Below are 121,896 nucleotides of genomic sequence, written 5' to 3' on the forward strand. Positions count from 1 at the left end.
GCGGCTGACAGGAGCAGGGTTCGGGAGGAGAACGAGCTGTGTTGTTTCTGATGCAAGGCACAGCTCCAGAGGCTCAAATGTGCTAACTCAACTTCAGCTTGGCAAATGAAGTCCGAGGCTTCAGGCAGAGCATCTCAGCCCCGTGTGCCCCCCTTAATGTATTGGAAGGGAGAGAAAGTATTAAAAGCGTCAGATATGTGAAGGATCAAGTACAACTGTTATTTTAACGTGACTTGCTCCCTTTCACATTTTATACCGATTTCCTATAGAAATAAAGCTTATGAGATCAGTTGGGAAATGCACATCTCTCACCCTTCAATCTTCTTTCCCCCATTAGCCAATTTCAAGAGCACTTAATAGAAAGTAAAGTCCTTCAGGCTTAAATTAATTTTTACAGGATTTATAAAAAACAGTGGCCAGGAAGCAGAGACCATGGTTTGGACTTTCCCAAGCTGACCTCTAATGATTTTTCTCCTGTGACCCTATTTCTAGAATATCACTTTGCTTTAAAATCCTTGTGGGGGGAGAGGAGGGGGAGGGAGTGGGGTGGCAGGGGTGAATTATGTGTGGAATGTTGTAAGGGCAAAGCAAAGGGGAAATACAGTGCCATGGTGAGTACACCAGTGCATCAACTACCACTAACTAGCCAACTAACTAGCCACTGTGGTGCTGTTGTGGGGAAGGCCAAAGACAGGATCCTCACAGCCATCCTCGGGCAGCATGCCATGGACAGGCATAGGCATAGGAGGGGAATAGGGCAAGATACTGCTATGCCAAAAGCAGTGTGAAAAAGCCAGGAAGCCTCATGTAGCTGTGTAACTGTGGTCACACTGGTGGGACCAACAAGCTTCTCCTGAGCAGCCCACCTTGTGGTCCAGTCAAGGACTAACCCAATCCTGGCCTAAAGGTCTGAAGTCTGACTTAATATGAGCCATAAAAGGATACTGTAGATTAGGGCTATGTCATCCAGGAAATGTCTAAATATAGCTTTACATGAAATGAACACGAGGTGCTGACAATGACTGCCATGAATGTGCGACCTTAGGATAAGGATGAAAAATTAATCAATTAAAAATGCATAATAAGAGATAGCAGCCACTGAGGAAGTGCACTGCACAGTGCAAAGGGCTGATTGAATACCAGGGAGCAGCTGTGGCTCAGTTCTTCCACCTTTAGCTGCTGTGTCATGTAAGCCCTGGTACCAGTGTTAGGAACTGTCCCCGCTGTCGAGCGCTGGGTGAGCCCTGTGCTGCCTGGAGCTGTGTCAAAGAGCTGCACAGCGGCAGCAGCAGGAAAAGGACATTCCCTAGCTGGATTCTGGTCACTGCATGGGTGGTCAACAGTGGAGATGGGCTGTTGGTGGGTCCCATCTCTGGAGCACAGCAAGTTCTGGAGAGTGTTGTGGTTAGTGGGATGTGAGACACCTTGAGAGGTCACCAGTTGTGGAGGAGTGGGGTGAGGTATTGCCCTGTTTCCCTGGAGCTCCCCATGTGCTGGGAGTTGTTACTGCTCAACCACAGCCCGGCTGTTATTTATGCTGACAGCAGCAACTCACACAGCCCCTCAAAGAGAAGGTTCAAGTCAGGGGAAAGGATGGGTTAAAAACGAGGAGGAAATGACAAAGAAAATCTCAAGAGAAACCTGGAGCAGCAGAAAAACACAGAGGCTGTAAAGTGCAGAGAAGATGGAAAGGAGGATGAAAGGCTGAAGGCAGCAGAGCAGCTGTGGGGACGTCAGGAAGGCAGAGTGGCTGAAGAACATGGAAGTTGCAGGGCATGACATGCTTTGTGCTTTATGCAGAGATAACAGTAGATTTGAGTACAATTAACTTAAAAGTCAATACTGCCCTTTACATGATAGGAACATAGATCTGCAGAGAAACAGGCTTCATTATTTTCCCTGCTTACAGGATGACCTACTCTCAGGGAAAGTCACTCTCTGACTGGCTCTTGTAAAGTACTGGAGGTGACAACAACTGTCCATTTTGGCAAAAAAGGAAAAGGTTAAGGGAAAGGGTTTTAAATGGGCGGCAGGAGATGTTGTTCTCCTTTGTTTCTCCAGAGCTAAAAAAAAAAAAAAAAAAAAGACAAGAGCACAGAAATGGAGAGCAAGAGGGAAGAGCTGCAGAAACAGAAAAGACAGCAGCTGTTGTGGTGCTGACTCTTCCTCTCCATCTCATTGTGAAAGAAGGGGCTCAGCTCACAGCTTCCTCTGAGATAATTTGTACCCGCATTGGGCTGATCAGGGCACTGCTCAGCCTTCCTGAGCACCCTTGCAGTACTCTAACAAAAATGCAGTCTTGGCTGCCTAATCCGCACTCTGAAATAGGGGCACGAGCAGACAGAGAAGAGGAAACAGGGAGAGGGAAGAAAGAAAATAAGAAACTGAAGCCCAACAATGAAGATATTGGCTAGGTCCTTTCCTTCAATTTCCCTAACTACATAATTTTTCTAAGATGAAGTATATTACACCCATTTTAGTAACTTAGTTGTTTCTGGGATTTGAGAAATGCTTGGGCAGGGCAGACCTGAGAGTTAACCACTCCCCCAGAGATGTTTACTTCACCTAGGGCCCACTGCATTTCTGCCCAATATGGGCAGAAACCTGACTCACTCATTATTTAGCCTTTATTAATGACCTTTTAGTTTGCCATGTGAATCTACAGAACCCTGAGTCCGTGACAACAGGCCTTTTGTGCTAATCTATTCTGTGTTTTATAAATAATTTCATTACTTTTGTTTTTAAAAAAATCTTGTGTGAGGGACTGAGTTCAGCCCTGAGTAACCCCAAAGACCTTATATCTGTTTATTTTCATGTTTTCATTACTCTCTATTCAACCACAGTTATTTCTGCTATAATTGAATGTTGTGGACTCTTAGAACTGCTGCATTTAGAAGCACCCAAGAAAGTCCCCACTGCCCATGGCTGGAGCCTGTGTTTGGGGCATTTTGTTCATGGTGGTTTTGCATGATAGGCTGAGGGTCACAGCTGCTAAATCCTCTCTCCCTGCATTTCAGTGGTGTCAGTCCCACCTCAGCCATCCCAGCACAAACACTTACTCTAAGAGTACAAATGCAAGGAAAAATAAGTTGTTAAAATATTGACCCTGCAGTATGGAGTGAAGCAGAGAGTCTCCTGAGAAATCCTCCTCTGCTGCATTTTATTAAACAAAAATAACTTGCAGAGGCCAGAGAGACGAATGTTTGCCCAGGCCCCAGTGAAGAGATTTGATTTGTATTGTACTCTTGCCTCTTTCCTGTGAAGGAAGGAGGATTAAAACACCTCCCCAGGTGGACAGGGGAGTCTGAGCAGGGCCCGATGTCCAGGTGAGGCAGCTGACAGGTGAGGTGCTGGGGCAGGTGGGGCAGAAGGGACAGGAGCAAAGAAGACCAGACAGACTTTCTGCATCACTCGGTGACACACCTGCATGAAGTCACCAAAGGACTGACCCTCCAGGACATTTTACACATCTTAACTTTATACCAACAGAACTGAAACAGGGCTAAACAGACATTTGCCCCCACGCCCTGTAGATTTTCATGAGTCAGCTAGGTCTTTGTTTTGCTTGGGGACCATCCTTTTTCATAACATCCTGGTCATTGCTCCAAGAGGTGCCTCAGAGCTGAAGGACTGTTAAAGCTGAGGAGCAGAGGCAGGCAAGGAGCACACCAGCCCAAGAATTAAACAGCCCAAGAATTAAACCAGTAGTCCTTGACAAAATGCAATCATTACTTAATACTTTTTAATGCATTTTTTTTCAAAGTGTAGAGTCCAATAATTACATCAAAGTTATCTAGAGACTAAAGGATATGTACTGGTCTCTCTAGATTCTCCCCAAGCCCCCAGAGATTATGCCTGTGATTTTGGGAGGTCAATGGCCAACACTCACAGAAAGACACCAGCCCATTTCAGTTCATTTCTTGATCTTCCATGGAAATACCCACTTTAAGTCTCTTCACTTCTTACCCCTCAGGTGGAGTTATCTGCATCTTAATTTTGGAAGGTTACTTTGGGGAAATTATTTAATACTGTGCTGTATTTGGGATGTTCAGGAGTTTGCAGTGAGGGCTGGCCCATTCCTTTATTAAATAAGGAGTCATCAGCGTGTTTTCAAACTACTCAAGCATCAACACAACCTGAAGTGGTCCTTTCTCATACATCAGTGGCCAAACCCAGCCAAGAGCTGCAGCTGCCAAGGTGGAAATCATGGCAGCTACCTACTTCTTAGTCATCAGCTAAAATAACAGATTGCAAGGCAAGGCCCAGGCATGATTTGTGCCACTAACACCCAAAATGAATGACTTCTTCTGGGTGACTAAAAGCCATTTTTTTTCTCTATCTAAATTACTTATTTCTTGGGTTATTACCAAATCTTTTTAGCCTTCACATGCAAGAATTGCAAGAGGAATTTTTATTTAGGTGACAGATAGACAGAATATCCCTGGGAGAGCTGGGAAGCCCGTGCTTCTACGAACACTGGCACATGGGTTTGCAAGGGCCAGCACTGCTTGAGACTGTGTGAGCAGTGTCTGGGGAAGCTGAGACACTGCAAAGGAGCTGCTTTCCTCCTGGACATGTAGGGTTTCCAATAAAAGGATGTTCTGTTCTCTGCCACCTCTAAAAACAACACTGGTACTGTCATCTCCAGGTTTGTTTTGCTATGTCCGATATTTTTAAATTGTTTATTAAAAACACTGCTGATTTAATTGGGTGTTTGTAATAGCAGGAGAAGTGTGCCAGTGGCTCGAGCCAGGAGCCAGAAGGCTTCTCCCATTCCACTGACATTGCCAGGCCTCCGTGGCTCACAGAAAACCCCCTGCCAGTCACCCAGTACTAAACTTCCTTCATGTGATTCCATCACCATCACCAGCTGGGGTGAAACGGCTGTGAGAAGGTGTCTCAGAGTCTGAAACCATGCACAATATCACCTTGCTTTAATTTCACCATGATTATCAACATTTTTCTTCAAATCCTATTGTAACCACAACATAGAAAAAGTTTATGTAAAAGTCTTCTCATTGCATTTGCCAGAATCATGATGCTGCAGTGCCATTGGACTGGAAACTGTTATAAGGAAAACTCATTAAATTTCATTGCAGAAGTGATCAAATATTAAATGTATAGAGCAAAATAATTTCAAGGAAAGATCCTCAAAGAACCCATTTCAGGAAAATGAAAATGCAGCTGTTTCCATCTGGAAACTGAAGAGAAGACTGTGCTTATGTAGTTACAATGCTAAAACAAATACTAATAAAATATGGAAATCATCTTTGTAATAGTTAAATAAAGTCATTGCTAATTAAGTGACTGCTTACACAAAATGCACTAAACAAAAACAATGTCAGAAACACAATATTAAGACATAAATACACAAAAGGGGAATTCTAAATTAAGTCAACTCTTTGCTTAATGCAATTCTTACCAAAATTACACTTTTCCAGAAAGATACCTAATTCCCAGCACTTAATTTTTCTCTGCACCAGGCTATAGAGTAAGAATGAATAAATGGTTGTTTACACAGTTTAATTAATGCTCCATATCTCACATCCACAGATAAATGTTTGGGATTCATGGTCTCCAGCAATGTGAAAAAGCTGCCAGGTCTCCATTTCACTGTCTGTCTTTCTTCCTCTCATCCTGCACGGTCCAAAGTCACTTCTGCAGAGGAATGGGTGATGTTGAAGTCCCCCTACCCCACGCTTTCCCAGAACCAAAAGCAAAAAACATGCCATGAAGCCTGTGTCACCTTTCTCTCCACTGCTGCCCTTCCACACAGAGAGGATGGGTGGCTGCCTTACCCTGGAGATGGCAGGGGGTGTATCTGAGCCCATCACCCACCCACAGCAGAGGGACAGAAATGACAGGGAATGTACACAGCCAGGTGCCACAGAAAACAAAAGAGGAGGCCAGTGGGAGAAATATGAGATAGAGAAAATGATGGAGGAGGCAAAAGTTGAGGAAAGGAAAGTGAAACTAAGAAAAGTACTTACTCCTCTTGAGGAGGTGGCACCGGCCCCTGGAAAAGTCCTTATTAGACAAAGCCTTCCTTCTGTTTCCAAATTCCTCATGCAGAAATGTGGACAAGAAACATTTTTCTCCTGTTCTTGACAAAACAAATTGGGATGTGCCCTATAAGGAAAATTCCTGAAGGAAAGTCAGCATTGGCACAAGAACAAATGGGTCTGAGCTGGCCACAAATCCGTTTAAGGTGGGAGCGAGAAGCTGGTGGCTCCGGAGTGGGAAAGGACTGGCGCCTAATTAAGTATGGAAAGGATTTTGATGCATTCATTAAGGGGATTATAGAGTGTGATCACCTCCAAAGACAGGCAACTTGTATCAACCTCTCATACTTTCAACCTCATACTTTGCCAACCTCTCGTACTTTCATGGACCCACACTTTCAAGCACCACGTTTCAAGAATAAAGGTCCAAAGCACAAAACAATTTGGATGCTATTAATGCAGCACCACACAATTTTATACTCTTACACAGGTAAGACCAACTCTTTCCCTTAGAAATACAGGGCCTACCAAGGACTGCAAGAGTACATACAGATCCATCCCAAAATAATGCTTTCTGTATATTTCAGGAATGACCCTTAACTATACTTAGGATAAGGAATTTGTCTTCATGTGATGAGCGTGACCTCATCTTCTACAAAGGGAGAGGTTGTGAGAAAGCAGACACTCCTCTCATCTGCAAGGTCCAAATCACCAGTATATTTCATATATTTAAAGTACTGATCTGGAACCCATTGCTGTAGTGTCTGGGTGCCTCATAGTCTGCCTAAAAATAAACAAATATCAGTTACCCAACTGGGTGACTCATAATCATACACAAGCCCCTTCCAGTGTGAGCAGATTGGCTGGTTAATTAACTTGATGTCTGACTAACAGATGATCCTAATACTATCCTCAAACTACCATCAAACCACTTAGTATGTGTAAAAGGGTCAAAGTGCACAAAGCTAGTAAACTAATTGCCTCTTCCCTCGTAGATCATGTACAAGGAAAAATTCCCTGTTCCCATCCCAGAATTCATCCTTATCGACAGGAAATGCTCATTGAGCTTTTTCTGTTCCACATTCAAAATATGGGCAGAAGGGCAGGTTTTCATCATGGTACCAGTGAAAACCTTTCACATAGGCATGAACCCAGCAAAAAATTCAATCCACTCTTGAAATACTCACTGCAATGCTCATATATTGTGTTGTTGATGCTTCTGATAACTTAACCTCACCTTCCATCCCCTCCACACTCCTAAAAAGTACACAGTCTATTGAGAGAATCCATCTGAATCTGGATCTCATGGAAATTATTTGTTTTAAATAACACAAGTATTTTTAAATGAAAATGTTTCTGAATGAGCAGAGCCCATTGAGACTCGATAAGTGGTTAATTTCCTTGAGTTTAGCTTTTTGTTTCTAAAAACTTCTGTCTTCCAATAGGTATACACACACACACAGAGGAATATATATATATATATATATATATGTATACACAGATATAACATAAAAATATATAGGGCCACATGGAACCCGCTTTGCCAAGCCAGACTCATCCCAGAGGGAGCTTTGCTGGCAAGCACAGGAACCTTTGCTGTCCTTTGACTCAGTAGCAGCCCTCACATTGCCAGCAGCATTAGTTTAGTTACCATTCAAAAGCACAGAAAAAAATATCTGGAATTAATTTCCTTAGAAAGCTACCAAAGTCAATTGTTCCAAGAAAAATAAAATTCACCCTTGGGGGAAAAAAAAAACCCACAAACAAAACAAAACAAAACAACCCCACAACCAACCAAACACATCTACAACAGATCTTGTGGCATGTCTATGAAGTGTTACAATTGGCCACCTTTAAAAGAAAATTGAAGTTAAAACCATGTCTTACTCCACATGCTGCTTGCTTTCCAGTCTAAACAACTCCTCTGCTCTGGAGCAGAAAGCAAGGGGGATCCTGAGAGACACTCCTTATCTATAATCATCACCTATAACTGCATTTTCCTTTAGCTGGCTCTAGCATTTTCCTGGCTAAACCCCACCATTCACATGCAGGGAAGACTCTTTGGAAGTCAATACAGAACTGCAGCTCTAAAGTCATCCTGAATTGACTTTTTCAGCCTCCCTGCAGGTGCCAGCCATGGCTGCTTTTTGACATCCCTGCATTACATTGGCTTTGTTTGTACAAATGAGTGAAGTTCTTTCCTAGTGACTGATTTGAAGAGACTTATTACTACCAACATCTGCAGGAACACTCCTTTTGCTCAAGACATAAAAATGAGGAGTTTGGAGCTAAACAACCAGACAGGCGAAGAAAAGCACACTGAAGTTGATGAGAAGACTCCTACCAGATTCAGTGGGACCAGAAACTCACCCTTTCTCCTGGGGGCTGACAGGTGTGTGCAGTTGTGCCTTGGATTTGGGGTTTATTTCCAGCTCACACCCCCGAGGTCCAACTGTGCAGCCCTGCAGCACGTGCACACAGCAGGATCAGGTGTAAAACCAGAGCTCACATCACAAAGAGGTGGTGTAGCTCCAGCAATCCCAGCATTTTTCTGCTCAGAATTACTTGCTGGCCAGCACTGTTTCATGAAGGAGAAAAACATCTGGTCTCATAACTGCTCCTGCGGTCTCCACAGAGCTGAGCTGAGGCAACTCCTCGCAGCTAAATGTGCACATACCATGCTCCTCTCGATGTTGCTGCTGGAGTTTTCTATCAGCCTTCCAAAATGTGTGAAAACAAAGATAATTCAGGCTTTCACCTTACTTTATTGACTGTTTCAAAGTGATGTTCACCCGTGCCTACATAATTATCCAAGTGAGATAATACAGCAAACACCTTTCAAGCTGCAGGGCTACACCAGTGGATGAGCTGTGCATATCATTTGTACTGTGAAAAATAGTGTTGAAGGAAGTAGGGATTTGTGCTAAGTTATCAATCAAAAGTTTTTTGGGGTTTCTGGGGGAGGTTTTTTATTTGGTTGGGTTTTTTGGTTTTTTTTTTTGCTTGGTTGTTCTTGGGTTTTTGGGTTTTTTTTTTTGTAGGAGTTATGAAACTACATGAAAACAAATTGAAAAGTGTGTTGTAGAGGCCAACACAATGCTCACCACAAAAGACATCCCAAAGGAAAAAAAATAATTCCCAACATTGTGCTATGTGGGTTTTGTTTCAGGAATAATAATTAGCATGAATAGGGTAAATATTAATTTTCTGAACTGACAGGAATCTGAACAAAGGCAAGAAAATCTTCATGTTGTGGAGTTTTGTTTTTTAAGATTCTTGTAAATGCCATGGGATATTTTCAGTCTGGTGTTCGGATTGTGGTAGAAAATGTAGACAGCTTCATGTGCTACACCTGGCCCTTTTCTCTCCACTGCATGCTTTTCTGGATATATAACTGCAGTTGCCTTTTGGGCTTCCTTCTTGCTCTAGAAAAGATCTACACAGAACTACAAGGGGAAAAAAATAGCTGATTTTACATGAAAGTAGCACCAAAACAAATTATACAGTGGATGTGGTCAAATCTATCCAGTGAATACACAAGAAAAATAGAGACATTTTAATTATTTTGAGCAAAAGCAGTGTGATGCTGAAACTGGCACCATCCTTTCATCATTAGCAAAGGCTGCCAGTCTTTGCTGGGGGTCAGAGTCTTGTCTCTATGTAATGGGGATTTCTCATTGAACGCAGGTACGCACACCCCTGGTCATAGAGCTGGGGTCTTTTCTTCTTCCTATAAGTAAAGCAGGAGATGAAATAAGAAAGGAGATGGCACAAAAACAACAGATGACTTGCAAAGACATTCAGACTACAAGTTTTATTTCTGTCTAAACTATGTCATTTGTGCCAATGCACTGTGTGCTGTGACCATTACACTGCAATAAAGGGAATTCTGCTGTGAATGTTACTAAAGGAAAATAGCTTCTATTGTAACTCCCACCTTGGGAATTGTGTCTGGATTTGTTTCTTGAATGGAAGGGTTTTCTTCCTTGCTTTAAAGCTGCTGTGTAAAAAATACCTTTGTAATTTTTATTTGTTTATTTTTAATTGATTTCACTGCCTGAAAAGAAATGGATGCCTTTTGTTTGGGTGAAACCCTGTGGTGCAGTAATGCCCCACTTCTCCAGTATCCTCAGGATAAGCTTTTCCTTTTGTTCCACTCTATGATTCAGTGACATGTCTTAACAACCTGGGTTTGGCCCCTCTTGCCTTTGTATCCTGAAGCAGCAAGACCAGTGAGTTCCATCTTCAGAGTTTGCATCAGTGCTCTCCAGCACACAGGGTTACACTCCACCCATGCAGGGCACACATGCACTGGAGCATTCCAGCTCATGGACATCAGACATTGCTCCAAATGGAAGCAATTGCCAGGTGCTACACATGGATGGCTGAACCAGATCAGAAATAGGTTCTAAAGTCCAAAGAGACCTCATAACTGGGAGCCTGGGACCAGGTTTTTGTCATGGCACCAGTGACAGAGGGACTCGGAACACCTTGTGATCATCTGGTCATGAAGAAAGGACTATCCCCCAGCCCTGCTGCTGTTTGGGATCACTGAAGGCAGGCAGATGGATTTTAAAAATCCACTCCCAGCCCTGGACCCTGTGATTCAGTAACCAGCTGATGCTGCAACACCCGTGCCAGCCCCGTAAGCCCCAGAGGCATGTCCCCTCCATGCCAGCAGTGTGTGCCTGTGTGACGCCCAGTCCATGCTGCCCTGCCTCACTCTCATATCACAGCCCTGAAATACCTGCTGAGCACCACCAGCACCAGCAAAACCACGTCAGTTCCCACACTGGTTTACACCAGCAGCACAAACTCAGGCTTTGACCACAATCCTGAGGTATTCTGGAACCTTGCCATGAGCAGTGTCTAAAGCTCCCTCACCCTCTTATTCTTCCAAAATTCAAGAGAGAAAATACAGCCCATCATCACCCCGCTTTCTACTAATCCACCATCATCCAAATTTGACTTTGTTAGCATCCTTCCCCAGGCATATTCAGGTTGTTGTTACCTTTCTTCCCAGTAGACTTACACACCAAACAAACTGGCAGGTCCAGGTCAGGTTCAGGCAGGGGTCTCTCTAAACTCACTGGGCTTTGGCACAGGCAGCCAAACCACTCTGATGAATTCCAGGGCTGTCTTGGTTTGTATCACCTGATTGTTCCTGTTCCAGGCCATCACTGCTGGTCAGCATCTCCAGGCTGTGGTACAAGATTTATCCATAGGGGACATCTGAAGAGCAGCTGCTCCTCTGTTCATCCCTCTCCTGCCAAAGCACCATGGGATGACAAGGTCCAACACAGATGGAAAGGCTGCCCTGCCCCTGGGCTTTAAATAAACCTTGAGTCTCAGTGTCATGGAGCCCTGCTTGGGATCTTCATACAGTAAAACAGACAAGTGCAATCAATCAGAGAAACAGGTAATACTGTGTACGGCAAAAATTCTGTTTTCTACAAACAACATCTTAAAGGTGAAGCTCAGTTCTTACCAGACACCTAGAGAAAGAGTGGTAACAGGTCTTCATATTCATGGAACTTAGGGAGCTCAGTATTTCTGAGGTCCCTGACATTTTGTCTCATTTGGTCAAATGAGTTAAAAATCTGAAGGGGACAGAGTGATAATATGAGCATATAGTATCACTTGCATAGTAGCCATTTAGCCCCAGTCACAAACACCTTTTCTGCAACTTCTGGTCCTCTGTGAGAGCTGAGGACAAGACAGCAGGACTTGTGTCACCTAGACCTTTCATGGTGGGAAGTTTTCCCGTGTGCTGGACAAGAGCACGGCAAACTGTGGGTCACAGACCTCAAATAAGTCATCTCTCTGTGGGCATTAATTCATCTCTGGTTTTTCCCTGCTGGCCCACTAACACCAGGGGGACAATTCACAACCAGGAACTCCCATTCACTGCTGCACAAGTAGTAACATCCTGCAAAGCCTGGGGTGGTCCATTCAGGCTTCAAACCACCACCACGGGACCTCCTAGAGCTCCTCTGATAAAGCCCTTGGTCTCTGTGGCCTAGTGGTTCTCATGAATATGAAACTGCTCCCCCTTTCCTGTTTTAGTTTTCTGGCTCTTACAGTAAGAGCAGAGGTTCAAAAGACATGCAGGAGAGCACCCCAAAAACCTGAGGTTTGTTTCCTCATTTTTTGTTTCAGTAGCAGAAATGCATATGAATATGCAAGTGGTTGGTTGATTCATGTTTTCACAAGGATATCTTTTCCTTCCCAAGCATCCCCACTGTCCCCACATACGGGTCACCCCTCTCAGCAAACACCCTTAAGGAAATGCAGCTTATTGCAACCTCCTTCAGCTGGAATATCTCAGACTGGCTCTTAAGAGATAGCAAAAAATACCAGCAAAGTTATTTTCAAGTGATACAACTGCATCAGCACTGGGACATTTACCAGCAAAGATATTTTCTGGCAACAGAAGAGTGAAAAGCCACTGCTCCAACCAGCATTACAGCACTGGCAAAACAGCAGGACAGACCATTGCATCCCTGATAACATCCATCTCCTCTGTCCCCCTTCCCCTGGCCCCATTTTCTCCCAGCATCACTTACACAGAGTTTGGGGTCTGCCCAGGAAGGGGAGGGATGTCCTGCTATCTTCTCGTGCAGATAAAATGTCTCTTGTAAACAAAGGATCTGTGGGAAATGTGGGCTGTGTGCTGCAAGTCAATTCATTCACTCATCACCTCGTTGAGCCCCTAACCCGACAGCATCTCCTCAGATCTCATCTGACTACAAAGGCTTTGTTTCAAAGGGGAAAGCTTTGAATGATCTTCGTGCAAGAAAACACATCATGTTGGCACTGAGAGCTGCAGCGCTGCTGCTGCTCAGTCTGTGGGGCACTGCTAAAAGCACTGAAGAGCCAGCGTGGCTGCAGCCCTGTCACTTTAATGAGCAGGGAACTTCATGGGGGGGGTTGGGGCTATTTCATCAATAGCATTTGCCCCCCTACCTCCTGCCTGTGAAAAAGGAGAGAAGTTCAGTTCTGGACTCTGCACTAATGCAACTGTAAAATTACAGTTTAAAAAAAGCTCAGAAAGGGGAAGCTGAGGGGCTGTTTCAGCAGCAGCCACAGTCCAGCCTTGCTGCAGTGACCCAGGTGGGTTCCCCTGGGTGAGGACGCACTGACAGTGTTACAGCTTCCATCATGATGCTTTGGCAGAGCACTGAGCTCAGGGAGGCTTGGCACAGCCTGGATGCAACTTGCAGAGCCTCTGCAGGCTCACACCTTGGCTCTCCTTTTAGCAGTCAGCACATGGTGCTGCCTGACAGTGCCTGGAAGGAGCCTGTGCCATACATGCATGCAAGCAAACTGAGGAACAGGTAGGAAAAACAAAGGATATGAAGTCACATCTCTGCTGGCATGCAGGTGAATCCTGATGACAGACTCTAATCCTTCTTTTTAACATACCTACATTTCTTACTACCGTTTAGCAAGTTGATGCTGTTTGGACAAAATGCCACAATCAACATATAAGTTGGCAGGCACAGTGAATTTAAAAGGCTTTGAATAATGTTGTCCCAATTCCTAGCTTGAAAGCTTATAGCTTACAAACAACAAAACATGTAACAACATTGTGTATTGATTTCATTAAATAATAGCATTGGGGGGGGGGGGTGGGAAATTGCTGTGAATAGCAGCTTTTAGGAAAATCACTTTTTAGTCCATAGCATCTGATAAAAAACAGTGCTAGCAATCTAGACCAAGGGGAGAAAGAGCTGAATCAGAGGCCCTCGGGATGCAGTGCCAGTCTCTGCTGCAAGGGTGTGGGAATCCTGCAGCAAATTTTACTAATTCTCCTCCAGCCCTGCAGTAGCAGCATGTGACTGCAATCCCCCAGCCCCGCTCTGCCCTGCGTCCCCAAAAGCGCCACTGAAATCCTCTGTGGCCAGACACAGCATCAATCCCCCTGAGCAGCACTTGTGCTCAGGCTGGGCAGCTCGTGCCACAATTAATTCTGCCAGAATAAAACACCTCAGACTAAAAGGGGGGAGATTTAGATCAGATGTTAGGAGGAAATTCTTCACCATGAGGGTGGTGAGGCACTCACACAACTTACCCATGGAAGGTGTGACTGCTCCAGCCCTGGAGTTGTTGAAGCCCAGGTTGGATGGGGCTTTGACAAACCTGGAAAGGTGGTCTTTAAGGTCCCTTCCAACCCAAGCCATTCCATGATTCTCTAATGTGGGTAGGGGCTAGAGCAGCACAGGACAACTAGACCAGACAATGCCCAGGCAAAGCTGTCTAGGTGCAGGTGCTGGTCATCTGCAAAAGTGAATTTCTGTCAGATAAATGTACCCAACAACTCCTCCGCTCCCCTTACCCCAAACAAGCCCTAGTAGGAAAAAAAGCTGCCTAGTGCATATCCAAGTGGCATTTTCCATCACTTCTATCTCCATTACCTGCTGGATCTCATAACACTTCCAGCTGGTCTGGCTCTGTGGGGGAAGACCAGAGCCTGGCCTCCAGTAACACAAGTGGGAAAAGCCTCAAAAATTGACAAATTAGCTCATGCTCAGAGCAGCATGAACTGCGTTGGATCTGTGAGGCAGCCATTTAACTTCACCATTAAGTTTCCCTCAGGTGACACCACTGCCCCTGCCAGGGTGGATCCCAGTTAATTGGGTTTGTCACCTCCCCATCCCTGGCTCCCCTCATTCAGAGCAGTCTGTAAAGGCACAGACCTTGCCAGCCAGAAGCACACTATTAGTAGCACTAGCAGTGCCACTGTTATTATTAGCCAGTCTTGTATTTATTTTTTAGGAAGTTCTACTGCTGGACTGCAGACCTGCCTGCAATGTTCTTCCAAGGGGGGGCTGGGGAGGGCAGACTCCCCGGCACCAAACCCATCATTAATCTATTTTGAAAACAAGATCGTGTTTTCCAAATAGCACTGCATGACTCGCTCTCATTCTGCCAACACATTTTTATGGTGGTTTGGGATTTTTAGGGGGTTTCTTGGTGACGGGGGAGGAGCTTAATGGCTGATAAGTGTACAAGCCTGCTTGCAGCCAGCCAGGAATAGAGCCTGTGCCCCTCACCCTGGGCTGCTGAGGGAGTAATGGCCTTCTGCACGGGCTGGGCAGCAGGAACCCTCTTCCCAGGCACTGGCTGTAATCCATTCCAGCTGCAGATGTGTTCACGGCAACGTGCAGCAGTATCTGGAGGCAGCAGCATCACTGGCCGCGCACGAGTGCAGGGGTCCCGCCTCTGTCCCTGCTGGGACTGGAGATGAGGCTCAGTGACAGGCTGCGTGTCAGAGCTGCTCTGAAGGGTTTGCAGTGCCTGAGCACACACCAGGGCTCCAGATCCGAGCGGATTTGCCCCGCATCTCAGTGCACAGCAGCTCGGGACGGAAAGCTGGTTCGGTGTCCCAGCTGCTGCTGTTGAAGGAGATGTGTGTTGTCCAGACGGGAGGAATTGAGCTGGCTGCCGGCAGGATGGGGAGGGACAGGCAGAGCCGATGCTTTGCAGTGAAGGCCGTCCGGAAGGCGAAACCCCAGCATTTTAGCTCGTAGCTCTGGACCCCTTTGGGGAATTCCCAGCATTCAAGATGCCGTTTGCTTCCTCCCGGGGTCCCCTCGGGAGCCTTGGGGCAATTACAAAAGAGCGTGGTGCAGCACAAAACCTGGCTCCTCCCGGGGACAGGGAAGGCAGCCTGGTCCTGCAGCGAGGGCTTGCCGTGCCTGGAGGAGCCGCGCTCAGGGTGAGCTTCTGCTCCATCCCTGCCTCCAGCCCGGCACTCGAGTGGGCACCGCGCACCCGGGCAGGCAGGGGCAGAGGTGAGAGCCCAGACCTACGGCTCGGGAAACAGCAGCTCTGCTTCCAGCGGCACCTTTGCCGCCGGATGATCCTGTACAAGGCGCCTGGCTCCACGCCGGAGTTTCCCCTGTCCGTAAAACGGGCTAGCAGCCGCCCTTCTGGAGAGCTCTCTGACCGGCAGGGAGGGAAGGCCCTGCAAGAGCCGTCACACGGCTCTGCCCTGAAGAGAGGCAGGGAGAGGGAAGGGGCTGGGTACGTGTGCCAGCTCTGGAGCAGGAGCAGCAGAAAGGACCTTAGAACCTCGGTTTCCCACGACATTGATTTTAAACAAAAGGGGAAACCTGGGTGAAGGGAAAGAAATTAAGAAAGTCAGGTGAGAAGCCAGGTGGCTGGTGAAGTCAGACAACTCGGGAAACTGAGGCAGAGACAAGCTTCACTTGGGAATCATTTTACTGACAGTGGAAAAGCCTTTTCAGCAGAGGCTCTCATCCGCTCTTGAGACTCAGACATTCCTGGCAATGAGAATTCCATATGCTACTTCTAAATATTGCAGAAAGTCCCAGCTGCTGCAGGGTAAGGAGTCTTCCCCCCAGGACAGAGTCGGGCCGGCTCAGGAGAACGTGAGTGTGCTGCAAAACGCATCTCCGAGAGAGCTGCTGGGGGCTTAGCTCATTTCGAACGGCATTGTGCTTATTCATCTCTGTGCAATGTCCCCTGTGATTGCACACGGCCGCATGCAATACCGGGGAAGTTAGGAGAAATTCAATTATATTGATTTACGGAAGAAAGAGACAATAACAAATGTAATGGGTAGTTGCTATTCCATATTTTATCATGGGCCATTAAGACTTCGGGTTCTAATATCCTCTACCTTTAGAATGAAATTAAAACAATCATTTTCAGGATGAGGTGCTTCTCCACACAGAGCCTGGAGCTGCCAGCTAACCAAGCGTTGACACTCATAAATCAAGACCTCCTCAAATCTGGGTGCCCTCAGATACTTGCTGGAAATCAATTGAAGGTTCCTCTCAGTAGAGGTGCTTCTTGGTACAAAAGATGCCAAGCAGGTTGCCCACTCATATTGCACACCTAGTCAGAGGCTGCATAAATACACAGTGGGAATCTGAGTCTGAGGAGGTCTCTGTTCAACGTCCATGCTTCGAAGACCTACCTTCTATTTACTGCTTAGGAGAGCAGAGTCTACAGCAGGGAAATAGAAAACTCAAAGTTAAGCTGAAGCAAGCAGAGAATTGTACTGGTCTGTAGCATGTTCCAGCTCCCAATGACCAAAACCTGATTGACTTTAGGGGAGACTTGGGGGGGAGAAAACGATTTTTGACAGGGGTAACAAAACCAGTCACCCAGAACTTGATGCTACCAGCTGAGAAATGCCTGGCATCTCCCACTGCTGGATACACGTATCACTAGAGGCAGCTTAATGTGCTGCTGCTCTGGCACCCGGTGTACAGCTCCACTCCCACGAGGATTAAATCCCTGAGCCTCTCCTAACCAGCTTTCCTCCTCTGGCTCACCTTTCATTAGGTTTTGCAGTACCATGATGGCCCAGATGAAAAACAAAATGCAAGTGATTGTCCAAAGCTCTTCCTTTCAGCAAGCATGGTGTGAAACCACCTCATGGATAGGTGTGCTCTCAGTGGAGGAGTTTTCCTCTCCAGCATTCAGGTCTGCTGGGGACACACAGACAGGCAGCTGCTCTGTCTAGCACTGGCTGAAAATTCTTGTTCTTTTTTATAGGCAAGGGCTAAAACACTGCTGAGACACATTCCAGCATTGTAATACTGCTCTGAATAGCAAACAATAGAATAAACTCTGGTTTTGTGAAGTAGAGCATATTTATGTTAATTGTGGTTTAGGAGCTCTGCTCAGGACTTGAGTGAGTGACCATTTGTTTGCATCATCTTAAGCTACCACTGCATGCAGTTTAAGGCAATTTAACAGAGTATTTATAGCCAAGGTTAATAATTTCCCTGCAGTTTTTCTTTGCTCCTTGCCACCACCTGACACCTGAACAGCTCCTGCCCACCCGCTGCCTGCACCGAGCAGCGACGTGCTGCCAAAACGGCATCCAGGCCTCTTCCAGCTCACCTCTGTCTCAGCTGAGTGATGGGAGCAGCTTCTGCTGGCCTAAAGCATGGCCTCTGATCCTGTCAATGCTGAGGGCTTCCCAAAAGCCACGCTTAATAACCACCTCAGCAGCCTGCACACCCCCTCAAGGGTCTGGTGGACTCTGGTGCAGCTCCCACAGGACATGAGGAAGACTGTGAAGGCACCCAGCCTTCCTCCAGTGAGCAGAGCAGGGTGCTGCTTCAGCTCACAGCTGTCTGGCACTCCTCCAGGTGATGCTTGCTTGCTTTTCAAAAGCAAGCCACCCCCAGCCAAGTCCTACCACAGGGGGTTTCCCCAGCACTGGCTTTCTGCATGAACCCCAGAGGCATCTCAGGGTCCAAAAGCACAGGTGGGTGGAAAGTGAGCACCTGAGCCCTGCAGATGGGCACTGCCCAGAGCTCTGCTCCTGCAGACAGCTTCCAAAGAGCTTGTGATTCCTACCAGCAAAGTCCTTTCTCTGGATGGGGAGAGCCCAGAGGGCAGCTACCTCCATCAGGCTCTTCTCTGCCACAGAGCTCCTGTTTCACACCCACTTAGGTGGATGGATGGATGGATGGATGGATGGATGGATGGATGGATGGATGGTTCAGTGCCTCCACCTCCTCAAGGATGCCCAGCCTCTGCAGGGCAGCTCACTGAGGGCTGTCTCTGTCCCATCCTGAGCCTGAACCTCGCCCCTCCAACACCTTCAGGCCATCTCTGGGGAGAGATGACCTGATGTTTGGGTGGAGGCCAGGCATGTGGGAGGGGGCTCTGGGGCATCCCTGGGGTGCAGGGCAGAGATGTGAGGGGAAGCAGCAGCTGCAAGCCTTCCCTAGGGAGCAGAGAGCTTAGCTGCAAGTTTCAGTGCCAGTTTCAAAGGCAATGCTTCTCACAATTAACCCTCTGACCTCCCTGCACACCCTGGCAGGGTCAGACAGGATAGGTTGCTCAACTGGGCTTTGTACATCTCTGAGGGTAGAGATGCTACGTTCTCTCTGAGGGCCCTGTTCCCATGTTTGCCACTGGTAACATCCATAACATCCAGGCAGGCTGGAATTTAATCTCAGTCAATATCTGAAAATACCATCACAGCTGGAACAGAGCTGGTCACTCTCACCTTTACCCCAAGCCTCCTGTGTTTCTGTGTAAAATTGTCACCCTCTGCCTGGCCTCAGTCCAGCTCTGCTCCCTGGGAGCCTGCACCATCTCAGAGCTACACCAGGACAGGAGACAGTCTCTCAGCTAGACCTACTCCCCTCTCTGAGCTCACTATCCACGTGACAATTCACAGATTCAAATATTCTACCTCTTGCCATTTAACCTTTTTCAGCAAAGTTAATTTGCAGAGGCAGATTGTGAGCTCTGAGGGACAGAAACCACATTTTTCTACTGTGTTGTACATAGTAACAGTTTCTATGTAATATTCCATAGAAATAATAGTCTTTATAAGACAGGCTAAATATAACAGCTCTAATGAAGTTACCTCTGGTCTTAAACATAACATGCCACCTTTCCAGCCTGCGGGGCTTCAGCACACACATTGTTCCCCTTTAGCAAAAATAGGGGAGTAGGATGGATGTTTTTCTGTCCTCAGGCAGCTTTACCTGCTTGCTTTTTGTCCTGCAAGCTGCTTAAATACATCATTTACTTTCTAAATATCACATGGTGACCCTTAGGACATGTCACATTTCTCTTTTGCCACCTCCTGCCCAGGCCGTTGCCCAGCTCTGTCCCACCACTCTATGACCCACTCCATGTCCCACCACTCTATGACCTCCTCACCCTCACCCCAGCCACTGCCTTTCTTGGCATCTCCATCCCTCACTACATCCCAGCACTACCCAAACCTCAGCAGAAAACAAGTCTGCCACCTTTTGCTATGCTCTTCTTTTTTTCTTAATTTCCTGTGAGAATACCTAAAAATTAGGAGATAAATCTTCTATGAAAGAAAACCAAATCATCCCCCAACCTCAGGATAAACAAAATGAAGCCTTTTCTGGTTAGCTAGAGCAGAATTGAAACTTCCTTCTAAAAGCTGTCAGCATAATAGTTTAAAAACTAAGGAAACTAATAACTTCAGCTGATGAATTAGGCAGCTGAGGTTGATTTCTATTTGTGAGTTACATGGCATCACACACAGTGCAGCATCACAGCCATCCAGGCTAAAAACATCCACAGGCATCTCCAGGGCTGCAGACAGTAATGAAAGACAAGGGATTCCTTCGTGGCCTGAATTGGGAGTGGCTTGGATCACTGCACCCTAAAGATGCAAAGTTATGAAATGTGTTTGTTGGGACCATCTGCTCTGAGAGCTGCAGCAGGCAGGCAGGGGAGGCTGCCTGCCATGGCTGCTTGTCTGTAGCTGCTTATCTGGAACCCGAGTCACAGTTGGCTGCTGGTCCAGAACTGAGACGCGAAAGACACCCAAATGAAATGTAGTCAGCTCAAGCTTTGGCATTTCACTCATGGCATACCTTGCTTTAAATCACTTACAACTTCTGCTACACATGCAGAGGAAAAGAGCACTCCAGAAGTTACAGGTACTGTACAGATACACAAAACCAAACAGTGGCTTAGCGAAAAATAAGTACAGATGTGGGGAGGTGGGGCAGGAGGGAGAACCCAGTATTCCTGTTATGCATTTCAGGCTCATGGATAATAAGAGTCTCATTTTCCTTTCCTATTTACCATCTGCATTCTCTCCCACCACGGGCAGTGTCTGGAGAACCCAAATGAGCAAAGATACCCTGATGATGTGCCGCTGCAGATGCAGTGGTGGCACTTGCTGTTTGCACATAATTGCCTTTACTGTGTAAAACTGACTTCATGCTCTTGTAAAACAAGCCAGAGACCCTGTCCCACACTCCTTCATGAGAGCAGGTAGACCTGCTATAGCTGTACCTATAGAACTCTGCTATAGCTGTACCTATAGAACTCTATCTGTTCTATGGGCAAAGAAGGTACATTCATTATTTGTACCCAAAGATGGGCTGGATGAAATAGGACAGCAGTTCCCTTAGAGTACCCATTTTTCCTTCCCTGCAAAGGCCAGAGCAGGCAATAGCACTGTGTACCACGCACTGCAATAGGCTGTGGATCACCGTGTGACATGGGGCTGTCCTGCACCCTGCCAAGCTGTCCAGGAGCTAGAGACAGGAGACCTCGGTGCCTCCAGTTCACCTGATGGGCTCAGGGCCTGCGGAGCACTGTGCTCTCCCCACCGCTCAGTCCAGGTCAGGAGGTCACTCTCTTTGGCAGCAGTGACCAACACAAGTCACAGCCAAAAGCCCTGTGGCTGAGGTTGTTTCATGCAGCCTCTGTGACTCCCTTTGCAAAGGGCAGCCAAGCAGGGTGGGGGCTAATGCTGCTGGTCAGCTGGCTGGCCTCTGAAGAGTGTTCCAAATAGCAGTGGGGGTTACCTGCTCTAGCAGGTTGACCCTGGCTGGGTGCCAGGTGCCTACTCAGCCGCTCTATCGCTCCCTTTCCCGCTGGAACAGGGACTAAGATGGAGAATGCAGCAGGGTGAGATAAGGCAGATTTATTACAGCAAAAAGAAACAAGTGGAGATCTGTGTGTGCAAGAGCTAAAAAGGAAAAAGGTCAGTCTGTACTTCCCATCAGCAGCACTGTTCAGACACTTCCTGGGAAGCAGGAATCAGCACACATAACGGTTCCTCTGGAAGGCAAACACTGAAAACTCACTGAAATGAAACTCATTGAAATGCGCCCCCTTCCTCCTCTCTGCCTTAGCTTATATCTCTGAGCTGACATCATACAGTGTGGAATATTCCTTTGGCTAATTTGGGTCAGCTGGCCTGGTTGTGTCCCCTCCCAGGATCTCGCCCACTCCCATTCCCTGTGGTGGGGGAAGGAATGTCAAAAGGGCACTGCTGCTCAGCAGTAGCCAAAACACTGGTCTGCTGTTATCAACACCCATCCAGCTACCAATGCAAAGCACAGCTCTGTGAGGGCTGTGAACTCTGCCTCACTCAGACCCAATACACCTGCCTAATGGGATCTCAGTTTGGGATGTTCAAATTACAAGTAGCAGGTCAATTTAGGGAGCTAAACCTGGAGCTCTGTGCTTGCAGGAGCTTGAGATGCTCTTCTGAGCATGACACTGTCATGAGGAACCAGCCACCTGCCAGGCCCAAGGTCTCCAGGCTGGGGCTGTAACTTGACTCCAAAAAAACCAAAAACCCATGTAACATTCTCATTTTCTGTTTTACCACTCAAGAAATGCTGTGTTTTCTCATGTGGCCAACAGCACCCAGCTGTCACTGCGAGCAAAGGCAGCTCGGCAGCCACAGCCACCCTGGCACGCCAAGCTGAGAGTGTGGCCACAGCCAGGGGAAGAGCTGCACCAGAAGGACTGTGGAGAGGCAGGATCTTCTTTCTGCTTTGCTTTCTATTCAGTGTTTTCTCCTTTTATCACTTTCATTCCTCCCCTAACCTTTTCCTGCTGTTTTCTTCCTCCTCTCCCCTTGATCATGAGCCCACCCGTGGTTCCTACCAAAGCCAGTGGATCCAGCCTCTGACATTTGAAACTCCCAACACTGATCCAAGCTGTGCTCTCTCACAGGCAAGGATCATCAGCTCCCCGCCAAGACTGGTCCCCTATCTCTGCACATCATTTCCCCCCACAGCTTTTTCCTCACCAGTCCCCAGAGTCACCCAGCTGTCTGGATGGGGTTAGATCTGGAAACTTCCAGCAGATGTCCATGGTGGCAGACAGCCTTTGGCTGGATCACTGGAACAAAGTGCTGTGGCTGCCTGAGCTTTGATGCCAGGTCTGTGAATCCCTTGTGGGTGCACACGGTGCATCCCTCTGTCCAGCTGTGTTTGGACCCACAGCTCTCCCCTGCCAAGCTGGCATCCCTGTTCACATCATCCCCCCCTGCTCTGCTTCCAGCACTTGCTCCAAGTCAAAACATGCTCAAAGTCAAATGACATTCACAGTGACTGGGTACCTATGTCCTTCATTCCCACTCTGTTTCACTATGGCACATTGAGAAAATAATCGAGATTCAGCTTAGTGCAAGAAATTCTTTCATTAAATGCTCACCAGAAACCCCTCACCTTATCCATGCTGCTTATGCAGCGCAGGTCTCGGCATTAATCCAACATGCAGCCACCAACAGACCAAATTTGTTGCTAACAAACATGCAGAAATGCCTGGCCCCTGATGCATCCATGACCTTGTCTCTGGCATCACAAGGAATTACTGTTTTCCCTTTACCTGATGCCTTCTGTTCCATTTCCCAGGATGCTGAACAATCAATCATGGGGTGGGGAGGGAAGATGGGAAGTAAGGAGCTGCAGGACGTTTCCAGCCCAAGTAAAAAGCATCAGGATAACAGTCTGGCACCAAGTCATTCTACAGAAAAATTAGCAACCATCCCCACTGCAACAGGAACAGGAGCTGGCTGGATATTTGTCAGGGTTTTGGCATGTGTGGGTTGGGGTTGATTGGGGTTTTTTTGCTTTTAGACAAATTAATTTAGAAATGGAATGCAGAAGTGCCTCTTTTATAGTGGCTCAGCTCAGAAAAACGTTGATTTGCAGTTTTTGTGAGGGTTTAGGTGTTAATGTTCCTCTTGCTTTCACTGTAGCAGCTCATTTCTACACCATGGACACACCAGTTTCCTTCCTCTTTGCTCATTTGTGAGGAATATATGTCAGCTATATATATGTCGTTTGTTTTCTGTGTTTGTATTTCGGACCTCCTTTTTTCCCTCTTCAGGCAATCCTTATTGACAGACTAGTAAATACTACAGCCTCTCTTTCCTGTGGATTAGGAGGGCTGCAACTGTCGGTTCAAATGCTCAGAATAAGACATTTTTTCACTGCACATAATAGGGGAGGGGAAGAAAAAGCATCATAACCCACGAAGGGCAATCAGGCAGGGGAGCAGCATGTACACAAAACACTCTGTGGCAGCTCTGGACTTACACTGTACCTGTTCCTGAAAGCTTCATTTGTTGTTTTTGTATAGCAGAGGATCCAGCTGCAGGCTTGAATCACTGTATTCCCATCTGGGCAGCTCACAGAAATCATCCAGGAGGAAAGACACACACCAACCACCACAGGGTTTATTGTTTGCAGCAGGCCAGGCAAGAATGGGTGCAAAGCAGCAGCGTGCCTGTAGCTCTGGACGCACAGAGCTGGGTCTGAGGTTCCTCAGTCAAGAGCAATCTTCTGGTCTTCTCAAGCACCCAAATATCTCAGGAAGCCACAGCCTCACCTGCTCTCCCAGAGCCAGTGCTTCATTAGTTAATCCCGTGCTGCAGTGTGGGACGAGACAGGGGAAAGCCACACCAGATGTGCAGGCAGGATGTGCATCACTGATGTGTTATGGCTGCAAAATTCGATGCTCTAGGAAGGGCCAAGGCATTGAGACTTACTAAAATCACTGCTTTTCCTCCAAAAAAAACTTGTTCCTTGCCTTTCCGGCAGGGAAATTACCCACAGACTCATGGAGCTTTGAGAGCACAGGGAATCAAGTGGATAAAACTGACAGGAGTAAAGGAGAAATGAGATAGGAAATTAAATAATGGATTATATAACACTTGTCTCTTGTCTGTAAGAATTTGGAAAATAAGAGACAGGAAGGTGCCCAGCACCAGAAATACCATCAATAAAAGCTCATGCAAGGTTTTATTTTTATGAAGACATGCTCAAAAGAAAGACAAGAAAAGCATGGCTCTAAAACAAATATAATTTTTCACAGTCAAAAAGATTAGTCTTGCTCAATAGTCTACAGCTAAGTGGGAAGAGCTGGTAATTAGGTGACACTAAAAAAGAAAGAGAAACTGCAGTCTCACAAAAAATGTTGGAAGGATATCACTCAGAAACTTCTCAGGGCTAAGATGGGAGATTTACATCTAACTCAGTATACTGAAATGTCTAGTTTAACAGTAGGTTATAAAGGTTGTCAGAGACCCCAAACTGGAAAAGACCCTGCTGAAAAAAGCCCCGTAAGGATTCATTATTGCTGAGAATCACAACTGCAAATCCTGGCCAGAAACCCACGGTTGACTGAGCGAGCACATCCCAACACCAGGAATGGTGCAGAACCAGAACTGCAAGACCCAAGACAAGATTTGCAAAGTCCAGTGTCTTTGCAGAAAGGGTTTTCCATCCAGTGTGAAAGTACACGTGGGCTTCTGCAGCTCTGCTGCCCTGACAGGAGCACAGTGCAGACCCACAGAAATGTAGCTTGGGAGCAGCCCCCAAGCCTCACCAGGAGCAGGTGGCCCCAGTACAGAGGGGAGGAGGGGAACCACCTGCAGGGATCTCTCCAGAAGACAAGGCTCTCAGCGAGTGAAACACCAGTGTGAGGGTCTCTTATCACCTGGGTACTTCTGTGAGTGGGTAGAGGTTCAGTACAAGGCCTGGAAAGAAAATGTGATCAAGCTCATGGCTGAACTCAGCTAGCACAGTAGGAAATAATTTCTGTCATAGGCAGAGGCAAGCTAGAGGTCTGAGGAAAACAAAATGTTGAGCAGTTTGTTTCAAGTAGCAAGTTTCTATCCCAGAGCTGAAAACATCTTAAGCTTCAACACCTGGACTCCTCTCCCCCAGCTTGGATGAAAACCTGAGCCTGCACTAAATGTCCAGCATCTCTCATGGGTTAAGGGAGCAGAACAGGCACCTTTGGGATGCATTTCAGCTCACCTCGTTTAGAGATCTAACTTAGGAGAGCATGAGTTGTGTCCTAGAAGAGGGCATTTTTCTTCATCAAATCAAAAGGGAGGCTTTACAACACAGGTAAACATGAGTTGGTCACATGAGTGATGTGGTCTACACATGAGTTGGTCACCATCATCTGAAACCAGGATGGGATTCATCTCATCTAACTGAAGAAAATTTCCTATCATAGTACAGGAGCTTGCAGAGAACAAATAAAGAGAAGCAGAACCAAACAAGGGAACAAAAACAAAATGAAAGCCCAATTCCCAGTAGCAGGTAAAGGCAATGCAGAAAGAAATGCCTCTAAAGTAAAATGAAAAAGAGACAGGATAAAAGAAAAATTAAGCTAGTGTTTTTGAACATACTGGAGGAAGCCAGATTCACAGGCCAAGGCTGGCAAAGGCCTGCTTATTCTGGGAATATATATATATATTGATTTTGGATCATTGTCCTTAAAATCCCAAAATAGCGTGATTAAAGATTACAAAACAGTAACCATGTGTCGAAAGTCTATCTGCCAGTCACAGCATAACAACTATGGAAACAACAGATAAACAAACCACAGCTCGTCTGTTACAAGTTAAATTGTTCTGGAGGGGGGAAATTATTGAGAATAACATCCTCTGAGCCCAAAGTGATTTGGCTCAGTCTGGGATCTCCAGCTTATCTACCTCACGGGAAGCAATGCCTGCTGTCCCAGACCAGCATACGGAAGCATTGTGGGGTGTTATTCTGTGTGCTGGTGGGCAATTCCACTCTCCTCTGGAGGGATTACTAGAGGGGCCAGGCCAGTAAGAGAACAGGAAACCCTCATCAGGTTCATCCAGGGAAAAGGGAGAGGGCAGCTCTGGTCTTTGGGTTGGAGAGTGAGGCTGGCCAGGCTCAGGGCACCTGGAAGGGCACTGAGGGGGCAGCACAGGAACACTGGGGGTGCACAAGGGTGAGGAGGCCAGCCCCGAGAACAGCCAAGTCCTGCAGAATTGCTTGTTCAATGCAAGTCTGTCCTTCTGTCCCTCCAAACAGTGGGGCTGAACTGCAGTGTCCCAGAGAGACCCAGCCAGGGCAGTTTTGGGAACAGCTTGAGTATGCAGCCAGGGACAAGCAGAAGATGCCTTTCTTCAGCTGGCAGGAGGATTTTTTTAGATTTATCTCATACACTGCAAGATGCATCCAAGTCATTACTCCAGTCAGGCAACGTCCCCCTCCTGCTACACGTACTGCCTGTGGAGCACCCGCAGCTGGGCACCTCCAGCCAGCACGGAGGCTGAGCTCCATCACAGCTCCCTGCGGGGGGAAGCAGGCTGGTCCCAGGGGATCCAGCACTGGCCCTGGAGCTGCAGCTCCTCTGTGTCTCTGGTGGCTCCTCTGCATCCAGAGCACTGCGACTTCAGGGTCTGCTGCAAGCTTGATGTTCATGTTTGGAAACCAGGAATTTTTAGCCCCTGGAACAGGCACAAGAAAGAATGGAGAAGGGAGAGGGTGATGAAGAAGAATTTGGTGCTGCTCTGAGCACAGTGAAAACTATAGAAAGAAAAAATAATCCTGCAGAGGTAGAAAAACTGATTTACAGCTGAGCTCATGTTTAGAGTGGCAGCCACCAACATCTGCTAATGGCAGTGAAAGTCCTCCCACTTTGGCTACACATCAGCTTCTGTATAAACTCATCTGAAGGCTGGCAGGCATTCTGGGATGGCTCTTCCAGTATGTTTTATTGCTTTGGCGCTTGCAAAGGGAACAAATTTGTGTTCCTGATGGCCAAGGGCCACACGTAACCTTCAGCCTCCCCTCTCACGGAGATTGAAACCCCCCCTGCATCCCCTGTCCCACAGTGACTCGTTGATGCTGCTCCAGGCTGATGAGTCGTGGCTCAGCACCCACCTCCACCAAGTCCCTGCCTCCCAGAGCAGGATAACAGCACAGCATCCAACCTTCCTTCCACCTGGTCAGGAGGAAGGCTCAGGCAACCAAGCCCAGGGCAGGGATTGCCTGCAGCACACAGCAGCCACCCAGGGCACTGCCAGCAGGGCAGGACAGCAGCTACAACTTCTGCTCAGATTCCTCTGCAAAGGACTCAAGATGCTAATGGGTTTTAATTTTCCATGAATTTGCAAAAGCAGTATCCTGTAAAGCTGCAGATGATTGTTCATGCTTCCTCACCTAGTCTAACATTTATTATATTTTTCAAACAGACATTAGTATTAATTTAATCTTGATTTTTTTTTTCCTGAAGCAGTCTATAATTAAATATGCTTTTCCCTGTGACATTTGCTGGGATATAGTGAGGCCAGGGCATTTTTAAAGACTCATTCAATATAACTAGCATTTCAATTAGTGTAAGCACATGAAGTAAACATTTAAAAAAACCAGCCTAGTCATTTGAACTCATCCACATGGGACAATTTGATTTTTAATTGACTGCAGTTTTTTATTTTTTCAAAGGATAGGAAGTCTGATTGAGTGCTGGAAGTCCTAGCAGAGTATGCATGCTAAAGCATGCTGAATTACATCTCATTTTCTCCTCAGAGCTGTCATTTATTTTCCTTTCCACAACTGAAGCTTCATGTTGACACTTAATCTCTGTGTTCCTGCCCTTACTTGGGGAGGTTTTCATGTAGGAAATTTCCTACTGAGCAGCACTGTTTCACTGAAGAAAGCTTCTCTTTTGGTCCATCCCATCAACACGCCTGAGCACCGACTGGGAAAAGCATGAGTAATATTTTCAATGGCTTACCCTTCCTCTTTAAAAACAGTAACAGAGAAATATGGTATTCATCTCATTCCTCTATTTCAGGGAACATCTCTTAAAAAATACAATAAAGGCCTCCTTTGGGAGTTCACAGGTCCCAGCTACCTACTGAGAAGTAGGTTATTAAAGCAAGAGTCACATCTCGCTGTGTATCAGTGCAGCATCTCACACACCAGACCCCTGACCTTGCTCGGGGTGCTGGGCAGGAGGCAGCAGCGCTCTGCAGCAGGAACAGCCATCCAGCCTTTAATAAGTTGTCTCAAATTACCATAGGAGACATTAAGGAAAGAAACATTTAATTACAGTTCTCTGTTAGAGGAAAAAAACCTCAAGCATCATTTTAATCCATCTCCCACAAGCATGGGAAAGGAAGGCCACCTTCCCTGTGCCAGGCCTCGCTTCTGTACCACGGTGGCCGAGGGTCACTGGGAAAGGACACCAGTGACTCCTGGAAAGCAATGTGGAAGGCTTTACTTTTCCAGCCCACTATAAAGGCAGCTGTAATACACCACTGGAAAGGTTCTCCTGCTTGGAGCACGCTCCCTGTGACCCTGCAAGCACCTGATGTTTCCACAGCCCCGAGGGTGGCGTATTTGTGAGAGAGCTCTAACACTTGTGGGCTTGTCACGGCAGCCACAGGGAGAAACTCCAGCTGAAGGGACAGGCTTGGGGAACAGGTGAACCTGATCTTCCCCTGCAGGAAGGAGAGGCCTGGGGGCTTACAGGGCAAGGGGGCATGGCCCTAAAGTGACTGCTCAAAGGCACGTGCAGGAGGCTCCTGCCGTGGCCACAGCAGCTCGTCCTCGAGTAAACCAACTGGGCTGCAGTAAACTGGGCAGATCTTTGGCTCCAGTTCTCCCCAAGACCTGGAGAAACACGGGGACAGCTCTCAAGAAGAAACTCGGCATCTGCACCACTATTTCTCTTCCCAACAATACTGCTGCCATACCAAAATGAAGCATGATTACAAAAGCCAACAGTGTTTCTAAAAATAAAGAAATAGCAGTAAATGCCTACATGTGAAATGCAGTATCTTATCTAATGCTCCCAATTGAACTAAACGCTGTGCTGCTCACTCTGCCGTTCCCACGAAAAGCACAGTGCATCTCCAATTGATTTACCCTTATTACTCATTTTGTACTGGGGTTTGCAAATTCCTCTCCTGGCACAGCACAGAATTTTTCTCCATTGCTGATGAATGGCAGCTGGCTGACTCCGATAAATCCCACTTGGTCACTATCAAGTACCTCCATAATCATTCCTCCTAACCCAGTGGGTGAAACACTGCCGGCACTGCATTAGTGGGAGGCAATTTCAGTAGTTGCCTTTGTCCTTCCTTTAGCCTCTTTCACAGATCCCAGAGCTTTCCCATCATTTCAGATGCTGGGGACGCTTTCCTCAGCTTAGGTGCAGGAGGAGATTTGAATGCCATCATCTCTGGGTGGAAAATCACCTTTAGAAAAGCTCAACCCAGAATCATCAGCCACTTCCAAGAGGAACAGAACATCCCACTGCCCTTTTCCCATCTCACCCAGAGGCTGAGCTGGAACCCAACAGACCCCATGGTTGGAGAAAGATCTGTGAGCAGTTTAGCACCATGTTTGGTTTTTTGCTGTCAGTTCTTACACACTGACAAGTGTCCTTAACATGACACTTCTGGGGCTGGCAATTCCTGCCCAGCAGGAAAATTGCTGACCCAGGGGCTCTTACTAATTTATCCCTGGCCATGCTCAGTATTTGCTGACAAGACCCCAGAGCAAATGGTCCACACTTCCTTTTCCTGGGTGTGAATAACTCACCTCCCCCTTTTTTTGATTGAACTTGCAGCATGTGAATACCAGAGATAAACAGGGTAGAAGGAGTAAAATGATGAGTTAAACATGGAAGCAGACCTGCCTGCCGTGCCAGTGAAGCTCCTCCACTGGCAAACCACTTCCCCACCTCTCCCTGTGGCAGCAGAGAGGTGGCACAGGAGAGCACCACAGGGAATGCAGACCTGTGAGCTGTGTCTCTCGGTGAAAGGTGACATCCAGAAAGCTCCTTGCTGGAGGAAGAGGTGGCACTCCTGGCTCACTATGCCACTGGAGCCAAGCCCATGCCCCTCCCAGAGGAGCCTCCATCCACCTCCCTGCCCCCTGGGCTGGTTTTGCCTTGAGATCCTGGTGCCCCCCAGGCCTCCAGAGGAAACCACGTTGTTCTTTTCTCAGGAACACCCGGGGCCTTGCCTGGACTTTGCCAATTAGAGGCAGAGTTGCAGAGATTGCAGAACTGCTCTCATTTTGTATTTCATTTTTTCATTTAGATTAGTTCAGGGATCAGAAAATGAATGAGCTTAGCTCAAGTCCCACAAGCCTGCTTTTCCTCCAGGCAGCTAAACACGCTGCTCACCTTGCTAGGCAAACATTTAATCACTCTCTGCACTCAGCATCCTCCGTCACACAGGAGGCGGGCTCTGGCTGGACTCCTCAAAGAGGCAAAGCAGCCACACAATTATTTCCCAAGCAAGTTGTGGCCAATGCATGAGGATGAACACAAAGACAAGAAATCACCTTTTGGAAAGGAAACCTTGGATTGGGTTAAATGGATTTCTTGACTTCCAGAGAATCTTCAATGCAGCCATGAAACAGGAACCAGGGAATTGGTTTCAGCTAGTAACCTACCTGTCTGATAATTCATTCCAGGAAACACAGGAGAAGGGAGATCCACCTCTGCAGGTCACCAGTGCCAAACACCACGCCTTTGCGTGGAGGACATTTAAATTCTGTAAAGTCCTTCTTTCAATGAGAGCAGCAGCAAACTCACACTACTTGGTTTATCCGAAATAGGACTGGGGTGTAGCTGCCCTCTCATTTACAAGTAGCAGGCTGGGAAGAAGTGCCTGATCAGTGTTTTTAACTTGGCAGAAGGCAAAACAATGAGATATGCCAAGTAGAAAACAAAAAAGATGCTGGGCAAATTAAGGCAGCAAAGCTAACTTAAAATTGAAGTCACTTGCTTAGGGACCTTGTGAATTCATCATTACTTGAAGTCAAACCTGGGCATCATTCCAAGAGCTACGTTACAGCTCGAGAATAAATTACAGGTGTGACAGAGCTGATGTTCTGGGAGCGCAGAGATATGATAAAGGCCGTGGAAACAGTCACAGCAAACAGATACTATTATGAATAAATTGGCATTCCTTACCTGATGGGAGCTGCTGAACTCTCTGGGAGAGGAAAGGGGAGAAAGGCATAATTAGGGCAAGCTCCCACAATTGCCTGTACAGATGACCTGTCCTCCTGAGACATCTTCTCCCAAAGAGAACAGAACCACTTGGCCTGGTAGGCTGGATGAGGCCTTTGAGGTAAATACCAGCAGTGCTGGCCTTGGGAGAGCACTCCTCACTCAGCTACCAAATGCCAAACACATGCTCCACATGCACCAACCTGCTCCCTCTGCTGACCTGGGCAAATGGGGACCTGCTTTGTGGGACCCTCTGCCCTCAGCTGGGCACGTCACATGTGGTAATGTGAAGGCAGCTGCATATTTAAAACCCCACTCCTTGGTTTCCAGCCTTCAAAACCTACAAAAAGTCATCCCACTTGATAATTCACCATTTAGCATTAGACATGTGAGTCCTTCATGCATCCCAGCACAGCTTATGCCTCCCTGTCAAATTATATTCATCTAGACTTTTTTTTTTCAGAGAAATACCCCAAATAAATCATTAGTGATTCATAACTTATTGAAACAGTCCCCAATTCTTTGGAATAGGTATTGCTTAGGCTGTCATCTGACAAGATTAATCGCTTTCCAGGGCCACCGGGAACATCTTCCCCATCCCTGCCTCCTCAGAGCTTTGCCGACTCTGGCGAAGTACGGGCTGGAGGTGCCACCTGGCACTCCTGCATTGAACACAGGCTGTTGCGAAAGTTTCTGTACAAAGATAACCAAACTCAAAGTTTCACGACAATAAAGAATGTGGCACATCTGTCACTCAGCTCTGCTGATGATTAATTCCCTTTGCTGCCTCATTTCCAGGACTTTGTCAAGAGCTGATTTCTAGCCCTACCACACAGCCTCGGCTGAAGCATCCACCTGTTCACCCTCCCTGGCCAAAAAAACAGGGAGTTTTTTTGCAAAAATAAATTCTCCTGCAAAAATAAATTCTGTCAGTTCAGGGCTCCAAGCTGCTCCCTGCTCCAGGGGCACAGCCTACACTCAGTGCCTCCTTTCCATCCCCCAAGGACTCGCACCACCTCCCTCCAGCCCCTCACCATTCCTGCCATCAACCTTCTGCAGCCTCAGCCTCACCACTGGACAAGAGGTGGATTTTTTGCCAGCAGATTTCAGTAGCTTTGAATGGCCAGAGTAATGCAGACTTATGCCAAGTTTCCCACATGGAAGGCCTCCTCATAAGGGGGACCAGGAAGGAGTGCAGAGGAAATGCAAGGACACATCCATGCCCCTTCCTCCTGTAGGGTTGACAGGTTCTTCCCTAGCTTCTGCTGCAGGTGCTATTTAAGACAGCAGCCTGCACACACTGCCCAGCTTCCAGCCACAAACACATGGCTTCCAAAGGCTTCTGTGAGCATTAATCAAACACTTCGGGACACACAGTTTTCACATACTAATTTACTTAAATGACATGTTACTTTGTCTTCTCATCTGAGACACCTAAACAGCTGAACGGAAATCACAAAGTGAATCTCAAAGGAATAATTAGTATACAAAAAACAAACCAAGCCAAGCTAAAGCCACTCAGGCAAGTGGCCCTTGGGGGTCTGCCTGCAAAACAACTCATTTAGAACAAAACAGTCACACACTGAAGAAATTTGGACACTGCTCTCCAAAGCTCCAGCTATTCTAGGAGAACAACCTGCTATAAAAAGCTGTCATGAAAAAAAGGGAACTTGTGATGTGCATCCAGATTCAGCAGGGAAAACAACCCAAACTTTTCATCCATTACTCAGGAATGGCCGTAGAGACAGAATCATGGCAGCAGTCCCAAGCCCAAACTCCCCCACAGACTGCGATGGGGCTTCCACTGCTCCCAGCATAGGTTCCAGGTACCTTCTGTTGATTTCTAGACACCCACGCTAATCTGCAGCTGGAGCACAGCCCAGCAATCTTGTTGATGTGTATAATATCAAGACATTCTTCATGTCCTCTCCAACTTTACTCTGTGCTTTGATTATGCCTGGTTAGGAGTTTCCAGAAAAACCTGCTAAAAATACCATCATTGCCAGGGAGCAAGCCAACACCAAGGGCAATATCCTTCCAGTGAGTTCAGAGAACTTCAGCCGTCAGAGAGCAAGGCCATGCTGACATCTCTCTAGAGGCCTCTTGCATCCAGCTAAGGATCCATTCCTCCGGTCTGCTACACAACCTTAGCCTGTGATGTTCCTCCAACAGGGACATGCAGCTCAGGTCAGCCCCTTCTCACCAGCATTTACTTTTCATAGGGCTTGTCTTACACCAACCAAAAGTAACCCTTTGCTATTAGACAAGATCCACCACAAACCTCTTTTACAACACCTTGCTGGATCACACTGCCTATATTGACAATTCTTGGGCTTTTGGTAGCCGTGTACCACAAGGATTAGGAAATGTCTCTTCCTTAGGTACGTAACTGCTCTTCTCTTACAGTGAAACATTAGCTAAAGGTTTTGCCTCCCAAACGCCCACAGGCTGGCAATGCTAGCCCTAACTGGTCATTATTCTAGGACTAATCCATGGGAAGGACACATCCTAACACTGCCCATCTGCAGATGTCAGCTCACGGGTGAGTTAACCTTGCCCTAGGTTTGGCAGAAATTAGCAGCAATTTTAGTTTTGCTCCACCTCCATGAGCATGTTAGCAACTCGCAGCAATGCTGTGAGTCCCCTTCAAGCAACCAGCAGTTGTTTGAAGCCTTTAGCAGGCTCTGAATTTTTAAACAAAGACATATTCTCCTGAGGGTTTACAGGCCATTAAGTAAACATTTAACATTTTAGTAAAATGTAAAAACATTGAAAACCATCTCAATTACTCAGCTTTCATTTATACAGCACTGTGACCTCTCCATCCCAGGAGGCTGTAGAAACAAAACTGAGTTACTAAATGAAAAAACACACCTTTACAAGAAAAACAGAGATGATTCCACTGCTTTATGGCAATCTTTAAATGCAAGAACAGCAACAAAAATAACAAACACCCTGTTTGCTTCATTTTACAGATAACTTTTCTTAACAGAAGCAAAATATTGCAGAAGGATGGAAAACTGGTCTACATTCACTGTCCTCTTGTTAGTACAATTACTAGTGAAATTCTTGAGATTATCCAGTTTAATCCACAAAATTACCATCTCCAGTGGACAAAGTGAAAAGGAAGATGCTTCATGAATGCAACATAATTCCCTGCTCTGTGTCCTCAAAAAACAGGTTCAGCAACTAACGAGGAAGCCATTTGAGGAGCTGGATGCTCTCTCGAGTCAATAAAGCATTGCTGAAACCTCGCTGCTCCTCAAAGCACACCAACACATCCCCTCAATAGCAAGGCACATCCTTGTCAAGTTTCTGCCTGGCCCACACCTCATGAGAGGCTGACAGGTAATAATTTAAAACTGCATTTGCTCTAACATTATGAAGTTATTTACCATCCACCTGATCCAACTCTCCCTGCAGACTATGTAAATACACCTAACAAAGTTTGGATTAGGATCCCTATTTTTTTTAATACCTAGAGCAGGGGAGACATCCCCTTATTTGAGGGACTTATGGTTTAAAGCATCAATACAAAAATACCTTGGGAAATCCAGCAGAAGTTAGGGAGTCATAGGTTATTTTTATATATACATATAGACACACACACACACACAAAATCAAGTTTTCTCCTCTTATCGTAAGAGATTTTCTCTGCACCTTGAGAGCCAGGCTGGCAGAAAAGGACTCAGTGTATTTCTCATTCTGGAGGCCCTAGGCAGTGCACATTTGAGGGAAGAGAAGATGCAAGTCCGTTGATATTTATTATGATCTTTTTTCTTGACACTGAATGCTGAACCACAAATCTGGAGCCCTGGCAGATCCCAGCACTCACTGCTAACAATGCACTAAAATAAAACCATGAGGAAGAGAAGTTATCCATCCATGCCTTGGGCTAAAGGCATTGTTCATAACAAATTGCTTGACTAGTTTATCTTCCCTGTGTGCATGGAACAGTTCTCTTAAATTATTTTTCTGCTGCTAAATCCCACAGTGGTTCTGGGTCACTCATTGAAAGTCAAAGCGAGAGGCTGCTTGTGATGGAGCACAGGCACAGAGTATTGTTTGCTTCCCAAGCAAAGCACAGTGCTGAACCCATGGCCTCCCCTGATTAATTGCAGAAACTGAAATCTTTATACAAATACTTTTAAAGGATAATTTGTTTAAGCTTAAAAGTTATCTTCTCAGAATATTTGTGCTAGTGAGATTTGACCGTAAAAGGGGGAGAACCAGTCACGCAGCAAAAGGGAATTAACTTAAAGGAGAACATCCAATTGACTGCTTTTGGGTTTGGTTTATTAGTAGTTGGTTTTAATTTATTTTTGGGAGCATTAACAGCACAGCATATTGATAAGAGACACAAAGCTACTTTTGGCATTAGAAAAGCTGCCCCTAAAGTTGTACTGGAAAGGCTAAACATGGTGGAAAATATACCATTGTAACATTTTCAGCATTAGTGACACTTCACAGAACACTTCTTACCTGAGCTGTCCCTTCAAGAGAGGTGGGATACAGGGCTCAAAGGAATTGAAATTTGGCCCAGTGGGGTTCCCCACACAATAAAGCTACATTTACAGAACACTGACAGGGTTCCAAGCACTGGGGAGCTAGTTCTGTAATCAGAGGCAAATTCCAACAAGCAATGAAAATTTGGGATCTTGAGGACATACTGGTCTGGAAGCTCCAGAATTTTCCAATCATCCCAGATTCCCCACTGTATCTTGTGTCAAGAACACAATACCCCAGAGGAACTTTCCAAAGCATTGATATGAGGCATCCACATTTCTTTGTCCAGCTCCAAGCACAATGCCCAGCACTGCAGTGAGGGGTCCAAGTCCTTGTCCCCTCTTGGTTAAGCCCAGGCAGCCATGGCACCAGTGTGGTTAATGGCCAGCTCCCACATCCGAGACAGAGCCCTAGGCTCTACCTTGATCTGTAATAAGGAAGGGAATAAGCACTTTCAGGATGTAATACATTAGATCAGTTTTCAACATCTAATTTAGTATTAAATTAATTATACCCTAGAAAAGCTTATTTCTCTCTAAGGGATTCTGGACAGCGAGCTCAGGCAGTGATATCCTTATCCACTGATGAATCCTGCACCTTGCCATAGACTAGTCGGGCACACGTGGATCTCTGGCAAACCCACTGCACCCATTCTTCTATTTCATTAGTTCACTTTCCATTGTGTCTTATTCTAAACCTTGAATACACAAGGCAGCATCAAGAAGTCTGCAGCTGTTGAGATCTCCTATTCATCTTTTTCTAATAGAAATCAGCTCGGTTTTGTCACACACACAGTCTCATCTTCCATTTCAAAAGGAAATCCAGGTCTTGCTAAGCCATGGTCTCACAAGCTATGCATCAGACACGAGGTCTGTGCCCCCAAGGTGTGCAGAGGGAAAAGCATCTCCCACTTAACATTTTATTGCCATCATTCCACACACCTTCTCCTGTTGCAAACTACCTTCATGAAAACAAAGAGCACATCCAGAATCAGAACTAACAGCTCACTTCTCCCTCAGCCTCGTCTCCAGCTACAAACAAGATATCAAAATGACCTGACTCCCATTTCCTGATCTGCCCAGTGTGAACTCCTTACCTGGCCAATGTTTTTACCCAAAAGCCCTTGTTAGGCTAGGCTGCAGCCTTCCTCCATACAGACTTCTCCCCTTTCAGTAGGGGAAACTTCCAGGTGATTTCTCCATCTATCAAAGTTCAGATCTCCTCTACACTACTGTCCTCCATAATTCCCTTCTTGATGACCTTAGAAACTTTGTTCCCATAAAATTTTACAGTGATTCCTCCTTAGTTCTTCTGCAGCAAAAGAAAACAATTTCTCTACCACTCTCAGCAGAAAGGTTTTTGTTTGATTTTGTTTGTACACAAACAAAACAAACATTTTGTTGACTGTTTACTAGAAGCATGACAAGAAATTACATTTACTATTTCAAAGGCTATTTAGGTGGCTAAGCCAGAGCATGCTTTAGAGGTGAATAATAGGTTTGATATCTGGTTTTCTCTCTCAAACATTAGTCTATATCTTTCAGACTGGAAGATGGTTTATGAAATTAAATCCAGGTTTATACTGCTACTTCATAAAGCTGATACTTGGGGATCATATTAAGATCTTGGCACACTTAGCAGCACCAAGAGTGAACTCTTCCCTTTCAGCCTGAACTCCAGCTTGTACCACATCCTGCAAGGCAGCTCCTACTCTAAGGAACAAGTGCTCGGTGCCACCATGTTCAGATTCCAATTGGTTTATGTAGGACAGCCTATAATACAGCATTAATTCAACACTGCATTCCCATTTACAAACACATACCATTACCAGGCACAGGTGCATCACCTGTGTTCCCAAAACCAGTGGCATTATCACTACTTTACCTTTGCTTCTAGACTCCACAGAGGAGTACGTGTTCAGGCAGGGGAAGTCCCCGTTTCCCCACCTTTTTGTGCTCCCTGACTGAAAGAAGTTCTTTCCTTTTTGTTTGTTTCTCTTTGTTTTACTTTGTGGTTGGGGGGCACATGGGCAAGAAAGGCTGGTTTGTAATGAAGATTTAAGTGCTTGCAGTCAAATAACTCTCCTAAAAAAGCAGATTGCTACCTTACAATATTGGTACCGTATTCTCTACCAGCAGGAAAATTACAAGGAATGCTTTCCAGTAAGGAAACACCCTCAGCTCTCAAAAATGCTGCTTGTTCTTCCAAAACCCCAAATCAGCCTCCATCCCTGTGACTTTGCTTTACAATATAGAAATGCCTGACTAATTCCTGCCCTCCATAGCTGTAGACCAGTGTCCTGCTCTAGGAGTTCTGCTCCTTTAACATCCACAAGCAAAGCACAGAACTTGTTGTCACCTGTCCTGTGCTAACCCTGGGCTCCCAGAGCACTGCTGGCAAAACTCCTCAAAGCAGTTTCCCCCAAACAGCCCCACAAAGTCCTGTCTGTGCTTCTGTGTTTAGTGCTTAGCAGCACCGCAGCATGTGAAGACAGAGAACATAATCTTCCTGAAGATTCCAAGGTGCAAAGGTTCCTGCCCTTCTGAGCATCTTCAATAGCAACATTGCACGCTGCTAAGCTTTGAGGGCAAGTGCTGCCTTTTCCTATGCATTTAAATGTGTTTCTTTCATGTGAAAGATGACAATCTGGTTAACTTGTCCAGCCAAGTGCTTTGTACATGAAGCAAAGAGGCAACAGTTTATTCTTCAGGTCCTCCTTAACTGAGGGATGACACTGTCAGGAAGGGGGAAATCTCTTTTGTATCTCCTGACCAGAATCTGAAAGGTAGGGGGTCAGTTACACATCAGAACCACATTTTACATCAATAACGTTTTACTACATATTTTATTACATCAATGGCTTGAAAAAATTTTATTTGATGTCAGCAAACATTGGAAATCATAGAAAAATGAATTATGTAGAATTTCACAAAGGGATTTACCCCACTATAATTCCTCATACAGTAAAATAATCCAAAACCAAAGGTTACTTTTCAGTGGCTAAGCAATTTTATAATGCTATGAACATTCATCACAGTAAGTGTGCTGAATAATAGAAAACAGGCAAAAAAGACATTTAAAATATTACTTACAACAGCATTATTACAACATACTTTCTTTAAAATCCCAACGAGTATTTCATCACTTCAAAAGCTATACAGCATTTCCATTATATTTGCAAACTTAACCTTATACATCTTTTAAAATCTTGAAAAAACTTCTTTTAAGCAATCTATAAGCAGTTAACAAAATTGATAAAATCTACATAATGGAATACTATACACTCCAGTATAAATTTTATTTTAGGAGAATATGAATGTAAACACTCATTATTATACAACATGCATAGACTATACTGACCTTCCATCTTCTGAACTGTAACTTTCACTGCAATTGTGCTTTACTATCAACAGGAAACGCTGCATTAATCCAGGGAGTGGCAGAAAGTATTTGCTTTAGGGGCATTGCACAAGATCACTAGATTTTTACTTACTGAAGACAAGCTGGAGCTAATACAATAATTTTTCTCTTTTTTTTTTTTTTTTTGTAAAATGTCAGCCCACTCATCACTAAATGGGCTATGTACAAATTCATACCAATTTGAAAAATAAACGCATTATCAAAAAAATCTCCTACGATATTTTTGCATTTCATTGACTTGGAGATTTTTGTTCACAAATCCAGTGATCAAGTTAGTGTAATGCACTGTTTGGCTCATATTTGGTGTGCAAGAATACCAACAGCATATTAGCGAATTCATAGAATAAAAACTGAAATTTAAAGTGACAATGAGCATATTTTAATACATAATGTTTCTGATGTATTTGTACAGGAAAGAAAAACGTTTGTCAGGACATTCCTTTAAGAGAGTAAGAGTTTCACTCTTATTTTAACTATTAAAAAAGTGTTCTAGTGGATACTTATGGGGTCTTCCTGGTTGCAAACTTGTAAAAATATATTAAGAAACCATTATCCCCATTGGTATTAAATATATCAAGACACAACCATTGTGGTTGCACTACCAGGTATGGCTACTACGGTCTTAAGCATCTGATTGTACATTGTTGCTTTACTGTTAAGCACAACTGAGGCGTTTATTTTTTTCCCTTGGTTATAAGATTATATTACAAAAATTGATCACTGTTTCAAACCAGTTAAACACGAATATTCAAGTAACAAGGTTGTTTTAATGGATAAGTGAAAAAAGAAGTTACCTAGCACTTTACACAACTACATAAAAATTAAATAGAACAAATGAAATTTGTTTATGTATATGCAATACACTTTTATATCTTTAAGATTTCTAAAACTAAAACTTAAACTATCATTTTCTTTAACGATACCATATTTTGCACAATAACTTATACTTAGGAGAAATAATTTCCCATTTTCCACAAAATATATATAATTATGACATTCACATCGATAGTTTAAGAAACAAAATTTAAGTGAATATTCTTATTTTATGCAGTTATCTTTGTGGACCCTTCTAGTCAGAATGCAACCAGTTGATATATCTAATGCTTGACCCATTTAACAAAAGAAAAAGAGGGTCTTCACCTAAACAAGGTCAAACCATTTCAAAAGCTAAAATGATTTTATCGCACTTAAAAACATAGTTCAAGAGAATGTAAAAAACTAAACGTTTAAAATACAGTGCTATTATATTGCATGTATCAACTACAATAAGATAGCAGTAAACTGAAAAATAATTAAACAACTTTTTTCTTCCTAATATCACAAATGATACACGTTTCCCCCTACCCCATGGGGATGAAGCCAAAACACAACTTTTCTGATAAGATGGACAGATCTGAGGGCAAAAAAACAATGAGAAGTCCTCACAGGTACCCAAGTCTCCAGCAGAAGCATCTCCTGATGAGCCCCCCCCAGCTGGGATGCAAGCTCCCACACCACTCCCACACCAGCGAGGACCTGTCTCCGCACATTGGTACCAGCAGGAGGTTTAATATTTAATACTAGAGTGTTTCTAAAGAGCAGCATTGCTTTACACCACAACTGTCAACTGGATTCACAGTGCTATTTGCCCGGTCTGTATTCCTAATTCACACTGGCTAACACCTAGCATTCCTTCCCACAAGAGACTCCCAGCTCCAACTGGCACAGGTACGAAGGAACATTTGAGCCACCAGAGCTGCCAGTTCACAACAACAGCTGCAGCAATACAGAGGATAGGGAATAGCTCCCTTCCATCCTCCCATCACCTCAGAGGATCTCTCTGGAGCTACCAGAATGGAACTGCTCAGAAAACGGCAGCCAAGTGGCTGAAACAGGCCCTTTTGGGGCTCCACACTCTAACTTGCCCTAGGAAATCTCTACCTGCGCTATGCCTGTGTGATGCTGCCCAGTTTCTGACATGGAATTACTTTCCTCACACACGGCCCAAAGGTAAGAACACACCTCAGTGCTACAAGAGGCCGCATCCCCTGCCTTTCCTGGGGCTGTGCCCACACTGCAGGAGGTGCCAGAGCCAGCTCTGTTGCCCAGTTGGCATTAGCCTGCCCCGCTCGAGTACAGAGAGCAGAGCCACCACAGCACACAGCATGGTACAGCCCAGCAGCCAAACCTCAGCACCAAGTCCAGGGCCCGGCCCCGAGCTCCACCAACCTCAGCTGCGGGCCAGGCCACGGGCTAGCCCATTTCAAGTTGTGTAAGAAAGGCTGGAGCTGTACACCTCTGTGTGCCATCTTGGCTTGAATCCTCTGTAGAGGAAGAGAGGCAAGAAAGGTCCTTTTTTCCACCTGCAAAGACACCTGGTGGCTTCTTCCAACATCATTAAATTAACCATTTTAAAATGCTTTGTGACTAGTGTTATTTTGCAGCTTTGCATTGGACAAGAAGTAATACTGCTGCTTCTAGCTTCCCTGGACACTGTCTGCTCGGCAGTCAGCAACCACCTTGTTCAAGGTGCAAAGTCCTCCCATGGGACTTGCAAGAACAGTTCCAGTTCAAGCCAGCTAGACAGGCCACAGCACGGGCCATCCGAGCAGAGGGCTGGGATTTGAAAGCTGCATGCACCAAGTATTTGGAAAAGCACCTCTTAGATTTTAAATTGCATATTTTGGTTCAGAACATGAAAGCGATGTGTGCTTCAGAAGGGTTAAAATGGCCAATGAAAATTAACCCAGTTCTTCTCCATTACACTTGCAAGAAACCAAAAACTCTTGAAGGTTGAATTTTATGCTCCAACCCTCATCCAAACTTCCAGTGGGAGAAGCAGTTTGATGTCTTTGGCAAACAGCGCTCTGAAGAGGAATGAGACACTGGGACAGAAAGTGATCTACGGTAGCCAAATGCAAAAAGGCACATATTCCCCAAAAGGAGAGGCACCAGAGAAAGTTGTTTTGACTTAATCCCACAGAGGATCAGGAAAAAGAAAGTTGTGTAGCACTCACTTAACAAATTACAATGCAAATGCTGAATGCCAGGGGTTAAATAGCGTATCAAACAGTTTCAGGTTAAGTATTCCCTTTTGCACTAAATAAAAGCCATTAAAATATACAGGAATAAAATGCTCAGTTAGGGAGCTTTCTATGAAGCAAGAACACACAAATACAGTGGAAAGAATTGCACAAACCAGAAGTGTAATGAGTTACATCTACAACCTTGGACTGACCAAACCTTAGAAATAACATTTCCTATCACTTTGCATTATTCATGATTGCTTGCTAACATGTCCTGACACAGCTGGCGTGTGCACAGGCCCCTCCTTTACAGAAAGCTCACTAATCATAGTGTCATCGTAAGAATACACAGGAAGCGGAGACCACAAGGCCATGCAGCAATACATACTTATACCCTACGGACCAAGTGTTCTAAGAACTCCTAATGTGTAGAGTTACTGTGGGGCTGCTAAGGAACTCCTTGTTTTGCAGGTTGGTCAAAATTTATAGACAGGTGTTACTGGTTCTAGAAGTCCCCATTCTTAAGCATGACGTTGGTGAAATGGAGAGCTGAGCTACCTGGGTGCTTTTGAAAGAAAGTGGAGGCAGTATGGAGGAATGAGGGGAGATTAAGGCAGATGTAGCACAGGACTGGAAGCGTTTGCCTTTTTTTTGGTAATAGCTGCTTGTCCACAGATATGATGCAGATGGCTGTCTGAGGTTTGCTAATACCTGATATCCTGGATAACACAGTAGTCAACACAAATTGTTCTAGGCTACAGCACCTTCTCACGAAGCAGATGCATATCTGACATCAAGAACAGAAGTAGCCTGGAGGGAAGGGGAGGGAAAAAGCAGAGATTTAGTTTAAAATGAATACACATAGGCTTTCTTGTATCTCCTAACTTCAGCCCAAATCCATGGTACTGACAGTGACAAAATATACAACCCTGCAACACGGTAAGAATTCCAACAGCTTTCCCTGTTCTGAGGCGCACTGGGATTTGTTGTTGGGAATGTAAACACATAGGAATGAAGACTAGAGTTGTTGCTGCTTTATAAACAGCAGCCTCACCTCCCCCCTTCAAATAAAAGGAACTATGGCCACTTGCTATGGCAAAGCCCAAAGCCCTCAGAAGCCTGATGAACCTTTCACGAGGCTGGTGGCCAGACAGCCAAGGCATGCCAGGGAAGAAAGCATTTCAGGGATTTCAGTGTTAGGCCAGCAAAGTCTTCTGGCTACTGCTGAGTCCACCTGACTTGACCAGACACTGCCTGTCCAGGTGTCCTCAGGAGCAGGCACCAGCCATGCAGCACTGCACAAGGAGGGACCAGGAACCCCCTCCCAGCCCATGCAGGTCACTTGTGTCATAACCCCAGTGATGTCTCACCTTGGCCCCAGAACCACTGAGACAGACACCCAGTCAGCGCTTTGCTTATGCCACCTCTGAAGGCAGGAACACCACATTCACAGCTTCTTTTGGTCTGCTTCCCACCACGCAGCACTTGGTCTGCTCCAGAGTGAGCACCTGCCATCACTAATCTGAGGATCACAACTGCTGCCCTAGTAGTAATTTTACCAGACCTTGCTGTCATGCCTCCACTCTCCTAACTCATTTGGGAGCCTCACTGCTCCAGTATCCACACACCTGGCCACATCAGCCCACTCCAGTTCCTGCTGAAGCCATTTTTTCCCTATGTCAAGTGAGACTCCCCTTTTTTGACCTCAACTTTCAGAAGCACGGGTATATTTAAAGCTAGGAAGACTCTCAGAGGGCTCAGAGAACAGAAGTTTTGCATTACCAACATATAATTTTACAGGACACAAGAAAAGACAGTGAGAAGAGCCACGTATCTCAAACTGGTGGCCATGTACTAGCACCAATGCTGCTTTGCTCCATCTCTCAGCTCTGGAAGAAAGGGACAATTTCACTCACACACGCCTGTGAAGGCAAGTTTTCTGAGTTTGGTTTTGTGCATCTGTCATACCTTTGGACTTAGTTCCCAAATACATGCACCTTTGAATTGCATGTTATTAGGTTTTGTGAAGCAGTGAAGTTCTGCTTTTTGAATGTCTGAAGGACAATGAATGTCCAAGTGATCCAGCCCTAATCAGAGCAACAAATACATAAAGCACACTGAGAAGTCTTTACTCTACGCTCAATCAAAATTTGCCTTATGCTGTTGACTGTGCTTGCATTTACAATACACAGCTTTTTCACCAGGTTGTCCCATAAATTAGGCCAAAGGGAATCCTTGATCAGACTTTTTAACACACAAACCTCTACCATGGTTTTCTTCTGCAAGACTAAATATTAGTCTTCCTTGCTAATACTAAATTTTTGTAACTAACTTCCATACTTAAACATCCTACAGTCTCTTTGGTAATTTCAAACCTACGTGGCCTGTGGGAAAGTGTTAACTCTCTGAACCTCCATCAAGAAGAGGCTGTTCCTAAAATCTGCCTTTACAGAAACAGCTGTAAACTTAAGGAAACTCTGCCTTTAGGTAACTCCAGAGTGAACTTTCATGCACTCATATTCCTTATAGCTTTCTTCCCTTCATTCGAGTGAAACTACTCACCAAAAACCAAAGAGCAAGCTTTGGCTCAAAAGACTCTATGGTCCCACAAAGCCAAACCTGGAAGAGCTGGGAGAACTGAGTGCAGGAAAAAAATCCAAGTGAGATAAAGATGCATGAGGTTTCAGCAGAAAGAGGTATTTAAACATCTATGTTCTGATGAGATACACAGATGAGATACTGTCAGAGGGCTGCAAATTCACTGTTCTTTTTCCACTTTCATACAAGCTTGGATATCCCAATTCCCCAAATCAGTACTGGAATTGTATAGCCAGATGAAGTGAAATATGCACTGATTGAAGATGGACAAAAATGGCTTTTGCAAAGACTATATATATAAATACACACATACATCTGTCTGAACTGAGCTCAGATCGGGAATTTGATGTGACATTTAAATTGGATTTACCTCATCCTCCTCTTCAGACATTTTAGTGGAATTATCAGGAGATTTTACAGGCTTCTGGCTATTGGTTCCATTTGTCTCCTCTTTTCCATGCTCTGCCTCCCACTCCTGTAGGACTTCATCTATGTTGAAACGACGTCGATAATTTACAAAAAAGTTTTTCACTTGCACCACAGATTTGTTTCCAATCACATCAGAGATTGCCTGAAAGTCTCGGCCATATTTCCTGATTGCTAAAAGCAACAAAAAGAAAAACAAAAGCAGTGTGTTATTTCCATAAACACCACAAATAATGCTCAAGTCACAGCATCAAGATCCAAAGTTGAACTTCTGTCAAGGTTTTAAACCTTCTTCAGATTAATCCAGAATTAAAAAAAAGTCTAAATTGGGAAAGAGACACAGTTAAAACCAGCCCTGGAGAAGAGAAGAAAATAGAGGTGTAGTAAAAGATGGATAGAGTCAAATGTACAAGACCTGTTTAAATCTGCCTGTACTACTTGAAAAGTTACATAGAGGAAGATCATAGCAGTGACTCCAGCTGAGTTTCACTTTCTGAAAGCTTGGACAAGCAGACACTATTTGCCAACATTCATATGATGCCCTTTACATTGCCCAGGGCGGGGAAGGGGGAATATTGTTTCCCCGTTCAAATACATTCTTCAGGCATTAGTACACAGCAGTGTCAAAGCCCTCCTTCCTTAGCCACTGAAGAGAAAGTCAGCTCTGAAGTACAGCAGGGTTTTGACTATCAACAACTGAAGTACAAATCCTGTAGTGCCTTACCTTGTACAGCAAGAAGCTGCTCATCTGTGGTCCAACGTGCATTAAATTTCTGGACGACCTAGACAACAACAATAGCAACAACAATTAGGTAACTTCATTTATAGACTTTCATTTGTATCTGAGCTCATAGAAACCTCTCAAAAGCGCAACAAGGAATTAACTGTTAGTCAAAGTATATCATTAGCATTTATCTTCACAATTAACAAAGGTCAGAAATTATCTCACCTCTGGAAGTCTGTATTGTTCTATACCACCTTCTAGCTTTTCTTTGAGCGCGCTGTTTGTCTGTTTGATATTCTGAATCTGAAAAGAAAGTTTCATCACTTTAACAAGGATTAAAAAAAAATCTTTAGACAAGCCTTTTTCCAGCAGCCTTGGCAGGAACCTCACAAGCTCAGCCTTCCAGTTTTTCTCACAGCCTTCCTTTTCCAAAAAGTTTGCTGTATTGTAATAATGTACAGCAGGAACAGCTGGCAAATCAGGAGATCCCATTTAATTTATTCTCCGCTGTCTACAAGTTATTTGGAGTAAGAACTGCCCCAACTTCCAGGTCTGTATAAAGCCCAGCATAAGAAGACCAAACCCATCTGCAGCAATTAATGAATCAAAGAAGAGTTCAGCTTCTCCCGGAGTGCCAGGAAAAAGGCTTCAGGCCAAAATACCAATTCTATTAAGTTTAATAAAGAGCTTGAGACAGATCTCTGCTTTAGAAACAGCAAAATGCTCAGATCTAGGCAACAAACTCATGTAGCAAACTTGTATTTACTCACAAATATCTGAAAAACACTTGTTTAAAAGGCAGATCCATCAGGGAAGCAAAAGGTACATAGAGAGTTTGTATGATACCTGACTAGGAAAGACTAAGCTGAACTTATCTTTGACTTCTAAAAGTACCAGGTAAAAAGGCAAAGGAAACACCTGCTGCAGATGGAAATCACATACTGCTGAAACCACTGCCACCCAAGGAAAGTTACAGTTAAAACAATAGAAGGAATTCTGAACTGCAAGAAAAGTTAGGTGCCAGCAAATGCTCCTTCAAGTCCCTGCTATGAACTTTTCCTTGTTTTACTTTGGGTCGAAAGTAGGCTTGCCCACAGAACTAAAACTTAAGCGATGTAAAACCCAGAGCTGCATTCAGAGCACAAGGACCGCAGCTTGTCAACTAAGGCACGTAGCATTGTGCATCATCACTGCCAAGCTACAAATTCCTGCCAGCTCTGCAAACTGCAACAGGCACTACCAGCAAACCCAGCAGTTGCTCCTGCACGATCCCGTCCGTACCTGCCGTTTGATTGAGACTAATTCCATGTCCAGTTGTCTGAGTACAGTGGTAGCAGCTGTTGCGTTGGCAGAAACAGCTTCCACATCTTCCTGGGAAAGGAACATTCCCTTGGGAGGTTTCCTCTTTGCTCTGTTCTTGGCCTGTGTACTGTGCTTCTCCTTCTTCACCTGAGGGACAGTTTCAGCAGGTGGCACCTGGCAAACAGCAGTCGGTCATTTTACAAAACAAAGTATCGTTAGAGATCCCTTCCAGCTCAAACCATTCTATGACTGATTTTTAGCCACCATCAAAGGCTGGAGAACGACAATACCTGTATGCAGACAGGAAGACATTTTTGCTTTAAGTGGCACGTCATACAAACTGTCTTATACAAATTTCTCCTTTCCTTTAGTAGCTTTCAGTGTTTACAGAGATACTGTGGATGCCTTCTCTGCCCATTCTCCTTTTGGGAGACAGATGCACAATTCTGCATTTATCAAATGTTCTGGCTATTTTCAAACCTCCAAAACCCTTCTTGTTTTCATCATCGATCTGAACACATCACCAGAAGGAAACAAAGTGAAGTGTGGAGACAGAAAGAACATAACTAAAACAGTTTACTGAGAATTGCTTTACTACCTGACAGACACAGGGAGGAATAAACCAAATTTATTTAAAGGCAAAGGATAAAGGAGTGAGGTGACAACAGGGTAATTCTTAGATTGTTACACCATTTCTTGGAAGTCAGGTTTTCTGGTATAGCACTTGTATATCAACTGTTCCATCAAAATGGTGCAGTTTTACCTAAAATAAAGTTTAAGTCTTGTTTTGAAAAAGGAGTATTTCACAAAGCACTTCCTATTTTTATCCTTTATGTCTAAAGCCAGGACAGGTAGATTAGCCAGGACACTTACTACAGATCCTTCTGTAGTAAGAGCACAGCTGATTCTAAGATAGCAAAACCATTTCTTCCAGAAGTTATACTCAAAAATCAACTCATACCTAAGATTTTTTACCCAGTAACTGAAGCCTGGCCAAGAACACAAAACAGAAGGGTGGCAAGAAGAGAAAAAGCAGAGAGGAGGAAGTACATGTGAATCCTCTGCTTGATCACTGCAAGCTTTAAACACATTGGCTTCACTTGGTGCTATTGTTTCCCTCCTAATTTGCAGCTACATGCAGTTTCTACACAGTTTGTGGCATTTGCCCATTAGCACTGAATGCTTGCATTTGAAACCACAGGAGGCTGAGCACCAAACCCCAAGTGAGTATGAGTTTCTGACTCCCAAAGAACTCCAGCACAGCTGCCACGGATAAAAGCTTTCACCCTCCTCATGGGCACAATGGCCAGAGCCCCACAGCAGCAGCAATGTGGACAGTTGCCTGCTCTCAACCTTTTTCTTCCACCCACTGGTGCAAAGTATTCCATGAGATACGATGCCTAGGGCAAGCCCAGAGGCAAGAGGTAACTCTTGCCATTGCAGGGGGGATACCCCTATGTCTCTTTGCATAGGAGTGGTGAGCAGGAGAAACCAGACTGGCTTCGCTGTGAACAAGCGAAGTAAGCTCTGCTTCAGAAGGGAGCACTTTGATAACTGAGCCAGGTAAATTATTCAGCATGGATAGACATTTCAGATCCACTCATATTTCATCTACATTCATCTTCCCAGGACCACGCAGCAATGCCTCACTACAGGTTCAGCCTGCCTGTTGACCAAAAGGCAGTGCCTGCAGTGCAAACATCCCAGAAGTTTCAACATTAAAGAAAAATGAAAGCAGTTTCAAATTACTGTTTTACACAGTTCAAAAAATGCAAAGCTCTTTTGTGTTGCAGACAAGAACCAGAGCTCCAGCAGAACAATTTCTGACAGCTCCAAATGCCTCTAGGCCCCAGCAAAAATTGGAACATCTAGTCTGTCCTGGAAACTCTTCTTTCCTGGCCACACACATTACTCTCAAGAATTAAACCAATTTTTGAAAATCAGAGAGAATTAAAATGCAGGGATTTAGAAGGGATTTAGCAGTGCTCCTGTTTATTTAGATATTGCCACTGCTATCCAGTGCACTTCAGTCTTACAAACCCCTTAAGACAATGTTCCCTTCCTTAGATTTCACTGTGTAAAAAGAAGATAAAGCTATCTCAAGCTACATAAAAACAGAACATGAAGTGGGAGGCACTTCCAGGAACAAGGAAGATACAAAAGGAAGCGGGTCTAGGTCATGACCTCAGTATTACAGAGTCACCATGCAAGGAAATCCAAACAGTTGCACTAACAAATTAAAAAAAAAAAAAAGAAAAAAAAAAAAGAAAAAAAAAAGGTATTCTCCTTCCAATGATTCTCAAAAGAGGAAACAGATGAAAGATTTCAGATACTCTGAGAAATCCCAGTCTTACTGGGTAAGTCAGAGAGCAACCAACAGGTCTCAGAGCTGAAAAAAAACCACCTCTGCAGATTTGGGACAGGGAGGCTCCTTACAGTAAGAGTCCCGGGTTTCTGGCACATCATAGCCCCTGCATGTCTGACCACATCATTAAAAGAAACCTAATGATCAGGAACAAACTTATCCCCTCCTGGTTACCTGCTCTCTCTCTCAAGGCATTTCAATAAGCCCTAAGTTCAGGTATTGTAAAATCAGAATCACTGAATCGTTAAGGTTGGAGAAGACCTCTGAGATCATGGAGCCCAACCTTTGACTAAACACTTGTCAACTAAACCACAGCACTAACTGCCATGTCCAGTCATTTCTTGAACACCTGCAGGGATGGTGACTCTCCTATGTGCCCAGGAAGCCCATTCAAACACCATTCAAGGGTGCTTGACCACCCTTTAAGTGAAAAAAATCTTCCTGATGTCCAACCTGAACCCCCCTTGAGGACATTTTCTCTCATGATGTCCCTGGATGCCTGGGAGAAGAGATGACCTTCACCTTGCTACAACCTCTTTTCAGGTAGCTGTAAAGAGTGATAGAGGTCTCCCCTGAGACTCCTCCTGTCCAGACTAAACAGCACAGCTGAACTCTGAACAGGCTATGAAGGCTGCCTGCTCCATTCTGTCCTCCAGCTCAATCCCTGTCCTGAACAGTCCCCACAAGGCTGCCTGCCATGGCACACACAGCCAGACTACATATGCTGCGTGAGCTTCAGATTGGTTTGAGTGCCATGGACAAGGAGGGCACAAAGCCTCCTCCCACACTAAGATTTTCTGCAAAAATGTCTTGATGGTAACTTTCTAAACCAGACATCTGATCTGTTTTGGCCTTACAAGAGTTGCAGCCAAGTTGGTGAAGAACTATCTTTCCCTCTTCTGCAGCAAGTTCAGGACATGTCAGCATTGGTTAGGAAGGAAGAAATAATAAAGGAGGTTGAAGGGAGTTCTTTTACAGATGCAAGCTTTTGAAGAGCTTACAGAAAAATCTAAACTGTAAATTCATGAAAATAATGGGAAATGAGACAATAGTATTCTTTACAAAACACTACAGAGCTGCAGTACACAGCTGCAACTTAGCCAAGTGTGAACCCTTCCTGTCTGGGTGTTGCTGAGGCTTCTGAGAACTCAGTTTCTTGTAAGGATTAATACAAATGGCTTCACGTCCACTCTGCCCCTAGGAAGACATCAAGGGTGCTGGTTCCCTCAGTGGAAACAACAGCAAAACTTTCCTGGAAAGTCTAGAGAGCACCCTCACGTGGGTGAAGAGCAGATGAGAATGTTGTGATTTTTCAGTTATTCCCATTCAAAATTATTTGTTGGAGGAATTAATCTCACAGATTGACTGACAAAACCATTACTCTGGGACTTTTTTTTTGACTGCGTGGGATTGTGTTTTTCAACACTTCTAGTGGGTTTTCCCTAAATATAACCTTTAAAAAAATTAAGAAATTAAATAGAATGACTGAGAGAGAGAGACTAGGAGAGAAATGAGGCTAGAAGAAACCAGGAAAGGGAGCTAACTTCAAGGAAAGAAGGTCTTAAGCATCTTCCTGTAACTCACACATACAACCCACACTGCTGCTGAACAAGGTGTTTTTATTTAGTAACAGGTAACCTGCAGGTTATACACACGGAGATGAAGTATATGATTTCCTGTAGGGCATCACAGGCTGGGTTTTCAGAACTGTTGTATTTGTGTAGCTATTTTCATCCAGAACTCTATGCCCACAGAAAATGAAGTACTTGAAGTGAGACACAAGTACTGCATTTGGAGCTGACGTAGCAACAGGTTAAGGTCACCCTGCCAGACAAAAGTAACTAATCACAAAAGCTTTCTCCTTCACTTTTCACCAATACAGCTGCAATCCTGGTGCTAGTGAAGTGCCAAGTATTGCTGGGGATTTAGAGAACCTTAGAGTCTAACGTGTACATACACACACTTCTGTTGGTCTGCCTAGAACAAAAGGATGGATTCCCCCTCCACCAAGCCATCTCCACAGGGGGATGTGTTTCTACTCCATCTCCATGCAGTTAGGTTGATTTAAACCACTGAGGGTGGCTTAAGCTAACACAGCCAAAGAGAAGATAAAACAGACTGGAAACAATCACATAGTACATTATCATGGGATGGTGAAGTGTTAAATTTTCCCAGCTCTATCCATGACAACTTCTTTATCTATACTTGTCTTGATCTAAGAATAATTCTGAAGACAATTCTTTTCTTGTATGACAACTAGACAAAGTATTAAAGAAAATTAGATACTGTCAGCTTCTACACAAAGTAGCTAGTAAATAAACACTTTCATTTGCACAGGAGTAAGAAACAGAATTATACCTCCTTTTTGCTCTCCTTGTTTTGTTCAACTTCAATGTCAATAGGGTTATTTCCATTTGCTTCCTCCATTTCATCCTCACTGGAAGACAAAAGCAAACAGTACTGTATTAGTTTGTGAGGCTCTCTTTTTCTATGAACAGCATGCTGAAACAAAAGCATGAATGCCACAGCAAGCCCAAAAGCTTTCCTTAGTTTTATTCCCAGGATGTGGGTTTTTGAGGGTTTGGTGTTGATTTTATTTGGTTTTGGTTTAAGTCAGTAAATTCTTAATTGTGAGGATAGTGCATACAGGAACACTTCTCAGCAGCGTACTTAGGAAAAATAAATCTACACAGATGAAGGCAAGAGACATGAAATTAATTCCACAAGTCATCTTTCAAAGAACATGGGACACCAAGCATTTTTACTTTAGGCAAACTGAGACAGAAAAAGACTTAAAATACAGCAAGTAGCTGAAACACTGATTTCATATGACTTCATAATATTTAGCAAAACAGAGATATACAAGACGAACTCCCTCAAGAACAAGCACAAAAAATGCTTGGTTTTTCTTTTTTTTTTTAGTGACAGCCTCACATTTTATTCTCCCCTGGAAAAGAAATAGACATTATCAGTTACAGAGTAATAATAGGCATGAAATTGAGGCCATATCGAAAGCAACCTTGGCACACCTGTCCAGTCTGGCTTAGGTGGAATTTTAATCAGACATTAAATCAAATGTGTTTTCATGATTTAGAATATTTGTACTGTACACAACCAAAGTCAATTGCATTATCCAGTTGAAATGATGCCCAGAAACAAAAGAAATAAGCCAATGTAATCAGAGCATTTGTATTAATCAGAAAAATAAACCTATTTTGTCCCATCAAACTTCATAGCCTGTGCTGAGAAGCATCAGCTGATGCAGAAATGTCACAGCTCCAGGGCAGGGCAGGGCAGGGCTGTGCTCACAGGGAGCAGGAACCAGCAGGCACAGCACATGCTGGTGAGCTTGGCTGTGGCATCAGCACTCACATGGCCATGTCCCTGCTGCAGCCACATCTAAGGAGAAATGGGCTGCCATCCTTCTCCACAAGAGCAGTCAAGCCACTTCTGCTCTCCCAAGCCACCTGTCTCATCAGCTGATTCACAAGACATTTAGTTTGGGTAATGATGATTCCAGGGAATCCACTCCCAAGCATCCCTTCCCAGAGCTGCACACACAAAGTCCCTCGCATACAACTAAGAACAGGTGCTGCAAACCTGGTCCCAAATGCACTGAGAGCTGTGTTAGTGGCAATCTGAGGGGCTGGGGAATTCCCCTGCCTAGCCACAAAAGGGATATAGAGATATTTGAGTGAGGTACCTCAGACTGCCTCTTCTCTTAACCCCATCTCCAAAAGAACTTATGTTCTCACCTAGGTTCAGATTTCAGCCTTTTCACAACAGTCTCTTGTGTGCTGACAGGTTCTCTTGTATTCTAGCAAGTGCCCTAGACATGGGCTAAACTAAAGCTCACCCCCTCTTTTCTGCAGTTGTAAACACTGATTGCCATAACCAAAGGACACTTTTGAAGTTCTGCCAACAACAAATGGCACATTACAATCTTAAAATCCAGGCACCCTAAACTCACCCAGAGTGGATTCTACATCCTGCATGGCTGCACTGGCAAATCCTTTGAGGGTGCAGGGGTTTGACTATTTTACATAATGGAGGGGAAGAACAGAAATCAAACATCAAGCTGACAGCCTGGTGCTTAACTTCCTGCAGATGTAAATCAAGTTAAGCATTTCCAATCCAGCTGCCTTCCTCAAAGGTTACAAAATGACAGAACTCAGCAGCCCATACAGTTCTTTCCCATTCACCAGATGGTCTGAGGTGCTACTTTTCCTAGCAAACAGCCATAGGTATGGAGAGGTGTATTTCTAAATTCCAGTAATTTCATTTGTGAGCACAGAACAAAAAGGGAGATGAGTATTAAAAGACTTTAAACTACATGGTACAAGACAAATACATACTCTATATAAAAGATTTTCCCCCCCACCCCACCCAATTACTTAGTAGGAAAGCTGAAAAACTAAACAAACAAAAAGCCCCAACAACCAGGATGGGGAGCAGAAAAATAGATAGTCTTTGCAGAGAAGAGAAAAGAACAGAATGGAAAAAGAGACTCAGGTCAAACAAAGCCAACCAAATACTGGGCAAGTTGGCTGTCAGTATTTTCCCTGGCCCTGCCTGTTAAGCAAGTATTGCTGACCTAATGGAGAGATGGGAGAGGTTGAATGAGTCATTGGTGTAGCACAGCTCAACCCTAGAAACACGTTTCTTCCCCCTTCCCAAACAAGACTTGTTCACACGCAGTGGAGCCAGCAAACAGCCAACTGGGAAATGCAACAACCCCTCTGAGGGGAAAGGCATTTGCAGAAATTATGTCAGAAGTCTTCCAAAAGCAGGCACACTTCAAGTCTGGTTTGAGAAGTCATTAATTGCATTTTATAGCAGGATGAGAAGGCACCTGCATCAAGCAGATGGAGTTGCTGCTGTTCAGAGCAGTTGTTTTTACCAGTCACCTGAAACCTCTGCATTTCTGAGGCTCTTTCAGCTCCAGAACTAGGTGAAGTCAGCAAGTGACAGTAACTGTACAAGTACTTACACTGCTGACCTACCTTCAAGGGCTTGCATGGGTATCCAGGAGGGTGAGCTTGCAGAAAAGGCATGAGTCAAGCTCATTTGCTAAAGCTCAGTAGCTAATGACCTCCTGAACACCACCAGCCTCACCCAAATGCCAAAGTACCCAGCACTCCCTGGAACAGCTCTGCCAGAGAGTTCATCCTAAGTTCCCCTGTGCTGCCCTCTTCTCAGTCACTCAAAATCAGAGCCTTGACTTCATCTTTCTCAGAAAACAGAGCTTGGCCTGGCAGCCTTTTCTTGGTCACAGTTTTCTAAGATGCAGGAGAGGAAGAGTCTTTTGTGTGTACAGGCACAGGCTGACAGGGGTCCTGCGCTGGAGCCTGTTTCCTGTAGCAGGTGCACATTCTCATTCTGCTGAGCATCACGTGGAGGAACTAAAGGCAGATTTCAGGTCTTTCATTAATTCCTTTTACTGTCCTGCTTATCAGCTTGTCTGGCTCTGCTGACAACAGTGCCAATCAGATTGTAAACAGCTTTAATTTCAATTTCCCAGCCCTCAAGTGGTATCAGAGAAAAAGTTCTAGAATGGTGGGACTGTAACCAGTGCACTGGAGGGCAGTCAGGAATTGCAGTGTTAAAATGGGAACACAGCTAACTGCCAACTGCCTTTTGGCTTTGAGCAAAGCAAAATATAGCAGGCAAGAGGGGTGGGGAAAGGTGTGGTACCAGGAAACGTTTTGGGGAAAATCCTACATCTGGATTAAAAACTAACAGGAATTTCTGGGACAGACTAAGGAAATCAGTGTGTGCAATACACGGCCTTTCTGCTTGCAAACCTACCTTTCCTCACGTTCCCTTTTTTGTTTACGAGCATGACGGTCCATCACACTAGTTTTAGTCCTTGTCTTCTTCCAGGAGTAGTAAAATTTCACCAGGCTGGCTATTGATTTGTCAGGAAGCTGTAAATTAAACATGTATCCTTTTATATGTTTGTATGTAAAGTATCCCCAGAAGTTCACATACAATTGGTTTGTTTTTCCAAGGAACATCTGACCTCTTTACACTGGATTGTCCCAAAGGCTCAACCCGGCAGCTCTGCAACCTTTCCAAAAATGATCCATGGGGGAGCGTTTCAGGTTAGTGCCTACTATTAAGGACATCACAATCTCTAAAGAGCATCTCAGCAAGCTTCCATTCACCAGTCAAGTAGCTGGTTCCCTCCAGAATAGGGGAACACAGCAAGACCAAATCTGAAATGAGGCCTCGAAACTGAAGTAACAGTTTTAAAGCCAGAACAGACCTAAAAGCCAATACAGACACATGTAAACAATCACAGAAACTGCTGAATTGCAAACATCCCAAGCACATCTTTGATGTTTGGTTAAATAGGTTTATTCACACCATTCACATGACAAAGTCTATTCAAAGGTCTCAACAAAGGATATGTTCAAAAGGTGAAACGTTATGGTGAACTGAGGGTACAGGAAATCACAATTTATTTTTTTTTTTGGCCTCTTACACAAATGCCATTACCCTGTAGCTAGGAAAGAAAAGTCTGCCTCCAAAAAGCATAAAACTACATTAAGACTAATTCTCTACTTTTGAGGCGCTTTACATGGATGCTCTTACACGGGACTTTTAAAAGGTGAAAGTCCAGTCTTTTCTGATGAATAAAACATGTTTTACTTAAGTGTCTGATTCAGTTTGGAGGGCAGAGCAGGTGGGGAGGAAAACAAAACTCTGAGAAAGAGCCAGATCTCTCTCACTCAAACACTGCAGTTTAAGTCTTCACCTGAGACAAGCCTGGTTCTCAAACTGCTGACTGACTTTAGGTTCTAATACCAGATCACACCAGCACTCCCACTCTGGCCCACAGCTGCACACAGGCAGATATCCACCTGGCAAAGCACAGGTGCTATGTCAATGTTGTGTTGCCAACAGCCGTGCAACAGGCTGGTGTTCTGAAATTAAAAAAAAGTCCACAGAACAAACTCAGGGACGAGGCTGTTCATGACAAACATCCACTTGGCTATAAACCTGTACTAAGAGTGCCAAAATATCAGAACCAACTCTGGTAAATAATCTAACTTGCCTTTCATTATCTGGCTTTGGAGATTTCTCCCCTCAGTTCCAATCTGCAGGGGTGCTAACGGGACAGCATCTGTAAACTAACTAACATGCTCCTGAGCCATTGATTCCTGTCCCCTGCTAAACACAAAGCTTCATGCCATTTAATTCCTTTCATGCAGAATCGCTTTCCTGGGAGTAACAGTAAAAAAAGTATCATTACCTAGGGAACAGTGCATGAGGTTGGCATCTCTGTATTGGAATGCACTTCACTCAGGGACAGAGAGCCATGCTTCTGCACATAAACCAAATTGAGAATTTCTTGCTTTGGCAGTTAACCAACCAACAGGACAGGCTTTATGTTCTCTTTTCCCCCAGAACATTCCCCTGCCCTATTTTCCCTCCTATATAAGAACGCAGGAATAAAGCAGTTTCACTCTTCAAGAGTTTCATCACCTGACCCAAGGGAATGGGAGACCCTAGGACTCCAAGAACACTTGGAAATGAATGTCAGTGAAGGACAAGGAACATCAAGGAAGACATGATGAAAACAAGCCTCTTTTTGCCACCCTTTTGAAAAGGGATCTTCATCCTCAGATGGCAAGTCACCTTTTGCTTTTCAGTGGGACCAGCAATACAGACCTGTGTCACATGTGCTTTAAAGAGGCTGAACAGACTGCAACAGCCTAGGCTCACTTCAAAGGGTCACAGACAGTGGAAATGGGCCCTGCTGCAACACTCAAGAGGCTACTTTACTGAAGGAGAGCAAAGAACAAAGTCTAGTTCCCACCCAGGTGATGAACCACTTGAAGACACTCTCAAGATACAATTAATAAAAATTTTTACAACCCATCCTCTCCCTCTTTCAAAAGAAAACTGCACACTCCCTAGCACTTCCACTTGGGTAGAAACCTATCCCTGAAGTTTTCAATCATACATTTAAAACAGTATCATTACCAACCTAAAGCAAAAGACTGAAGCTTGCAAGGATGTGTAAGCCTCCATCACAGCATCCACTGAAAGTCTCAAATCACATTAAGCACAGACTTCATCATTCAATAAAATTAATTCCTAAAAATCAGACTGTAAGAAAGGAAATCAACTTTGCACAGAGATGATCTTTACTGCATATCTGTATGCATATGTGCATAGACCATGCCTGAACTCCAGCTGAGACAAACACTACTATAGCACACAGGGGACTGAAAACTATGATTTCCAACCAAAAACAAAAACCACACAGTCATAGTTTATCCTGAACCAGTAAAGCACTTCAGGAAAACACTTCTACAGAGACTCTGGGAATAACATTGTTTCTTTCTATTCATGGTAGCATTTTCCCTCTAACATCCCCTTTGGCCTGTTCTCTCTCAAGAGCATTAGACACACATTCAGCACAAACAGCACTGAAGAACCCAGTCTGTTCTGCTTTTCCACTCCTGCGACACCACTTACCATCTGCTGGATCCTGTGAAAGGTTTTCCCATGGAAACTGAAGGCCTGTTCAAACAAGACCTTGTCTTCCACTGTCCACTCATCTGGGAACGGAGTAAAGTTTGGCAGATCTGCCAAAGACTTCTCGATGTTGTGCTTGTGCCAAAACAGCATCCCAAGAGCCTAGAAACAACACAGACACCAAGGTGACAATTGTAATCCAAAGAAACATTACTGGAAAATGGAAAGGGAGAGCTACAACATTTTTCTCAGGCAACACATTAGACAAAATTTTAATTCTCAGCTACATCAGATGCTTTTCTGAGTGCAAGAAACCTGGAATCTGCCCCCCAGCTGGGCTGTGAAGACTAGCCTGAAGTTTATCAAAACCACACAGGTCAGCATGTAATAAAAAATTAGCAACAGAAAGGTGGGGAAAAAAACTTAAGAAATTACTTCAGCTTTACTGATCATGGTATGCACAAAAAAGCTGAGCAAAGGCTTTGGAAGTATACCAAAAAATGACTGGACAAAAGGCAGCTTCTTTCCAGTGCTGGACTCCATTTCCTGGCAATTAGAAGGATGGTTCCATTGACTGGGGGTTTTTATAATTGTTTACAGGGGAGGGAAACGGGAAAAGGGAAGAGAATGAAACAAGAACTGTAAGAAGGAAAGGCCGAAAACATGCATCACCTTGACTTGCTGCTAAAAAGTCCCTGGCCCAAAGGAGGAATAAATCTCACACATTCTGGGGGCTGCTGTTTTGTTCCCTTGAGAGAGACCTCATTTTGCTGCTGCAATCTCTGGTTCTCAGTTCCAAAGACAAAGTGCCTGTGCTGCGCTTTACCACCTGCAAGCCATTCCCCTTCTGCTGTCTCCAAGAAACTCATGCACAGCCCCCCTCTCCCAGGGGTCCACAGCCCAAGTGTGTTATGACACAACACTACCTCAGGCATGCCAGCAACCACTGCAAGTCATTTTGGGAAGGCCTGACTCTGCAGAGCTAAAAAACAGCCTTTCACAATTGCTGTGAAGCGAAAACAATCCCTAACATGCTGAGTAAAACGTAAGAGTAACCCACTCATCATATGCAAACTCAGCTCAGGTTTCACAGCCATAGTTACCCTCATCTAGTAGTTTCACCCTGGCCACCCAGCGTTACAAAATCCCTCCAAAATCGGGGTTTCCCCATTATGCTTTGCTATGCAAAAAAATAGTTCCTTTATGGGATCTCACGCCCCTGAGATTCAGCAGAGAGCATGCATATAAATATTAGTGTTATCCAAGATCTTGCCCAGATTCTACTGGCTCTCAGTGCTGCCCGGACACCTTCTCCTCCCTTCTGCCATCATGCAGAACAAGTAGTACTCTCAGCTGTAGCACAGCCACTCGAGATGTCACAGAAGCCACACAGCCATTCTGGCGAAGATGGAACAAGGATGGGTCAAAGAAACTATTTTGCAGTCATGAAGGACCAAGTTTTTTCTCCCTTGAAAACCTCCTTCAGCTTCAAATAAGAGATCTACCTGACATTGCTATGAGGAAGCAAGGGATAAACAAGGAGTGAGACATTTTGGGAGGGCAGGGTAGCATTAAATAGCACTGAGGTGTTAGTGAGGACTGAGGGGAGAGCTGCTTATATAAAGCCAGAGGTAAACAAAAAGAATTTCCTTATAGGCTTGTTTAAGAGGAGATCAGTATTCATCTTCCACCTGTGCTGCCCTGGAAGAACTCTGCACTCATACACAGGTGAGCACAGGGCCTTCCCAGGCTCCTTTGTCCCAGGGTGTCTGACAAAGGCTGGCAGGAAAGGCCAGGTCACAGTCAGACTCACTCTGGTGCTTCTCAAATCTGTGATTACTACAGCACAGCATAACCACCCACAGCTGTAGTGCCTGTAGAGCTCACTGGCCTGTGGGGAGCCTGCCCTGGAGCTAGCCAGGCTGCAGGGACTCCCACCAGCACAGTCCTGAGCCTCCAGCCACGGTCCATCAGCAGCAGAGCCAACAACAGGGCACTGAGCCACGGGCAAGGGGAGTGAAAGGACAGGGATGGGAGCTGGGCTGGCACGCATCAGGCAGCTGGACGGGAACCCTGCTGGGCAGAGGAGCACCCTGCCAGCAGCTCCCACCCCCTCCAGCAGACTGGCACATCTCAGCCTTTAAGGGATGTTTTGGGCAGTGGGCACAGGTGGAAAAAAGGCAATCTCTGTGAGATGACTGTTAGCCAAGCCACCCGGACAGAGGAGCAAAGTCAGGGGAATGTGTGTGTGAGAGAGGGCTGCCTTGCCCAGCGAAGCCCAAAGACAGTGGCCAATTGCTAAAGTGAGCTTTTACTGGCTTCCAGGGAGTCTGTTTCAGCTTGTCCAGTTACCCAGCCAACAGCAACTCTGGTGATACCTGCTGAAGACAGAGTTTCCCTTGGTGACACAAATAATCATCCTGATTTGAAAGCCTTGACACTTGTTCCTGTAATACAAAATGAATGTGTGTCTTCCAGAGCAACACAAGCTAGATCCTCTCCAGTTATTTCCTGAAAATGCCCAGCACAGCTCTCTAAGAAATCCCAAAGGACATGGGAAACATGTTTAACTCCAGAGTATTATGAGAGAGTGCTACAGAAGGAATGAGAATTTTTTTAGGAGCAGGAACACTTTTACAAGCTGCTCAGCCACTTTACACTCTGATGTGGCAAGTCATGCAACTTCTGTACACAGAGGGGGAGAGAAAAATGGAGAAAAAGACTCAAAGGAATGAGTGGGTGGTCTGTATTTTCAACATTAAAATTAATGCAAATCTCTGTTAGCTAAATTTAAGTTTTTCAAACCACAAGAACTTAGTGGTTTTTTTTAAAATTGCAAGCTTCATTTTCATCAGTCTTCTGTATCAGTCTTTACTTTCTGAACAACACTTCTCCACTAAAATAATGAAACCCATTTCTACTATTCCAAGACCATCTCCCTTGGAAGATGTCATCCACAATAACCAATGCTAGGGTATACCAGTATCAGCTGAAGAGAGTTACCATCTTTATTTTCATTTTAAGTTCACAGCCTTTTGATGCCTTCACGTTCATTTTACTGCTGTTTTCTGCTCTTAGAAACTATAATTATCAAGCCTTATCATTCCTGGTTTTGCCAGAAATTTTGTTGGCTATCTCAACTTCAGTGTTTTTGCTCAGCAAGAAATCTTTTTGAGCATGAGTATCAACCACTGAAAGTCTGACTCAAGGATGACAGCAGAATCATTTACATAGAAGCCCTTTCCCATCCCAACCATTTGTTTCTATGCTCACAGCCTCTGTGTGAACAATTTCATTAACTTTCGTGTTTTTGTACTTGTAGAGACAATATGTGATTTGCCAATACATTAAGTCATGAGATTCCCTGCCTTCCCTTTCCGAGCAAGTATGAGTGCATGAGGAAACTCCACAGAATTCAGAAAAGTTTCCCAGGCACAGGTCTACTCATCTCCCCAGCAAATTTTGAAATCATTGTCAGTTAACACAGGAAAGATTAGTACACAGTCCTAGACCACAGGGAATAAAGGAGAGGTCTGTTCCTCAGCCAAGGATTTCCATCCCCAGGTTACAGGTAGTGGCTAAGGGTCAGTGGCCACTGGCAAAGTCATCCCATTTACTGCACTGACAGCCAATGTGCTCATCTGTGAAGTGTAAAATGATTTGCAGCACAGTTTTAAGGTAAATAACTGCGGGCATCAGTTTGCCTCAGAAAAGCACATGATGCTTCAATAGCTCATTAATAACTGGCAAGATATCCATGAAACAGAGACGGAGCAGTCAGCTGGAAACTGCAGTGCAATCAGGCAACTGTCCAAAGATAAGCCAATCTTTTTAACATTGTTTAGGGGTTCCAAAAGTGCTCAAGAAGCAGTCATCAGAGGAAGCATAATACTCATGACCAGACTTCATTAGAAATTATAATGGTTTTGTTTTTCTTCTTTTGACTCTTGATGTAAAACTAGGGGTAAACTCTGTATCCACAGAGTACAGGCTACTATAAGGAACAGTCAATTTTGGGACAAGTAGTAGAGGAGAAAACATAGAAGTTACAGAAAGAAAGAAGCAGCTCTAGTCACTTGAAGTCATGTTTGAATAGTTGCTGAAAAATATTTTAAAATAAAGTATTCAAAGGTTTGTTACCTGCTCCATATTGTATCCATGCTTCTCCTTAGCAATGGCAATATATTCATCCACTGAAAAACAAAGAGAAGGTGTAAGTGTATTTTATATAATGATCTCATCTCCCCTTCCCTTTCCCAGTCTAAAACCCAGATCTGCAGCTCTGACTTCAGCCCTCCACAGAGAACTCTCAAGAACAGCTACTGTTTCCAACAATTCAGGAACAGAAGGAAAGGTAAGAAAAACAAGCCACCAGACAAACTAGCTATTTTCCTTACCAAGCCTAAATGGTCCATGATATCCAATCCAGTTCCAATACTTCTGAAACACAGCCTATAGTGTTTCAGAACTTGTTCACCAAAACTGTAGACATGACTGTGTCAGCTGCTTTTTGGGGTGTGTGTTCATTTTGTGGTGGGTTTTTTTATTGGTTGGTTGGTGGTGATTTTTTCAATAGCTCCAAAGTAGTTGTTTTCTTAAGGAAAAACATCCCCAGACACAATCCATACCTTCCAATACTGCCAGAAACCTAGTGTTGCACGACCACTACAGATACCTTGGTAAATTTTTCAATTCTTAGATCTCAGCAGTTTTTTATCTTGGACCAAACCCCACACTCTTGTATCATTATGACCCATGAGCTTTTAATCTTTACAATGTGAACATGCACTGAGAAGTTATATTTTGTATAGATGGGACTAAACCCAAATGTCTTTTACTCAGAGTGACTGAGCCCACACTATGTCCAACAGCACCCATTTGAGACGAATGGATCAAAGTTAGTAGCAGTGGTGGTGCTGTGAAGTCTGTGTCCTTCGGTCTGATCATTATTAACCACACTGTAATGATGGTCACACTCTTGAAAACAAAAAATTATCTAATTCTATCTAAATTCTAGTTCTGTCTAATTAAAGTCTAAATCTATCTATCCTGCTTCACCTAGAGGAGTGGAAGATGCCAGAAGCACTGGTTGCCTATACAATCCCCAACAACATGCCAGCAGTACCCTCACTTAAAACTCTGATACACACAGCCAAAGTTTTCATCCTTATCCAAAATTTGGACTTCACAATGACTCACATAGCAATGAACTCAAAAATCATTCCCTGTTCTTTTTCTACAGATACCCAGGGAGGAATGAAAGCAAGTTACAGTGCTGAGCACCAGACTCATGGAGAGCATGCACAGCAAGGAAATGGTTCTGTGTGCTCTGCAGCTAAGGAAGCCACATTTCCCACAGTCTGGACCTCATTATTAACTTCAGCTCTCAAAAGTGCTTCTTGCCTATTTTCTACCTTTATAAACACTTTTATGGAGTAGCACAGAGCTCTTCAAAGCTTTTCTATCAAGCTAGGACAGTCCTCAATTATTCCTTTAGCTTATTAAACTAAGCTATAAGCTCAAAAGGTACTGGGAAACAGAAAGGATAAATCAGAAAACACACTGCAGGAGAGCACCAGCCTCTTATTTTCAACTTGTCATTAATAATAAGAATTTAGATCTAGGTACTTAAAGTAGACATCCCATCTTTAGACTAGCCAATAAGGCATGTGATAGTAATCACAGACCTTCATCTGAAAAGGAAAAGTACAAAAACTTTGGGTTAATTTTCACAAAAAGGTGATGAGAAAGAGGAACTTGTTAAGTGTCCTGCAAAAGTACATGAGAATATTCATACAGCCACACATTGTGGCAGGAGAAGAGCATGCTATAAACACAGGCACAGTTCCACATTAGCAAGGACATTCCATGAGGTTCTTGTCCTTCCAAGCTCCCACCTGCACACCATGGCAACTCCTAACAGGCTGACAAACCTGTTCATTGCTCCATGTTCTAGATCCATTCAGTAAAAGTTTTATTAGCCTGCTGGAAAAAGGTCTAGCCACAACCATTCATTTGCACTGCTACAACACAAACACATCTGTCTTTCTAAGTCAACAAATTATTTCTAAGAACCATGTTGAACTGGGATGAAAACCATCCCTTCTTGCAAACAACCTTTTTTTGCACAAGGGAAACATAATAAAATAATTGCAAAGGCAGTGGAGGTGCTTGGGACAATGACCAACTCCCCAGGCTGAATTTGCTGCATTGCCTAATAGAACATCCTGAGAGTTACCAATGCCCAGTATGAATCCTGAAAAATCAGCTTCACCACAGGAAAAAAAAAAAAAACAAAAACAAAAAAACAACTTGCAAAACGACATCACAAGCAGAGAACATGATCCAGAAGAGACATACAGGGTAAACAGGGACAGAGAAGGGAACTGCCTCATATACACACCATCCCTTCCCTGCACATGCCCAATGGGGCAGGGAACCTCAGCAGGATGGGGGCAGAACAGCAACTTCAGGTGCTTCCAGAGTTACAAAACCACATCAAGAACAAAGGCTGCCAGGAAACCCTACATGCAGCATTTCCCTGTAGTTCAGCTAAATGCTCTCTGCTTCCTTAAAAAACAGGTATTGCACATGCAGTGTTATATATTTTGTCTAAAGAGGACGTGAAGGAAGGAGGAGGGAAAGGAGCTGAATTCTCTCAAGTCCAAGGCTGAATTAAGCTCCTGAATGCTAAGTACTACTGCATTAACTACCTTGCTTTCACCGTGGAAAGATCTACAGCTCCTTATTTTATTTCAGCATCTTATCCTTTAATATATACAGCGAAGAGATGAGGTCGTTTTCCTTTCCAGCTTATTATTTTTCTTATGCCTGACGTTGTTAAGTAATGAAAACATACTTGCTCCTCAAAAAATCATTACAGCATTTGCTTTTTTAGCTAAGCAAGAATATTAGCAAGGTCCTCACATATCAATAGGATTTCTCTTCAAACAGGGCAACACACCACTGAGCCAAACAGTAGATTATGGAATGACTAGACATCATGAAAGTAAGCTTTCAGGAAAAGATGCTTTTACTGTCATGGTAGGTTCTGTGACGCCTCAGATCTCATTGTTACAGTGGAGAAAGAGAAAAGAAGAATAAGAAAAAGGCAGTAAGGCAGTAAACTGACCATGAGCACACAGCAGTAGTACTCTTAAACACTAAAAGAGCGTTTGTGGGTGAAGGACAGACAAGGAGTACACCACCGTGCTCTCCCCTTGGTTTGTCTCCTGCCTGCTTACTGCCAATCTAGCCCCTCCTGCTTGTCATTTCTTGGCTAATCATGAGCTCACTCGCTTTGATGCTTGCACCCCCGAGAGGAATGACAGTCCCTTGAGCAATCCTTCCGATTGCTCTTTCTTTACCTTCCCCCTCCATATGAAGTAAGCAAGGAAGAGCATGGCACCAGCTGAGTCACAGGATTCCTTTAGTCTCCCATACCAGTAGAGCCCAGAATTGCCACAAGCTCAATGCCACACCAGATAAAGAAGTGTCCTCTTCTATCTTTGCCTTCCCTCCACACCTCTAGCAAGCACAGGGCAGTGGGCACATGAAATTCTGCTGTGTTTCAGTGGCATTCAGTCCTGCTCGGTGTGTAACCCAGCAATCTGTTTAGACATCACAGTTCAGAGCCAGAGGAGCCTGGGGCAGAGCCCTGCTTACACCAGAAGAGACAGCTTGCCAGCACAGCTCCGAGCTGCTTTCCAGAAGAGAACAAGCAAGAGCAGCAGAGCAATCCCAGCCCGTTTCACACAGCATAAAATACACCACCAAGCACTCTTCCTGCCAGCATAACTTTTCCCCAGACAGGGTAGATAAAAGTATCCTCACCTCCCATCCAACTCATTTCCCTACACCAGAAAGATATTTCAACACAGACCAGGCCAAAAATACAATGACACTTGAATAGAGACAGTTGTGTGACAAGAGATGCATTGCTCCTGTGAAGGCTCTTGTTGCTACTAGAAACCAGATGGGGGGAGGGACAGAGAAGAGAACCATAAAATGTGTTTCTTCATCTACTTGGCTACATTTCTTCTCTTATGTGCATTTTAGCTGTGCTGGGGTGAGCAGGATCACTCTGTCCACCCCACACCCAAAATGGAGGGAGCACAGGCCCAAAGACCCCCTTCCTACAGCCAGTCATGCTCAGGAAGGCAGGAGTAGCACAAAAGGCAGGGATGCAAAGGGAACAGAGCCTCACATACACAATGTCACCAGCAAAGAGGGCACAGAGTGCTCAGATGCTAAAAGACATCTCCTGAATAAGAGATGACTGAAGGACCATGGGTGTAGCACTAAGACAGCCAAAGAAGTAAGGGAAATGAAAGGGAGCAGCAAAGGGAGCACAGAAAGATGTTTCCACCCCCTGCCCTCTACAGAGGGGAGTCTGACCAAAATTATGCCCTTAACCCCCTGAATTTTGTGTTCTTGTTCCCAGCCAGCTTTCTCATAAAGACTTGCTTTTTTCTAACCCACCTCCCTGCAAAAATTCCTCACCAGAGGCAAAAGAAAGGGGACCCTCTCAGCTGACACAGGGAAGAAGGAACAAGAGCAAACAACTGCATTGCTGATTTTCAGTCCCACATCCTTGAGCAGTGAATTGAAACGTAAAACATGAGCATTTATTTCAGGAGGGCGGGAGAACTGTGAAAAGAGAAATGCCTGAAAAGAATGACTCCCCTCACCACCATTTGATCACATTATGATCTCTCTGAGTAGGTCCTTCTGGAGAGTTTCTCCCCCCTACCCAAATTGTTTGTCATTGACCCCACAAGGATCACGTTGTGTTCAGCAGACTCAGTGACCCCAAGGCAGGTTTGCAGCATGAGCGAGTGTGCTAAAGCCTATAGAAAGCAACAGGAATGCAGAGGTAGAGCTGTTGCTGCAACCTCAGCTCACCCCTATTACTAGGGTACTGCAGGAGCTCTGAACACTTTGCATATTACGTGATGCAATACCCTGACAGAACAGGGTGAAATGAGGACAAAAGCACCATCCTTTGCAGCCTCAGTAATGTGCTTCACAGGGTTTGATCAATACTGGAACCTGCAAGGAATTCTGGATGTCGCTATACATCTTTCCCTCTTCTCCATCTCCCCTGAGAATAGGGGAAAAAAAAAAGAAAGAAAAGGAAAAGAAAAAGAAGAGTCAAGACCCAAAATAAATCAAGACTATATAAAGAAAATAAGGACATGTAGACACGTGAAACTTTTCCAAATTCCAAAACACAATTATGATGGTACGCAAACAACCGAGCAGAGTTTTCACCTCGCCTATAAAAACGAGCAGCTGCATTGCTGTCCCGCTGCCCTGGCGTCACCGGTGGAACACTCCTGCCACCTCGTGGTCCCAGCTCGGGAGAGAAAGCTGCCAAAAGCACACGAGTCTGCTCAACTGTCTCCCTAAAGTTAGCTGCACCTGGAAGCAGGGGAAGCAGGCAAAGATCCTGAACAAAATCACTTAAATGAAACTAAACCCCACCAGATCTTAGAGGTTGTTCTAACCTTAATCATTCTATATTTCTATTCAAAAGGTTCTTATGCCTTGGAAAAGCTATTTCCTCTTCTTGGTGAGATGTGATGTAACAGGCAGGAGAAGAAAGGGAGACAGCACAGAAGTGTTTTGTGTCCTGTGCTGACCCACCTGGGCAGGCACACAGCGTTCTTTAACACTGTTTCTAGGAACAGAGAGTGCTAGTTACACAGACACAAAGGTTAAAAACCTCTTCATGCAACTGAAGGCACAAGAGGATTTGGGCTTCAACTCCACTGCATCTGCAGCAGGTGAGGAAAAAGTCTGGATGCAATTGCAAGGCAAAGGAAAACTTACCCCATACCTGGAGAAGCTTACTTGAACAGAACCAAGATAAAATATGCTGCAGCAGGGCACAGTAACTCGAGTCATGGGACTCCACAGTATCTATCAACCTCCCACCCACTTAACCCCCCGTTGCTCAGATTTTTCTTTTATATCATCTCTTGTCCACGCACCAAGGACCACAGGGTGCCACTGCATTAGAAGTCTCCTGTGGCAGCAGGACTAAACTAAGCACCCCATCCTCCATCCACCTCTTTCCACTTGTGAGCATAAGCACCTGCCTGGAATCCCAGGGAACCAGACTGGCAAACTGTGCCACCCAAAAGCTCTTTCCCAGCACATCAGGTTCCTCACCCAAGTGTGCAGTTAAAGGCACACAAGCACTGAGTGGTGGCTGACAGTATGGAGATGCTCTGACCTCCTAGGAGGGGCAGTCCTGGACCATCCTGTCACCAGCCCTACCCACACAGGCTGTCCCTTTGTCCTGTACCAGCTCTGCAGCCACTCAAGGCACTGGCCACCACCAAAGCTGAAAGCTATTCACGGAAGTTTTATACAGTTGTGTACCACATAAAAATCCCTTTTGTTGGGAGGTTGCTCAAGCCTGAGAAGAGATGAGCCCTCCTAGTTTCAGCAAGGAATGAGACTGGCGCAAGCCAAAAGTGCAACTCATTCCCTGCCCCAGCACAGCACAGTGGCAGGGATGAGCAGGCGGGTAGAAACAAGTCTATGTAAACTTGCACTGGTGAGGAAAAAGTTGTTCATAGATCCACACCTGGAGCACAGAAACTTCAGCCTGAGAAAGAATAAATCAAGGAATAAAATGGAGTGCCCCACTGCTGGGAGATTAATCCCTTTAAAAACCCCAATACCTACCGAGAGTTTCTTTTGTCACACAAAGGCAATCAATCCCCAAGGAGTGCACACTAATAAACTAAAAAGAAACACTGTATTTCCTACCTCCTTTTTTATTATTTTTAATACTGCTCTTTGTATGGCCTGCACCTAAGGACAAGTTCAAAGCTGAAGCCTCAGTGATGGTTAAAGACACCACTCATCTGCCTTTAGAGTTTGCTACACCAGCTAGAAAGCTGTACTACAGACACTGTGTACTGACCAATTAGCATAATTTTTGTGGCTTGCCAAAACTATATTAAACTCTTTACCAGGAAAGGCCTTTTGTTAGTACCCATGTAACTTTTAAAGCCTTTACCAACGGATGTTCCTTCCTGAAGCTGCACCCTCTGCTGACACCATCACAGCATGAAAAGTCTCAACAGACTGCGTGTACACAGGGCAGTGTGTTAATGAGGACTGCCATAAGGAAAGCCAGATGGGTGATGCTCTCTGCTGCTGCTGTACTCCTTCAGACAGGCCATGTGGATGCCCATGGTAAGGACATCCACAGAGGATCCTCTGGGAAGAAAGACTGCTTCTTATACATCCATCACATTCAACCTACAGTCAGAAATTTGCTCTGCCACAGCAAATTAGTTCGCTTTAGCATAGTTTGCCATAGCAAACTGAACACCACTTTACTGGGGGGATGGCACAGGTTTAAATACCTACAGAGCCCTGGGTACCATGCACCCAGATGTTGCCAGATGTGCTAGAGAAAAGGATGAGAGAGATCTGACAGGGCATTAACAAAGAGGAAATATTGTCTTTGGAACCTAGCACAGAACAGGAAGAGCCATGTGAAATAACCATGGGACCTAAACTGTGACCATACGAAATCTGAGCATGGCTATCATTTAGCACTGCAAGCCTGACCCTAAATCAGACTCAGACACTGGACTGTATTAAATGTAATTATCAGAGCAATTGATATTGGGTTTAAAGCCCATGTCAGAACAGATACCCAGCACACATTAGCTTCTGGCAGGGAGAAAACATTCATTCCCATGTATGACCTTCCAAGACAGAAAGAGAAGTTACAGACAGGATAAATGCATACAGGAAACACCTAAACAACAAAGTGAGTTTATGGCAGAATAACTCTTTGCATTATTCAGTACAGTGCTCTCAATTCAATCCGAGAAGCTCTAAAGCCAGATTTATTCTGCTGTTAAACTTTGGCTGGAGTTCACTCTACTGGGAGGTTACAGCCTAGGATTATACACTTCAGCTACAGGCAGCAACACACCCAAGAAACTCAAGTAGCAACTTGAGCATTATTGATACAGTTGTGACAAGAGGCAGATTATTTAAAAAAATAATAATCATATTGTTCAGTGAAGGGAATTCTAACTTGGGTTAGAAGAAACTCCTTTGCACAGATTTTTGTATAGAAATTATCATGCTCACTCCTTGAGAATGCCTGATCCAGTGAATGCTTTCCAAAAGCCCTATTTGCTAATTTGAAAACAAACAAACAAACATGAAAACCCAAACACACCAATCTGTCACACACTAATGACAGAATCAGTATGGGAAACCACAGAGTCAGGTTACTAGCAATCCAATACAAGGCTTCAGTATCCTGCCTAGGAACATTCTCAGCTCTTCATCCACATCATGCTTTATACATTGAAATTTTTGGTCTGCAAAACAGTCAGCAGGAATACCATAAAGCTTGAGTAACCTGCTGCCAACCAGCTTCAGAAGCCACCAAGGAATATCCAGACCGAAAACACTCTAAAGAGGGTAAAACCTTCCACAAGGTCCATTTTCCAACCTCAAAGAGATTTTGAAAGCTCTTAAAAAACAGAACTACTATATTCTCTGCTGTTGTAGGAATGCAGACTAATGAAAGCCCTGTATCAGAGCCAGGCTTCCTAAACAGCATGTGTAACTCCATTTCCCCACAACACAGGGTCTTTGTGCAGCATGAGGGAACATGCACAAGGGGTATGCAGGAGCAGAATAGCCATCAGGTTAAATTACAGCTCATTATTATTGTTACTGATAATAAGGCCTGTGACAAGAAAGGAGAAGCCACGCTGACTCCCTTTATATTGGACACAAAAGCAAAAGAAATGATCAATTTGTCCCCTGGCTACCTCCTTGAGGGATGCCACTTGGGCAGAAAGGAAGCATCAGGCAAGCCAGCAGTCAGCAAGAGGAAGGAGGCAAGTCTGAGTCACACAGTTGCTGCCCTCAGCAGAATGTGGATCACCCCACTACAGACAGGTCAGCCTTTGGGAGACACTAACACTCAGTGCATCCATTCTTGCACTTATCTGCTTCCTATAGGCTTAGAAGCACAAGAGGTGCAAAGCTGCGTCTGACCTCCCTAAGAAGTCCATGCAGAAACCCAGCAAGGTTCCACAGCCAGATCTTGAATGACATCATTCTTACAGTAGCCTCTAAACCAAAGCAGTAGTGTTATGCTGACAGATATTTAGGTATTAAAATACTTCCAAATTAAGTCACTTTAGAAAAAAATCAAGTTACAGTTCATACAGCACATGCTGAAACTTGGATTACATACAGGCTCTCAGCCCTCAAGGCTGACCCTAAGACACTTTGTGGAAAAGCCTATGATAAATCAATGTTACTAAACAGACCCTGGAATATCAGCATGGTTTTAGTCAGGAGTTAGAGTTTATCAGCATGGTTTTAGTCAGGAGTTAGAAACACAGTCCTTACCGAGAAGTTATTATGTATATATATTACCACTAATTCTCGCAGTGTTAGAAAATTCACTACAACCCTACCACAATTTGAACCTGCACAAGAAGCACATGAACAGGGAACTGACTTAAGGTAGAGTGCAGAAGTAAGAGTACAGGAAAATTAAATAGTAGGAGTGGTTCCTAATTAGAGCAAATGATGCCACAGCAAACACATAGTGATGAGGGAATCTCTGGCACATGTCCTGGAGAAAGCCAAGCTGCTCTGCCTCCTGCGCTAGCAGGTCTGTAAAGGTCACACTTGGCAACATGAACTCATCATAGCAAGCTGTTATGGCTGTGACCTCCTCAAGCATTCCTCCGTGAAGACATCTCCCACAAGAGCTCCTCCCTGCCTGTGCACAGCTTCCATCACATACCTATAAACAGGTACTTGCTGACTAACTGCTCTAAGGAAAAAAAATTTTAAAAAACCCATAGAAAGTTACCCTCAGCTCCCTGACCCTTCCTATGTTTTGCTCACAGCTACCATAAGAGACCAGAAAAAAAACAACCCAGTCCCCTGAAATGCCCCAAGCCTGCCATTCCCAGCAAGACTGGAGCACACAGCCCATGCCAGGGCTGAGCCAAGCAGCGTGGAGCAGCTGCAGCCTCCTCGTTCTCGTCACACTGGTCCTACAACTCGCACAGCATCACACTGGTCCTACAACTCGCACAGCGCCGATCAGGCTGGCTAAGGCTGCTCCCAAAGGAATTTCAGATCAAGGCTCACTGCCAGGTAACTCTTAACACAGCTATCATCACTCCATTACATCCACGTCATCCTGCCTCTAAACTTCTCTTAGGGAAAAAGCTTCTTCTGAGTGCCAGCACCGGTTCAGTCCCACAGTAGTGGCTGCTGGCATTTTCAAAGTGGGTCAGCTTGACACGTTCAGAGAAGGCCTGGATCACACTGCAGTGAAAAGGAGGAACTAACAGGTGGCAGGAGAGAACAAGGCACATGAAGAAACTGGTGACTACTTCCCCCCTCCCAGAACATCAGCAAAAATTCCTCCAGGAAAACATAGCTACCTTAGATAAGACATCCTTTTCCTAGATAGTCTCCAACACATTCTCTTCTTCAGGTGCTTTTTTTTTTTCTTTTTTTGTCTGTGGGCTTTGGGAAGAAAAAAAACCAAAGCAAACAGCAAAACAAAGCACAACACAATCCAGTGTAGCTTTGTTACAATCCATCCAAATATGCACCCTAGTTCTCTCAAACTAATTTGCATTCCTGACTCCACTACTGTGAAAGGGTTAAAAATTCATCTTAATTTAAATATGCATTCAGGATGCAGATATACCAAACTGCAGCAACAATGATGAAAGAACTGCTCTGAGATTTCCACACAGAGCTGCAACAGCAACTAGCACAGCAGATGACAAACAAAGGGGAAACTGCAGCTAAGTTTGAGGCAACTCAGCCATTTCAGGGATACACCCATAGCCTCTGAATGCTGGTTATCTTCTTTTTGCTATTCATAATATTGCTACTATAAGCATCAAAAGTTCCCTTAGTTAAAACTAAAAATTGCATTCCTTCTCCTTCATCTTTTGAGCATTTTCTGAAGTGCAGTGACTGCAGCTGCTGGGAAAAGTGGCCATGACATTTATATTATTTCTATTCTATCTCTATTTTATATTACTCATTTGTATTATTTCTACAGCTAAATTCAAGTAGAACCTTAAATTAAACACTAATTCTTTCATTTCTGAATTCATGGAGATGCATTCTTCAGTTACTGTATTTACAGCCAAGCTTCACAGCTGCCAGGTTTGCTGCATAATATGAAATTTGGATTAGGGATAAACATAAACCCAATTCTGCTTTTACATTAATCCTTTTTGCTGTCACTGGGACAGACAACAAACTGATATTTCTAGGTAAGGAGCATACACAAACAGCACAAATCTAAGTTGGGATTTTTTTGCCATCTTTACTTGAGCAACAAAAGGTCAGCATGTACCTTCAAGAGACAACCACAACTGCTGAAGTCCACGCCTAAGAGACCTAGCAGCTCTTTTTTCAGTACTCACACGTTTACTACTACCAAAAAGAAGGAAAAACAACACCTCAACAAGTAAAAGCTTGGACACAAGCAAGCAGAAAAATCCCAAACAGGAGAAGCACAGTATATATGCATCTTCCTTCACAACCTCCCACAGGACTCAGCCAACTACAAAAAATCCCCAAGTATAACCTCAGCTAAGAGTTCAACAGTACATTTTTTCTCTCCAGTAGCAAAGCCTAAGCAGTTCCTACTCTCCCATCCCTGGCCAAGGTGGCTGCACTTTTACTGAGCATCAGCACAAATTTTGCGGAGTCACAAATCAGGTCACAATAGAGGATGGAAGGGAGAGTGGATTCAAAAGAAAACAACAATTTCAACTATTTCAAGGACCCTGATTAGATCATGATGGAGAGGAGGGACTTAAAAACAGCTTTTCTGATACATACAAGACTATATCCTCTGCCTCACTACTGCTGCCTGAGGAAGGGTGCCTGTGTGCTGGGGAGGACGTGGCTCTCAAATATCCCTGAAGCAATATTCCCTTCCATTTTAAATGCATCCTGTAAATAGGGGCTTTGTTTTCTAAAAGGGAGATTTTAAGATCAGCACTTTCCCCAGTCTACACTCTCCCATTTGTGGTTTTCTGCTCATATTTATTTATTGCTAGGGCACTCTACACCCCATGGAAAATGAGAGCTAATGATGATAGTGACAGAGTCACACGTTCACAGAATTCACAGGACAAAATAAGCCAAGGGAGAAAGACTATGTCCAAACATAAGCTCTTCTTAAAACAGCTGTGGCTCAGATACACCCTGAAAACACAGACCAACCACACAAATCATGATCAGACACATGCAATAATCCTTAGAAGACATTCTCATGTTCTTTATTCTGATAGTCATTTTAAATTAGAGAACACACAAAATAGATTCCCAATCTTGCTCAACATTCTCTTTGGAAGAAAAACTAGAGTAATCCAGAGTCCATTTTATGCGAAGATTGACCCTTGAACTAAAGCTAGAGACAGACTCTGGCCACTTAAACCTGCAACCTGCCCTCCAAAATTCTGGCAACAGAGAAGAGCTACCAAAATTCACTTGCACCCTAAGAAGGCTGCTGACACACTAAGGACCAGGGCACACTTAAAAATGTAGTTGGGACTTTTCAAATCCTGAATGCCAACTCACAACTTCTTAGGGTGGAGCACGGTTACCCAGCCTGTGGCACAGTTAACTAAACCTTGCCCATCCAAACACCACAGGGTTACTATCTTTAGTAACCATAGCAACCAGCACTTCCTCCTCCATCAGAGCCTCAGCTGGCATATTACTGCCTTCCCAGCATCAGGTTTTGCAGCACATTTAGGGACTGCTCCCTTTCCCTCCAGCCACAGGGTGTGGCCAGGCACATTAGGAGGATGTTGGAGCACTCAGCCGTCTCACCTAATTCTGGCATTTCTCTGTCTCCATGTCTCCTGGGTCTTTCTATTTCCCCTCCACAGAGGGAAGGAGGATGTGTGAATTCCCCCCATGTGCACCAAGGCAGGCAGAATGTAAAGCAGGGACCCAGCTGCAACCTCAAAACAGGAGATGCCACAGGATAACATAGGAAGGGACTGGTGAATGCTGAAGTTGGCAATGACAGTCAGCCATCAGGTCAAACAGAACCAGCACTGCAAAACTGGAAGATCCAGCTGCCATCCATGATCCAGTGTCCCACAGGTATGAGGAACAGTGTCTGCCTGCCCAGTGACACCCCATAAACTGTAAATCCACTGGAGATATCCACCAAGATATCAGTAAGAAAACAAAACTTCCATCTAGCAGCACACATATTCTGTCAAGAAGAGAGATGAAAAATTAGTTTCAAAGCAGAACTTACCACTAGCAAAACAATACATCTTTTCTTCTTGTAGTTCACCTTTGAACTGCAGATGCATAAAAGCAATAATCACATCCTACCCTCTCGCCTGGTGTCCACACCTCACTCCTGGGCAGCTGCTGCATGCCAACACTTGCTCATTTCTAAACCAACCCAAAGTCATTTTTTTGGTTCCACTCACTGGCGTGCTTGGCACAGAGAGACACTGCTGTTTTATTAATAGCTTCATGCTGGCCCAGCTCGATCCTGTGCAGGGTTTCCACAGCATCGTTACAATGCATTTTTCACTATTTCCCCTCCTCCTTCACCATGTGCCATTCCAAGAAGCAGATGCCTGTCTTCCACCTAGCTGTTCCTGCTCCTCAAAGTCACCTTGCTCAAGGCATCATTCTTCCCCCTGTGTCCTTCCCCACCCTCTGTGACAGAGTCCCAGCAGAGCCAGAACAGATGCCCTCCATGGCACCAAGTCCACAGAGCCTCTCGGGAGTTTCACTTCCAGAGCAAGCTCTTTGTGAGAGGTGTGACCCAGCCACAGCACAGGGTATTTGGAGCAGAGCTAGAAGGGGAACAGTTATTTTAAGTCCAAACGTTCAGTTACTGCATAGTGACATTTCTTTCTTTAGTCTTCAAAAGAGAAAGGACAAACTTCTAGTTGTGGGCTAACTTTGTGACTACTATGGTGGCACTGCTATGCAAGTGACCCTTCAAAGGCAGAAGTCTGGCAGTAGATATGGACCGTGCTGGCAGCATTCAACTTTGGTATTAATATGGGCGAGGCAGTAAGTGGTTTGTACCCAGGATTAATGGTTAACAAGGCAGAGGATAAAGAAAAAAAATCAGCAATATGCCAACACATACTTTTGCTTTCACGTCCTCTAATACATCCATCACTTCATGACATCCAGGTAAAATATTTCTCCAGTATGATTAAAACATTTCTTCAGCACACAGGGTGCATGGGACCCAAACAAGCTTTTAACTAATTGTATGAGCCGGGAGCACCAGGTATGCAGATATCCACCAGGTCTCGGCTGACACACTGGTCTTTCTGGCATTCATTTCAGCAGCTTTCAGGAGACTCTCCCACAACCTCCAACAGTTTTGCCAGCCCTCTGCCAAATTCATCAGGTGCACTGCTCTAAGCACTGTCACAGACCTGCTCAGTGGTTTTTAGCATAGATTCCCCTTTAACAAGGGTGGGTTGCCCAATTTCCACTGATTGCACAGAACTCTCCCGCTCACGAGAGCTACAATTCACTCTGAGGAAGAGCTAATATGTGCTGCTTCCAACTTCTTGCTGAGCCCCAGCCACAGGAACAGAGAAGAGCTCTGTGATTTACAGGCACAGGATGGATTCAAGGCTTTGGAATACAAACAAAAGTAATCACAGGTACCAATGCGTGCTGATTGGAAGGATCTGTTCACCCACACTTCAGCCTGAGGAGCAGCATTGAAATGGATGTGCTAGCTGGGACTCACCAGTGTACAGCCCAAGGGGCTACACCAACCTCCTGGGGACCACAGGAGGACTCCCTTCCACTTGCAATTTCACATTTCCAATGAATTATTTCCCCCACCAAGGATAATACATCTCAAAAATCCATAGTTTAAAAAGGTATCAAGAAATACAATAATCCATCACTTCCCTGGACAACTTCCAGTAGTCAATCTCCCAAAAAAAAAAAAAAAAACCTCCACACACTTGGACATTTCATTTCAGTCTGCATGGGCTTATTTTGCAGCCATCTATTTGTATTATGTGTGTCTCTTATTATGTCAAAATTTCTCTTTGAGAGAATAATTGACGATAGTCCTCTTTCAGTCTCTTTTCAGTAAGCTAAATAGATGGTGTTTGCTTCAGCTTCTGTTTCCAAATTGCTCCAGCAACTCCTGTCTCCACCCTGTTCTCAGTTTTTAAACACTAAAGCCAAGGTTCATTCCCCTGAATGCTGCTGGGTGGAGAGGCAGCAAACTGTTCCAGTGACTATCTCGCTCATTACACCCACATCATCTTCTGGGTCAAGCAGGACACTGGGAAGCTTTGCTGAATTACCTGCTCACTGTTTCCCCAAGACTGCTCTCTAAGCCATTTCTTTCCAAATACCAGGCTTGATGTAGAAAGCCAGAGATTTCAGTACTGAGATTCATAACTCTGCAGTGGGGTCATTAAGAGCCCATTGCATTGGCAGCAGTCCAAGTAAGGAAAAGATCCAAAGCACTCCACAAGACTGTCAACAGCATCAATTTTATTTACCATCCCGTCAGTCTACAGGCTCATCCACAATTCCATATCCATTCCCAAATCACTGATGGAAATGCTGATCATCATCAGTCCTCTCACACATCCCCGTGGACGTCATTTAATTCGGATTCACTATCAACAATGCCAAGACTTGTCAGTGAACTTGAGAGACACTGGAGAGACCTGCTGTCTCCTAATGTTCTTTCACCACAAACCATAAAGCAGATTAGAGAACTCTGCTTGTGATACATTTAGTAAGTGCTCTACGGCCATTGCAAAGTTCTGGTGTTTTGGAGGAAGTTCCCATCCTTTGCAAGGAAGGGGGACTGAATCAGGCTCTCATGCAATCAGTGCCTAACAGCTCTCTTGAATACATTAGAGCAATAAATTTATTTCTAACAATCAATACAATTTTAGTCTCAAAAAAAAAAAAATAAAAGCTCCTACCTTCAGCAGCATTTGTTTTTCACAAAACATTTTTAAGAAATGCCACATAGAGACAGGAATACCTGATTCCATTCAAAAGGATCAGCTCAAATTGACACAAAACAAAGCTATAACCAACCAGCCCCCACCCTGCTCTCTCATTCCCTGCACAGCTGCCCTCTACCCATCTGCCACCCCCAAGGTCCTCTCAGCCATCTCTGACAATGCTCCTTTGGATTTTTACTATCTAATTTCTTAACTCCATCCCTCTGTATCAGATAGGCACCAGGGAGGTATTTTTTGTGCCATGTATGGTACACTAACCTCATACTTTACTTCCCCAAACTTGAAATGAATTTTACTATTTTTTTGCTGCACCTCTTTTGGAAGGCAAACTCACTAGCGAGTCTTATACTTTTACTAAAATATTCAATATTTTGAGAAATTCATTGTAGCCCTCCTCTTATATTCACGTTGTTTTCGCCAACTCTTTTACTGTACTAACAGACAACTGCCACCTATTTTTTATTTATCAATGTCAAACTACTTTTTTAATTACCTTATTATGTTCATGATATCATCTTAGCAGATATTATATCCTCTCTATGCTCTTTGAGTATACTTCTGTGCCAATTACCACATAATACTCAGTTAAGGATTATTTTACTCGATTCCACACATCTTCCCTCCTTTTCCTCTTCCATTCTGTCTTCCCTCTTGAAGAAACCAGTTTCCTATCAGGCAGGAGTGAAAGGCTCCAAAGCTGAGCTGAGATTCAAAAGACATTCAGACTTGAGAGGCAGCTACAGGAATCCTGTGTCACAGAAAACCCGTGAACACTCACTCCTCTTGGTGGTGGCAACTATTTCTTGCTCTTATACCTTTTAAGCGGTTTCTAGCCGTAAATAACTGTCAAATACATTCCTCTTCTCATCAGTCTTATTTATTTCAGCATCCAATAGCCAGCAGGGAGCAGACAAGGAGAGAAGGCAAACATGATCCTTGCAAAGCCCTTTTTATCTGCAGATCAGTACCATCATCGTTCTGTAACTGGAGGGGTAACTTGCTCACTGGAACAAATGCCCCAGGGCAGAGCACAGGCCCTTCACGACAGAGCCAGCTGCTGCACAGTCTCTGCTGCCTTAATTTGCAAATGCCACTGCATCTTCACATGTGCCTTATCATGCATCCCAGGCCTTGGGTCTACAGGAAAATCAAGTATTCACTTAATAGTGCCACCACAAAAACTGCAGAGGAACAGGAATGCATGATTCTCATTCTTGGCCTCTGAATTCAGAAAGGATAAAATAATTTAAAAAACCAAGGTATAAGCACAAAGTCAAAATAAGCTCTTTTCAGCTCCCTCCCCCAAAAGCGCTTAGGTTTAGTTACTGCATTCAAACAGCAGCCCTTTAATCAAGGAGTCCTACTTATTCATGAGAATTGTAGCTAGACAAACCTTTCAAACACTAGTTCTGCCATCTGGCAGCAGCACTGAGACTTGTTCCCAGACACACACAGAGCGCTGTTAATTGCCCTCACGTGGACTTGCAAGGCACTGCAATTGTTCTGGAATTTAAAACCTCCATGGGCTCCAGATGTGGATTTGTCTTAGTGGAGGAAAAGGTACTACTAATTACCAAATATTTCCCGGACCCCCCACCCCCAAGCACTTCTCATTTTGCTCCCCTCTGCTATTTTTGTCGTCTTCTACAGCACCAACAGCAAAAAAAAAAAGCCGATTGTGTAGGTCTGCAGATGAGTACCTTAAAGAATTCACACCACAGAATAATGTTTGTCACATTTCTTTTGCTTTCCCTGTCCCCGTGGATTTGACACTGAGCAGCTGCCTAGTGGAGAACAAAGATCATCTGGGGATTGCTTTGTAGGCTTTTCTTCTTTCAAATTAATTTTAATTCATAATGGAAAGGTCACAGACATAACCTCTCTACCAAAACTGGCAACTTTGCATTCTTGAAGTGATACATGTAAGGAAAGAAGGGAATAAAAGTAGTTGAAGAGACTTACATTTTGCTTCAGACAGATTCTGGTTAGGTGACCAGACCAGCATGCCGAGATTCTCTCTCTCCTGACTTCGCCTTGCAAGTTTGGCTTAAGAGAAAACAGATACAAACCAAGTTACAGAGAAAGTAATTTCAGATGCAAAATGGATACAAAAGCAACTTATCACACATCTGCAACTTTTAATAAGATATAAAACCCATCCACAGAGTTAAAACCCCATCTTCCCATTCAGACCCGAGGCTTTTCCTTGTTTCTTCAATGCATCACCCTCTATATAACATGACAGATACTGCACACTCTCATGCAGTACGCTAAGCAGCATACATTAGATCTAAATTAAAAGTTAATTAATGTTTCTCTTCCAGCACACTTGATTATTTTTCTTCCAGCCATCATTAAATGAAAAAGGGAGGAGCTAGGCTCAGGCAGCAGGCTCCAAGCCCTGGACATCATGAGACTGCAGAGCGCAGGCAGATTAACCCTTCAGGGTAGGCACATGCATAAAGCCTCCCACACTACACTTTTGAGCACCTCCTGCACCGTCCCAGCAGCCCTTCTGTGCCTCCATCCCCCATACAACCAGGAATGCCCACCCAGGTGTCACTGCGTCCCTCAGGTCCCAATGAGGTCCCAGTCTCAGCTGCTCCAGAGAAATCCAAATGCACTCATCACCCACACTGACACGAACCCACACTCAGACAACAAGTCTGCTTTTAACCAGCCTAACACCTGGCTGGCAGGAGAGCTCTGCAAGTCTCAAGTGAAGATCCACAGCTGCAGGTAGTTCAAAAAAGCAACTTCAAACTATGGTACATTTCAAGAGCAAGCTCTTGTCAATGCTGATGATGTTCGGTCACAAGCAGTCAAAAAGAGGAGGAGGACAAGAAGAGAAAAAAGGAACACCCTCCTTTGAGTCAGCACACACACAGCCAGCCCAACCACCTGCCCTGGCAGAGAGAAACTTGCAAATCTTGTTATGAATAAGTACCTACTGGACTATTTCCACTACAAAATGCCACATAACGCTCAAGTTTTATGCAATATTTCAACACAATACTATTTTCTCTGCACTGTGCAATTAGACATATAACCACCACTTCACGATGCATTAAAACAGGTCAGAAAAGATCTAGTAACACCAAATTACATTACAGTACTATGAACACTCATGGTTTCACCACTGTTTTTAACCTGAAATGTGCTCAGCTAAGAACAGTCAGGGTTTAGATGACAAAAATATTTTAATATTTTAACATTAAATTTAAAGTACAAATAGCACATATTAAAAATAACCACCTGTCAGCAATATATTTACACTGAGCTAACAGGTTTTTTTCATGACAGATAACATGATTATCTTTGATTCGGGTTTTTGGGAAGGATGGTTAGCAACTGCACATACAAGGTATTCTGCACACTCTGAATGTTCATTACTTTCTACACTAGGCAAAAAAAAAAAAAAAAAAAAAAAAAAAGAGTGAGAAGAGACAACATCTGTTGACAAGAGATGGGAGGTGAAGACCAGACACAGAACACAAAGAGTGTCTGAAATGAAAATTACAAGTCCTGAAACATTTGGCATTAAATTTTACCTTCGTCCTTATTTCAAGTCTAGGCTGGATGCAAAGAAGGAGTCAACCCTAAGCCTCCCCTTTATCAAATTTTTCTCTTCACTCTCCTTATCCAGGATGGCTTGTTCTGCTAAGGCCTAACATGGGGTTCATAGAACAGAAGAGTAAAAAGTCACTCTCCTCACTTTAACCTACACTGAAAAGCACATTCTTATCCCATGAAAATACTCAAAGACATCAATCATCAGTCAGGTCTCCACGAATTTAAACACTTCCATCCAAGTCTCAACACACTCCCAATACCCACTGCAGCTCAGGAGCCTGATGCCCAAACACTGCCAAGTGAGGTGTAAGACCAGGCAATGTCAGCCTGCCTTTAGCAGAGAACCCACCTAAATGAGGAAAACCAAAAAGTTTTCTCCCAGTTTAGCAGTCTGAACCTCCTCTGCTCTGGGACACATCAGGTGTACACTCCAGCCCAGCTGCCCTTGTCAGGAGCAGTGCTCCACTAGCTCAGCTCACCCACAGTAAGCTGGGTGAAGTTTCACCTGCCATGGTTAAAAGCCCAAGTCAGGCTTTGGGGCTTTGCAGAGGGAGCCCCACAGCCCTTCCAGGCTGTGACCTGAACCAGCCCTAGGAGGTGATACCCAATGCAGGGAGGTGCTGCAGGACCTCATGGCACCCAAAAGCAGGGTGGCAAGATGTGTTCCTCCTGCTGCACTGCAGCTCCACAACAGGTACCCAGGAACTTCCTCTGCCAAGGAAATGCCTTGGGTTAGGAGCTACCTCCTTCCAGCCATGCACTCCCTTCCCTGGGCATTGTACACAGAGGTGCCTGCAGGTGCTGGCCTTCATGCCACCCTCAGGACCCCCTTCTGCCCAATTCCCACAGCTCAGTGTCTTCCTCTCTCCACCCTCTCTGTAGCACCAACAAGCCAAGTTACACTGGGCTCGTGAATGGGTGTGAAGCAGCATCTCCAGTGCTCCTGCAACTTATCCCCTGCTCCACCTCTCCACCCAAGCCCACACTATCCACCCTCGGGCCTCATTCCTTGACAGCTGTAGAGGCCAGTCCAAGGCACAGCCCAAGTAGGGTTATGCTGAAACTCATGCTTTTCTGCAAAGGGCAAGAAGCACCCAAAGGCCAACACACATAGAAAGACGGGAGTGGGGTGCTCCTCAGACATCCATAAAGGCTGATTTTCCCTCCCTACATTCCAAGATGCTTGCCAGGTCCTTCACCTTCTGGCACCACATCCTCCCCAGCACGCCCTCTCAAGCCACAGCCCCACATTTACTGTGCCTCATATGTAAGGCAGACATGACAGGCATTCTTCCAGTACAGTGCTGACCCCACCACAAATATACTCAGCATAAGTACTCTTACTGCATGATGTACCAATGAAAAGCTTAAAAGCTTGCTCAGAATTTGGAAGCACATTAAAATGAAATGACTGCTTTAGAGCAACAGCCATGAGAGCAGAAGAGGGGCCTCAGAGCAGAGTGGCTGTTACATCCCTTTATAGCACCATTCCAAGCACAGCTGCAATGCTCACCAACTTCTGTACAAGGACTACCAGGATGAATTCTGACACTCTGCACTTCAGTGATAAAGCTGTAAAGATAATTCAATTTAATCTGCTGCATATTTCATGTAAAAATAGCCACATAAGAAGGGCAAGGGTTACTTTTTTTTTTAGGAGAACAGATCAATTTAGGATCAATGAGGTTTGCTTGTTTAAGCAACTGCAGTTAAACCAGTGCAACCTGTGTTTAGAGAAGCTGTATAATGGCAGACAAGAAGATCTGACATTTCAGGTAATCCTGCACTTTCATCTAGCTACCCACCAGATATTTGTAAAGTCTCTGCCACAGCCATTAGTTCCGTGTCACAGCTGTTGTGGGAGCAAACACTCTGTAATCACTTTCCCACTTGTCCCAAGTTTGTCAGGAATCATGGTTGCTTCCTCCAAGAGGAAAGCCTTCTACTACAAGCAGCATCCCCTAAATTTTGTTCCACTATCAGAATTCACAGGGAATGCAAACTTCCAATGCCTTTACCCAGGCAGAGAAGTGCAGCCCCAACCAGGTATAGTATCATGTTGCTTTTTCCACAGCAGTTACCATATCTCTCTTTTCTTACCACTAGAATATAACTCTACTCCACAGACCATACACTAAAACTCAGGAGAGAACCAAACCAGCTTAAAATTCACTTTGAGAAGAAAATGTTATTTTTAAAGTTTGTCCCATTTTACAGATGTGGTTTACTGCACAAGCCCAAAAAGTTCTACTGTGCAAGGGAGGAGATGAAGCAAAGCAGAAGACATATATATCAATATTATTCTAAAACAATATATTGAATATCAATATATATTGATATTCTAAAATGTTGTGGGAGCTTTTGGGTTCCCCCCCCCCGGAGCTGTGAGGACACATCTCAAAACCAGTGTGCAGAAATACCTTGATTTGTACAGGAGAGAAACAACACGTCCCCTTAATTTCCCATCACTTCTACCCAGACTGAGGCTCTCCATCCCTGGGGGCTCCCTGAGCTAATGCACAGGCCTGGCACATGCAAGAGCAGCACACTGCAAGATTTGAAACCCTGATCCACAGCAGCAAAGGCTCTCCTCACCTCTCCCTAGGAGCCGTCAAGCCAGGACATGATAGGGAAAGGGAAACATGGGTGTCTCCAAACAGGAACTACCAAAGGTCACTGTACCAGTACATACATCAAGTCCCCCCTACAGGTCAGACAGTACCTTCCCTGTCCTTCTGACCCCTCCCCAATTTCATGTTAGCCATAGAGAAACTGGCATCAGAAGGAAATTATCAGAAGGTTCAAGAGCAGCACTGCAAAAGAGCATTGTGTCCCCTTCCACCATCTACTTGACAAACCAAAGCAGGGGATCTACCTGAGCTTTAAAAAAATAAAAATAATCCAACAAAAAAGCTGTTAGTTTTAACTCAATACCACTTCCTGGTTTACTACCACATATATTTAGAGACAAGGAAGAAGAGTAAGGAAGCAGGGACAGCCAGGACACATCCTTACCCACAGCACCAGTTTAAACCATCTTAAGGACCGGGTTGGAATGGACACCATACACAAGGAGTGTGCAGGAAGGCAAAACACTGCCTGGAAGCAGGAGCCCAGCACTGCAGAGCTCCAGCCTGACACATCACATTTTATTTTTCTTCTCCAAGTTAGAGAAGAAACATGCCAGAATAAACTCAGTAGGAACAGAGGCCTCTCAAAGAGCCACCAATCACTCTGTCATCTGTTATTTTGCTTCTGTGCAAGGCAGCAGTGCCAGCTCCCACTTGAGTTCCTGCACTTGAGAGACCCTGCTCCGTCTCACAGCTCTCCCCAAGGATGCTGCATGATCCAGCCACAGCTGTGAGCCATTCAGGAGCTTTAAGTTTCCTCTTGACACCTGTACTGACCTCTTGGAGAAATGATACTCACCTCCTGCAGATGTCAAGACACATTTTGCTTCTAGCTGCATCCTGCCCAAGTCAAAGTGAGGCTTGGGCAGGATGCCTCCAGCATTTTTCCTTCTCCACAACCCTCTCAGTAGTCTCTGATGTTTTTGCTGTTGCTGTTTGCACAGGCATTTCAGAGCTATTGAAACCCTCAGGATTTCAAAGCAAAGCACAGTAACACATGACTATGTGAGAGCACTGCAACACACACCATGAAGAGTGGGACCCTGCTCTAGTCAGCTGCTTCTGTTATTCAGAATAAGGTAACTCAGAGGAGTAGGTCCACAGTCAGGTGCTGGATACATATACATACTTCTATACCTTCTCTGGGCAGCAAACATGAGCCTTAAACCAAAGTTTAAAAGCACTTGCCACAAAACTACAGGGAATTCTTCACGTACTGATCTTTTGCAAAACAACAGGTAAGAATATACTTCCAGATCTGAACAATGTCTTCCATGAAGTTAACAAAGGTTATACAACAACTGAAATACCCAAGGTAAAGGATGGTAAGACTCCCACCTACAAAAGCTACTGCTTTATTAACAGCACTTACTGACCCCCCCCATATGGTACTGACTCATTTTTAAATCACACATTGCAGATTTTAAAATAAAGTATAAGAAATACCTCTTCCTTTTAATATGAAACCCTAAGCACTATATATAAAACATGCATTGTATAATATCCAAAGGTGAATAGATGTTTTTATTGTTTAGAAGAGCTGGAGTTGCCACATAATAACTTAGCTCCTGAATGCTTCTTAAAGCAGTTTTGGATCAAGTCTAAGGTATTTACTTCTAGCGAAGTGAGATTAAACAAGTACTTCCACTCCCAACCCTGCATTTTCTTTATCAATGCAGAACTTAAATTTATTGCATAGTGTAAAATTCCCTGTTTACAGTACTCATGATGCCTGTTAAACAAAATAAGACAAGGGAGGCACAGGCTCCCATAGTACAAAAAAATTCTCTTAGGGGCTCACTGGTATTACTCAGGCTCACAGTGTAACTGTAAATGCACAGCTGTGGTACAACAGCACAACACCTATGTGACACGAGAGAATTCAAACAAAATTCAGAGTCAGAAGGAAAGCTTTTTCCACCTTCCTTCCCCACTACTGGCACTGGTGTCCCAAGCAGCAAGTCAAAGACATTTGAAGAACTTTGCTGCTCATCTACACTTCCTTCTGCATGTGACTTCTCCCTGAGTCAGCAGATAATGCTTATGATCCCCTTTTCATTTGTGTTTTCCAAGGACTGCCTAGTCATAGCAGCTGGTACCTCATAGAAATACCATCACTGAACAGACTATAGAAGCATTAAATGAAACAGAACTGGAATCCTGCAAACTGAGAATCATTTTTTTAATTAAAAAGCTATAAATGAAGCAGCAGTTAGTTCTTCCTATACATGACTACACCCGGCTGGCACTATAATCTATATGCAAATAAAGTTCTGAGGGCATTTTCGTATCTGCCTAGGGAAACAAAAGCAACTATTTGGGTTTCTATACAGAGCAGTAGCATTGGAAACATGGGGTGAAGAGCATTATTGCCTCAAAATGACTGTAGGTGCTGTGCTACAAAACCCCACAGTATCACATTACAACTGTGAGCAAAATATTGCTTTAAAAATTACCCAGTTAAAGATTAATCACCCAGCAATGATTACAAAGGTCACTTTGCAGTGATAAAAATTATTACCATTTAGAAGAACTGAAAGAGAAAATGAGAAAAAGCATAGATAGCAATAGTTGCCCTTTCTCTAAAGTAATCAAGTGCAACACATCCTAAGTTTAAACTTTGCATCTTTGTATTATTATTTTTAAACCTTTTAAGAACACATCTGATCCAAGATGCCCTTCCAGTTTAAGAGCCAGCAGTAATGCAAAAGCTGTGGCCTACATTCTGCCCACAGCCCAGGCCAGACCGAACAATAAAGCCAGAACAGATGTTGAGGCCTTGCCTTGTATTTTTTTCTGGAATAATAGGAGTCCACTCATTCTCTCCTGCAAGCAGGTGGCACCAATGTGCAGCCATAGATGAGGTCTGAATAACTATACAAGCAAGCAGCCTTTCAATATGCACTTTAAGTGTGTAAAATTTTCTACACCCATACAATTCCAACCCGAGCTCTTCAGTGAGTTCTGCACACATAAGCCCTGCAATCCATGCACGAGCAGGAAAGCACATTACCCCACCAGGAACATGAATATACCCCTGCACTACTTAGCATTGAGCAGCACACCTCTGCTAATCACAACGAGCTTTTGTCTAGACATGACTGGGGTTTTGTACTGAAATGTGAAAGGGTTAGGGTTTTTTAAAGAGAAAGTATAAAATTAAGAGGACAGAAAATGCACATTTGATCAAGATTTTATCAGAGATCTCTTGCAAGCCTTTTAAAAACACCATCCACTTTTTTTTCTTTCAAGGAGGACAGCTGCTAACTATGCCACAGCAATCCCGAATGCACAGCCAGAAAGCAGCAACCCGAACAAAGCCAAAGCCTGCAGCACACGTGTCACACTGAGCCGATGAGGCTCACCTGCCCTCCCAAACACACTTCTCCCTGCTCCACAGCTTCTGCTCTCCCCAAACACTGACCCACCAAGACGACACTTCTTTCCTTCCTTCCTTTTTCCCCTTCCACACTATTCCCCTTCCAGTCTCATTCAGGTGACCAAAAAGTTACACAGTAATACCTACATGCACGCAAGTTAAGACCCACATATAGAATTTCATATACAGAAAAGGAATAACAATAACACAGCAGTTTCCTCAAGTGCTGGGTCTTGTGCTGCTGACAAACATCTAGACACTGCTAAATCTATTTGAAGCCAAAGAACCTACTGATGAGGAAGCAAAGATAAGGCACACAAATCCTCTCTTTCCATCACAGATCTTGATTCTGCTGCCTCCCCCGATCTTTGACAATCAGCAACTTCACGTTCATACAGCCTCCCTTTTCTTTACCAAGCTAGCCCTCAGCTCCTCCCACCCACTGAACGTGGTCCTCGGTTGTGTTCCCTTAAGAACAAGAGCAGCTGCTTGGGTCAGTCCTGCCCATTGTTCACAGACAGCACTTAGGAGTAACAAGACCAGGACCAGCAGAGAAACTTCCTGAGCCTGGTACTGTGTATCTGCATCGCTGGATTTAATGGCCCTTCATGGAAGGAGGGAGTAAAAAAAAAAAAAAAATCCATCAAATAGACTAATCCTTTTTGAACCCATTTGTAATTTTGGCATCTACAATATCCTGTGGCAGAGTGCTTCAATTTAATTATATGTTTGTTGTCTGAAGCAGAACAAAGAAAGCCCATGCACACACTCCCTTCTCTACTCTGAAGCTGCTACTCAGTCATTTCATTTGGTGGCCCCATTTCCTGCTTTATGAGAAGCAGAGAATAACTGCGCCCTGTTCACCTCGTTCGTGCCTCTTGCTGTTTTACAGATCTTCTACTACACTATTCTCAGTCATCTGCTTTCCAAACAAGACAGGCCAGGCTTTTCTGCTTCTCCCTCGTATGGAAATGGGAAACAAGAATAATTCCTGTACTTTAGTGATCTTACATCTCTAAGCAGCATGTACACATGGGGGAGGGATGGGAATGGGGCACAACCAGAACTGTACGCAGTGTTCAAAGAGAGGGTACAACACAGGATTTATAAAACATGCCATAATGAGGTGTTATTTTGTTCTCAGATGCTTTCACAACAGCTTTTAACAATACACTTGCCTTTCCATTATTACCATCGAGTTGATGACAAAAACCACTGTCTACCAAGATCTTTATCTGGAAAGGCAATACCAAATTTAAAGACCACTGCTGTACAAACAGTTAAGGGCAGTTTAGAGACCACTACTGTACACACACAATTAAGGGTTGTTTCACCCTACCCTCCCCCTCAATATTAGTTAGAACATAACAAGTGCCACCTGTCACAAGACTGAACATGTTGCCCATTCCCTCCATTCAGCAGATGCCCACACTCTTTCCCTCCCTGCTGCCCCCTCCTCCCATTCACATACTGATTCCTGACAAAAGGACAATCCAGCGGTTAGTAGTAATAAGGCGAGAAACAGAAATAACAAGATACATAATTTGAAATGGGGAATACACAAGTGTTGCTTTATTTGGAGAGTGACAAGTGCAGCGTGACTCCTCTCCAACGCCCAGGTGCAGGACACCCTTGGCTTCCCAAGGCTTCTTTCCCCAGGAAAAGTGGCACAAAGAGCAAGAAGCCAACAGAAAGGTTTCTCAGACCTTGCATCTCCCCCTCTTCTCTTTCCTGTTGAACACCAATGCTGCCTAGACCACCCATTCAAGTAGTCCCCATTCCTCAGCTCAGGCCACCCCTTTCCATTCCCTGGCAACCCAAACAGGCAGCAAAGACGAGTATTTCCCACACATTAAGAACCAGCTGGACTGTTTCTATTGCCTAATGCAAGAAGAAACTAAAAAAGTCTCAAGTGTTCACTAAGCATAAATTACTTTTTGGTATTTTTCGCAATACCTCTTCCCTCCCACCCATCAAAAGTTCACAACAGCCTTCTTTTCAGATAGCTTAAACTGATTAGTGGAAGCAACAACTGGCTAGAAAGCACCAGTGACATAAAATGTAGATTCTTGGTGAACAGACTGGGTTGTTTTTTTATCCCCCACTTAAAAAACCTTGCCAGGACAACAATGAGGAACACATCTGACTAGAATCCAGTCTCCAAAGAGTACGGGATGTGGTCACCTCTCATCCTCACCCACACCTCAGGAGATCAGAATAAATTTTAAAAACTAATGACCAGCTATTCTCAAGGACTCACAAAATAAGGCTGCTGGGCACACATGTTACTGCTTGACAAGACAGTACTGTGAAGGACAAGCAGACAGGACATACTCATGTCTGCATCCAGAAAAGAGTCCACCCAAAAGGACAACTGAGAGAAATTCCATGTTACTCTGCTCTTGCAGTACCAAATAATTTTACACAGTGAAATGAATTAATCAAGCACAGTCAGCTCTCAGAGACTGTAAAGGTTTGTCACAGTATTATTCTTTAAAACCTGGGTCAAACACCAACACTTCTGAAGGCTACAAGCAGGAAAACCCATCACACAACAGTGGCAAACACATCTTCCAAACTCAGCTGAGTGCTTTGAATAGGCTGGATATCCACCAAGGAAGGCATCACCATGGCACCTCCCTGATGGAGGTAGTGCCCTCCAAGGGCAGCAGAATCAGGCCCTGCCAGCATGCCCAGGAGAGGCCTCACCTCTCTGCTGAAGTCACCTAAACGATCCCATTTCTACCCAAAGCTGGTTTTATAGAGGTGGCCTGGCTGGCAGAGCTGTGCAGATAGCAGCCTCTGAAAAGGGGACACAGCCTCCTCTCCCAACACAGCCACCTCCAGAAACAGATACCTGCTCTCGGGCCAACGCCAGCATACAAGAAGCTTATACATCAAATCCCACCCAGCACTGAGTCATGCACGACGTGGTGTGCAACTGCAATCAACAGGCTGCGAGCATGCCCAGTTTAACCCACACAAATCCGACTTCTAAACGCCTGTGACAGTTGCATATCCTCCTCTCACCCCCATCCATGACACTCTTCCAGGTCCTTATCCTCACAGCACCCCTACCAGCAGATGAGAGCTTTTATCAACACACACACACACATAAACGCAAAGCGCTGACTGCCAGGCTCGCAGAGGCTGAGTGAGGTTTCCCCAACCCCATATAAAAGCCCTAACTATGGATCATCCTCCCTCATCCCCCCACTCTCAGAAACACTGAAATCAAATAGGGACCCACAAATAACACATTTGTGGTATTTCAAACCAGATCTTGAAAACTCAGTTTGCTTCCAGCTCTCCTTGGAGATGACTGGTGCATTCATTAGCCCACAAGCTCCCCAAGGTACAGACAGTCCCTCTCCTTTTGTCTGCATGGGACCCACCTCCACAGGGTGCTGTAAGGATAATATTCATACCCAAAAGCACGAAGTCAGATTTAACATGCCCTTGAAATGCAGGCAGCTCCTGGATCACAATTTTCCAACAGATTTCACAAGTTAGTTTGTTTTTTCCACATTTCTGCCAAACTCAGACGCACAGTACTGACTATATTTAAAACACAGCTAACAATCACGGCATTCTGGTTTTAACATTCAACTTTTACTAAAAGACTATCCAAAACAACTTATCTGGTTTCCCTCCTTCTCCTGCCTTCAAAGAATCTCAGAACTAGTTTGTCCTGCATCTACATTAATAATCAGAGCAAGAACACTGTGTGATGACAGGAGAGGCTAAGCAATTCATCACTGCTGCACACCAAGCACTGCCTTGCACTCACTCTGCGGATTCCCACTTCACGCTGAACCTAGCTGATCCTAAAAGGTGCCAAGTAACAGTGAACCAAGCCCTGGAGACACAGGCTCTCGGCACTGAGCAGCAGCAAGTGCGCTTGCAGCCCAGAGGAACAAACAGGGGCAGAGCTCTGCAAAGACGCTGGATTTTCCTGAGCTGCCTCTGCTTTAGGATTACAAACGCTCCTTCTGCAGTGCCAGCATTTGCATACCACAGCATATTTACAAAGAAATCAATCGGGACACAAGCCCGGAGGTGAACACGGAGAAGAGGCCCACAGCACTCGGGGCAGCCTGCAGAAAAGCTCGTGGCTTTCTGCTCAGACGCTTCAGGGAAAAGCAAACCGGCACGATCCCCTTCCCCACCCTGTCTAACAAAGAGGACAGAAGTTTGCAGGCGCAGGGCCCTACAGGCTCTCAAACGCAACCACCACGTGGTGAGCATCAGGAGCAGAGCTCACACAAAGAGCCGAGAAGCGGCAGGAGACGATGGGGAGAGGGCTGGGAAAGCCTCGGCAGCCAGGAGACGGGGGAAGGGGAGAGGCAGCCTTTCTCCCCAGCCATCGCCAGGAGGAAGCAAGTACAAAGGGGCCAGTGAGGCTAGGCAGATAAGAAGCCCGCGGAATGCCAGGCTGGCAGTGCAGATAAACTGAGGAGCCAGGACGCTGCTGGAAGGAGCCGAGTGTGGTTTGGTGGAGAGCTGAGGGAGGAACCCGGCTTGGCACCGGCCCGGGAGGGGAAGGAGGCAGAGGAAGGGTTTGCACAGCACTTACCTGCGCCAGAGCATGTCGCTCGCACGCTGCAGCACAGCACACACATTGCTACAAAATTAACTTAATTTTACTGTGTTCAGGGCCATTAGTCTCTCCAATCCGAGGAGTGAGATCCTATTCAGCACATAAAGGCTTCTTTATTGAGGCTGAAAATTCTTGTATTCTCCAATTTGGGGGGGCAGGGGAATATCTTTTAGGCATAATTTATGTTCAGGCCAAAATAATCCCTCTCTCCTTTTCTTCCAAAAACCATCATCATCGTGAAAGCAACCAGATCGTCCCTGCATATGTTAAGAGCCCAGAGGTCTTGTTTTCCCTTTCCACAAATTAGAGAATGGAAAAAGCAACAGCAGCAAAAAAAGTAGTGGCCATCTCCTAGCATGTTTGACAGGAATACTGATGTGCCTCCCTGCACATCAATTATGCTGCCCCACACTGCTCTCAAGAAATTCAGTGTGGCTTCCCAGTTCATTTGCTTCACCCACTGACTACTGGATAACTCCACAAAAGCAACCAGTGACTCTCCATACTGCACCATATTGAGCTCCAGACAACTAAAGAGGCATTAAGCAATTGTCCCTGTCCTCCTACCTTCAGTGCTACCACCCTGGCCACTGTGGAACAGACTCCATATTAACACCTTCTGAGCATCACTAACCCAAAGCAGTTCCTTGTTCTGCCACCACTTTGCTTCAAATCCCAACCTCGGCTCCCCCCAGCTTGTACAGAAGTGCTTAACGGGGCTTGTACACATGAATGCAGAAGTTAAAAAAAAAAAAAAAAAGCACAGCAACAAGAACAAGGCAGCAAGGGAAACAAAACACGCAGGGACATAAAGAGGACAGAGAGCCTCAGGGGAGGGCCAGTATTTAGAGTTACTAGAGACTGAGAAGCTAAACCATGCTAAGGGTTGCTGGGTCTTCAAAGAGGGAAAGAAGTCTGCAGAGCATCTTTGAGAACACAACAGCCGTGCAGGTGCATATGCAGGCTGGAGCACAGAAGAGCTGAGACATACTGGCACCAGAGAAGAAAGCAGACTGTCAAAACTACAAGACAAGACAGGCCAGCAAATACATATCGTTTACCTGTAGTGAGGGGCTCTGCCAAGCATTTTGAGACACTTCTATATTCCTCAGCAGAAGAGCTGTGTCCTCTTCACTTCTGTCCTGGCCTGCATTTTCTCTGTAACTTTCCCAGCACTATTTATTGCTTTTACTGAAAGAAGACCGTTTTCCCTGATATCTGGATTTTCACAGGCTGCTATTTCAATAAAATACTTTAAAGAATAGTCTACAAGAACAGTTACAATGAAACAGGTTGTAGCAACCTCTATTCTTAGTTCAACCGAGCTCTGATCTGTGACCGGGAGCTGCAGGTACTGCTGCAACCCTGCGCATTTGAAAGTCTTTAGTCTTCTGCTCTGTGCCACCACTCAAATACAAATTGCTACAAGTCCAGTCATATCTATGTTGAAAGACAAGAACAAGTGTCAAAATAATTCAGGGTACATTGGTTCCACATACTTCTACTCTTCCTTCTACCTCAGAAAATCCTTCAGTCTCACCTCCCCCCTTGCACACACACAACCCCTCGGCAAGAGCTTTGCACACATTAAACCAAATACTTGTTAGCATGGCCAGGGACCCTACTGAGAGCCTCAGTTCCCTTACGACTCCAATTGGTCTGACTTTCTAACAACAAAGCTATTTGTAGTCAGATAATCATGATGCTGGCAGTGATTCTTGGTATGATTACTAATACCTAGCCTGAATATACAACAGCAAAGGAGGAAGAGCCCACAGCCTGTAACACCAAGCTTCACTTAAAAATACTCAAGAGTAAACCAGCTTCACCAAACAAAACAACTAAAGCTCTTTTCCTATGCCAGATTTCTGCAGCATGCATTTACTGAGCAGAACAAGAACATCTTACTCTACTTGTTCCTAAGATCCCACCCAAGTGATGCCCGCAGAAGGCACTGCCTGGCTGTACTGGGCCCAAATGCAAGACTCCAGACACGCTCTTGTTAACACTTCCTACACTTCCACTGCTGCATGAGGGCATCCAGCTGCAACACCTCCCACACCTCCACAGACAGCTCTCCAATATCCTGCAACAGCTGTGGGAGTTTCCTGCAGGAGAAGATACAACAGGTGCTGCTGTGCAAGACACAGAAGCAGCAGGGAAATGGGATTCTTTGAAGCCCAAGACATACACCATCTTCACCATCATTCAGCAGGAACACGGTCTAAGTCTTCTCAGCAGCTGAATGCTACATCTTTGCACCCAGATATTTTTTCTGTTATATTAGAAATGTATTACATAAGACTCAAACACCATATATATGGTGTTTGTATATATACACATACTTCTGTATTACACAAGACTCCAACACAAGCATTTCTGCTCCAGCAAGGCCTGAATACCAGTAATGCTCGCAAGATCGTTGGCACAAGACAGGGAGACAGAAAAACCCCTGACAATTCCCAAAAAATCCAGGATATTCTTTTCCTCCAGGTCATGATTATCACAGGTACCAGAACAGGTATCCAGGCTGGTAAGGCACATGCTTGATCAACTCACGTGGCCTCCAGAAAAAGTCCCAACAACAACAGTCTTAGACCTGTAACCACCTTCGGCACAGTACCTCAGACTGCCAAACTGCTGACAGCTGGGCCGTGCTTTTTTCCCTGCCCCCACAGAGAAAGACAGAAGAAAGCTGCTTACAACACTCCATAAAAAACCACTTTCTCATAGCGGTGTTCCAGGTCCAATGCCAGCTGTTCCAGACTTGCAGAACAGGACAATCCCATTGCATCTGACGCTGTCCTGAACCAGAGGCATCAGCTTACTTGCAGGAGAGTTTAGATGTCTGTTGCTGCTGAGTTTGGTCTAAATCTGCAAACAGAATCCCTTCCAAAAGCTTCTGTTTCTCCTTCTTCCACCCACCTCACTCCCCCACCCCTAGACACAACAGTTTGACTACATGTATGAACAGGTTCATCAAAAGACATGATCAGTCCAAGAACAGTTCAACAAGTCCCAGAACCCTGGCATGTCCCCTGACAACCTCAGCAGCTCCTTATGCAACTACCCAGTCAGTATGCAGAAGAGTCACATGAGACTAGCACAGATCCTGGGAGAGCAGGTTTTAAGTTATTCCTGCACAAGAAAAAGGAGTGATAATTAAGCAATGTCTAGTAAGATTCCTGGACTCTGTTTGAGAGTCCTTCCTCCCTTGACTAGAGCAGTACACCAAGAAAACTACACTCCCTTTTACACAGTTTGTTTAAATATCATTGCTATCTCCACTAGAGAACTCTGCAGCAATTTCTAGGAAAGATGACACCAGAGCACCAGTTTCCACATGCCTGGCTTACTGCCCTTGAACAGTTCTTTCTGTGCAGAGTCGGCAAGGTTGAAAACTTGTTTCTGTCTGACACTGACTCATGATGCAGTCTCCCCTCCCTTGCAGCCTAACCGAGAGCAGAGCCCTGCTGAAGTCCCAATATCTACAGGAACAGAGAAACTACACATTTTTTCACCAAGCCCCACTTTGCTCAGCTGATGCTACCGAAAAGTTAAGACTTTTGCAATAAGCTTCCACTTTGCTTCTCAACCCCTAAAACTGAACATCATGTGGCAGCAGGCTCAGAGAGTGAGTGCCCTGCAGCTCACACTCTGTGCAAGGCAAGGGCACCATGCCTTTGCTCTGCTGCTCACCCCCCTGCAAGGAAACATTTCCCCTGCAGGAGCAGGGCAGAGACAAAAACACAGGAAACACAGGCATGGTATGTAGTAACAAAATGTAAACATTTGTCTCTTACAGCCATCTCCCAACAGAATACCACGGAGTGCACACGTGTTGGGTGGTCAGTTGTTGCTCCCTGGTCAAGTTTATGATCTGTCATGTCCAACTTTGCCCTGTGATGCTGGCACCTTCCTGAACAGAGGACTCAATTCAATTGTATCAGCCAAGGACATGTTACCAGTACCACTAGGAAAGCAGATTTTTGTGCTTTCAGAAGCAATTCCTCTGCTGTTCCTACAGAACCATCAATTTTGGCCACTAAAACCTTGCCACAAGGGGAAGAAATACCTTTTTTTTTTTTTTAATAGAAGCAGCAATTATCCTCCCTGGCTTTGCCATTTAGCTATCCTAACAATTTTCCAGGCTTCCTGGCTCTCCTGCATAAAACTTTTGAAACTATCACACATTCCTACCACTTCTGCTGTTGTTAAAAAATGTTGTGAGATTGCCTCGTTCCTCCTATTTCTTTCATTTGAGTGATTTCAGTATCATTCTCAGCACTGCCACTAAAAGTAGCACCTGTGATCTGAAAGGGGAACTTCCCTAGCCACCTAAATTCTGGCAAAACAATGTACACACGTAGAGGATAGAAGGAATGGTTTGGGCATGTGCTGTCTCCTTACATCATAAAGTAAAGACAATCAGTCTTCTCCTCAGGCGTCATCCAGTGGTGTAATTATTTCTGGAAATTTGGAAACATGTGGGGTGAAAACTACTTTTTTCTTTCTACCTTTCCCAGAAGTTTTCAAAGGAGTCAGCTGTAAGAACTTGGAACTTCACTGTCTCATTTAGGAATGAGAAACATGACAGGCTTATTTGAGTTAGCTCATAAATTTCCACCAGGTATGCTTTCAAATAAAGCTCTTTAATACAGGGTACATTTGTCACTGTTCAAAGGTCAGACTAGAACATCACAGCACACTGCAACAAATGTATTTGTTGCCAGTTGGTGAATCTCTATAATGAGACAAAGGAGGGACTAAAAGTGTCAGAAATAGGAAGTATCAATATTGTTAACTCAAACAGAAGGTTAAATATCCCGGGGGCTCTGAAATGGTATATAAATAAAGACCTAGTGTCATAATGCAAATGTAAAGAAACAAGTACAACATCCCAGTCTGTATGGAAGTGTCCTTCATTGTGACATAAAAACATCAAGGACAAAAAATAAATCTGATTCCCTGTTATCACTAATTAAATTCATATGTACCAATTTTATTTTTTTAAATGAAACATACATTCAAATTCATTAGTGACAGAAAACATTCTGAATAACTTAATTTTAGCAGTCATTTCCATTTAAAGCTTTTCACTTTTAATCCTAAATGTATCTCAAGAGTATCTCTTCTGATTTTTCCACAATGGACATGGTAAAAGTGGACTCAGAGCTTATAAATTACTCTCTTTCCCTGTCAAGTCCTCACATCAAGTACATAACATCCATGACTTTTCCACTGCGATTAAGAGGTATTTCATGTACTGAATCTTGCCTAGAGAACTATCTGGCCTTCATGAAACACGATGCCATCATCCATTAATCAGTCCTAGGTGTCTTTTACTTCCAGTTATAAGGATATGTGTTAGTCTGACCTTCTGACTTTGAGCCCAGAGTTCACAAGACACCTATAAAACCATTTTATCCATTTATTAAAACAAACAGTGAACCCAAGGCTATTATTTTCTTCTCATAGACCTAAAAGATCTGATCCTTGGAATGGGACTCTGCATTTCATTACTGATTCATGAAGACCTACCCTGCTAAGTTGCTTTGTGGCCAGAAGCCCCATGTTTTCTCCTCTGAAGCAGCACTACAACAAAAGCTTAGCTCACCTGCTAGAATGCTTATGCAGTGCAGTTCTGAAGAAAAAGCTGTATAAAAATGGATTTATTTCTGACTACCATAGAAAGTGACTGAGCATGGAACTAGGATGCTATTGGAAAACCATGTTTTGTTCCCCGGAGCAGAAGTAAGTCATTTTACCTCAGTGCCTCAATTTGCTGCTGCCTTCAACACGAGTGATACTCAGCACTTTGCAGACGTACATGCAGAGGGCTAGAAAGCCTAAGGGCCAAGATCAGGACATTCCACACTTCACGGCAAAAAATTCCTGCACTTCCACGAGCCAGGCAAGGACTGATCTTGGGGGAATTTCTCACGATGCAGTTCAAAGTGAGAAGACCACAGAAAGTCAATTCCAGTTACTTCCTGGTGCCCATAGCATCCATCACACACAAAGAACGAATCACCCACTGTTAAGAGCTCACCAACACAGGCAGATGATCACTGTGCCTGCTGAAGAACAACTTCCACAGTAGACTCAACTACAAAAAAGTCTTTTCTGAGATGAAAGGAAAAAAACAACAAATATACAAAAATGTGGAGTCCTGCAGAAGAGCTATTGCGCTTTGAGGTGACAGCCCCAATTATTTCTAATTTTTCCAGTACAGACACCACCAGCAGTTGCATATCTGGTTCCAGTGCTAATGAGAGCAGACACCAGGGTCAGGCCAGTTAACTGGGGAAGTCTCTTGGAAGCTTTGTCCCTTTTGCTTCAAACAAAGGCCTTTCCAGGGAGCCGCATATCATAAAATGGCTCCTGGCCAGAGGGGGCAAAACAAAACCAAAAACCATTCACTCCACCCAGACAAAAGAAAGGTGTCCTTGGGCTCACAGTCTCAGAATGGAGTCTAGTAGGAAATGAGAAGCCTTGATTACCTAGGAAAGTCCATAGCTTCCCAAATATTATTTAAGGTTTCACAAAACTCCCTTCTACATAGGAGACCCCATAGGAAAAGAAAAGGAAGATGAAAGCAAGCTATTCAAAAGTGACTGGACTTCCTCTATAAGAATTATAAAGCCTTAACTACAACAGATTAAATTCACAGCCTAGTTCAGCTCACAGAGGAAAAGATTTCCAGGATAGACCAAGAGTTAGAACCACATGCAGATCTGTAGCCAGAGATGTGCTACACAGCTCAAGCTTTACTTAAACTACTACAATATAGCAGGGCAATGATGTCCATATACCTGAGCTACCAACAGGAGTTCATGAAGTTCTTTCTTACACCCAAGAATCTCACTGCAGAGTACAGTTAACTTACTTGTAGCTGCTAAGCCAAGTTAGGACAGTTATGACATAACTCAAATCTCTGTAGATACAGGAGCAAGTTAAACTGAGCAGCTACTGGTGAAAAAGTAAAAACTCATCACATTATGCCCACTCTAGCACTGCAGGGAGATTGACTGGCATGACTGTATCAATTCAGCAGCAGAACTTCACCACGAAGCCAAAATCCTGTGTCCTTTGGGTGTGCTCCTCAGAGGCTGCTGAACTAAACCTTCCTTTCCTACAGTCAGGTTAAAACAGACAGCAACCTTCAGGCTGAACCCAAAGATGCTCTGACATTCTGCAATGTCTTTACATATGGTATCTTTGGAGGGAATATTGCCAAAATACAACAGGAGGACAAAGCAGGACCAATCCCACCCTCCCTCAAATCCCGTATTTCTCCATAATGAAACTTGATAAATTATTATATGCCAAGAGAAAGTCTAGCCCTAATTCAGGATGACTGATGGAAAAGGAATTTAACTCTGTTTGGTAAAGTGTTGGATAGAAAAAAATCAAGACTGAACCACCCAGTTATTCACAGCATTGCAGACTTCCTGTTTTGATGCAAGTCAGCAAGATCTTCTGGAAAACCCAGGAACAAAGAGCAGTAGTTAAGGGTGGTAAGTTAGTTACAGAGAAGCAAATGATCTATCTCTGTTAAAACTTCAGAATAGAGGAAACTGCATCTATGCCTCTCCTTTTCTAGCACTATTTCAAAAACTAATGCACAGGCAAAAGAAGCAATAAAGAAGTAATAAAGTAATGAACTAAAAGAAGAGCAAGGTACCAGTCATAACAAAGGAGACTATCTCTACCTTTGGAGTTCTAGATACAGTTCTCCTCCCCTGCTTCCCCAGTCCATCCTTCGGTATGTGCCTGAATAAACATCAATTTATTCCAATCAGGCACTGCCACTCTGTGGTTCTAAGTGCAGAACACCTTTGGGAGACAAGTGGGCAGAAGTGATTCCAAAAAGTTCAGATCAGTCAGAACTCCACCCCACGTGAACTGCCTGAAAGAGATCTGCTATTGAAGCAAAAAACTAAACAAAATGAAGACATGACATTTAGGTTCTATGAATCTTTTTGTTGTTATCATAAAAGCTCTTAGACTACTAAAAAACATTTCAGCATATCACTAAGCTTTAATCAAGTCTCTTGTCAACTGAGGATTGTGGAGAATCACAGGTGATAGGATAAGACAATACCATGGATTAAAACTAGCTACATAAAAGCCATAGGAGGGGGAAAAAAAAAACCTTCAATTCTTTCACATCATAAATTGGAAAAGAGGATAAATGGCAATACAAGGCCCAGCCTACAGTCCTCCAGCCCAGAGGGACTTGTTCCACTGACCTGGCTGGGCTCTGGGTCACGGCATTTACACTCTGCAGTTCATGGATTCACTCCATAGCAGTTAAGTACAAAAGCATCCCCGGAGCATTCCCACTATGTACCCTGCTATATTGGCAGAGCTGTGCTTTGTACAGTTATAGTGAATCACCTCCCAGCAAGTTCTGCTGTAGAAGGGTGTGGTTTGCTGGTCACACAGCACCTACATGGGGGATTTCTGATTGCCAGCAGAAGACCCATACCTCTACCTCAATATAAACTAACAGTGTATCCCACCATTACAAGCTTGCACACAGCCATTAACTCCAAAATTTTTTAAAGCTGTAACTGATAAAGACATGGTGACAGAATCAGTCACAGTGTACTTAAGAATGATGTGCCTCAAGGACTGCTCTCAAAATACCAGCAACATTGCTCCCTGCTTCCCTGCAAGCATCTCTACAGCAGAACATGGTGCTGCACACCTCTCTCTTCCAAGGCCCTGGACCAATTACTGAGAAAGATCATTCACTTAAAAGCATAAAATTTCACAGAGCTGAGAAGACGCAAGCAGCAGGCAGCCAGACTTCCAGCAACTGCTCCTGCACTCGGAGGCTCCATCCAGGATCCTCTGCACACACTGTGCCAAGCAGGGACCAAGCCAGCACAACACGCTTCAGACTTGCTGCTTAGCCCACCAGTGTTCACACTGACAATTCAAAAGCAAGTTTCCAGGAATAAGTAGCAGGGATTTTTGTCACTAGATGGATGGATAACTTTTGTTAGTGTAATATACACACACGCTGCAAAAAGTCTTATGATAACCAAGGAACAGCTACAGACTGATCTGTCTGATACACAAAAAGCCCATCATAGCTAGGAATGCACCTTACAGAAATGCACTTGCCAGAACCTTTGGGTGCATATTAGTGAGCAGGCTGATGAGTCAGTGTTGGTTTCATTCTTCTCTCTGCAAGCCATTCCCACAAAGTACTGATTAGGACAACGTCTGCTTGGCTGCAGGATCTAGGAGAAGTTGTTCTAGCTACTCTGACCTCTTGCTCTCTTCTTGGCTCACCTGTGTGCCCATCTGTCAGAACACACGTCAAACTACAGCCTGATGTAATTGGTCATAGCCTTGGAGCAGCTCCTGCTTGTCCATGTCACGACAGCATCTCTTCATGGTAAAGTAGGTCACCAGGAGGACAAGAACCCTGAAGAGGGGCCTCCTTAAATTATGCTTCTGCATCAGAGTAACAAGAGCTTATTCCCCTCAGGATGCCTAAGGCTCCAATATAACTGAACCCAGGAAGATAATTTCACTATCCAATAGACCGCGTTTTTCACAGACCACAGCAGACACTTTCAGGATCTGCTTTTAATCTCTCCCTTCCCAGAGCCAACTGAACATGAGTTCTGTTAAAGTTTGCAAATAACAGGCATGTTGTGTCGACACAGGCATGTTGTCCAGAGTAGGCTGGAACAAACCTGAGATACGCTACCAAGGACTTCTGATGAACGTGGCAAGCACCCAGCAGCCTCTGGCTACCTTGCACATGGCCAAGTGACAAATGCTGTGGTGTCTCTGTAGACCAGCTGTCCTCTCATCACTTTGTAGGGGATAGTTCTGCAGTTGTCACTCAGTGAAGGTTCTGAATTCATTTCCTGTTTTACACCATCGTGGGGAAAATCAGCATAGCTCAGAGGCATAAGACAATGAACAGAGTGACTGATGCAGAGGGTGTTTATTTAGGCAAGCAGCTAGAGAGAAATCTGGAAGAACTGAACATGCTTCTATTAGCATCACTTGACATTCCCTTCTCCAGCTTTTGCAGTAGATCAGGCCTTTGAGTGCTAGAAATTCTGGGCTTTAGGCACTTGCTTGAATCCAGTCTGCAAGAACACTTACCTGAAGAGTTTCCCTGCCTTCTCTAATACCTTGTATTCCTCTCACAGATTTTCAGGGCACAGGTCTCCAGATTTTCAGAAACCCTTTTCTGTGACAATCTCACAAACAAAAAGCACGGAACACAAATTGTCAAGAAACACCCTCCAAAACCTTTGTGTAAGGGGTAAGAGGGTTTCTCCTGAATCAGTGAAACCCTCTGGCTCCAGGGCTGTGGCTGCTCTACGATGCCAGGATGCACCCACAGAAGTGACATTCAGAAAGAAGGACAACACCAAAGCAGTCAGACCAGAGAACTTCCCCAACTTCAGTGGTCCCTGGGAGCAGTTTTTCTCTCATGAGCAAGCAAGAGAGGCAGCAACATGAACTACAAAGTTAAGGTAACCCAGAGAAATGTGCCCATACATGAGCAGCACTGGACAGTGCAGGGAATCTGCACTCCAGATTACAGGCAGGGGGAAGGAGTTAAACTTCGAGATGCGTCAAGGCTTCTCATAAGGCACAGAACAGGTCTGGCACAACAGAGTCTAAACCCAACACACATTTACTGCTTATGTACCTCTCCTCCTTCCAAGCAGCCTGAAGGGGAAATGTGTAAATTTAGCCTCTGCTTTCCCTGTTAGAGACATCTCTCCCTCTCGCCCAATGCACAAAGGCAGGCTCCTCCCAGAGGTAGCCAGGCAAGCCAAGCACTGGCTGCACCTGCTTTGCAATAAAGACAGACGAAGCACACTGTCTCCATAAGGAATTCAGCGTGGAATAGTTAGTGTACCTTAGTCAGCCTGCAGCCAGAAACACTTCTGACTTTTGGAAGACAGATTACAAGCATTTCTTCCTGTTCTACCTCCAGAACGTGAATTAGTCTGTTGTGGCCGGACCAGACCTCAGATGCATCAGTTCTGTTCATATGACAGACCACAAACACTGACATCTCCTCTTGCCATCTTACTTGTCACCAAATCAGATGGGGAATTCCAGCCCTGCCTCATAAAGTACAAACTCTTTCCAGGCTGATGTTTTCTTCTCAGATGTTTCTACATTCATACACATTTGTCCACTCCACTCTCATCTCCATACTGAACAACACAGATAACTTTAAGATAAAATGGAGAAAGCTAAAAGGTTCAGCTTTCTGCCCAAGGTCACAGTGGAAGTCAAGCAATGAGTTTCCTATGGTGAAACACCTGTCATCATTTCCACCAAGTGGCAATGATTCTCACGTGTCAGGATTTCAGGTGCCTTTGCTTAATGAAACCAAGCTCTTCTTGGAGTGTTCTCCCTGCCACCACCTTTTACCTTCAGATGTTACTGTTCTTTGCTGCAGGGCAGAGTACTCTAAACAAAATTTACCTTCTCTTATTAAGGGAAGACTTTTCTGTTGCCCCATTTGAAAAATCAACTGAAGGATATTTTTTTCAAAACAAGGTTTTAAACCACTGGGCCAAAAGGAGGAAGGGGAAGAAACACCATCACATTATCTGTATACCACACCAGCTCACCTCCCAACTGATTTCTCATTCATTCAAGTCCAGCCTCCATTGTACAAAGAGCAGTGACCCAGTTGGGGACTAAGAGAATACAAAACTTAAGAACCTGATGAATGCTTAGCTGTGGAGAACACACATGCAGAGTAGAGGTGCTAATTACCCATCTTACTACCCAGACTAACTGTACTCTGAAAGTTCTGTCCTGAACGGGAACAGTTTCTACTTTTTCTGTGGCACACAAATGTCCCAAGCTCCTCTATGTGGACTGAAGTAAGTACCAAGAGCCATAAATGCTGCAGGCAAGAGCATTTATTTTCCCCAATCCCACCACAAGCTCATACGCTGACAATCCAAATGACTGAAAGAGGGGAACAGGTTATTTTTCTTCCCTTGCCACTGCCCACCTCTTGTTCCTACACATCTAAACCCTGGAAGGAACCTATCAGTCAGCTTCACTTATCAGTCAAGGCACTGGCAGTGGTCAGACGTGCCCGAGAGCGCTTCAGAGGCTTGTGTCAAATCCCAGCATCCTACGTGCGCTTTCCCCCATCACTGCCAATGAGTCAGACATCTATACAGAAAGGCCATTTTTGGTGTGCTGACAGCTTCCCCTGTCCAGTTCGTTCCAGGGTCTGCCCATGGTCATTACTTCATTCTCTCCCTCGCTTCGCTAACACTCTGGCTGTGCTTGGCCACGACCAAAGACTATTTCTTTATGGCCATTTGGAGGCAGTATTCCCACCATTTCCCTCAGTGCTAGCCTATGGTCCTACTCCACTCAGTTGCAGCTGCACGGAGGCAGCTCACTACAATGTAAGTTAAATAGCCACTTAAACATCTGTTTTGACGAGAAAGCTTTGTCATCCTACAGTTGTGTGACACAAACACATCTGTGAAACAACAGGGTGTAACTGTACCAAAATCCAAGTACAACAGGGATCTCATGCCTGTATAGCAATGGCACTAAGTGCCTGTTCTTTTTGAAAAGGGCTCTGGGCACACCTGATGAAATTCAGCACCAGAGTCACCACCTGCTGCATCAAGGACACCCCAATGGCAAAGGAGGGTCCTGGTCTGAACATGTGCCATGGGGACAGTGCACAAGTGACTGATTGCTTGTTTTCCAGAAGGGGTAGATCGGTCAAATAGCACAGGGAACAGGAACTGACATGACTCACAAGATCTGAGTTAGACAAGGCCTGTCCCAGCCTCTCAGAGGTCCAGAAATGTGGATAATAACAGTATTTCCACCAAATATTACCATCCTATCTCCAAATAAGATACGATGCTTTGTGCTGCTCAGGGATGAAGCAAGGTGTCTGTAAAGAAGGGAGATTAGAGGTGGAAAGAGAGAAAGCTGTAAGGGCTCCTTAATGCAAACAAGTATTTAGCCAAGAACTTACATGGAGTAAAACAGAGAGGTGGAAGAAAAGGACCTCTACTGTAAAACTCAAGCCTGAACAGAAGTAACGAGACTTCAGAAAATGCACTCAGAGCAGAATCCAGACTCAAGAGCCCGCAAAGCAAATGTCCTGCAACTTTACTCAGCTGAATGTCGTGCCAAGAGCTGGCCTGCATGGTGACTTACAGTGTTTGGCTCTTCCTGCATCTGGCTCAGGCACATTCCCCGGAGCCAGCAGTTCATTTGGCTCACTCACACTTCCAGCAGCCTGCCACAATCCAGGTCATCATATACGAGGTCCCCATGCCCTGACAGCAGTACAAAGGGACACTGCTTGGCTTCAAAGGACAGGCAGGACAACCAACAGGAGAGTGAAATACACTGGCAGGACAGCAGAAACATACAGCTGCAATCCCCCACGCACCTTTGTCACAGGCTATGGCAAGCAAGTCATGAGTTCCATGGCGACCAAGCCCAGCACAACAGGGCCACGTAAATAGTGCTGTGGAGGACATCACACTTTGCTGATGGTCACAGGAAATCACAAATGACAGCAACAACAGCAGGTGCCAAACACAACATATACCCCACTATGTAAGTCTTCAACTTCTAAGCACACTGCTTCTGGAAAGGGTAAAATAGAAGTCACAGCAAAGAAGACCTCCAGCTGAATGTCCAGAGCAGCTGCAGGTCTGGCAGAGGGCATGTGAGCAGAGAAAGCCACAGGTCTCCTTGCCTGGGAGGAGAGACAGCAAGGACAGGCCTGCTCTGGCTCTCCCATCAACCAGCAAGCTGCCTATTTGTTCAGGATGCCAGAGCAGTACCCAGCCACATACATAAGCCTCTAACACAGACAAGAGCTGCTGCAGGCAGAAGCAGAAGCTCGGCTCAATGTGGAGATGTCAGGCCATCAGACAGCAGCCTTTGGCTAGTTCAAGACTGTCATGAATGTAGCTTCCCTTCTAGCACCACCCCACTAGCCAAGCCCTGGCTGTCTTCCAATGTCAGAAATTCAACTCAAGACAACATTCTCCAAAGTTTAGGAGAGTGGCTTTGCACTTACCTGAACTGAAAACTGTGTGTTTAATCTATCAAATCACAAAACAACAGAAAGGATAGCCAAGTATCTTCAGAAGAGATCGCTAAAAACATGAGATATTTTTTAATTTATATTTTGCCCAGTGTCACTTTCCCCAGCTGATCTTGGTTTTTTTCCTTCTTTCTATTACCCACCTCCCACCTCAGATTAAGTTTCCAGCTCTGCTGACCTCACAAGTCCTTCTCACATTATTCTTGATCTTCACCGATTTCTCTCCCCCTACAGTTGCCCTCCAGGACTACAGAATCTTTCCAAAATGCAGAAGAAAAAAACACATTGTTGTTGTCAAGTCAGCTTGTCCTTTTAACATATGGCACACAGAGTTTTGTTTCATCTCAAACTCAAAGCAATGAAGTTTAGCAGTCAGCTCTCATTACAGTGTTGCAGGACAAGAAATTTTAGGCTCATTAGAAAATAGTATATTGAAATTTCTGTTTTAGATTCATGAACACTGGAAGTTACTTTAAAAAAAATCAAAGGCAACAGAAAGACATATTTCATACAGCCTGAAAGCAGTTCTGCCACTTGTTTTAAGCTTTCCAGTAACATAAACATGGCCTTTGAGTTAGCATTTCACTTCAAACCACTTCAGAAATATGTGACTGTGCTGTGATTGTTCTATTCTTGTGGACATTTTTGTTGGAAAAAGTCAACCTGGATACATATGTTCTCTAGTCAGTGGTCACTGATTCCCTAAAACAAAGGCCAAGGACATCAAAATATGCTTTTAATTACTTTTACATTATTGATGAGAATCAGCTATTTACTCCCTACTGCATAATCTCTATGTGTCAGGTACTGTACAACTCACCAGGATGTTCTTCCAAACTTGTTTAAAAATGCTTTGACCAAGTTCTCCACCAAGCCCATACAACAGTTATTAATCAAACAGGGAGAAAATGACACGCAATAGAATTGTTTTGCTGAAATTCACTACAACTGTCATTCCTAACATTTCAGGTAATTCCTGAAAACATCCCCTTTCCTCCATTCCCATGAAATGCAGGGATTGATGAAATACACCTCTGCAAAGGAAACTCCAGAGGTAAGCCTTACTCAGATCTTGGCTACAGCTTCACTTAGTCGCAAAAGTGAATTTTAGTTAGAACGATTATGGCCAGAAAGATATGGAAAGATGGATTTCTTTTGAAGGCAGTATCCCATATCAAATCTGTTTCCACCTAGAGCACAGCTACTTAGAACATTTTGTTCAAACTGAAAAATTTCCAGCCCTTTGATTACAAAGGCAACCTGCCAAGTAAGAGTATAAAATTAGCACATTAGTGCAGTAGTGTCTTCCTTAGTTTGGATGCAGCTTCAGTGCCTCAACTGCATGCCATAGTTTTACTCGGGTAAAACTAAGCTAAGAGTAACTAGATTCATTCTTTTCTGCTCCAGAGGCTGAGAATCACTTTTACAGCAGTGAAATACAGATATCAAGCCAAATTATGTCTACTGATGAACGACTAAGAGCAGAGCAGCAGTAAGAGTGCAAAGACAATCCTAGCACACAAGGAGAACCCTGCTGCAAGAGCCAACAAGCACCAGGGTAAGCAAGCAGCACCCGACCCTGGTAGCCCTTCCTTGCTGCAGGGCATATTGCAGCACAGGTGTTTCCCACTGTGGCTTGCAAGTGCCAAGTCCATTTTTCAAACCCTGTTTGTAACTGCTGTTGACTTTAGAAACATGGGCTATTTTTAAAATGCATCATCAAAAAAAAAAAGGTTAAATACAACATTTTTCCTTTTTTTCTCATTGTATCATGTTTGATAAACATTTCAGCAGGCATCTATCCAACTTAAGCAAGCTCTGGGTGAGCACCTGCTCCAAGCTTTGTCCCAGTCCCAGCTGCATGAATTAAATCCACTGCCTATATTAATATACAAATGATTTCTCCTACCCCATCACATCTCCTCCTAACCCCTCACCCAGCAGACACTGAAATCATTTCACAAGCAACACTCCCACACCCAGTGGTTTCCTTCTCTCCAGCTGAAGGACGTGGCTGCTGCTACAGAGGTATTGCTGTGGGCAACAGAGCGGAGGGAGCGATAGGCAGACAGGACAGCACTCCACCAAACTGAGCTGGAGATGGCTGCCTCCAAGAGGAGCCCAGCATGGGCTCACAGAGCCTCTTTCACAAGGGCTCAGGTAAGAGGGCATCAAACAGTCCCCTGTCCAGCAAGTGTCTGAGCAACAAGAACTGCATCTAACTCTCCAAAAGCTCCTTTATTTGCTTTTATGATCCCTAAAAATATTATTAGGGGTTCAAGAAGTTCTGTCTTTACTCTTCCTCCATCCTTCAAAATAACTTCAGCAAGATGAGTACAATAAACAACATGAATCTGCCTAACATAAATACTCGCACATACACTTTAAACAGCTTTAGCATTCATAAATGTTTTCTCAATCTCCATCCATCCTTTCAAACCAGCAGTGGTCAGTTTCAGATTGCCATCTCCACTCTGCACCAGTACATGGATGTTCCCCAGTCACTAGCTGCACCAGACCTCCAAAACTGCAAGACCTCCCAACTCCAATCATCTTTGCATCTGCTCCAGTAGAAATAGTAATTTTTCACCGAAATCCATAAATACACAATTTTCAGCCTGCTGGCAGAATGGCTGGATTTGTGCCTGCCCTGTTTGCACCACAAGGACTGCCTGCACCTGATTTGCGTGTGGAGGACAGCTTGCTGTTTCACCTGAAACTGCCCAAGAAAAGAAACTGATCCCATGTACACACAATCCCAGGCAAATCTTGGAAGAGAATTGTCTTAAAAACCAAACCAAGAGGACTAAAAATCCACCCGAAATATAGAAAGAGCTAGAGCACAATGCAGCAGTTTCCCAGAGAGCAGACCCACTTCTCAGAGCCAGTACACACAGGAAGAAATGATTTGCCAAGCAACTCAGCTCTTGGGCTGAAATCCAGAGGACAGCTCTGAAAAATCATCCTTCCACCAAGCAAGTTCCCACCAGCAAGTCTCTCTCCCAAGTTATTTGATACTTGCATAAAGCTGAACAGGCGAAGAGAGCTGATGAGAACTTCAGATGAGATCCAGCTGTACCCTCCGAGCCTCCCCTCAGCACACGCAATGATGAGCCTGAGGCTGAGACTATGGCCAAGAGAAAAGCTCTTGCATGTCCTCACCGCTTGCAGATTTGAGTCAGCCAGCAACCTCAAGGTTTGCTTTATTGACAGAACAGGCAGGGACACCTCCCCTCTCCCTCCAAATTAGTAGGACAGACTTCAGAGCTACTCTCAGCAGCTCCGCTTCAGTGCTCCGCAGGCAGGGGCCAGCTGAAGGCTCCAGACAAGCACTCGGGCAGCTCCCAGGACAGCCCTGGCTGAAGGAAAGATCAGCGCTCTCACCTTTCTCACACACCTGTTTGCTCACAGCACCAACAGTTCAGAAGAGCGACACGACTGGCCAAAGTGACAGATACTCCACCAGCTAAAGTGGGGGGGAGCGTTTGCTCCTACAAGAACAAGTGGCTTCCACAGGAGAAGCTGAGGCAGAAATTCTTCAGTGATGAAACAAAAGCCTTAAGGAGCCTGAAAAGGCAAAAACATCACTGCTACACAAATGCTTGAAAAGGAGGCAGATACTATGTCCAGAGAGGTGTGCAAGTTGTAGAAGAGCTTAAGGGACAGACCTCTGACATATTTTCCTCTCTTACAGAGCAGAATTATCATAAAGTAAAAATCATGACCACTTTCTTCCAGCCTGAGGGAATAACACAACTACAGTGAAGATCAGACCTGGCTGTCTCTCCTGGATGAAGAAAGTACCAAGAAAGATGACTCGGGAGCACAGAGAAGAGCACAGAAATCCAGGCAGGGCTGGATTATTAAGCAGGTGGAGAGAGTCTGTAAACTACAGTAAAACTCTAATGAAAGTTGGAGAACCACAAATAGCACTTAGGAAATAAAAAAAAAAAAAAAAAAGGGCTGAGACATACTAAAGGAAAGAACTCTTTTCTTTTAAGAGTTGACTACAGAAGTGTTTGGGGAAAACCAAGCAGGTAGGCTTCCTCCCCAAAGCAGGTAATTTATGGAAGGACAAACAAGGACAACTGCAGTTTGTTAGGGTGGTCAGTAAGAAAAGGTCTAGCAGTGAGCCAAGATGCAATGAGAAAACAACTTCAAAGCAATTGCTGTGGGAGGTTAAATTAGGTAAGAGTGTATTTTGCTAAGAAAGAAAAAGAGCAGGTGGTAATTGGGAGCATCTCTATAAATGGCCTTATTCCAACAGGAATGACAGTTACTGCAGAGCAAATGCTTATAAAATAAAAGAGATCCATTTAAACCAGTGGCCAGAGCATAACTAATTACTGCTGTGATATAGGAAGCCAACAGCTGCAGGGACAAAGACATGCTGGAGCTCAGCCCTCAAGTAGCATATAGGGGCTATCGCTCGCTGAAAGTTTGGGTCTCCAGTTCCCTCCGGGCCCCATAATGTGCCATACATCCTATGTCAGACGTTTACAATGAAAATAACTTGAGGGAACAGGCTGCCCTTGTTTCTTGAACATAAAATGCCAAAACACAAGCTTGGGACAGAACAACTTATCAACAAGTTAAAAGGTCTACACGAGCTCACACACCACATAGAGCACCTATGCTAACAGTGTGCAAAAGCAGTGCAATTTTTGAAGGCGTTTATCTTGCCTTAGTTTTAATTTTTACAGCCAGAGTTTAAAAGTGATCTTGTGATATTTTAAGCCTATGACCTTTGTTTAGAGTGTATGTCACTTGTAGCAGTACCTATTTTAATGCAGGCTAAAACTTTTAGACTGAGTGGCACAAAGGTTTTGCATTGGGAGGCACATGGCTTTACTTCACAGCACTTGTTTTTTTACAAAAGGTTGTGACAAAACCTACCTGCTGAAACTGCCACCCCCCCCAGCCACCACCTACTCATGATTCAGATGTAAAAGGGGTTTCCCCCAAAGTTGGCTGGTGTCAGGGGACTCTTCTGGAGCTGGTTTCATTCTGCCAGCCTAAAGAAAGACCCAGAGTTAGGGGTGAGCCCAGCTGTCTTCCCCCACAAAAGTGGTAGAATATCTGGAGTGGGTTTTTTTGTTGTTATTAAGACTACTTAATCCACACACGGAGCTGGGTCTGCCTAGCAACAAGTTAGAGTTTTAAACTTGTATCATCCTACTTGTGTTCCCATGGCTACTGTCATGAACAGTGTGGTAGCAGCTGCACAAATCAGCACAAGGGTCCCAGGAGGGACATCTTTAAGATTCCCAGACAGAAAACAATACCGAGAAAGTACAAATGCTACACCTGGTATGGCTGCCTGCCTTCAGTCCTTTACTCCTCCCAGAAGCACCTACACCAGCTCCCTCCTAAGGATGGAGAGACATCAGCCGACAGAATAGATGCACACACTGGTATCACTGAACATTTTACATTCTTGAGAACAAAAAAGCTTGATGTGACACTTTTAGCTTGTCACGCAGCTGTTAGCAACCTAAATGCAGAACTGTGCACAACTCCAGCCAACAGCACCTGCTGTATGGGGCAGTGGGCTCTGAACACAGGGTGGGAAGAGAAAAATCCCCCCGTCACCATTTACACAGGGCCAAAACTCAAACCAGTGATACTGATGAGAACAGGGCATGAGTTTAGACACCCAAAGAAGGTGGGAAGTCAGAGGAAAGAGAAAAATACTCCTTGCATTTCAATGCAAGCTGCATGTAAAGAATTGCTACAAAAACAATGCTGTTACATAGACCAAATCTTCCCAGTTCTGTCAACTCAGTTCTTCCAGGCACAAGGTGATTTCCTACTCAAGGGAGGTTTTTCTTAGTCTTTATCCATCCCCAAGCCCCATGTAGAACTAGAATCTCTCTGTAATCTCTCCAGGGACCAACAGGCACTGTACCCCCACATGCAAGCCTTGTTTATCCACATTCCTTAGGGATTTCTGAACCCAGAAGCCACAACTATGATTACACATTTGTTATATTGTGCTTTCACACTAGGGTTACAAAGTCTAGAAGGACACCAATTCAAGGTCATGTACACTAGTAATTATTCTCAATACCAAACTTTCAAATCAAAGACCCTCTATGAACTAAAACCTGATAAAACATCCAGTCATCTAAAAGAATATACAAAAGCTATCATGGAAGGTTATCCCAGATACCTACAGAGAGCAGAACTGAAAAGCTGCAATAGACAGTCACTTGGCTAGACTCCCCTAATGAGACAACTGCACTGCAAAAGCAAGTTCTCTCAGTTTAGTATTTGTGAAATCCATCCAGGTGAAGAGCACACAGTTAGGGGAGGGGGCAAAGATTATATAACTTTAAGGACAAAAACTCACCACTTTAAACTCCTGCCCCTAGAAGGGCAGGGATATTTTTCCGGAGACACACCTAGTCACACACCGAGTACTATTAGACCCTACTGATGTCCCCTAAACATACCTGCACAATAGAGGGACAGGGCTGAAGGGGAGAGAATAGACTAGAATTGCTTCATGAGAGAGGATTTTTGCAATTTTATCACACTACTGCAGCCTCCTCCCCCCAGAGAGGCAACATTTACCAATACTTCCTTTATGAAGTTAAAAGAGCAAGCTGCTGCATAAAGCTGAATTTTTGAAGATCCTTGGAAAGGTAGGTAAAACTCCCTGGTTTAATCTCAAAACCTTACACGAGAAGTACAGAAAATTTACTGAGTTTGACACCTACAATACTAAAGCCAGTGCTCATCACAATCAGTTGTGTTTCAAAACAGTGTAAGGAGCACAAAAGCATCCCCATTTTCCAGGATGCTAGAGAAATTTTCACTGCCTTCACTAAGGCTGAACACATCCTCTTGTACTTTCAGAAAGCACAAAGTCATCTAAACTTTCATATGGAATGATATATTAAAGAATCAAAAATTTTAAAGAAACAGACACCTAATCAAGCATTCCTTTAAAAATGCTTTTGAAAAACAAGTTTAGTTTACAAATCAACTCTGTATTTTCAAGAACTGAATTTCAAACTGCTCTTTCAAGTTTAAACACCTAATGTGTGATTGCTCATCTTGTAATACCACCAAGCCTAAGGCTCAAAAGACAAGGTCACCCAGGGCAGAAACAGGTACAGACTTCCTAGGAAAGGGGCATACTCTACCTAGCCCAAAGTTATCATTTTTAATTTGCTCTCCATACTCAGCTGCTAGTCGCCATGTCTCAATCTTACCTTACACTTGGTACAGGTAAGGCAAGCCTTGGCCACAACCAGAAATTGCCCTGTCCGAGGGAAGCGGGTACTAGCACTAACCACAAGCTTCTGAGAAGGCAGTTATTTCAGATTTACCTTCCTGGCACATCTTAGGAATTGCACATTAAAGTTACAACACAGTTACATACATACATATGTCCAGCAGAGCACTGTCATCCATACTCCTCTGCAGCTATGTGACAGGGCTAGAGCCCACTATAAGCCGCATTATACAGTGCGCCTTGATCACAGAGGCAAAGATTTCCGAGCTAATTATAATGACTAATCACAGGGAGCTCTAAGCCTTCACTTGGCCAAGTCACAGACCTAACTAGGACTGAAAACAAGAGTTTTAAGAGCACCTCATTAAGCAGCAGGAACCAGCTATGAAGAACAAAGCAGTCACTCTACCTAGTATTAATTCCAGTCCAGCCATTAATACATTTGTCAGTACATGAGACAGCTATTACCTCCACATACAAACACGGCATGTGCCAGGCAGGGAAGGAAGCCACAGGCTTTGGCTACACAGAGATTTGTTTGTTTACAATGGCATTAAGGTTTGAGAAGGATGTTCTTGGTGCTATTTGAATAATGAGAAAGCTCCAAAGCCATGCCTTGAAATATGTTTGAGTGGGAGCTGTGCTTACCTCTAGAGCTTCTGCACCCCTTCACAGGACGAGTGAACAGGCTGGGTGAAAGCTGACTATTGGGCAATGTAGGCTCAAAAACGGTCTCCACTCAGGCAAGCAGCCCACAGGTGAAGCAGACAATGGCACCAAATCAACAGCTGTACTCCTCCTGAGGTGCCAGAGGTATGGGTAACAAAGTTTCCAACTTGAGCACTACTCACCTTTTTCCCCAGGGTGGATTTTAAAGACAGAGGCTAAGCTAAAGTGTCAGCATCTACAAGTCAGCTTCACTCTGTAGTAGCAGGGCTGCAGTCTTTCCTGCCCTGGAGATTGGACCAGCAGTACATACCACTGACAGAGAAAGATGACAGACTCACCCACACACCAGCAGAGCTGCCAGCCCAGTAAGGAAATGGAAGGAGTCACCTTTCCCCTTCCCCAGGGTTGCTGGACACCAGCCTGACCCTTTGACTGTACCTAAATTCCTGCAGTGCTGAAACAAAAACCCAAGGGTTTGGCAACAGTTTCTGGTGGAGCTCGAGGTCGAGGACCTTTTCATCTGCTCTGCACTACAGCACATTCACAGAGTCTGTGACCTCTGAGAAGGAGGGCAAGACAAATATAGCCCAAAAGGAAATATGGCACTGAGCAGACTACAACTAGGGGGAAAAGCTCCTCTTCTCCCACCAGAGTTTAAATTTTCCAGTACCTAAATTTTCCACCACCTAATTCTGAAAACACACTCTTGTTGGGCATGGTGTACATCTCCTCAAACAACAGTGAAAGACCCAAAGCGTGTGTGGTTTACCAAGACACCAGGCAGCCTCTGTCAGTCCAAACACCCTGGGCATCAGTATATTGTGGTTTGGTATTTCTGATTAGATCAAGCACCCTCTTAACTCTTCCTTCTTTTCCAAAGGGACTGTTGCGCTGAGTTCCTGCCTGCTGAGTTTAAGGCACAGTCATTTGAAGAGATGAGATAGCTCTCCAGCATACCAGTATTTCCAGTTTCAGGAGTCTGGTTTTGAATTTTCCACTTGCTTACATGGAGCTCCCAAAGTCTCACCTAAAAAGCACTCTTTTTCTCATCCCTTTTCTGATGAGTCCATTCAGCAAAACACCATTTTCTCCACACTCACTGGGTACTCACACTACTTGCAAACTATTAAGACTGCGAAGCACAGGACCAGCTGCAAAGAAAGAACCAGAAGAAGTAGGCTGGGAGTTGGATTTGTCAAGTGTAAGTCATAAGGGGCTTATAACAACCTCTTGTTCAAAGGTTACAGTCCTGACAGTGTAGGTCAATAGGTGCCTCTGCCCAGAACCCCATGTAGCACCTGATGATACAACCTAATAAAACATGGCCTTTACAGCCACCAGAGAAATACAACAGTTCTAGGGGAATCAGACACCCAGGGGCTGTCTCAATATTATACTTTCAATCTTTGAACCTAAACAGGCAGAGAGTAGGCACATTTTAACAGCCAGAGTTGGATGGATGTATTAGCTTCCTCCCCTAGGACAGGGACATGCCACCACTTCCACCCAGCGATCAGGCACTCCAGACACGAGACAGCAGTGACTATCTTGGTTGGTTTTTTAATTCTTCTTAGACACAACTACACTGACAAGGTTTCTCACTATAGTGAAAAGATTTGCTGGTTTCTTTTTTTCCCCCTTCATTTCTTGGCAATGCTGAAACAACAGAGTCTTGGTAAGGAAAGAAGGCCTGTGAATACCAACTGTTTGTGCAGGAGCACACAGAGTGCAGCGAACAGCATGGACCAGAGAACAAGCTCCTCAAGGATTAGTGACATTCTGGCACTGAGCACCTTCTAGTAGGCTTTTCTGAAGCAAGGGGTGAAAGCACTACAGGTGGATTTCTTTCCACTATTTTTACTGTTACTGTTACAGTACAAAACCAAAAAAACTGGGAAGACAGCAACACTGCAAGCAAGGGACTGAAATCTCACAGCTGACATACATCCCAAATTTGCATTTCCACAAGATGCTGTTGAGTCAAACCTGCTTTTCCTCATCTATTTCTACTGGTAAGAGCCCCAGAAGCTGCTTTCCGAAGATGACCAACATAACCAACGTCCAAAGGTACAAGATGTGGCTTGCATTTTTACTGCCATTGCAACAAATAAGGAAATCTAAAGTTGTAATGCTACAAAGGACAAAAAAAAAAGTTCATCTGCCTTCAATACAAGTCAAAATTTGGGAGTAACTGTTCTCTTCAGGGAATTAATTTAACACTCCTCAAAATTATGGAAGCTTTAATCATTAGTGAAATTCACTGGCTGTGTTAAAGTGCTCGCTAATGTTGTCTTCCTCCTATTTTCAGTGTTCCAATAGCATAAATTAATAAGCAACAAATAAAACAGTCAAGTACAATATCAGTGCCTCCCCATACAAAAGATTTTTATTTAGCTTTAGGATATGCAATGTTTCCTTCCACTGAGTTTTTCCATTAACAGGACATGTGGGTTTCATTTGTATGGATTAAAAGAACCATAATAGTTTGCTTCTTCAAAACCTTCCGTGTCTGTTTCAGAACTCCCAAGAAATGCTGACCTACTAATATCAGCCTTTGTTTAACACACAGAATTTTGGGCTGGCAAATAATTTATTCTGAGCTCTAAAAAGAGAAGAAATAGCAGATGCAATAGCAATTGTGCAATTTTTCACATCATATCTGTGAACTCAAGGCTGAACAGTGAAGCATAGGTGAAGTGCAAGTTTTACTGAGTCTAGTGAGCTCTGGCATGGGATTTTCAGCCCAAGAAGTTTCACCTATTCTTTTCCCAAGCTGAACTGGCTTGTTTAATACACACATTGCCTCTGCTAAAGCCTTGCCTTTACTGTGCAACTACTCTTATTATACAAATAACAATAAAGGTGTAAGTATTGTAACAACAACAATAAAGCTGTAAGTTTTTGAGATTAATAAAAGAAGCAGGATCAATGTAGTGAGAACATACTTTCCCAAAACATGGGGAGATTGGGATAGGCAAAAAGCATGGCAACATTAACTTCAGCAAGGAACCTACAGGCTCTGCCAGCTCATGGAATAGGCCTTGCCACTGCAAAGAGACTTACTAAAGCAGCTGTGAGTAAGAACCACCTCCTACAGAGGACTCCAGCCACAAGCATTTTTACAGTCAAAGAATCACATCAGGCCTTCCTTGGCCACCGCCACAGCAAGCTTTAGCCACAAGTAATATTATAAACGTACACCAAGGTATTTTAATTCAGAATGTGAACTTGTCATTTTCTGGTTTGTGGAACTGTCATTTACTTTAAGGATGAAGGAAAAACAAAGCAGTAGCACAACCCTTAACCCTTTTCCTCATACTCTGGTAAAGCAAGGGAGAGACATGAACTTTCTATCCTTCCCCTTGACCACAAGAGGATGATGAAGTCCCTTCACTTCCTAAACTTAGGCAACCACTGAGAACATTCTTAATTTGCAGACTATACCATGCAATAGTTTTTTTGCTCTTCTCTAACTATTTAACTCATGATACCCAGATTAACATCCCACCACTGCCTTGTTCTAGCTCTCTTTTCTCCTGCAGCTGCACAGAAAAGGATTTCAGATTTTTCAAAGCTTCCCTAATTTCACTGCTCTTTGCAGCAGCTCCCATGTGGCTGAGAAGTGAATCAAAATGAAATGCTTTCTCTGCCCCTCTGCATGGGGACAGAGGAACTCCCACGTAAAATGCTGATGTAAGAATAAGCAGTTACAGATATACCTCAGCCAAAGGTATAACTGAACATTAACTTTTAAAAAAAGAAATACAGACGAGGCCTGGTGTGTGTTATTTTCCCCTCAGACACAGCCAGAGCACCACGAGCACTCCGCATTTTCCCAGCCAGCTAACCTGAAGGTGAAAGCCTCCACAACTCATTAACAAACAACATCCAAGCTTTAGGATCTTTTGGTCAACCAACGACTAGAACTTTTAGTGAGAAAGACACAGCATCTGTGCACTCTTATAGCACTATTTCATAAGATTTCACCTCTGACATTACCAGCAAGACAGGACAACTTAATAGTTTTAGCCAAAAGGTCTAAGTGCAGCATGTTCGTCTTATTTAGGGTTTTCTTTCTTAAAGAGGGAAACAAAAGAAACATGAATGAACAAATGAACTTAATGTAGCTTTTAGCCTTTAGGACCAAGAAGAGATGACAAAAATCAGGGAACAACGTGGCATTGCAAAATGATTCCTGGGTAATTCCACAACACAGGAAACAAACTCTCCCATACACAAGCAGATGAAAGTTCACTCCAAACTTCATGACTAAAAGGTTTACTTGTCAGAAACAGAAAAACCACCCAGAGGCCAGTAAAGGAGGATCTGATGTCCATTCAGGTCGCCAGAAGACTGATCATTTACTTTGGGTGAACCTAGAATGGGCTTGCTGTGTTATGCTGTGAACTCAAACACAATCACCTCCTGATCCCATGTTACAGTACAGATCACTCAGAAAAAAATTGTTTCTTCAGACCACACACTTCCCCCTCCCTTCCACTCCACACAGCACAGAAAGCAATAACCTTTGTATAGGTCACTGTATGTCTGTAAGTTTAAACCAGAACAATGTACATCTGAGTACACAACAGTGAGGAAACAGCTCACAATATTTTTCCCCCCTACCTATTATGTTCAATAAACGAATTGCTCAAAAGAGCGTAATTCACCAGGGTGACTGTAAAGCCCAAGTATTGTTGTGATATGTGGCTGATAAGTCAGCGTGATGCACGTTGCGTTTGACCTACAGATTGAAAACCAGTGTCAACTGCTGCCTGGCTAACAGCTCCCCCTTCCTCCTCCACCTCCTCGCTGTCCGCCCCCTTTTTCCTCCTGGTCAACCAAGAAATGGACCTCCCTTGTATCTTATTTTGTCAAGAAAACGAAGTGGGGAAGGAGTGGGGAAAAATTATTCTGTAAATGAATACAAGTAATACTGAACTTAAGAAAAAAAAATCCTCTTTGCCCTCCCCCCCACCCTGAGAGCTTAACAGTTAGGAACGGACATATATATTTAATAATAAAAAAGGCATCCAACATTAGTGCACACTCTGAGGATGAACCACGACAAATCTTTTTCCCGAGTCCACGCAACAGCAACTCTCAGGATTATTCGATAAAGAGACACTGTGGCTTTCCACAGAATTCTTTTTGTTTTAGTGTGAGAGGTGCAGAGGATTCAATTAAGTTTGGGCTGGGCAAAGGGACAACTCCAAACGCTAGGATCTCCAGACAGAAGGAGGGTTTTCACTAGCTACAACCTCCACTTACAAAGGAACAATACCAAAAAAAAAAAAAAAAAAAAAAAAAAAGCTTATATTTCAAACTAAAGAGGTCAACAGCCTGTCTTTCTATACACGGAGATACATCAGTACCACCGTGCTTCCAGCACCTGCCTTTCAGCACAGCCCCAATTCCTTTGTTTGCTCAAAATTTGCTTCCATACCACTTTAAATTAGCTTACAAAGAACCGAAGCAGAAAAGCTAGAACGTGAAACATTTTTTTTTTTGGAGAACAGAGGCAAACAGCTTCTTAGGAAGAGAAAAAAAATAAAATACAGACCTAAGTCACTTCTAAATACCTTTGAAAAAAATTATAATTATAAACTTGATGTCTTCTAGTTCCACCCCTATCACTGAAACCACAGAAACACGAGTTCATGAGAGGATGGAACAAACAAAAAAAGAAAGAAAAACAAGCAAAAAAACCCGAACAAAAGAAAAAAAAAAGGAAAAATAAAGAAAAAAAAGAAAGAAGAAGAAGAAGAAAAAAAAACCCACCCAACTGCCATCTCCTGCCTCCTCCAGCCCTGCCAGCTTCCCTGTTCCTCCCTGCCTGCAAAGCGCCCTCTGGAAAGCATCGAGACTTCTTTTATCAACCGTGTGCGCTGGGGAAGGGGGGAGGAAGGGGGGGCTCCTTGTTCTTGCTCTGGGTGTTTGAGAGTGGAATTAAGGGGAGATTATTTTTGGACCCGATGAGTGGAACCCGGGGGGGGTGGGGGGGGTCGTACCCCACTCATCGGGGGGCGGAGGGTCCAAAGCACTGGATGAGGAGGAGGAGCTGCCCCCCTTAAAACATAATAAAGACTTACCGGGGTCGAAATCAGGGACCACCGCCTGGTACTGCGGCCCGACCCTCATTCCGCCGCCAGCTGAGGGAGGCAGAGGAGAAGCGTTACCCGCGTGGGCCCGAGCGGCCCCTGTAACCAACCCCCCCCAAAAAAGCGCACCCCGCACCCGCTCCTCACCGTGCTCCTCATCGCTGGACGACCCCGAGCTCCCCTCCTCCCAGGAGTTCACGCTGCTGTTGCCGTTGGGGGCGGCGGATAAACTTTTGCTGCCGCCGTTGTTGTTATTATTCGCCCCGGCGGCGTTCTGGTTCCTGCCCCGCCGTTTCCCCGAGACCTCCGGGCCCTTCTCGATCATGGCTGGCATTTAGGGGAGGAAGGGGAGGGGGGTGTGGAGAAGAAGGGAAGGGGGGGGAGGAAGGGGGGGGAAGAAGATCAGAGTTTAAAAACTGCGGGGGGGGGGGGCTGTGGGAGGCGCCAAGGGCGGGCGGGAGCCGGGGCGGGCCGGGCCGGTGCGCGGCGGTGGCGGCGCTGCTACATCCCCCACCGCGATCGCCCCGAACTTTGAGGCTCATCCCAGCCCTGCGCTGGGACTCCGCTCAACCTGCGCTGCTGCCCGCGGCCAGCCCCGCCTCCCCCCGCTCCTGCCCCTTCCCATTGGCCAAACCTACATTTTGGGAGGCCATCCCGCCCGCCCATTGGCCGGCGCCGCCTGTCCATCGCGGCGGCCCGGCGCTTCCGTTCGCTGGGCGCGGTGGAGGCGGACCGCGGGCCGTGTGTGTGCGGGCTCCGCGATGGCTCCGCGATCTCTCCGCCCAGCGATACCCCTGCTCCGCGCTCCTCTGCTGCGAGCGGAGCGGACGGGAGGCGGGGCCGCACCCCCCGCCGGGGAGCCCCTCCCCGGCCGCTCCCCCGGCTCGGCCCCGGTTCCGCCGCCCCGCCGGGAACTCGGACCCGGGAGGAGCGTGCCGAGGGACTACTTTGCCCCCCCCCCCCACCCGCCTCCCCCGTGGCGGAAGGTTACGGCGTAGTTTGAATGAGATTCCATACAAAGCTCCGTAGCCCGAGGGGAGCGGAGCCCGGCACGGCTGGGGGTCTGTGCTTGCTCCGTCCGGGACGGCTCCTGCCGGCAGCACCGGCGAGAGTCTCACGAGGGGATGGGGGCCCGG

The 121,896-nt window shown here is 44.6% G+C and overlaps 1 protein-coding gene and 1 long non-coding RNA gene across 3 annotated transcripts; one reads left to right on the forward strand and one right to left on the reverse strand.

The window, feature by feature from the left end:
- The first annotated feature begins 15,975 nt into the window (after positions 1–15,975).
- On the forward strand, positions 15,976–17,347 carry LOC137475251 (uncharacterized). Its single transcript, XR_010999771.1, has 2 exons — positions 15,976–16,399; positions 16,683–17,347. It is a non-coding gene; the product is annotated as an uncharacterized lncRNA (long non-coding RNA).
- A 21,532-nt stretch (positions 17,348–38,879) lies between these two features.
- Positions 38,880–121,546, reverse strand: RCOR1 (REST corepressor 1). 2 transcript variants are annotated; one of them, XM_068192373.1, is made up of 13 exons: positions 121,399–121,546; positions 120,908–121,087; positions 120,752–120,811; positions 80,412–80,495; positions 62,524–62,576; positions 58,384–58,545; positions 55,702–55,820; positions 52,252–52,330; positions 47,508–47,702; positions 46,452–46,529; positions 46,227–46,284; positions 45,447–45,676; positions 38,880–43,288 (listed from the first exon to the last, which is right to left on the reverse strand). In XM_068192373.1, exons 1-13 carry the CDS (start codon positions 121,445–121,447, stop codon positions 43,247–43,249), a joined length of 1,389 nt encoding a protein of 462 aa, XP_068048474.1. In that variant the 5' UTR covers positions 121,448–121,546; the 3' UTR covers positions 38,880–43,246. The 2 variants fall into 2 exon arrangements, with proteins under 2 accessions (XP_068048474.1, XP_068048475.1); XM_068192374.1 differs by lacking the exon at positions 121,399–121,546 and having other exon boundaries at positions 120,908–121,346.
- Between the last annotated feature and the right edge of the window lie 350 nt (positions 121,547–121,896).

Source organism: Anomalospiza imberbis, chromosome 6 (genome assembly GCF_031753505.1).
Source record: "Anomalospiza imberbis isolate Cuckoo-Finch-1a 21T00152 chromosome 6, ASM3175350v1, whole genome shotgun sequence".
Classification (NCBI taxonomy): Eukaryota; Metazoa; Chordata; class Aves; order Passeriformes; family Viduidae; genus Anomalospiza; species Anomalospiza imberbis.

What these genes read in the sequence shown, in the direction of transcription:
- RCOR1 (XM_068192373.1), bottom strand. Translation starts at nt 121,447, where the DNA reads ATGGACAGGCGGCGCCGGCCAATGGGCGGGCGGGATGGCCTCCCAAAA. An exon ending in GGTCCCTGATTTCGACCCCG is followed by an intron (nt 80,496 to 120,751) that starts GTAAGTCTTTAT and finishes TTTTCTCTTAAG; the next exon opens with CCAAACTTGCAAGGCGAAGT. An exon ending in TGTCTGAAGAGGAGGATGAG is followed by an intron (nt 43,289 to 45,446) that starts GTAAATCCAATT and finishes CCTTCCCTCCAG; the next exon opens with GCTACTTCTGTTCTTGATGT.